This window comes from Ranitomeya imitator, chromosome 8 (genome assembly GCF_032444005.1).
Source record: "Ranitomeya imitator isolate aRanImi1 chromosome 8, aRanImi1.pri, whole genome shotgun sequence".
NCBI classification, from domain to species: domain Eukaryota; kingdom Metazoa; phylum Chordata; class Amphibia; order Anura; family Dendrobatidae; genus Ranitomeya; species Ranitomeya imitator.
In genome coordinates, this window is record NC_091289.1 from 147,789,154 (window position 1) to 147,933,332 (window position 144,179).

Genomic DNA, 144,179 nt, shown 5'->3' on the forward strand with positions numbered 1-144,179 from the left:
CACAAACCAGACTACCCCGGAAAGGGTGTGACTAGGACAGCTGCCTTGGTCTTCTCTGGAGTCTCTGATCGTGAGGTCAGACTTGTGCGGCAAACAGCTGCCAGGTGCTACTCCAGGGTGGTGTCTGGCTGTGGCTGCTGATCCAACTTGGAGAACAGGAACACCAGGACAGGTGTGGGCATCAGGCATGACTGGCAGATGAGCATGGCTGAAACTCGGAAGAGTAGGCTGGCACAGCTGAGACACAAGGCAGGCACGCCTGAGACACAGGGCAGGCAGGCACGCCTGAGACACAGGGCAGCCAGGCACACCTGAGACACAGGGCAGGCAGGCACGCCTGAGACACTGGGCAGGCAGGCACGCCTGAGACACAGGGCAAGTTGGTGTGGTGTATGAAGGAACAGGTTGGGACCTGTTCACACAGGAGGTGCAGGTAACGAAACAAGCAGAAAAAATGAAGAATGAAGGAACAGGTTGGGACCTGTTCACACAGGAGGTGCAGGTACAGATACAAGCAGGAAGGAAAGAAGTATGAAGGAACAGGTCGGGACCTGTTCACACAGGAAGAGATCCACAAGGCTGTGGATAGGCACGGTAGAGCAGCAAGAGATAGTTCAGCAACAGAAGCTAAGCAGAGCAGAACCACAAGGAATGCGGAGAGGAGCTGCAGTAAGAGACTTCTGCAGCAGCAGGAACGGAGCAGAGTAGAACGGAGCAGAACCACAGGAGTGCGGAGCAGAGGTAAAGCTGCAAGAGAGCGGAGCACAGGCAAAGTCACAAGGGTGCAAAGCAGGCAGAGCCGCATGAGTGTGGAGCACAAGCAAACAGAGAGGACACAAGGAAAGACACAGCAAGGAAAGAAGCCACAGACAAGGAGACAGAGGTAGGACAAAGTTCAGACAAGGTAATGGAAAAACACAAGGTGCAAGAACAAAGACACAGGGACCAGGATATTCTGCCTCCTGGAGGACAGACAAACAAGATCAAGGCAAGGCTAGAACAAAGACAATGAGAGCAGGATATACAGCCTCGTGGAGGGCAGACAAACAAGATCAAGGCAAAGAGAAAATCCTACAGAGAAGGCAAAACACAGAGCAAGGCCTGGCTGCTCAGAAGCAAAACACTAACTGAGATAACACATTGCACAGGCCCAGTCGACAGGGTGGAGCTGCCCTAAATACTGGAGGCCTCTTGGTAATTGGTCAGGAACACATTAGACAGATGCACCCTGATTCCATAAGAACCAGAGAGTTCTGGTGCCGCCCCCTATGCACACAGCCAGGAAGCATGCAGAGAGCAGAGTCACAGAACATGAAGCCGGCAACAGACAGAACACAACATGACATGGAGCAGTGAGTAAGATGGTGTGTGAGGGATGGGAGGCCATGCAGTGATGCCGGCAGAGTTGTTACACAATGTAGCGACGCTCTCAGAGGCACATCCTCAATGATGGAAGAAGGAGCTGACGGTTCCCTGTTCCATCATTGTATTCATCGGTATCTGCATCCTGAGGATGCAAATACTGGTGAAATTGAGTCCCTGGAAAAGGGGAAGTTGTGTGGTTTAGGATGTCATTGTTTTCAGGGCAGCATGGACCTAAGGGCAACACTTTTCTCAAGGCTGCGTAGACTTAAATACAGGTTAAATATACACTGAAAAAGGCCATTTCATAAAACTTCTGAAAGACAGGGTATTCTGAAATAATGTAACATATTGTGTTGTGGCTTAGGAGCTCCCATGGATAACACAAATATACTTTGCAAGTGACTTCAACGTAATATATTTGATGTGCATAGTTTAGTTTTGACTTTCTCAGACATGTGATGGGTGTTATTTTCAGAATATTATTCATAGTAATTAGCAAGTTTTCTTTATAATTAGCCGTTGTTGTGAATATGATGTCCACAGGTAAAGCAAAGATAATTAGCAAGTTCTAACAATAAATGAGACCGTGTCAGCAACGATAGATAGATAGATAGATAGATAGATAGATAGATAGATAGATAGATAGATAGATAGATAGATAGATAGATAGATAGATGTAAAAACAAAAATTGAAGCAGCACAAGTATAGGTGACAGTCCACAGATTGTAACCCACCAACATGTGGTACATGAAAAATCAAAACAAAGTGGGTATTCACTTGATATCATATTTCATGCAAATAAACTGCTGTATACAGTATATTGGCCCAGGTAAATGGGTGGAAACATTTCAGCTCAAGAACTTGACAAAGGCTCACTTTCTCTTGAGCTGAAACGACGCCACTTATTCACAATGCCCAATTAATACGCTAGTTTTTTTCCATGGAATTTGCTTTTGAGTTCTGCCCACTTTAATTTGTGTTTTTTGCTTTTTTAGATAGATAGAAAGACCAACAGACAGTAGATTTAAAAATAGAGGCTAGGACACAGTTTAAGGCTTTATTCACACATCAGTATTTTTGATCAGCATTTCATCAGCAGTTCTATGCCTAAACCGGAGTGTCTCCAAAACACAGAACAGGTGTCAATCTTTCAATTATAGCTTTTCTCTGTAAGTTCCACTGCTGGTTTTGGCATGGAAACACTGATGCAAAATGCTGACCATATACTGATGTACGAATAAGACCTATGGGTGCAAATCCAAGTCTGACCTCAACCAGGTTTATAATAGATACTGACCCAAAAAATGAGCACTCCTCCAATAAGTGAAAAATAAGGTGTTTTATTATGGCATATCCAATAGTAACATTTCAGTTCCTCTTGGAACCTTTCTTTTTTTCACTAAATGGGGGAGTGCTGCAGATTTTTGGCTAAGATAGATAGATGGATAGATAGATAGATAGATAGATAGATAGATAGATAGATAGATAGATAGATAGATAGATACATAGATAGATAGATAGATGATAGATAGATGATAGATAGATAGATAGATAGATAGATAGATAGATAGATAGATAGATAGATAGATAGATAGAAAGAGACAGCACTCCATTAATAGGCAAAAAGTGTGGACTTCATTAGCCCATGTGGTGACATTTCAGTCCTATCACAGAACCTTTCTCCAGCAAGAGAAAGGTTTTGTGATAGGACCAAAATGTTCCCACGTGGGCTAAGGCTAGGGTCACATTGCGTTAGGGCAGTCCGTTTGGTGCATAGTGCTACGGACTGCGCTTAACGCAATGTCCCAAAAGGGATTTTGTTAGCCTATCCCGCTAGCGCAGATCCCCAATGTGGGCGTGCGCTAGCGATGCGTTCGCCATTACAGGCTATGGCGGCGTTAACGGACTACGTTACACCGTGTTATGCCGCAGTGTAACGTAGTCCTTTGAACGCGGTCACATAACGCAATGTGACCCTAGCCTAATGAAGTCCACACTTTTTGCCTATTAATGAAGCGCTGTCTCTTCTTATCTTTATATATGTAACAGATTATATATTATTGTTAGTCTGGAGGCTTGCATAGTGAAGTTTTTTTAAATTTTTGGACTTTATTGCATTTGTGCTGCTTCATTTGTCTCTATTTAGATAGATAGATCAATCTTACATTATAAATTGCAGCATATTTTCATTGTAGTTTAGCCAGCAATCATACAAATATAGCCATGTATTAAGTCCTGTGTATTGGCATTTTGAGCAGAATACAATATATTTCTATTTGCATGGTTCAATTTTGACTTTCTTAGACAGGCGGCTGCCTGTTATTTCCAGTCCCGTAGTTCACAGTAGATTCCTTTTTGTCAGCATTTCAAAGATTATTAGTTCACTTTGAGAATCACGCATTAACTCAGATTTCATAAACACCAGCAGGTGGTTCATAGAAAGGTCAGCTGAAGTCCCTAAATTTCATACATCTTATATCGATTTATAAGTGAGCCACATACTACATTATTGGAATATATATTTTTATAACAGGGAAACAATATTAGATAGTCTCTTCAGATTTACCCACAGACAAAGAGGTTTCTCAACAGTGAAGAGTTATTTTTAAATAATTGGAGCAGTAAGCCGCAACGTTCTTAATTCATTTCTCATTGTTTTATATTAGTGTGCGTTGGGCTCGTGCTATATTGATTTTCTTTTTATAACATTTATGAAAACATTTATTGTACAGTAATATAAATTGCAAACATATATTCGCACTGAAGATCAAATTTAATGAGCAATTAATGAGCTCGGGGGTAGCTGTACCATATGTGCATCCTGTGCGGCTGAACAGGGGCCCTGCAACAACGGGCCCTATGAGGACTACAAGAAAAAAAATCATTACTACCTATTAGGTCATATGTAATGCATGCACATCCATCTCTCACAAGTGCTGGTGGAAAACACCTTGGTGTCATAAAATTAACATGTGGAAAACATGGGGCCCATATAGTGGTCTTGCAGAGGGTTACTCCATTATAGCAGTATGTGTAACCTCTTAGGCTAAACTCCCAAGATAACGATTTGGTGCATTTTTTTCTGCAGTGTATTTTCATGAAAAAAAAATTCAGCTTGTTAATAGAAAAGTCTATGGTTTTAAAGTACGGTATTATACTGACTATAAGATGCACTTTTTGTCCCAAAAATTTGGTCAGAAAATGAGGGGTGCATCATGTAGTCCAAATTAAACTTACACAAGGGGGGAAAATTGCGGGAGTGGGGCAGGATCACAAGAAGCAGGAACGCCCCTGCAGAAAGCCGGTGGTGGCAGGAGTGATGGAAGGAGGGGGTGGACTTCATGAATATGTCGGTGGTGCAGGCAGGAGCAGAGTCTCCGATCTACACATGGGCATCAGGAACATGCCCACTGGAGGAGACGCATGCGTAGATTGAGGTTTCATGTCTTCATTGAGCCGAGATCTCAATCTGCGCATACACCACGCCTGGAGGCAATTTTCCTGAAGCCCACTGCCAGGAAAGCAACGTATAGAGTGGGGACTCCACCAATGCCTGCACCACTGACATTTTCATAAAACCCACTGCTGGGACATTCCCTCCTTCAAGCCCAGGGCCCACAGCATTGATCCACTTCTGCTGCAGCAGGCATCCTGCAGTGGCAACCCTGCCTACTGAGACCCTCCTACACCATTCCCACCCCCTCTGCTAAATTCAATGCTATAAAACAGACCCCTATTTAAAAAAAAATCCTGTCTTCCCCCAAAAAATTTGGGGTGAGTCTTATTGTGCGCTGCACCTTATAGTACTCAAAATACATTAAGTCTCATGCCCAGTCTGCTTTTTTAAGCTGTGAAGTGCGATTTTGAAATCTCCAAAATGTTTTTCTCTTTCATTAAATATGCATTTTCAATGCAAAAAATCCATAAGTGAAAAACGCATATGCGTTTTTATTGCGCTTCCACAACAGAAATGTAGCAAAGATTCAAGTATTACGCACATTACAGTATCAGTAAAAAATAGACGAGGACAGCAACACTGCATTTCACTGCATTTCTTAGCTTGGGAGGCCAGGATCTTAGATGTTGAAATCATATTGATCACATCCTCGTGAATGGGCATCATTTCTTGAGATTAGAAATTATCCATCCTCCATGCACTAGTTATTTACTAACTTAATAAATATTTTTAACATAGAGGATTCTAAATGTTAAAAGCAAAGAAGTTCAAACTCAATATATCAAAGTTAATGTTTAAGGTTTAGAAACTTTATTATTTGAGACCCTAACAATACTTATAAGATATGACTAGAAAGAGTTTATACAGATGTTTTGTTATACGCATATTAATTTTGTAGCTAGTTTTTTACTTTGACGAATCTTTCCTATATAATCATTATGCAGAAAAAAATGAATTTTCAATTTCAACAAAATGTAAAATGTATTCTTGCAAGAAAAATCTTACAATCAGTTATTCAATTATGATATTCTGTGGTAATTCCAGTGTTAATTCTTTCTATTATAAACTCGCACTATAATGTCCCTATTGAACACCATTCTGTAGTTACGTTTCAACATCATCTCGCAAACAATGAAGCTAATTGAAACAGAGAGAAATTGTATCTGAATATTTCTTTCACTGAACAATCAACAATGTTTCTTTGATTACCTAACAATTATTCTTAAACATAGATTTCATATTTCTCTTGTAATAGTAGGAAATGTACTCTAAAATGTACAGTAACCACAACATGCTAGTTCATTTTGTTCAACAATTTTCTTTCAGGGTTCAATTCAGTCTTGTAAAATCTGAACCTTAATTGTCAGTTTTGGGGTAGTGATAACATTGGAAATAAGTAAAGTCTAACAGTTGCCTTGGTCTTCAATAGAGACTTCTGAAAGGTTGTATGGACTTAATTGCAGGTCTTAGCTTAATTTTCCCCTTAATGTAGGGATATAGCAAATTAATTATTTGAAAAAAGCAGTGGCAATTCAAGGTCTGAGAGAATAGTAAAAAAATATCAAGATCAGGTTCGCAAAAATAAGTTCAAAACAGTAGATATAGGTCAATATCACAAACAATTTTGTTATGAGATCACCTTAGTATGTGGGTCAGGGTGATCAAGATGGACAACTGGATGCACAGGTAGTTTTTTCTTCTATCCTTCCAGTAGACGGGCATGGCACCAGGAGATGGAACAGGATCCTTGATGCAAACAACTGGCTAAGACGATGGTGCAGACAACAAGGATTTGGATTCCTGGACCACGGTGTGAATTACTGGTATGATGGACTCCTCGCCAGAGACGGACTACACCTCAACAAACCTGGGAAACACACATTCGCCAGAAGACTCGCTACACTCATCAGGAGGGCGTTAAACTAGAAGAAGAGGGGACGGGAAGAAAAACATTAGACTCGAACAAAGACGACCCAGGAAAACATACTCAGAAGGGAGGTAAGAACATTTCTAAAACAATCCACAGTGAGGAGATTGGAACAAAACAAAATCCTCTAAACTGCATGCTCGCAAACGCCAGAAGCCTGACAAACAAGATGGAAGAACTAGAAGCAGAAATATCTACAGGTAACTTTGACATAGTGGGAATAACCGAGACATGGTTAGATGAAAGCTATGACTGGGCAGTTAACTTACAGGGTTACAGTCTGTTTAGAAAGGATCGTAAAAATCGGAGAGGAGGAGGGGTTTGTCTCTATGTAAAGTCTTGTCTAAAGTCCACTTTAAGGGAGGATATTAGCGAAGGGAATGAGGATGTCGAGTCCATATGGGTCGAAATTCATGGAGGGAAAAATGGTAACAAAATTCTCATTGGGGTCTGTTACAAACCCCCAAATATAACAGAAACCATGGAAAGTCTACTTCTAAAGCATATAGATGAAGCTGCAACCCATAATGAGGTCCTGGTTATGGGGGACTTTAACTACCCGGATATTAACTGGGAAACAGAAACCTGTGAAACCCATAAAGGCAACAGGTTTCTGCTAATAACCAAGAAAAATTATCTTTCACAATTGGTGCAGAATCCAACCAGAGGAGCAGCACTTTTAGACCTAATACTATCTAATAGACCTGACAGAATAACAAATCTGCAGGTGGTTGGGCATTTAGGAAATAGCGACCACAATATTGTGCAGTTTCACCTGTCTTTCACTAGGGGGACTTGTCAGGGAGTCACAAAAACATTGAACTTTAGGAAGGCAAAGTTTGAACAGCTTAGAGATGCCCTTAATCTGGTAGACTGGGACAATATCCTCAGAAATGAGAATACAGATAATAAATGGGAAATGTTTAAGAACATCCTAAATAGGCAGTGTAAGCGGTTTATACCTTGTGGGAATAAAAGGACTAGAAATAGGAAAAACCCAATGTGGCTAAACAAAGAAGTAAGACAGGCAATTAACAGTAAAAAGAAAGCATTTGCACTACTAAAGCAGGATGGCACCATTGAAGCTCTAAAAAACTATAGGGAGAAAAATACTTTATCTAAAAAACTAATTAAAGCTGCCAAAAAGGAAACAGAGAAGCACATTGCTAAGGAGAGTAAAACTAATCCCAAACTGTTCTTCAACTATATCAATAGTAAAAGAATAAAAACTGAAAATGTAGGCCCCTTAAAAAATAGTGAGGAAAGAATGGTTGTAGATGACGAGGAAAAAGCTAACATATTAAACACCTTCTTCTCCACGGTATTCACGGTGGAAAATGAAATGCTAGGTGAAATCCCAAGAAACAATGAAAACCCTATATTAAGGGTCACCAATCTAACCCAAGAAGAGGTGCGAAACCGGCTAAATAAGATTAAAATAGATAAATCTCCGGGTCCGGATGGCATACACCCACGAGTACTAAGAGAACTAAGTAATGTAATAGATAAACCATTATTTCTTATTTTTAGTGACTCTATAGCGACAGGGTCTGTTCCGCAGGACTGGCGCATAGCAAATGTGGTGCCAATATTCAAAAAGGGCTCTAAAAGTGAACCTGGAAATTATAGGCCAGTAAGTCTAACCTCTATTGTTGGTAAAATATTTGAAGGGTTTCTGAGGGATGTTATTCTGGATTATCTCAATGAGAATAACTGTTTAACTCCATATCAGCATGGGTTTATGAGAAATCGCTCCTGTCAAACCAATCTAATCAGTTTTTATGAAGAGGTAAGCTATAGACTGGACCACGGTGAGTCATTGGACGTGGTATATCTCGATTTTTCCAAAGCGTTTGATACCGTGCCGCACAAGAGGTTGGTACACAAAATGAGAATGCTTGGTCTGGGGGAAAATGTGTGTAAATGGGTTAGTAACTGGCTTAGTGATAGAAAGCAGAGGGTGGTTATAAATGGTATAGTCTCTAACTGGGTCGCTGTGACCAGTGGGGTACCGCAGGGGTCAGTATTGGGACCTGTTCTCTTCAACATATTCATTAATGATCTGGTAGAAGGTTTACACAGTAAAATATCGATATTTGCAGATGATACAAAACTATGTAAAGCAGTTAATACAAGAGAAGATAGTATTCTGCTACAGATGGATCTGGATAAGTTGGAAACTTGGGCTGAAAGGTGGCAGATGAGGTTTAACAATGATAAATGTAAGGTTATACACATGGGAAGAGGGAATCAATATCACCATTACACACTGAATGGGAAACCACTGGGTAAATCTGACAGGGAGAAGGACTTGGGGATCCTAGTTAATGATAAACTTACCTGGAGCAGCCAGTGCCAGGCAGCAGCTGCCAAGGCAAACAGGATCATGGGGTGCATTAAAAGAGGTCTGGATACACATGATGAGAGCATTATACTGCCTCTGTACAAATCCCTAGTTAGACCGCACATGGAGTACTGTGTCCAGTTTTGGGCACCGGTGCTCAGGAAGGATATAATGGAACTAGAGAGAGTACAAAGGAGGGCAACAAAATTAATAAAGGGGATGGGAGAACTACAATACCCAGATAGATTAGCGAAATTAGGATTATTTAGTCTAGAAAAAAGACGACTGAGGGGCGATCTAATAACCATGTATAAGTATATAAGGGGACAATACAAATATCTCGCTGAGGATCTGTTTATACCAAGGAAGGTGACGGGCACAAGGGGGCATTCTTTGCGTCTGGAGGAGAGAAGGTTTTTCCACCAACATAGAAGAGGATTCTTTACTGTTAGGGCAGTGAGAATCTGGAATTGCTTGCCTGAGGAGGTGGTGATGGCGAACTCAGTCGAGGGGTTCAAGAGAGGCCTGGATGTCTTCCTGGAGCAGAACAATATTGTATCATACAATTATTAGGTTCTGTAGAAGGACGTAGATCTGGGGATTTATTATGATGGAATATAGGCTGAACTGGATGGACAAATGTCTTTTTTCGGCCTTACTAACTATGTTACTATGTTACTATGTATGACAAGAGGCAATGGTGCAGTTGAGCAGGCCTTGATGATCATCACATGGATAAGTGAGAACTAGGATAGCAGGAGGTACAGGAAAGCAAACAGACAAGTAAAGCATGGAACATGAGATGAAGCAAGTGTGCAGATACACACAGGAACAATAGATACATTGACAATCAGCAACAATCAAATGGTTAATAGCAGATTCATATGCACTCCAGGACTTGCAGCACATAGATGGTTAATGGCATGCACATATACACTCAGGAACATGAAGCCGTTAATGGCACAGATGTATATAACCATGTAGTACAGCAAGAAAGTGGTTTACAGCAAGACAGTAAAAGCCCACACAGGAATAGTAGAGATGACTAATGAATAATAACCAGGAACTTAATTTACAGAGAATGGTGTAACAGCACCAATATTAACTGAGATGATTCAAGTCGCAGGTACCTGTAAGCAGAGATGGGAATACAAAAGAACCAAGTTTCGTTGCACTAAGCTCTGCAGCAATTTCAGATTCCTGAGTATCAGTCATGAGATTGCTGCTAAAATGATTAGACAGCTGAGTGAAGTGGATGATGAGGCAAACAGCTTATAATAAATGTAGAAACTGAAAGCTATACTTCCTGAATACTCATGGAGCACATGGCTGCCTGAGGCTGAGTCAGCCATAAAATGTTTGTGTAATGATGTTTACCAGTTTTTCACAGTAACCTGTCATGTACTAGTACTCAGGGAGCTGATAAGGAACGTTATCAAGGCATGGCACCGGAGCTGAGACATGTGAGTAGCAATTTTTTAGTGTTAGTCTGGGGTCAAACTTGCGAGTGCAATGCGAGAAACTTGCGTGAGTCTTTCACATCAATACCCCACACTGCCGCCTGCACTCAGGACCGGAATGTGTGGCTGCATCTATTTTTATGCAGCTGAACACGCCAGTCTCGATTGCCGGGTATTGATGCTAGATACTCGCGCAAGTTTCTCTCATTGCACTCACAAGTGTGACCCCGGCCTTAGAGTCAAGATGTAACCTAATACTCTAGCACATCTTGGTGCTTAGAAAATGCAGACCAACATAAAACACCATGTGTCTGCCACCTGATGGAGCCCAAGCAATGAAATCAGCCAAGAGATAACACTGAAGAGAGATGAAGAGTATGTCTAGGCACTGAAACGCTCTGAAAATGTAGGCGCTTGGAACCATTTTGCTACAAGTAAAGCTTGAAAACCTGTAGGCTTGTTGTTTGCCCTAAAGATTCTATAGGACATTTTTTTTGACAAAAATAGAAGAGTAAGTAACAAATATCATGACTGTGATACTGTAATATAAGAATCTTTCAGAAATGTGGTGATAATGAATCACCATGAGCTTATTGTTGACAAGTAAAGGTCTTTCTGTGCAAGAACAAAAGTCTGCAATAACCCAAGGAAAATACTTCACAGTAAAAGCAAAAATACTGATATCAAGCAGCTTGGACATCAGAAACAAATAATTAGATCCCCTGTTAGTGCAGGCAGGTTCCTGAATTCAACCTTTAGTAGCATTCCTCATTAATCTCAGCACATAGCTCCTACTTTGTTAATGATCTTCAACCCAACCCTGTCTCAAGATGAAGTTTTAGGTAATCAGACCATGACAAGTACAACTCTTTTTGCATGTTTTTTAAAGTGAAGCAAAATGAACACAGATTAAGAAAAGGAAACCCCATAGTGAGGAAGTTTATATGGTATCTGTTCCTACTGTATAGTTGGAGCCATATCGCCAAAATGAATTTGTTTTTCTTATATCTATTTGATGCTTGAACTCTCAATTTGTATTGCTGGAGAAAGTTTAATAAAAAGTGGAACTTTTAAGTCATTTTTAAGGCTACTTTCACACTAGCGTTAACTGCAATCCGTCACAATGCGTCGTTTTGCAGAAAAAATGCATCCTACAAAAGTGTTTGCAGGATGCGTTTTTTCTCCATTGACTAACATTACGCAACGCATTGCGACGGATTGCCACATGTCGCAACCGTCGCGCGACGGTTGTGCCGTGTTTTGGCAGACCGTCGGCCGCAAAAAACGTTCCATGTAACGTTTTTTGCAGCCGACGGACCGTCTTTTCCGACTGCGCATGCGCGGCCGGAACTCCGCCCCCACCTCCCCGCACCTCACAATGGGGCAGCAGATGCGCTGAAAAGCAGCATCCGCTGCACCCATTGTGCGGCGCAGACGCTAGTGTGAAAGAAGCCTAATCCTGCTGTTGATTGACTTTTAGATCGTGTTCGTGGAAGATTTGCTTCTGGTTTTACACTAAAAGTCTGCAGCGAAGAATAGCACATTGCAAGCAAATAACATTTTACAAAACCTTGCAGATTTCAGAATCTCATTGAATGCTAGGAATTTCAAACTTTGCAGCACAAAGCTCCAAATAGAAAAATATAATTTTTGCAGTAAAAGTTTTGATCTGACCCTGCAAATCATTGTAAAAATGTCCATCTAAGCACAATCAAAAGGCAATATCATAGTGTGAACCCAGAAATTCATGTGTCCCATACAATTGGCTACAATATAAATACAGATTTAATACAGTGTACACTAAATGCAAAAGCAGAAATCTAAATTATTACACAAGTTATCATTCAAAGTTTAATACCTAATCGTTTAAGTGATGACTGACAACTAGAGTTGAGCGACTTTTACTTTTTTCGGATCGAGTCGGGTTTCGCGGGTGAAATCGGCCGATTATTGCGAAAAGTCGGGGGCCGACTGAAAAATGAAACCCAGTGCAAGTCAATGGGGAAGCATAGTCGGCAGTGAGTGGAGGACAGGAAAACACCTACAGTGCCCATTTTAATGCCAAAAACATCAATTCTTATTACTTAAGCTTGTCAATCTTAATTTATTTTATAATAATAGTTAGGCATTGAAAACTGGGGGTCATTTGGCTAAAGTTGTGGGGGGGGTAGGGCTGGCTCAAGATTTTCTTGGGCCCAGGAAACGCGGAATACGTCACGGTGGTGGAGCAGGGAGAGGTAAGTATTTCAACTTTGCAAGGGCTGTGATCCAGAGCAAGCAGGGGGGCCCACTCGTTGGCACTGGCACAGGGCCCCTCATAGTACGGCAGTGTGTTTGATGGCGGGTGGTGCCTCCCACTGGCAGAGACACTTTTGCGCACTATGAGGGGTCAACCTGAAGGAACCTGCACTTTCATCTGCACCTTCCTCTTTGTCCCTGTGTAATGTCGTATAGTATGCGGGAAGGGGAACCTGAGTTTCAGCAGGGTCAGATTCTGGCTGTGTAGAGTGCAAGGGGAATGTAGTGGTCTGGGTCAATGTACTAGCAGACTCATCTAGCAGCGGCTGGGCAATGGGCAGGATGAGGAGGAAACACAGATATAGGCCCAAATAATAAAGTAGGCTAAATGCAGTTCAAAGTTGACAACAGGACTAAACGGGCTGCATTGCTTTGCTCAGTGGAGGACAACTGTAATGAGTGGCAGACACAGTTAGTAGGCCCAAATAATAAAGTAGGCTAAATGCAGTTCAAATTGGTAACAGGACTAAACAGGCGGCATAGCTAGGTACAGGGGTTGGCTCCTCTGCTGAGTAGCAGACAGTGGTAGTAGGCACAAAGTATTAACTGGTCTAAATGGAGGCCAGGGCCCATGTATATTTTAACTATCATCTATCATTTCAACAAATTTGTATTGGCAGTGCCATTGAAAGATTTAACAGCACAGACTACACAGTGGTGGAGCAGGGAGAGGTAAGTATTGCAAGTGGTAGAGCACTGTTCGAGTTGGGGGGAGCACTCTCTCGTGGGCGGTGGTACTGCCACAGGGTCCCTCATATTACGATGGTGTGTCTGACATTGGTTGTGCGCCACCACCGTCAGAGACACTTTATTGTACTATGAGGGACCCTGTGCCAGTGCCGTCGCCCAAGAGTGGGCACACTCACCTGTCCAGGCAAATGGCACTCGCACGGGTGCATGCGCCAGATGGTGACCACGGCCCTGTGGGCGGAGTTAGCCCATTTAGGGAGGAATATAAATGGCCTATGGTGGACATTCAGCAGCTGCAAATGGAGGAATTGGAGAAGTCAGTAAGAGCAGGCCAAAAGCAAGACATTTTTTTCCGGCAAACTACGTGTCAGCAGGGGAAGGTGGGGCAAAATAATTTGAAATCCATGATTGGTTCATTTTAATGAATGTTAGATCAGCAACATTCTGGGTAGCCTGACGTGTCCTTTTTTTGGTCAGTATTGAACCAGCAGCACTGAAGACTCTTTCTGATAGCACACTAGCATCAGGGCAAGCGAGCTCCTGTAATGCAACACAATGTAAGTGGCAGAAAGTGGCTGGCTGACATACGACAAACTAACAGGACTGCAGTATATCCACTTTGTGAGAATTTGAATCTCACTTTATTGGGGGGGAGACTGAACCAAAACTCAGGCCCAGTGTATATAACAACGCAATCTAAGTGGCAGAAAGTGGCTGGCTGACATACGACAAACTATCAGGACTGAAGTATATCCTCTTTGTGAGAATTTGAATCTCATTTTTTGGGGGAGACTGAACCAAAACTCAGGCCCAGTGCATAAAACAACACAATGTAAGTGGCAGAAAGTGGCTGGAAGATATATGAAAAAATACAAGGACTGTAGTACAATTTCAACCTCCCTACAATGATCTCAGGAAAAGTATGTCAGCAATAAAAAGGACTGCTGCACACAAAAGTGTGGACAAATAAACAAGATAACTGTGCAGAATGGAGCACAGGATTTTTGCTTTTAAAAAAGCAGTTGGTTTGCACAGCGGCGTGCAAACAGCAATGCAGCTATCAGGGAGCCTTATAAGGCAGCCTAATAAGCTACAGAGCTGATGCACAAAAATATAGCCTCCACTGTTCCTCCAAAAAAATGGTGGTGTTGGACAGTGGATATCGCTACAGCACAAGCAGTTTGGGTGTTAATCTTCCCTCCCTAACTATATCCCTTCTTCTGATGAAGCTACAGCAACCTCTCCCTATGCTAAGATCGGCAGAAGTAAGATGGCGGTCGGCGTGCATGCCCCTTTATAGCCCCTGTGATGCCGCAGAAAGCAAGCCAATCACTGTCATGCCCTTCTCTAAGATGGTGGGGACCGAGACCTATGTCATCACGCTGCCCACACTCTGCATCCTCCTTCAGTGGCTGAAAAATGGTGCTGAAAGCGTCACACGAAACGCGCAGATCGCCGACCTCATGGCCGATCCCACACTAGGATCGGGTCGGGTTTCATGAAACCCGACTTTGCCGAAAGTCGGCGATTTTTTAATTTGTCCGATCCGTTTCACTCAACCCTACTGACAACTTCTTTGCTGAATCCACTGTAGTGTGGCTATTGGTCGCGTAGTCGCTGGAAGGTATGTGTCGCAGGCTCGTCTCTGTTATGTAACTGGGAGTATTTTCTTTAGTGCTTAAAGCACTAAGAAGTTTGTTTGTTGCATCTGGGACCAGGTTGCGGGTAGCCTTGAGAGATGGGTGGGTCTAGCTACCCACATACTTCACCTCTGGGTGTGGTTAACAGGCTAATAATGGAGGCACAATAATTTGGCACATGATCTGTGTTGAGAGGGAGAAGGACTCCTGTGTGTGTTTGGCTCCAGACTGAGCCTGAATACTTTACACTACCCTAGCCTGTGTGCCCACACGTCTGGCAGGGCAGAGCCCTGCTATGGACATTTTGTATTTTGTGTGCCTGATCTAAAGGCTGCTTGTTTTATGTTTTTGCTTCTAGGTTTATGAAGCAATAAACCCATGAACTTTTAAAAGAACACGCGTCCTATTTTCTTCCCATCACACCCGAGTGAGTAAAACCCTACAATTGGTGCTAGATGTGCGGGCAGTGTTCCCAGCAGAGACATGTGACTGCTACAGGAAGGACTGCCTGTCCTGGGTTAAGTCTGTCGCAATCCAGCAAACATCGCCAGACAAAATGAAGGACCTGCTGAAACACCTGGTCCAGTCACAGCAGCAAAAGCAAGAGACCAACAGGCTGTTGCTACACCAGATCCAGAAGAGCCAGCAGGAGCAACAGCAGAAGATGCAGCTTCTGGCAACCACCAACAAGGCCAGGGTTAGCGACCCAACCCCAAGTTGGGGTTGAAAGGGTCGCCGAGAGGGAGAAACACTTGCATGAGCAGTGGGCAGAGATACTAGCACCATAGTTGATGGGAGAACCCCAGAAGGCGTACTATGATTTATCTTTGCTAGATACCAAAAAGTATGACAAGCTAAAAACTATCAGCTGGGCAAATGACCTCGCTCCCAAATGTTTGACCTGTTGCACCTGGTCCAGAAGTGGCTGCAACCATAGTCCTCTATGCCTGTGCAGATGGTACTATGGGTGGTGATAGATCGGTTTGCGCACTCCCTGCCGAGGCCCATACAGACTTGAGTTACCCAGGGTGATCCCCAGAATGTCAGTGAACTGGTCGGACTGATCAAGCGGTACCAGGCGATTGAAGGTTCCTTGGGAAGGCAGCCCACTCCATACTGGGGGTCCCAACAGGGGGTGGAGGCCCAAAAGGGGGTGGGGTGTTCAAGATCCAAATGGGAATGTTGTTTGCTGTAGGTGCCACAGCCAAGGCCATATAGCCGCCCATTGTCCCCTGACCCCAGAGCAGATGGACTGCAGCATAAGATGCGGATGTTCATATTATGTGTATCCTGCCTGCAGTGTGAAGTGTCTTCCCAGTGAGGGGCCTCAAGTGTTTCCTGTGACGGTGCACTGGAGGGAGGTAACGCACTGCTAGAATCCGGGAGTTTAGTGACCTTTGTGAGGGCCACCATTCCACTCCAACTGGTACCAGGGGGAAAAAGTCAGCATTTTATGGATATATGGTGATGCTAAGTACTGCCCTTTGGCTAGAGTGGACATTGAAACCACTCACCGTATTGTGTCTCATGAGGTCGGCGTTATTTGCGACTTGTTACACCCTGTTATTATAAGCTGGTACTTTTGTTTACTTTGGTATCTGTGGAGGAAGGCTTCTAAGTCCGCTGGTGCAAATAGGGAACCAGTGAACCCTAATAAGGTTAATAGGGTTTCACCATACCCAGAGGCAGATGGATTTTCCCTTTTGTGTCTTTGTGGGGGATGAGGAAGAAGTGTCCCCTGAGTCTGACACTCTGGAGTTAGGCGTGACCAGTGAGAATTTTGGGTCTGCCTAACATAAGGACCTTACTCTGAATAAAGCCTTTATTAATGTCACTGTTATAAATGGGGTTGCACAGGAGTGGGGGGCTGCCCCAAGGTTTCCCTATTTTGTGATGAGTGGGGAGTTGCTGTATCAGGTCATGAAAGTGAGGGAGGAGCTGGTGGAACAGTTAATAGTGCCAGGCCCCTATAGACAGAAGGTGCCGGACGTGGCCCATTCACACATCTTGGGGGAAGTGGAAAAATTGTAGGAATGGATCGTGCGGAAGTTCTATTGGCCCGGGTGTCACAGAGAAATATTAAACTATTGCATGTCCTGCCCTACATGTCAGTTAACCACCCCCACCTCTCACTTTCGGAGTCTCCTTGTGCCATTGCCCATTATTGAAGTGCCGTTCAAGAGAATTGCTATGGACTTGGTCGGTACACTGATGAAAGCTGCTTGTGGGCATCCTGGATAAAGCCACATGCTATTCTGAAGCAATTCCCCTAAGACACTCCTCTGCAAAAGTTTAGCCTACAAATTGGTCCACGTCTTTTCCCGGACTGGTTTACTAAAGGAGATCCTGACCGACCAGGGAACACCTTTTATGAGTAAGGTGATGAGGGAGTTATGTAAGGCCTGCAAATCTCCCAGTTGAGGACTGCAGTGTAGCATCCTCAGACAGATAGCCTTGTCGAAAGGTTTATTAAAACACTGAAGAGCATGCTGAGGAAAGCCATAGAAAAGGACGGTAGAGACTGGGACTGTCTCAAGCTGTATCTGCTGTTCTCCATCCATGAGGCTCCACAGGCCTCTACAGGGTTCTCGCCATTCGAACTTTTGTATGACTGATATCCACAAGGTCTCCTGAATATAGCCAAGGAAACTTGAGAAGCATCATTGAGTACGTGGCACTGATGCAGCAGAGGATTGCAAAGTTCATTCTCATCCTTAAAGGACATCTCCTCCGGGCACAAGAAGCTCAGGCCAGGGTCTACAATTGGTCAGCCTGAGTGAGGCAGTTCAATTCGGGAGACGGAGTTCTTGTGCTAATTCCTACTGTGGAGAGCAAGTGTTTAGTCAAATGGCAAGGGCCGTATGAGGTGGTGGAGAAGCTTGGTGATGTAAACTATAAGATTCATCAACCAGGAAGACAGAAACCATATAAGGTCTACAATATCAACCTCATCTAGCCATGGCAAGACAGAGAGTCGGCTGAAACTCCATACTTGCTGGGCCAGCCAGGAGGTGAAGTTGGAGGTGTTACCATAGCAGAGACACTGTCGAAGGCCAAGAAACAGCAGTGCCAGGACTTGCTCCAGAAGAACAGTTACCTGTTCTCAGAATTGCCAGGGAGCACAAAGGTCGTAGAACACAAAGTTCTGACAGAGCCACATGTGTGTGCAAACGTGAAGCCTTATCGGATTCTGGAGGCCCATCGAGAAGTGATCTCCAAGGAGGTGGAGCGCATGTTAAAACTTGGGATCATTGAGGAATCCAAGAACGGTTGGTCAAGCCCGATTGTCCTGGTCCCAAAGCCCAATGGTGAATGGAGGTTCTGCAACAACTATCGGAAGTTGAATGAGATCTCCAAATTCGACACATATCCCATGCCATACGGCGATGAGTTAATCAAGCAAGTTGGCCCCCCCAGGTACATAACCACCTTGGATTTGACAAAGGGATATTGGTAGATCCACATGGCACATGAAGCACAAGAGAAGACTGAGCATTAGGGCTAGCGGAATGCACCAAATAATAAAGAGGTAGATTCGAGGTGCGTTCACAGCCCAGGGTCCACCGTGCAGAGATGGTACATGCTGCTGAGTAATGGCGGATGGACACTTGCTCACATGTGGGTTAGACTTCCCCCAGTGTGAATGGAGGCAGACTCTGTTGCTTCACAGAGTTGCCAAAATAAGCTGCGCCCTTTTAGCAGTCACAGGGTGCAGCTGTAAGTCACTAGTGGGATCCCTATGAATCACCCCCACTTATCTGGTGATTGGACTCGCTCTGACCCTCGGTGGCTTTGAGCCCGCGCCTTAAGACATCCCTAGTCAGATGCAGAGTCCAAGTGGGAATTCCCACCCTACACTGACAGGCTGTAAGGAAAGTGCACTGTTTGCGCACGGTGCTGTACAGACGGGCACTGCAAAAAGGCACTGTAAGGTGTGCTACATGTGCAGGTAGCACTGTCGGGTGCTAGATAGCTTCCACCATTCACAAGCAGTCAACAACACAAGGAATGGGAACGATTAAGGAGCTTCCATCCATCGACAGTCATTCATCTACACACACACATTATCAAGTTTATACTAGCACATGGCAGTGCGGCCATTTGAACCTTTTATAGCGGAAGCTCTCCGGGGCCTTCTCAGTGATCCAATAGGAGCTGCAACAGGACCTAAGCATGTGACCCCCAACCTCCAATCAGAGGTCGTCCCTTGGTCATGCTCAGTAGAGAAAAAGCAGGACTTTGTCCCAGGAGCGTCTGCTCACCGCTGATCAGTGCTGGTTACAATATGTCCAGATGCTGTTTGGACTGCAGGGGGCTCTGGTGACCTTCCAGAGAACTATGGATAGAATCCTTGCACCCCATAAGCAATATGCCGTGGCATACTTGGACAATATTGTTATCTTCACCCGGACTGGGAGAGTCATCTGGAAAAGGTCCAGGTGGTGCATGATGCTCTAAGGATGGTGCGGGTAATAATAATAATAATCTTTATTTTTATATAGCGCTAACATATTCCGCAGCGCTTTACAATTTACACACATTATCATCGCTGTCCCTGTTGGGGCTCACAATCTAAATTCCCTATCAGTATGTCTTTGGAATGTGGGAGGAAACCGGAGTGCCCGGAGGAAACCCACGCAAACACGGAGAGAACATACAAACTCTTTGCAGATGTTGTCCTGAGTGGGATTAGAACCCAGGACTCCAGCGCTGCGGCGCTCCAGCGGTTTTCAATAAACCCAAAAAAATGTGCCTTGGGGAAAAAGGAAGCCAAATACCTGGTATATCTAGTGGGTAGAGGCGAGGCGACATCAAACCCCAAATCAGTAAAGAGGAGGCAATTCAAACGTGGCCGAGACCGCTGTAAAAAAAAAGCAAGTTAGAGCCTTCCTGGGAATCATGGGATAGTACAAGAGGTTCCTCCTAAACTTCACCATGATGGCTGCGCCCTTGACTGACATCCTTAAGGGGACAAAATCAGTAATGGTCAAACAGTCAGAAGAGGCAGATACGGCCTTTCTAAGAGTGAAAGGGGCTCTGTGGCCCCCGACATTAAGAAAGAGTTTATATTCCAAACAGATGCCTCCAATGTCAATTTAGGAGCAGTCCTTTCCCAGCAGATACACGGGGAGGAGCACCGTGTTCTCTTCCTGAGTAGGAAGCTATCCTCATGTGAGAGGAATTATTCAGTTGTAGAGAAGGAGTGCTTTGCCATAAAGTGGGTGGTGGACACATTACAGTACTATGTGGTAGGACGCAAGTTTAGATTGGTATCCGACCATGCCCCACTCAGATGGATGAGGGAAACAAAGGGAAAAAATGCTAGGGTCACCCGTTGGAATTTATTTTATTTGGGAATGTTCTATGAGCTTTAATTTTCACGATTGGTACCATTTTGCGGCACATGCAAAAGCTGATTAACTTTCTTCCTTTGGAGGAGACTTTAACAAAGTCCTTTTCTTATATCCTAGGCACTGTGATAACCCATCTGAGCTCTGTAATGACATCATGGTGCCTTTGTTGTGGATACATAAGAGAGTCCTTTCTCAGTATAACTACATAGATGCCGCAGTCACTATTAAACATCTTATGTAAGGGGTTCAAACTCAAGGATCTGATCCCTCTATGATCCCAGTCATTGCACTGGTGTGCTAAGTATATAGTATAACTGACACCCCTGCTGACAGAGCAGAATCAGCTGCTTACATGCACTGCTCTGTGGAATACAGAGAAAAATATTAAAGCAACTTATCCATTCAATGTATAAAAGCATATGTACAGTATATCCTTTGTCCAGGATAACAAATCAATATTTTAAGTTATTAAGATTTTTTTTTATACCTACTTTTAAATGACCCATTTTTCACTAGCATTATTTTGTTGCCCTTTGCTAACACATTGGTGAATACGTTGCACTTCCATCACACATTTTTTTTAAATTCCAACCTTCTACCAATTAATATTTGAATGCAGGGGTTTTTACATATGAATTGTCATACAATGTAGGTATTTTCAGAGATTTAATTGATTCACCTTTTACGATAATACTGTGGGAATTACAGAACTCACATTTGTGGTATTTGGCAAGGAACAAAATTATTTCTTTTAGCCTGGAGTACATCTGTTTAATATAAAGTAATCTAAAGTATTAAAAAGAAATAGAGATGACCTCTCTTTAATACATGACACTGTAACATATTGCTTCTTATATTAACACAGATTCAAAAGTTTTCAAGTGCACGTTCATGTTCCTCCTTATTAAAGTAATAATGATATGAAAACTTTTAAAATAGGGGACAAACTTCAAAGCTATATGTAGGCTAAACTAATTTTGCTTAGCTTTGGAAATTGTGCTTAGCTTAAGAAATTGTACGTTTTAATTTTCAAAGACATCTAGAGTGACATTTCTCTTTCATTTTTTAAGGTTTACATTTTACAAGACTTAATTTAAAGTATATATACATAAAAAACTATTATTCTTGTTAGGTAATGAACAGTCCCATTAAACATTAAAAAAACTTGTCACCAGTTTTTTTACTACCTCATCTAGTTGTGTAATGTGGAGGCGGAGATCATGAATTGTTCTGTGTGTAACTTGCTGGGCTTCTTGCTTTAGTTGTGATTAAATCACTGTTTTATTAGCACAAGATCATCACTGAAAGGACTAGTAAATCTGCATACATAGCTAGAAACGTGGGTTAAGGAAAAACCCATAATCTTTGCTTTGAGAAACTCTCCATGTAACATAGATAACATAAGAGAACATCTGGGAGCTTAAATCCCTAACAATAAAGAAATGTCGATAACATCTACTATATAATTGTCTAAGGGTCACTTCCGTCTGTTTGTCTGTCTGTCTCTCATGGAAATCCTGACTCGTTGATTGGTCGCGGCCCAAGGCCGAGACCAATTAGCGACGGCACAGTCCGGCCGCGAATTGGCTCCTCCCTACTCCCCTGCAGTCAGTGCCCCCTCCATTCTCCCCCCAGTCAGTGCCCACATAGCATTAACCAGACTGCCTTACACCGCGGCATAACGCGGTGTAATTCAGTCCGTTAACGCTACCATTGACCATCTGTGTGACCAACTTTTTACTATTGATGATGCCTATGCCGCATCAATAGTAAAAACATATAATGTTAAAAATAATAAAAAATCATTATCTACTCACCCTCCAGCGGCCCCCGGATCCAGCCCAGGCCTTTCCCGCTCCCCACGCACCGCTCCCGTCTCAAGAATGCCTTGCGGCAATGACCAGAGATAACATAGCGGTCTCATGAGACCGCTACATCATCACGTGTTATGCCTGCAGCATTTCCGGGTCCGTCAATGCTTTTGACAAGTGTGACCAACTTTTTACTATTGATGCTGCCTATGCAGCATCAATAGTAAAAAGATATAATGTTAAAAATAATTAAAAAAAAGTAAAAAATCGTGATATTCTCATCTTCTGTCACTTCTGCAGCAGCTTTTCCTGCAGTTCGCGATGCTCCGGTCCCAATGCTTCGCTGATTGGTCGGTGCGACCAATCAGTGACATTGGCATGGGATTTAAACACCGCTTCGCTGATTGGTCGTGCCCAGCAGGCGCGACCAATCAGCGACATTGGCGTGGTATTTAAAACACGCTTCGCTGATTGGTCCCGCCCACCCAGCGCGACCAATCAGCGACATTGGTACGGGATTTAAATCACGCTTCGCTGCTTGGTTGCGCCCAGCCGGTGCAACCAATCAGACATTGCTGCAGGATTTAAATCATGCTTCGCTGATTGGTCGCGGCCAGCCGGATCGAAAAATCAGCAACATTGGCGCAGGATTTAAATAACGTATCGCTGATTGGTCGTGCTTGGTCGCGGCTAGCCGGCGCGACCAGCCAACGACATTGGCGCGGGATTTAAATCACGCTTCGCTGATTGGTCGCAGCCAGCAGGCGCAACCAATCAGCGACATTGGCACGGGATTTAAATCATGCTTCGCTGATTGGTCATGGCCAGGATTAATAATAGATAGGCGTCTTATTGACGCCTCTCCATTATTAACCCGGCTTAATGTCACCTTACAATATCAAGGTGACATTAACCCCTTATTACCCCATATCCCACCGCTACACGGGAGTGGGAAGAGAGGGTCTAAGTGCCGGAATTGGTGCATCTTATACATGCGCCATTTCTGGGGCAGCTGCGGACTGGTATTTGTAGCCAGGGGGGCCTTCTCTAGGCTATGTATATCAGCCCGCAGCTGTCTGCATAGCCTTTCTGGCTATAAAATATAGGGGGACGCCACGTCATTTTTTGGGGGGTCCCCCTATTTTAATAGCCAGTAAAGGCTACGCAGACAGCTGCGGGCTGATATTCATAGCCAGTGAGGGGCTATGGGTATTACCCCCTTCCTAGGATACAAATATTAGCCCCCGGCCTTCGGCTTTTCCCCTCTGGCGCAGAAAATTGAGCGGGAGCCCATGTCGTTTTTATTCCCATTTTTTCTTTATGTTCATTTATCAATATCAGCCTATCTATGGATATATCTATCTATAGATATATCTATAGATACATAGATGGTTCTATCCATATATCTATCTGGCTAATTTCACACATCATGTTTTTGCCGTCAGGCACAATCAGGTGAGTTTTGAAAAAAAAGATCAGTCTTACAGATGCGCCAATTCCGGCACTTAGCCCCTCTCTTCCCACTCCCGTGTAGTGGTGGGATATGGGGTAATAAGGGGTTAATATTACCTTGCTATTGTAAGGTGACATTAAGCCGGGTTAATAATGGAGAGATGTTAATAAGACACCTATCCATTTTTAATCCTACAGTAGTGAAAGAGTTAAAAAAAAAAATAAAGACAGCCTGAAAAAAGTATTTTAATATTCTTAATTTCACCATACTTACCATACTTCAGCGCCTGCAAACAACGAAAAATAATAAACCGTATACTCTCTGTCCGGCGCAGTCCAATTAATAACGAGTGTCCCATGACGATCTCCACTATAGAACAGTGACATCGGCTGATGTCACTGCTCTATAGGACCTTCAGCGACACACTGACAGGAGACAATTGCTCCTGCAGTGTATCACTGAGAGGATACCTTAGTTCACTGGTCTCACTTTATGGCAAAAGCTGAGTGGGAACTTTCTCACCCAGCAATGCCAAAAGTGAGACTAGGGACTATTTCTTTACAGTGGCGGAGGAATACAGTGCAGAAGGATACCTCCCTCCTGTCATTGTATTCATAGAGCCCCTAGAGAGCGGTCGCATCAGCTGATGCTGCTGTTCTCCACGGGAGATCGTCGTGGGACACTCGTGGTTTTCTGCTGATCAGGGGGTATATTGTTTGTTTGTTATTTTAATATTTTTTACAGATAACACTGGCTTCGGGGAACAAAGTGACAAGTGATGGTGAGTAACATAGTAACATAGTAACATAGTTAGTAAGGCCGAAAAAAGACATTTGTCCATCCAGTTCAGCCTATATTCCATCATAATAAATCCCCAGATCTACGTCCTTCTACAGAACCTAATAATTGTATGATACAATATTGTTCTGCTCCAGGAAGACATCCAGGCCTCTCTTGAACCCCTCGACTGAGTTTGCCATCACCACCTCCTCAGGCAAGCAATTCCAGATTCTCACTGCCCTAACAGTAAAGAATCCTCTTCTATGTTGGTGGAAAAACCTTCTCTCCTCCAGACGCAAAGAAAGCCCCCTTGTGCCCGTCACCTTCCTTTGTATAAACAGATCCTCAGCGAGATATTTGTATTGTCCCCTTATATACTTATACATGGTTATTAGATCGCCCCTCAGTCGTCTTTTTTCTAGACTAAATAATCCTAATTTCGCTAATCTATCTGGGTATTGTAGTTCTCCCATCCTCTTTATTAATTTTGTTGCCCTCCTTTGTACTCTCTCTAGTTCCATTATATCCTTCCTGAGCACAGGTGCCCAAAACTGGACACAGTACTCCATGTGCGGTCTAACTAGGGATTTGTACAGAGGCAGTATAATGCTCTCATCATATGTATCCAGACCTCTTTTAATGCACCCCATGATCCTGTTTGCCTTGGCAGCTGCTGCCTGGCACTGGCTGCTCCAGGTAAGTTTATCATTAACTAGGATCCCCAAGTCCTTCTCCCTGTCAGATTTACCCAGTGGTTTCCCATTCAGTGTGTAATGGTGATATTGATTCCTTCTTCCCATGTGTATAACCTTACATTTATCATTGTTAAACCTCATCTGCCACCTTTCAGCCCAAGTTTCCAACTTATCCAGATCCATCTGTAGCAGAATACTATCTTCTCTTGTATTAACTGCTTTACATAGTTTTGTATCATCTGCAAATATCGATATTTTACTGTGTAAACCTTCTACCAGATCATTAATGAATATGTTGAAGAGAACAGGTCCCAATACTGACCCCTGCGGTACCCCACTGGTCACAGCGACCCAGTTAGAGACTATACCATTTATAACCACCCTCTGCTTTCTATCACTAAGCCAGTTACTAACCCATTTACACACATTTTCCCCCAGACCAAGCATTCTCATTTTGTGTACCAACCTCTTGTGCGACACGGTATCAAACGCTTTGGAAAAATCGAGATATACCACGTCCAATGACTCACCGTGGTCCAGCCTATAGCTTACCTCTTCATAAAAACTGATTAGATTGGTTTGACAGGAGCAATTTCTCATAAACCCATGCTGATATGGAGTTAAACAGTTATTCTCATTGAGATAATCCAGAATAACATCCCTCAGAAACCCTTCAAATATTTTACCAACAATAGAGGTTAGACTTACTGGCCTATAATTTCCAGGTTCACTTTTAGAGCCCTTTTTGAATATTGGCACCACATTTGCTATGCGCCAATCCTGCGGAACAGACCCTGTCGCTATAGAGTCCCTAAAAATAAGAAATAATGGTTTATCTATTACATTACTTAGTTCTCTTAGTACTCGTGGGTGTATGCCATCCGGACCCGAAGATTTATCTATTTTAATCTTATTTAGCCGGTTTCGCACCTCTTCTTGGGTTAGATTGGTGACCCTTAATATAGGGTTTTCATTGTTTCTTGGGATTTCACCTAGCATTTCATTTTCCACCGTGAATACCGTGGAGAAGAAGGTGTTTAATATGTTAGCTTTTTCCTCGTCATCTACAACCATTCTTTCCTCACTATTTTTTAAGGGGCCTACATTTTCAGTTTTTATTCTTTTACTATTGATATAGTTGAAGAACAGTTTGGGATTAGTTTTACTCTCCTTAGCAATGTGCTTCTCTGTTTCCTTTTTGGCAGCTTTAATTAGTTTTTTAGATAAAGTATTTTTCTCCCTATAGTTTTTTAGAGCTTCAATGGTGCCATCCTGCTTTAGTAGTGCAAATGCTTTCTTTTTACTGTTAATTGCCTGTCTTACTTCTTTGTTTAGCCACATTGGGTTTTCCCTATTTCTAGTCCTTTTATTCCCACAAGGTATAAACCGCTTACACTGCCTATTTAGGATGTTCTTAAACATTCCCCATTTATTATCTGTATTCTTATTTCTGAGGATATTGTCCCAGTCTACCAGATTGAGAGCATCTCTAAGCTGGTCAAACTTTGCCTTCCTAAAGCTCAGTGTTTTTGTGACTCCCTGACAAGTCCCCCTAGTGAAAGACAGGTGAAACTGTACAATATTGTGGTCGCTATTTCCTAGATGCCCGACCACCTGCAGATTTGTTATTCTGTCAGGTCTATTAGATAGTATTAAGTCTAAAAGTGCTGCTCCTCTGGTTGGATTCTGCACCAATTGTGAAAGATAATTTTTCTTGGTTATTAGCAGAAACCTGTTGCCTTTATGGGTTTCACAGGTTTCTGTTTCCCAGTTAATATCCGGGTAGTTAAAGTCCCCCATAACCAGGACCTCATTATGGGTTGCAGCTTCATCTATCTGCTTTAGAAGTAGACTTTCCATGGTTTCTGTTATATTTGGGGGTTTGTAACAGACCCCAATGAGAATTTTGTTACCATTTTTCCCTCCATGAATTTCGACGCATATGGACTCGACATCCTCATTCCCTTCGCTAATATCCTCCCTTAAAGTGGACTTTAGACAAGACTTTACATAGAGACAAACCCCTCCTCCTCTCCAATTTTTACGATCCTTTCTAAACAGACTGTAACCCTGTAAGTTAACTGCCCAGTCATAGCTTTCATCTAACCATGTCTCGGTTATTCCCACTATGTCAAAGTTACCTGTAGATATTTCTGCTTCTTGTTCTTCCATCTTGTTTGTCAGGCTTCTGGCGTTTGCGAGCATGCAATTTAGAGGATTTTGTTTTGTTCCAATCTCCTCGCTGTGGATTGTTTTAGAAATGTTCTTACCTCCCTTCTGAGTATGTTTTCCTGGATCTTCTTTGTTCAAGTCTAATGTTTTTCTTCCCGTCCCCTCTTCTTCTAGTTTAACGCCCTCCTGATGAGTGTAGCGAACCTTCTGGCGAATGTGTGTTTCCCAGGTTTGTTGAGGTGTAGTCCGTCTCTGGCGAGGAGTCCATCGTACACGTAATTCACACCGTGGTCCAGGAATCCGAATCCTTGTTGTCTGCACCATCGTCTTAGCCAGTTGTTTGCATCAAGGATCCTGTTCCTTCTCCTGGTGCCATGCCCGTCTACTGGAAGGATAGAAGAAAAAACTACCTGTGCATCCAGTTCCTTTACTTTCTTCCCCAACTCTTCAAAGTCTTTGCAGATTGTCGGTAGGTCCTTCCTTGCCGTGTCATTGGTGCCAACATGTATCAGAAGAAATGGGTGGACGTCCTTGGAGCTGAAGAGCTTTGGTATCCTATCGGTTACATCCTTAATCATCGCACCTGGAAGGCAGCATACTTCTCTTGCAGTTATGTCCGGTCTGCAGATGGCTGCTTCTGTGCCTCTCAGTAGTGAGTCTCCCACCACCACCACTCTTCGTTGCTTCTTGGCTGTACTTTTTGCTGTCACTTGTTGCTGTGTGCCCTTTTCTTTTTTGCTTGCTGGTATTGCTTCATCCTTAAGTGTGCCATCTTCATCCTCTACAAAGATTTGATATCGGTTCTTCAGTTGTGTGGTTGGTGATTTCTCCATGGTCTTCTTGCTTCTTTTGGTCACATGCTTCCACTCATCTGATTTTGGAGGTTCTCTGACACTTTTTTCACCTTCTGTGACCAGTAGAGATGCTTCTGTTCTGTCTAGAAAGTCTTCATTCTCTTTGATGAGTTTTAAAGTTGCTATTCTTTCTTCCAGACCCCGTACCTTTTCTTCTAAAAGGGCCACTAATCTACACTTCTGACAGGTGAAATTTGATTCTTCTTCTGGTCGATCTGTGAACATGTAGCACATGCTGCAGCTCACCATGTAGGTTGTCACATCTGCCATGTTGCTCCTAGATCCTGCTGACTTGCTGTGTGTTTTCCTTCTTGTGTAATCTACTCAGCCAAGCTCTCTTGCAATAATGTCCTACAGGCAAAAATTCGCGCGCCGTAAGACGCGCGGTTTGGTGATGCTTTCCAAGCAGCTGGTCCCGGCTGTACCCAACGATCTTCTAGCTTAGGGAGACTCTTCGCTTTTCCCAGAAGGCACCTGGAATATGCAAATTAGCCTCCTCAAGCTTGAATCCCTGGTATGTACTCTATGTTATATTTAATGTATGTCTATATGTATGTAATGTATGAATGTATTGTATGTAGTCTGTATGTAGTATGTATGTAAGTACTATGTATATAGTATGTATGTTGTGTGTATGTAGTATGTATGTAGTATGTATGTAGTATGTATGTGGTATGTATGTAGTATGCATGTATGTTGTATGTATGTAGTATGTATGTAGTATGTATGTTGTATGTATGTTGTATGTATGTGGTATGTTGTATGTATGTTGTATGGTTTATGTACAGTTGTGGCCAAAAATATTGACACCCCTGCAATTCTGTCAGATAATACTCAGTTTCTTCCAGAAAATGATTGCAAACACAAATTCTTTGGTATTATTATCTTCATTTAATTTGTCTTAAATGAAAAAACACAAAAAGAATTGTCCTAAAGCCAAATTGGATATAATTCCACACCAAAGAAAAAAAAGGGGCTGTATGTTGTATGTATGTATGTAATATGTATGTATGTATGTAGTATGTATGTAGTATGTTGTATGTATATGTGTAGTATGACAGTGATTGATGCGTAAATTAGCAATAAAGAACCATTTCCTCAAAAAAGTACCGATCAGTGAGAGACCACCAACACAACATGATGAGACGCAACCAAGTGAATTTACCAACCTACGGGCAAAGTCAAGATTCAATCATCTGAATGAATATTCAGAACCTTTTGAAGCATTCCAAAGGAATGTGATCCATGATTTAAAGTAAATTAGCGATAAAAAGTGTGCACAAGTCAGACATAACCTCTCAATGAGGGAAAGAAACGCCATTCGGGAACTACAACAAAGGGAGGATACTGTTATCCACCCTGCTGATAAGGGGGGAGGCATTGTTTTTTTAGATCAGTCCCAGTATGAGAAAGAGTCACTATGTCTCCTAAATGATACAAGGACATATAAGAAATTACAAAGTGACCCCTCAATTTCAACTATGGAACTAGATTCTGTGATGGGACATTGATCCAGAAAACTAGTCTGAGTGCCGTATGGAGTCAGGAAGGATTTTTTCCCGTAATAAGTAGCTGTTAATGTCTGCCCATGTGGTTTTTGCCTTCCTTTGGATCAAAAAGTTAGGCTATAGATCGATATTGATGGACTTACATCTACCTTCAACCTTAAAACTATAAAACATTGAAAAATAGTTTGTTGTAATGGTCGAAACTTATCTTTGGGTGGCAAAAAAATGTAAACGGGTCTTTCGTCTATAACTAAAGTGCCTCAGAAAAAAAAGCATTTGCTTTTTTCAAATGTTATTAGCCATGAGCAGATGGTGCTGTAGATAGCATAGTTTAGATATGTAGAGAATATGTTATATGTTGGGTTGGGTATGATATGAAATGTTGCTCAAACATACTCTATGTAATGTTTCTCGCTCCATTATAAAACATGCTATTCAATTTTCATTTTCCATAATAAAAATTAAAAAGAAAAGCTGAAAACACATTATCCACTGTTTCGACTGCTTGCAAACATATTTTAATTGACTTCCTACAATATTGATAGCCAAGCAAGAAAAGGAAAGGAGGGTGATCTTACCATGATTAAATAATAATAACAATTTGATTCAGCCATTATAACCCTGGGTGCCAGTGTCAGACTGGATTAGCAATGGCCCACCAGTAAAAGTATTTCTTGGGGCCCTCTGTTCAGCTACATGCAAAAATTACCTAACCCCAGTAAGCAAATTGATTTATGCTTCTATGTAATATTAACTTAGCTACAGTAGCTGGCTTACTGAATTATAAGATGATACATTTTTGTGCCCTACTCATTAGCACTTCTTCAGAGGGGCCTACCAGAGGATTCTCCTGTTCTCCTGTAGGCCAGTCCAAGCCTGGACCATCAAATCTCACTGGTGTGGAGCAATGATAACAAGGAAGAATAGAGGGAATTGTTGACTCATCCATTGGTAAAATCTGACGCGTTTCCGACATGTGATGTGCCCTTAGTGTAACGATGCATGGCACGCCAGAATCATGTTAGTTTTTCTACTACTGTTCTAATATTTTTGAAATAAACAGTTACTATTTTACCACTGGATGTGCTGACAATTCCCTCCGTTCTTTACCAATATTGGTAGCCATTAGTGTTGAGCATTCCGATACCGCAAGTATCGGGTATCGGCCGATATTTGCGGTATCGGAATTCCGATACTGAATTCCGATACTTCCCGCGTATCGGATACCGGAATCGGAAGTTCCCAGAATTCAAATTGAACGCAGCAGCCAATGAGGAATGAATGAAAGTGTGGGCACATCCTGTTTAGCATGGTGGGCATGTAAGTACTGGCAAGGCTTGGATTGGCTGCTGAAATGATGTCACTCTGCACTATAAAAAAGCGCTGCCGCCATTTTGCGCTCACTCTGCTGTGATTTCAGTTAGGGACAGGACGCTGTGTTCTAACTGAGGGCCAGTTGAGCTAGCTAATTGCTTTATTTTCCTTTCCAAAGGCTAATTTAGCAAAACGCTGTGTGTTCTTCACTGTTCACCTTGCTCTTGCCTTGCAGCGCTGTTTTAACAGCGTTCTGCAAGGTCTCTGTGTGTGTGTGTGTGCAGCTCACTCTGTAGTCTGTGTGCAGCCATATACCCGGTTGTATTCAGCTCAGGGGGGGTTCACACTGCCTCACACAGTTGTTCTTTTTTGCTCTTAGTGCAGCCTGCTGCACATTTTTTCTCAAATTTCCTATTAGTGTTTTTCCACCAGTCTCCAGCTCTATTGTGGAAAAACACTACATAGGATAACCTAGAGGGGGGTTTTTGGGCCTTGCAGCGCCGTTTACGGCTGTCTGCACGGTCTCCGTGTGAGCCCAGCTCGCCCTGTAGTCTGTGTGCAGCCATAGCCGGTTGGATTCAGCTCAGGGTTCGTTACTGGCTCATACCTTGAGAAAAATTTTCCTTTTTTTCAAATAGTGCAGCCTGTTTAAAATTTGAAAAAAAAAATTCCTATTAGTGTCTTTCCACTCGTATCCAGCTAAATAGTGGAAAAACACTATATAGGATAACCTAGAGGAGGGTTTTTTGGCCTTGCAGCGCCGTTTACGGCTGTCTGCACGGTCTCCGTGTGAGCCCAGCTCGCCCTGTAGTCTGTGTGCAGCCATAGCCGGTTGGATTCAGCTCAGGGTTCGTTACTGGCTCATACCTTGAGAAAAATTTTCCTTTTTTTCAAATAGTGCAGCCTGTTTAAAATTTGAAAAAAAAAATTCCTATTAGTGTCTTTCCACTCGTATCCAGCTAAATAGTGGAAAAACACTATATAGGATAACCTAGAGGAGGGTTTTTTGGCCTTGCAGCGCCGTTTACGGCTGTCTGCACGGTCTCCGTGTGAGCCCAGCTCGCCCTGTAGTCTGTGTGCAGCCATAGCCGGTTGGATTCAGCTCAGGGTTCGTTACTGGCTCATACCTTGAGAAAAATTTTCCTTTTTTTCAAATAGTGCAGCCTGTTTAAAATTTGAAAAAAAAAATTCCTATTAGTGTCTTTCCACTCGTATCCAGCTAAATAGTGGAAAAACACTATATAGGATAACCTAGAGGAGGGTTTTTTGGCCTTGCAGCGCCGTTTACGGCTGTCTGCACGGTCTCCGTGTGAGCCCAGCTCGCCCTGTAGTCTGTGTGCAGCCATAGCCGGTTGGATTCAGCTCAGGGTGCGTTACTGCCTCATACCTTGAAAAACAATTTCCTTTTTTTCAAATAGTGCAGCCAGTTTAAAATTTGAAAAAAAAAATTCCTATTAGTGTCTTTCCACTTGTATCCAGCTAAATAGTGGAAAAACACTATATAGGATAACCTAGAGGAGGGTTTCTTGGCCTTGCAGCGCCGTTTACGGCTGTCTGCACGGTCTCCGTGTGATTTAAACTAGCTCTGTAGCCCGATCTGCACCAAAAAAAAGGTTAAGTTCACCAAACACAACTTACACTTGTGTAGGCCACATTTGAAAAATAATAAAGTTTAGTCCACAATTTACAACATTAGTGTTTCTTACACCTGTTAGGAGGAGCATTACAGGAATAAGCACACTAAGGCCTTAGTACTTTTCTGCTTATCTTTATCTGTCAACCAAGATGAAGAGGGCAGGGAGTAAGGCACGTGGGCGTGGGCGCGGAGCAGGGAGAGGAGCAGGGAGAGGACGTGGTGATTCTGTGCCTGCTGCGGGCGCCGGTGACTCGTCGTCACTCAGTTTCAGCAGGGAACAGTCCTTCATGCGCAGCTTTGTCGGAGAGCGCCGTGCACCGCTGCTGCGTGAAGACCAAATTGAAGCCGTTGTCGGGTGGATGGCAGCTAACGCCTCGGCATCGACTTCAGTTAGTGCCACATCCTCTCAGGCACAGAGCACTGGAGAGCAGCCATCTGTCTCTTCACCACCTGCCAAATTGGCCAGGCAGTCAGAGAGCCCAGGACAGGAGCCGTCTCTACTTCTGTTCTCTGAATCTCTTGGCTTGGAAACAGGGGGCCAGCCAAGCAGCATTGGAGAAATGGAAGAAGAGGCAGTGTGCAGTGATGCCCAAAAGCTTTATCTCTCTGACTCTGAAGAGGCAGGTGGGCCAGTGCCTCCGGTGACCACAGCGCAGTACGCATCTGATGATGAAACTCAGGTGCCGCTTTCTCGTGCGTACTGTGCTGCTGAGACTACCCAGGAGGAGCAGTTGGTGGCAGAGGGTAGTGGAGATGATGAGGTCCTTGACCCATCGTGGCGTGAGGAACAGGAAGGTGGTGGGAGCAGCTCAGAGGAAGAGCTTCCTCTTACGGGCCAAAGAGGGAGAGGGAGGGGGAAGACTGCGGAGCCTGTAGCCTCCACTTTGGCACCCGTTAGGAGCCTGTCTCTTTCCAAAGCCAAAAAGGGCGCTCCCAAGACTTGCAGTGCCTGGTCCTTTTTTGACACAGTTGCAGATGACATTTGTTTTGTCAAATGCAAGCTGTGTCATCATAAAGTAAAAAGAGGGAAAAATGTCAGCAACCTCAATACCACAAATATGTGGAAACATGTGCGGACCAGGCACGCGGTGGAGTTACAGAAACACACTGAAGATGTAGGCCAACCAACAGCGGCAGCTACCACCTCTTCAGCTCGTGTTGCCTCTTCCTCCAGCTCACGCACAGCTGGTTTGGCTTCCTCCCAGAGACCTTGTGTAATTCCACCCACAGCACCACCTTCCCAGTCATCCTCACACTCCCAGTCTACTCTACAGCCATCGGTAGTACAGGCATGGGAGAAAAGGCGGGCATTCTCGGCCAACCACCCCCGAGCACAGGCTCTGAATGCAGGCATTGCCAAACTGTTGTCCCTGGAAATGCTCTCGTTCAGGCTGGTGGAGACTGACAGCTTCCGTGACTTGATGGCATTGGCAGTCCCACAGTACAAGGTGCCCAGCCGCTTTTACTTCAGCAGGCAGGCTGTCCCTGCCCTGCACAGGCATGTTGAGGCAAACATAAAACATGCGCTACTGAACGCCGTCAGTAGCAAGGTCCACCTCACCACCGATGCGTGGACCAGTCAGCATGGACAGGGGCGATATGTTTCCCTCACTGCCCATTGGGTTAATGTTGTTGAGCCAGGTACAGATCGTGCGAGTGGCGCAGGACGTGTCCTGCCCACTCCAAGGATTGCAGGAATCCAGTCTGTACGCATCGACTCCTCCTCTTACACCAGTTCCTCTGATTCCTCTCTGCAGGATCCGTCACAGTCCACCCCCACATGGACCCGTGAACGTTTACCTATGACCGACATGAGCACAGCCGTGGCCAAACGTCAGCAGGCCGTCTTGAAACTAGTTTCATTGGGGCATCGAAGCCACACAGCGCAGGAGCTCTGGAATGCCATAAAGCAGGAGAGCGATGTGTGGTTACTGCCAGCGAATCTCCAGCCAGGCATGGTAGTGTGTGACAATGGCCGAAATCTGGTGGCAGCTTTGGCCCTTGGCAACCTCACTCACATCCCATGTCTGGCACATGTGCTCAATTTGGTTGTGCAGAGTTTTCTGAGGGACTATCCGGATCTTGATGCCCTGCTGCACAAGGTCCGCCTAGAGTGTGCTCACTTGCGGCGTTCCAGCTTGGCCAGATCCCGCATTGCTGCTCTGCAGCGCCGATTCCGCCTTCCGGAACACCGCATCATATGTGACCTACCTACCCGGTGGAATTCCACGTTACATATGTTGGAGCGGTTGTGTGAGCAGCAGCAAGCAGTTATGGAGTACCAGCTGCATCAGGCGCAAAGAAGTCGCAGTCAGCGCCGATCAGACTTCACAACCACAGAGTGGGCCACTATGAAGGACGTCTGCCAGGTTTTGCGTCCTTTTGATTATTCCACGCGGATGGCAAGTGCAGATGATGCACTAGTCAGCATGACTGTCCCCCTTATCTGCCTGCTTCAGCAAACTTTGCAAGGGTTAAGGGATGATGTGGTGGAAGAGGTGGAGGATGAGGAGTCACCTTTTCCATCAGCTTCTGGAGAGTCAGCGCCACGTGGTTCCTCACAAAGGGGTACGCAGGGGCCAATTTGTGAGGAGGATGAGGAGGAGTCAATGGAGGAGGAAGAGCTCCGTCCAGAGGAGGGAGCGACACAATTGTCCAGTGGTCAGTGTGTACAGCGAGGGTGGGGTGATGACGAGCGGGCAGAGATCATGTCTCAAGCAGGGGACAGCGTTTCTGGGCCGGTTGGCACTCTGCAGCACATGGTGGATTTCATGCTGCAGTGCCTGAGAAACGACCGCCGCATCGACCACATTCTCAACATGCCTGATTATTGGGTGTTCACCCTCCTCGATCCTCGCTACCGGGACAACGTCCAAAACCTCATCCCTGCGTTGACCCGGGAGCGTAAATTGCGGGAGTACCACGACACACTGGTGAATTCCATCATCTTCTCCTGTCCAACTGAGAGGAGTGCTGCTAGTGCTTTACAAAGCAGCTCAGTGCGTCGAGGCAGTGGGGGAGGCTCTGCCCAAAGAGGGAGCAGAAGCAGTGCCTCTGCCCAAGGCAAGCCCAGTATGGCACAACTCTGGCACACTTTTGTGTGCCCGCCCCAAATGTCTACACCATCACCGGCGGCTCCAGTCAGCAGGAGGCAACGGTTCCGTCAGATGGTGACAGACTACATGGCTTGCCCTCTTACTGTACTCCCAGACGGCTCTTCCCCGTTCAAGTTTTGGGTCTCTAAGCTGGATACATGGCCAGAGCTAAGCCAGTATGCATTGGAGGTGCTGGCTTGCCCTGCGGCTAGTGTCTTATCGGAACGTGTCTTTAGTGCCGCAGGTGGTGTACTAACAGACCGTCGCATGCGACTATCCTCCGATAACGTTGACCGGCTTACTTTCCTGAAAATGAACCAGGCCTGGATCTCGCAGGAATTTGCCACTCCTCTGCCTGATTAAGTAATTGGGTGTCATCCAGGTCTCCTGCTGTGTTCATCTTTCTACCACCTGAACTGCTATTCCTGGGCTCCAACACCGCCAGTTGCGGCTCAGAAGTGCAGGCTGCACAGTAAAAACATACGACCCAGTGTTATTGGGTTTCAGTAACGTCAGCTGATCCCCAGCTGTGTAGCCGGCAATGTGTCCTGCGACCGCCACGCTGGCACAACAACCTAAATGTAAGGGAACCTGTCCCCCCCCCCCCCGTCGTTTGTTACTGAAAGAGCCATCTTGTGCAGCAGTAATGCTGCACAAGGAAAAGGTAGCTCTTTTTTTTTAGCTCTTTGCACACGCAGAACTTAACACTTATAAAATGTGTTCACTGATACCGTTATACCGTCCCGGAGCTGGGACTTTCCTTCGTAATGTGACGCAGCACAGCCGTCATTCCTACCCCCTTGGTGCCATGCGCTGCCTCCTCAGCGTTGTTTTAAGCTGTCACGGAGCCTGCGCTGTTCTGTTATCCCTTGGGCATGCCCTATTTGCGCTGCCTGTCTTCTGACATAATTTGGTGTCAGGCTGGCTGCGCCTGTGCGGCCGCGCTGCCCGAGATCCCGCCTCGCAGTGTCTTCTGATTGAGTCACACTGCGGGCCTGGGATCCATGGGCATGCGCAGTGCATATCTTCCCCTCGGGCTCTCGCTCATTTCCCTCCGCCTTCTTTAGACTGTGCGCCGTCAGCTGATCCCTAGCATGCCACGGCCGTGACACCGCACAGTCTGAAGAAGAGGGAAGGAGGGGAGTGAGAGTCGAGGTTATGCACTGTGCATGCCCATGGTTCCAAGGCCCGCAGTGGGATTACGTTAGATGAGACTGCGAGGTGGAATCTGGAGCAGCGTGGACGCACAGGCACTGACAGCCTGACACCAAATTATGTCAGAAGACAGGCAGCGCTAATTGGGCATGGCCAAGGGCTAACAGAACAGCGCAGGCTCCGTGGCAGCTTAAAACAACGCTGAGGAGGCAGCGCACGGCATCAAGGGGATAGGAATGACAGCTGTGCTGTGTCCCATTACGAAGGAAATTCGCACCTCCGGAACGGTTTAACGGTATAAAGGGACACATTTTTAGTGTTTACTTCGGTGTTTGCAAGGAGCATAATTAAAAGAGCAACCTTTTCCTTTTGCATCCTTAGTGCTGCACAACATGGCTCTTTCAGCTACAAACGTCTTGGGGGGGGGGGTTAAAGGTTTCCTTTCAACTTGCTCCAATCAGGCTTCGGCCTACACTCTGTTCCTCTGCTCCTCCTGCTGTCCCTGGGCTCTAACACCGCCAGTTGGTGCCTGGAAGTGCTGTGTGCACAGTCAACAGTCGCTCCTCTGTTATTGGGGTTCAGTAACGTCAGCTGATCCCCAGCTGTGTGTGCGGCAATACCTCCAATCTGCTCCTCCTGCTGTCCCTGGGCTCTAACACCGCCAGTTGGTGCCTGGAAGTGCTGTGTGCACAGTCAACAGTCGCTCCTCTGTTATTGGGGTTCAGTAACGTCAGCTGATCCCCAGCTGTGTATCCGGCAACGTGTCATGCGACCGCCACGCTGGCACAACTAAAATGTAAGGGGACCTGTCCCCCCCCCCCCCTAGGCGTTTGTTACTGAAAGAGCCACCATGTGCAGCACTAATACTGCACAAGGGAAAGGTCGCTCTTGAAATTATGCTCCTTGCAAACGCTGAACTACACACTCATGTAATGTGTCCCCTCACACCGTCCAACCGTCCCGGAGGTGGGACTTTCCTTTGTAATGTGACACAGCACAGCCGTCATTGCTACCCCCTTGGCACCGTGCGCTGCCTCCTTAGCGTTGTTTGATTCCGTCATGGACCCTGCGCTGTTATGTTATCCCTTGGCCATGCACAGTTTGCGCTGCCCGTCCTCTGACATCATTTGTTGTCGTCCTGGCTGCGCCTGTGCGTCCACGCTGCCCGAAATCACACCTCGCAGTGTCGTCTAATGTGATCCCACAGTGGGCCTGGTATCCATGGCCATGCGCAGTGCATATACTAGCCTCTCACTCCCCTTCTTCACGCTTCTTCAGACTAGGCGGCGTCAGCTGATCCCTAATAGCATGCCACGGCCGTGACGCCGCACAGTCTGAAGAAGCAGGAAGGAGGTGAGTGAGAGGCGATGATATGCACTGCGCATGCCCATGGATCCCTGGCCCGCAGTGGGACTACATTAGATGACACTGCAAGGTTGGATCTCGGGCAGCTTGGACGCACAGGCACTGCCAGCCTGACACCTACATGATGTCAGAAGACGGGCACCGCTAACTGTGCATGGCCAAGGGATAACATTACAGTGCGGGCTCCGTGACAGAACCAAACAACGTTGAGGAGGTGGTGCCCGGCACCAAGGGGGTTGGAATGACGGCTGTGCTGTGTCACATTACAAAGGAAAGTCCCACTTCCGGGATGGTTTGACGGTGTGAGGGGACACATTATATGAGTGTGTACTTCAGCGTTTGCAAGGAGCATAATTTTCGGAGCCACCATTTTCCATGTGCAGTATTACTGCTGTACAAGATGGCTCTTTCAGCAACAAATGCCTGGGGGGGGGGGTTAAAGGTTCCCTTTCAACTTGCTCCACTGCAGGCTTCGGCCTACACTCTGCTCCTCTTTGATTCCCTGGGTTTCAACACTGTCAGTTGCCACCTGGAAGTGTTGTCTACACAGAAAAAAACACTAGGTGATGTGTCAGTGGGGTTCAGCACCGCCAGCTGTTCCCCTGCTGTGTAGTCGGCAACGTGTCCAGCACAAGCCACGCTGGCACAACAGAACAAAAGCTGCCACCAGTGCAGGCTTCGGCCTACACTCTGCTCCTCTCCTCCTCCTGCTGACCCTGGGCTCAAACACCGCTAGTTTTTGCCCGGAAGTGCTAGCTGCACAGAGAAAAACACCAGCCAATGTGTTAGTGGGGTTCAGCAACGCCAGCTGTTCCCCTGCTGTGTAGCCGGCAACGTGACCTGCAAACGCCATGCAGGCACAGGAACTGAAATTAAAAGGGAACCTGGCCCCACCCCCCCAGGTGTTTCTATGTATAACAGCCACCTAGTACAGCAGTACTGCTGCATTTGTACAAGGTGGCTGACTTTTTCTCCTCGCCCACGTGGAACTCAACACGTACAAAATGTGTCTCATTGAGACCATTCCACTGTCCCTGAGGTGTGACTTTCCTTTGTAATGATACGCAGCACCCCCCTTGGTAGCGTTTCCCGTCTTTTGTCATCATGGTTAGCTGGCTGCGCCTGTGCATCCGCCCTGCTAGAAACAACGCCCCTCGTTGTCATATTTATTTTGTCAGCGAGGGTGTGGTTTATGGGCACGAGCAGTGCATATGTTCGCCTGTCTTAACTCATCTCCTTCCGCCTTCTTCAGACTGTGCGGCCTCCTGGCCGTGGTAGGCGATAAGGGATCAGCTGAGGCCGCCCAGTCTGGAGCAGGTGTAAGGACATGTGTAAGCGGCCAACCTATTTACTGCACAAGGCCACGAATCCCAGCCACGCAGTGTGATTTTTTGAAAACACACTGTGGGTCTGGGATTCATGTCCATCGCTAACCGCAACGGCCGACATGAAATGAGGTCAGAAGACAGGAAGCGCTCACAGCGCATGGCCAAGGGATCACAATAGCGCAGACTCCTGTACAGCAAATAAGAACGCTCAGGAATCTGCGCCCAGTACCTAGGTGCAAATTTTGACACCTGTGCTGCGTCTCGTTAAAAAGACAAGTCACGCCTCCACAACTGTTTGACAGTATAATGGGCTAAATAGTGTACGTGTTTTAGTCAGCGTGTGCAAGGAGCAAAACAAATAGAGCAACCTTTTACTTGTGCAGCATTAATGCTGCACAAGGTGTGGCTCTTGTACCTTGCAACACCTGAGGGGGGGGTTAAAGGTAACCTTTGAAATTGGTTCAACTAGGCTTCGGCCTACACTCTGCTCCTCTACTCCTCCTGCTGACCCTGGGCTCAAACACCGCTAGTTTTTGCCCGGAAATGCTAGCTGCACAGAGAAAAACACCAGCCAATGTGTTAGTGGGGTTCAGCACCGCCAGCTGTTCCCCTGCTGTGTAGTCGGCAACGTGTCCAGCACAAGCCACGCTGGCACAACCGACCAAAAGCTGCCACCAGTGCAGGCTTCGGCCTACACTTTGCTCCTCTCCTCCTCCTGCTGACCCTGGGCTCAAACAACGCCAGTTTCTGCCCGGACATGCTAGCTGCACAGAGAAAAACACCAGCCAATGTGTTAGTGGGGTTCAGCACCGCCTGCTGTTCCCCCGCTGTGTAGCCGGCATCGTGTCCAGCACAAGCCACGCTGGCACAACCGACCAAAAGCTGCCACCAGTGCAGGCTTCGGCCTACACTTTGCTCCTCTCCTCCTCCTCCTGCTGACCCTGGGCTCTAACACCGCTAGTTTTTGCCCGGACATGCAATCTGCACAGAGAAAAACACCAGTCAATGTGTCAGTGGGGTTCAGCAACGCCAGCTGTTCCCCTGCTGTGTAGCTTGCAACGTGACCTGCAAACGCCACGCAGGCACATGAACTGAAATTGAAGGGAGCCTGCCCCCCACCCACAGGTGTTTCTATGTATATCAGCCACCTTGTACAGCAGTACTGCTGCATTTGTACGAGGTGGCTGACTGTTTCTCCTTGCCCACGTGGAACTCAACACGTACAAAATGTGTCTCATTAGAGACCATTACAATGTCCCTGAGGTGTGACTTTCCTTTGTAATGACACGCAGCACCACCCTTGTTAGCGCTGCCCGTCTTTTGACATCATTGGTTAGCTGGCTGCGCCTGTGCATCTCCCCTGCTCGAAACAACGGCCCTCGGTGTCTTATTTTTTTGGACAGCGAGGGTGTGATTGATGGGCATGTGCAGTGCATATGTTTGCCTGTGTTCACTCATCTCCTTCCGCCTTCTTCAGACTGGGTGTCCTCATGGCCGCGGCAGGCGATAAGGGATCAGATGAGGCCGCCCAGTCTGAAGCAGGTGTAAGGACATGTGTGAGCGGCAAACATATTTAGTGCACCAGGGCACGAATCCCAGCACCGCAGTGTGATTTTTTAAAAACACACTGTGGGTCTGGGATTCATGTCCATCGCTAACCGCAACGGCCGACATGAAATGAGGTCAGAAGACAGGAAGCGCTCACAGCGCATGGCCAAGGGATCACAATAGCGCAGACTCCTGTACAGCAAATAACAACGCTCAGGAATCTGCGCCCAGTACCTAGGTGCAAATTTTGACACCTGTGCTGCGTCTCGTTAAAAAGACAAGTCACGCCTCCACAACTGTTTGACAGTATAATGGGCTAAATAGTGTACGTGTTTTAGTCAGCGTGTGCAAGGAGCAAAACAAATAGAGCAACCTTTTACTTGTGCAGCATTAATGCTGCACAAGGTGTGGCTCTTGTACCTTGCAACACCTGAGGGGGGGGTTAAAGGTAACCTTTGAAATTGGTTCAACTAGGCTTCGGCCTACACTCTGCTCCTCTACTCCTCCTGCTGACCCTGGGCTCAAACACCGCTAGTTTTTGCCCGGAAATGCTAGCTGCACAGAGAAAAACACCAGCCAATGTGTTAGTGGGGTTCAGCACCGCCAGCTGTTCCCCTGCTGTGTAGTCGGCAACGTGTCCAGCACAAGCCACGCTGGCACAACCGACCAAAAGCTGCCACCAGTGCAGGCTTCGGCCTACACTTTGCTCCTCTCCTCCTCCTGCTGACCCTGGGCTCAAACAACGCCAGTTTCTGCCCGGACATGCTAGCTGCACAGAGAAAAACACCAGCCAATGTGTTAGTGGGGTTCAGCAACGCCAGCTGTTCCCCTGCTGTGTAGCTTGCAACGTGACCTGCAAACGCCACGCAGGCACATGAACTGAAATTGAAGGGAGCCTGCCCCCCACCCACAGGTGTTTCTATGTATATCAGCCACCTTGTACAGCAGTACTGCTGCATTTGTACGAGGTGGCTGACTTTTTCTCCTTGCCCACGTGGAACTCAACACGTACAAAATGTGTCTCATTAGAGACCATTACAATGTCCCTGAGGTGTGACTTTCCTTTGTAATGACACGCAGCACCCCCATTGTTAGCGCTGCCCGTCTCCTGACATCATTGGTTGGCTGGCTGTGCCTGTGCGTCCCCCCTGCCCGACACAACGCCCCCCGTTGTCTCATATATTTTGACTGCGAGGGTGTGATTGATGGGCACGAGCAGTGCATATGTTCCCCTGTTTTCACTCCCCTCCTTCCGCCTTCTTCTGACTGTGCGGCCTCATGGCCGCGGCATGCGATAAGGGATCAGCTGAGGCCGCCCAGTCTGAAGCAGGTGTAAGGACATGTGTGAGCGGCGAACATATTTACTGCACAAGGCCACGAATCCCAGCACCGCAGTGTGACTTTAGGAAAAGCCACTGTGGGTCTGGGATTTATGGCCATCGTTAACCGCACCGGCCAACATGAAATGAGGTCATGAGACGGCCTGCACTAACAGGGTATTGCCAAGGGATAACACAAGAGCGCAGACTCCTGTACAGCAAATAACAACGCTCAGGAATCTGCGCCCAGTACCTAGGTGCAAATTTTGACACCTGTGCTGCGTCTCGTTAAAAAGACAAGTCACGCCTCCACAACTGTTTGACAGTATAATGGGCTAAATAGTGTACGTGTTTAATTCAGCGTGTGCAAGGAGCAAAATTAAATAGAGCAACCTTTGACTTGTGCATCATTAATGCTGTTCAAGGTGTGGCTCTTGTACCTTGCAACACCTGAGGGGGGGGTTAAAGGTAACCTTTGAAATTGGTTCAACTAGGCTTCGGCCTACACTCTGCTCCTCTACTCCTCCTGCTGACCCTGGGCTCAAACAACGCCAGTTTCTGCCCGGAAATGCTAGCTGCACAGAGAAAAACACCAGCCAATGTGTTAGTGGGGTTCAGCACCGCCAGCTGTTCCCCTGCTGTGTAGTCGGCAACGTGTCCAGCACAAGCCACGCTGGCACAACAGAACAAAAGCTGCCACCAGTGCAGGCTGCGGCCTACACTTTGCTCCTCTCCTCCTCCTCCTGCTGACCCTGGGCTCTAACACCGCTAGTTTTTGCCCGGACATGCAATGTGCACAGAGAAAAACACCAGTCAATGTGTCAGTGGGGTTCAGCAACGCCAGCTGTTCCCCTGCTGTGTAGCTTGCAACGTGACCTGCAAACGCCACGCAGGCACATGAACTGAAATTGAAGGGAGCCTGCCCCCCACCCACAGGTGTTTCTATGTATAACAGCCACCTTGTACAGCAGTACTGCTGCATTTGTACAAGGTGGCTGACTTTTTCTCCTTGCACACGTGGAACTCAACAAGTACAAAATGTGTCTCATTACAGACCATTACAATGTCCCTGAGGTGTGACTTTCCTTTTTAATGACACGCAGCACCCCCATTGTTAGCGCTGCCCGTCTCCTGACATCATTGGTTGGCTGGCTGTGCCTGTGCGTCCCCCCTGCCCGACACAACGCCCCCCGTTGTCTCATATATTTTGACTGCGAGGGTGTGATTGATGGGCACGAGCAGTGCATATGTTCCCCTGTTTTCACTCCCCTCCTTCCGCCTTCTTCTGACTGTGCGGCCTCATGGCCGCGGCATGCGATAAGGGATCAGCTGAGGCCGCCCAGTCTGAAGCAGGTGTAAGGACATGTGTGAGCGGCGAACATATTTACTGCACAAGGCCACGAATCCCAGCACCGCAGTGTGACTTTAGGAAAAGCCACTGTGGGTCTGGGATTTATGGCCATCGTTAACCGCACCGGCCAACATGAAATGAGGTCATGAGACGGCCTGCACTAACAGGGTATTGCCAAGGGATAACACAAGAGCGCAGACTCCTGTACAGCAAATAACAACGCTCAGGAATCTGCGCCCAGTACCTAGGTGCAAATTTTGACACCTGTGCTGCGTCTCGTTAAAAAGACAAGTCACGCCTCCACAACTGTTTGACAGTATAATGGGCTAAATAGTGTACGTGTTTAATTCAGCGTGTGCAAGGAGCAAAATTAAATAGAGCAACCTTTGACTTGTGCATCATTAATGCTGTTCAAGGTGTGGCTCTTGTACCTTGCAACACCTGAGGGGGGGGTTAAAGGTAACCTTTGAAATTGGTTCAACTAGGCTTCGGCCTACACTCTGCTCCTCTACTCCTCCTGCTGACCCTGGGCTCAAACAACGCCAGTTTCTGCCCGGAAATGCTAGCTGCACAGAGAAAAACACCAGCCAATGTGTTAGTGGGGTTCAGCACCGCCAGCTGTTCCCCTGCTGTGTAGTCGGCAACGTGTCCAGCACAAGCCACGCTGGCACAACAGAACAAAAGCTGCCACCAGTGCAGGCTGCGGCCTACACTTTGCTCCTCTCCTCCTCCTCCTGCTGACCCTGGGCTCTAACACCGCTAGTTTTTGCCCGGACATGCAATGTGCACAGAGAAAAACACCAGTCAATGTGTCAGTGGGGTTCAGCAACGCCAGCTGTTCCCCTGCTGTGTAGCTTGCAACGTGACCTGCAAACGCCACGCAGGCACATGAACTGAAATTGAAGGGAGCCTGCCCCCCACCCACAGGTGTTTCTATGTATAACAGCCACCTTGTACAGCAGTACTGCTGCATTTGTACAAGGTGGCTGACTTTTTCTCCTTGCACACGTGGAACTCAACAAGTACAAAATGTGTCTCATTACAGATCATTACAATGTCCCTGAGGTGTGACTTTCCTTTTTAATGACACGCAGCACCCCCATTGTTAGCGCTGCCCGTCTCCTGACATCATTGGTTGGCTGGCTGTGCCTGTGCGTCCCCCCTGTCCGACACAACGCCCCCCGTTGTCTCATATATTTTGACTGCGAGGGTGTGATTGATGGGCACGAGCAGTGCATATGTTCCCCTGTTTTCACTCCCCTCCTTCCGCCTTCTTCTGACTGTGCGGCCTCATGGCCGCGGCATGCGATAAGGGATCAGCTGAGGCCGCCCAGTCTGAAGCAGGTGTAAGGACATGTGTGAGCGGCGAACATATTTACTGCACAAGGCCACGAATCCCAGCACCGCAGTGTGACTTTAGGAAAAGCCACTATGGGTCTGGGATTTATGGCCATCGTTAACCGCACCGGCCAACATGAAATGAGGTCATGAGACGGCCTGCACTAACAGGGTATTGCCAAGGGATAACACAATAGCGCAGACTCCTGTACAGCAAATAACAACGCTCAGGAATCTGCGCCCAGTACCTAGGTGCAAATTTTGACACCTGTGCTGCGTCTCGTTAAAAAGACAAGTCACGCCTCCACAACTGTTTGACAGTATAATGGGCTAAATAGTGTACGTGTTTAATTCAGCGTGTGCAAGGAGCAAAATTAAATAGAGCAACCTTTGACTTGTGCATCATTAATGCTGTTCAAGGTGTGGCTCTTGTACCTTGCAACACCTGAGGGGGGGGGTTAAAGGTAACCTTTGAAATTGGTTCAACTAGGCTTCGGCCTACACTCTGCTCCTCTACTCCTCCTGCTGACCCTGGGCTCAAACACCGCTAGTTTTTGCCCGGAAATGCTAGCTGCACAGAGAAAAACACCAGCCAATGTGTTAGTGGGGTTCAGCACCGCCAGCTGTTCCCCCGCTGTGTAGCCGGCATCGTGTCCAGCACAAGCCACGCTGGCACAACCGACCAAAAGCTGCCACCAGTGCAGGCTTCGGCCTACACTTTGCTCCTCTCCTCCTCCTCCTGCTGACCCTGGGCTCTAACACCGCTAGTTTTTGCCCGGACATGCAATCTGCACAGAGAAAAACACCAGTCAATGTGTCAGTGGGGTTCAGCAACGCCAGCTGTTCCCCTGCTGTGTAGCTTGCAACGTGACCTGCAAACGCCACGCAGGCACATGAACTGAAATTGAAGGGAGCCTGCCCCCCACCCACAGGTGTTTCTATGTATAACAGCCACCTTGTACAGCAGTACTGCTGCATTTGTACGAGGTGGCTGACTTTTTCTCCTTGCCCACGTGGAACTCAACACGTACAAAATGTGTCTCATTAGAGACCATTACAATGTCCCTGAGGTGTGACTTTCCTTTGTAATGACACGCAGCACCACCCTTGTTAGCGCTGCCCGTCTTTTGACATCATTGGTTAGCTGGCTGCGCCTGTGCATCTCCCCTGCTCGAAACAACGGCCCTCGGTGTCTTATTTTTTTGGACAGCGAGGGTGTGATTGATGGGCATGTGCAGTGCATATGTTTGCCTGTGTTCACTCATCTCCTTCCGCCTTCTTCAGACTGGGTGTCCTCATGGCCTCGGCAGGCGATAAGGGATCAGATGAGGCCGTCCAGTCTGAAGCAGGTGTAAGGACATGTGTGAGCGGCAAACATATTTACTGCACCAGGGCACGAATCCCAGCACCGCAGTGTGATTTTTTAAAAACACACTGTGGGTCTGGGATTCATGTCCATCGCTAACCGCAACGGCCAACATGAAATGAGGTCATAAGACAGGAAGCGCTCACAGCGCATGGCCAAAGGATCACAAGAGCGCAGACTCCTGTACAGCAACTAACAACGCTCAGGAAGCTGCGCCCATGCAAAAAGGTGTTGTTTTCGACACCTGTGCTGCTTTTCTTTAAAAAGACAAGTCACGCCTCCACTACTGTTAAACAGTATAATGGGCTAAATAGTCTACGTGTTGCATTCAGCTTGTGCAAGTAGACAAATTAATAGAGCAACCTTTTACTTGTGCAGCATTAATGCTGCAGAAGGAGTGGCTCTTGTTCTTTGTAACACCTGAGGGGGGGTTAAAGGTAACCTTTGAAATTGGTTCAACTAGGCTTCGGCCTACACTCTGCTCCTCTCCTCCTCCTGCTGACCCTGGGCTCTAACAACGCTAGTTTTTGCCCGGAAATGCTAGCTGCACAGAGAAAAACACCAGCCAATGTGTTAGTGGGGTTCAGCAACGCCAGCTGTTCCCCCGCTGTGTAGCCGGCATCGTGTCCAGCACAAGCCACGCTGGCACAACCGACCAAAAGCTGCCACCAGTGCAGGCTTCGGCCTACACTTTGCTCCTCTCCTCCTCCTCCTGCTGACCCTGGGCTCAAACACCGCTAGTTTTTGCCCGGAAATGCTAGCTGCACAGAGAAAAACACCAGCCAATGTGTTAGTGGGGTTCAGCACCGCCAGCTGTTCCCCTGCTGTGCAGCTTGCAACGTGACCTGCAAACGCCACGCAGGCACATGAACTGAAATTGAAGGGAGCCTGGCCCCCACCCCCAGGTGTTTCTATGTATAACAGCCACCTTGTACAGCAGTACTGCTGCATTTGTACAAGGTGGCTGATGTTTTCTCCTTGCCCACGTGGAACTCAACACGTACAAAATGTGTCTCTTTGAGACCATTCCACTGTCCCTGAGGTGTGACTTTCCTTTCTAATGATACGCAGCACCCCCCTTGGTAGCGCTTCCCGTCTTCTGACATCATTGGTTGGCTACTTGCGCCTGTTCGTCCGCCCTGCCTGAATAAAATGCTCCTCGTTGTCTTAATTATTTTGACTGCGAGGGTGTGATTGATGGGCACGAGCAGTGCATATCTTCGCCTGTCTTAACTCATCTCCTTCAGCCTTCTTCAGACTGTGCAGCCTCATGGCCGCGGCATGCGAGAAGGGATCAGCAGAGGCCGCCCAGTCTGAAGCAGGTGTAAGGACGTGTGTGAGCGGCCAAAATATTTACTGCTCAAGGCCACGAATCCCAGCACCGCAGTGTGGCTTTATGAAAAGACACTGTGGGTCTGGGATTTATGGCCATCGTTAACCGCACCGGCCAACATGAAATGATGTCATAAGATGGGCAGCGCTAACAGGGCATTGCCAAGGGATAACACAAGAGCGCAGACTCCTGTACAGCAAATAACAACGCTCAGGAAGCTGCTCCAAGCACCAAGGCGTTATTTTGGACACCTGTGCTGCGTCTCATCAAAAAACCAAGTCACGCATCCACTACAGTTTGACTGTAGAATGGGGTAAATTGTGTATGTCTTTCATTCAGCGTGTGCAAGTAGACAAATTAATAGAGCAACCTTTCACTTGTGCAGCATTAATACTGCACAAGGTGTGTCTCTTGTACTTTGTAACACCTGAGGGGGGGGTTAAAGGTTTCCTTTGAAATTGGTTCAACTAAGCTTCGGCCTACACTCTGCTCCTCTCCTCCTCCTCCTGCTTCAACACGGGCTCTAACATCGCTAGTTTTTGCCCGCAAGTGCTAGCTGCACAGAGAAAAACACACGCCATTGTGTTAGTGGGGTTCAGCAACGCCAGCTGTTCCCCCAGTGTGTAGCCGGCAAAGTGTCCTGCAAACGCAACGCAGACACAAAGCTGCCTCCAGTGCAGGCTTCGGCCTACACTCATCTCCCCCTGCTTACCCTTTGCTCCAACACCGCTAGTTGGGGCTCTAGGAAGACAATCTTTAATAGGCAAGGCAACGCATCCGGGTTCCAGCACCGCCAGCTGGTTCTCGGCAGTGTTCTTGTCACAGGTACTCCCTCGTGCCAAGCCTGGTTTCAGCACCGTCAGCTGTTTCCGGGTTGTGTCAAGCTCACTGAGACACCTATGCTTGCCTCGTCGTGGTGCGGTCGGGTTAGCCAACTCCAGGGTGCCTCCAGTTTAGGAGCTTCCTATGTGGGCTGCGTGAACTGGTAGTCAAGGCTGGTTATGTAGTGCCAGTAGGCCCAGCTCCCCCTGTAGGACTGTTGGGGTTCGGTAACTGCGGCTGCCTCGCGGCCTAGCTGTTCTCTCCTCTCCTGTGGGCCTTGGGGTCCACCACCTGGTTCCAGCACCGTCAGCTGGTTCCGGGCCGAGCCTTTGGCTTAGGTGCCTCCTCCTGGGTATCCGAGTTCCGCCAACGCCAGGCGGTCCTTGGTAGTGCTTTTAAGCGCGGGCACCTACAGCTTGGTAACCGGGTTCCAGCACCGTCAGCTGGTCCTCGGTCGTGCCATTGGCTCTTGAACACTGGGGCAACGCATCCGGGTTCCAGCACCGCCAGCTGGTTCTCGGCAGTGTTTTTGTCACAGGTACTCCCTCGTGCCAAGCCTGGTTTCAGCACCGTCAGCTGTTTCCGGGTTGTGTCAAGCTCACTGAGACACCTATGCTTGCCTCGTCGTGGTGCGGTCGGGTTAGCCAACTCCAGGGTGCCTCCAGTTTAGGAGCTTCCTATGTGGGCTGCGTGAACTGGTAGTCAAGGCTGGTTCTGTAGTGCCAGTAGGCCCAGCTCCCCCTGTAGGACTGTTGGGGTTCGGTAACTGCGGCTGCCTCGCGGCCTAGCTGTTCTCTCCTCTCCTGTGGGCCTTGGGGTCCACCACCTGGTTCCAGCACCGTCAGCTGGTTCCGGGCCGAGCCTTTGGCTTAGGTGCCTCCTCCTGGGTATCCGAGTTCCGCCAACGCCAGGCGGTCCTTGGTAGTGCTTTTAAGCGCGGGCACCTACAGCTTAGTAACCGGGTTCCAGCACCGTCAGCTGGTCCTCGGTCGTGCCATTGGCTCTTGCACACTGGGGCAACGCATCCGGGTTCCAGCACCGCCAGCTGGTTCTCGGCAGTGTTTTTGTCACAGGTACTCCCTCGTGCCAAGCCTGGTTTCAGCACCGTCAGCTGTTTCCGGGTTGTGTCAAGCTCACTGAGACACCTATGCTTGCCTCGTCGTGGTGCGGTCGGGTTAGCCAACTCCAGGGTGCCTCCAGTTTAGGAGCTTCCTATGTGGGCTGCGTGAACTGGTAGTCAAGGCTGGTTCTGTAGTGCCAGTAGGCCCAGCTCCCCCTGTAGGACTGTTGGGGTTCGGTAACTGCGGCTGCCTCGCGGCCTAGCTGTTCTCTCCTCTCCTGTGGACCTTCGGGTCCACCACCTGGTTCCAGCACCGTCAGCTGGTTCCGGGCCGAGCCTTTGGCTTAGGTGCCTCCTCCTGGGTATCCGAGTTCCGCCAACGCCAGGCGGTCCTTGGTAGTGCTTTTAAGCGCGGGCACCTACAGCTTAGTAACCGGGTTCCAGCACCGTCAGCTGGTCCTCGGTCGTGCCATTGGCTCTTGCACACTGGGGCAACGCATCCGGGTTCCAGCACCGCCAGCTGGTTCTCGGCAGTGTTTTTGTCACAGGTACTCCCTCGTGCCAAGCCTGGTTTCAGCACCGTCAGCTGTTTCCGGGTTGTGTCAAGCTCACTGAGACACCTATGCTTGCCTCGTCGTGGTGCGGTCGGGTTAGCCAACTCCAGGGTGCCTCCAGTTTAGGAGCTTCCTATGTGGGCTGCGTGAACTGGTAGTCAAGGCTGGTTCTGTAGTGCCAGTAGGCCCAGCTCCCCCTGTAGGACTGTTGGGGTTCGGTAACTGCGGCTGCCTCGCGGCCTAGCTGTTCTCTCCTCTCCTGTGGACCTTGGGGTCCACCACCTGGTTCCAGCACCGTCAGCTGGTTCCGGGCCGAGCCTTTGGCTTAGGTGCCTCCTCCTGGGTATCCGAGTTCCGCCAACGCCAGGCGGTCCTTGGTAGTGCTTTTAAGCGCGGGCACCTACAGCTTAGTAACCGGGTTCCAGCACCGTCAGCTGGTCCTCGGTCGTGCCATTGGCTCTTGCACACTGGGGCAACGCATCCGGGTTCCAGCACCGCCAGCTGGTTCTCGGCAGTGTTTTTGTCACAGGTACTCCCTCGTGCCAAGCCTGGTTTCAGCACCGTCAGCTGTTTCCGGGTTGTGTCAAGCTCACTGAGACACCTATGCTTGCCTCGTCGTGGTGCGGTCGGGTTAGCCAACTCCAGGGTGCCTCCAGTTTAGGAGCTTCCTATGTGGGCTGCGTGAACTGGTAGTCAAGGCTGGTTCTGTAGTGCCAGTAGGCCCAGCTCCCCCTGTAGGACTGTTGGGGTTCGGTAACTGCGGCTGCCTCGCGGCCTAGCTGTTCTCTCCTCTCCTGTGGACCTTCGGGTCCACCACCTGGTTCCAGCACCGTCAGCTGGTTCCGGGCCGAGCCTTTGGCTTAGGTGCCTCCTCCTGGGTATCCGAGTTCCGCCAACGCCAGGCGGTCCTTGGTAGTGCTTTTAAGCGCGGGCACCTACAGCTTGGTAACCGGGTTCCAGCACCGTCAGCTGGTCCTCGGTCGTGCCATTGGCTCTTGCACACTGGGGCAACGCATCCGGGTTCCAGCACCGCCAGCTGGTTCTCGGCAGTGTTTTTGTCACAGGTACTCCCTCGTGCCAAGCCTGGTTTCAGCACCGTCAGCTGTTTCCGGGTTGTGTCAAGCTCACTGAGACACCTATGCTTGCCTCGTCGTGGTGCGGTCGGGTTAGCCAACTCCAGGGTGCCTCCAGTTTAGGAGCTTCCTATGTGGGCTGCGTGAACTGGTAGTCAAGGCTGGTTCTGTAGTGCCAGTAGGCCCAGCTCCCCCTGTAGGACTGTTGGGGTTCGGTAACTGCGGCTGCCTCGCGGCCTAGCTGTTCTCTCCTCTCCTGTGGACCTTCGGGTCCACCACCTGGTTCCAGCACCGTCAGCTGGTTCCGGGCCGAGCCTTTGGCTTAGGTGCCTCCTCCTGGGTATCCGAGTTCCGCCAACGCCAGGCGGTCCTTGGTAGTGCTTTTAAGCGCGGGCACCTACAGCTTAGTAACCGGGTTCCAGCACCGTCAGCTGGTCCTCGGTCGTGCCATTGGCTCTTGCACACTGGGGCAACGCATCCGGGTTCCAGCACCGCCAGCTGGTTCTCGGCAGTGTTTTTGTCACAGGTACTCCCTCGTGCCAAGCCTGGTTTCAGCACCGTCAGCTGTTTCCGGGTTGTGTCAAGCTCACTGAGACACCTATGCTTGCCTCGTCGTGGTGCGGTCGGGTTAGCCAACTCCAGGGTGCCTCCAGTTTAGGAGCTTCCTATGTGGGCTGCGTGAACTGGTAGTCAAGGCTGGTTCTGTAGTGCCAGTAGGCCCAGCTCCCCCTGTAGGACTGTTGGGGTTCGGTAACTGCGGCTGCCTCGCGGCCTAGCTGTTCTCTCCTCTCCTGTGGACCTTCGGGTCCACCACCTGGTTCCAGCACCGTCAGCTGGTTCTCGGCAGTGTCTTTTGCTCTTGTACCTTCTGCTCCCCATCCTGGTTCCAGTACCGTCAGCTGGTTCCGGGCAGAGCCTTTGGCTTAGGTGCCTCCTTCTGGGTATCCAAGTTCCACCAACGTCAGGTGGTCCTTGGTAGTGCTTTCAGGCACGGGTACCTCCTGCTTAGTAACCGGGTTCCAGTAACGTCAGCTGGTCCTCGGTAGTTCCATTGGCTCTTGGACCTTCGGCTACCCATCCGGGTTCCAGTACCGTCAGCTGGTTCTCGGCAGTGTCTTTTGCTCTTGTACCTTCTGCTCCCCATCCTGGTTCCAGTAACGTCAGCTGGTTCCGGGCAGAGCCTTTGGCTTAGGTGCCTCCTTCTGGGTATCCGAGTTCCGTCAACGTCAGGCGGTCCTTGGTAGTGCTTTTTAGCACGGGTACCTCCTGCTTAGTAACCGGGTTCCAGTAACGTCAGCTGGTCCTCGGTAGTTCCATAGGCTCTTGAACCTTCGGGTAGCCATCCGAGTTCCAGTTCCATCAGCTGGTTCTTGGCATTTTCTCAGCCTTCTTGTACCTTCTGCTACATTTCCAAGTTGAAGACCCTAACGTCGACGACCCGGAAGACCACCACGATGACGACGACACGGAAGACCACCCCGATGACGACGACGACGACGGCGGAGACGACGACAGCGGAGATGACGACACTGGAGACGACGACCCTGGAGACGACAACATGGAAGACCGAGAAGCAGAAGAACAAGAGGCTGCAGAACAAAGAGCAGAAGAACATTAAGCATAAGACTTAATATCAGAGCAAAAGATATTATCTAAATTATATGCAGAAGAAGACTAAGCAGTGTATGGGGGTGAGTCCGTTCCTCCTCGTGGTGCCCCTGGATAAAGCCTGATGCTGCAGGCCAAACTGAACGCGGACAAATGTAACTTTTGTGACTGGCAGAACGGAAGGTGTAATCTTCAAACTTTTATAGATAACAACTACGGGAATGCCTGTCACAAATGAGAATATGATGAAGAAGTAGAATAGGAAGAATAATAACAGTGGAATAAAAAGAATATGTAGAATAAGAAGAATAATAATAGTTGAATAAAATGAATATGAAGAATGTAATAAAAAAAAAAAAATAGGTAGAAGATGAAGAAGAAGATGAATAAGGTGAAGAAGTTGATGTCAAAGATGCTGATGATGATGAAGATGAAAGTGTGGGAAAAGAAAAAAAAAAAGAAAAAAAAGAAGGGGAAGGGCGTGGAATAGTGAAACATCAATATCTGACAAAATAAAAAAAAAATTTACATAGTCAATATCTTTGTCACTCCGAACGTCTTAAAAAAAAACAAAAAACATGCTATTCTATTTGATTGGGATAAACCTCTATGACTTTAATGTCTCCGCCACCTCCCCAAATACATCCGGCATTATTCTTAGTTGTTTTCCTTCATGTAGAATGAACCTACAAGGAAAGAAAGGGTTTATTTTAATTCCGATATTTTGGTCCCATTGACTTGCATTGGGATCGGGTATCGGTATCGGCGATATCCGATATTTTTTGAATATCGGCCGATCCAAACCGATACCGATACTTTCCGATATCGGAAGGTATCGCTCAACACTAGTAGCCATCTTTTTCTTTCAGTTATTTGAGTCAATTTGATGATATTTTTTTCCTTTCCTGAAGTTTTGCATTTCCTGCAGAAGGATCTCCTATTCATCCAGTGTACATCTATACAACTATATGACAGTAAGACAAATCTGAATACTTGTTAATTGCTATAAATGTTCTTTTCACATCAGAATTTTGTATCTTGTCAAAGATGACTATGTGTCACTGCGATAGATGTAGTCTGTAATTTAGATAACATCGACTGTCTATCAAAATATGCTGTGTCTCTTTTTTTGTTCTTATAAATGCTTGCTGTGAAGAAATAATCATACTGTTTGAAACAAAAGGTTAAAGTGATTTAAGTTAACAAACCAATATGGAGAATATGGGACCCAAATTACATTGTAGATGAACTCCTTTAATGTCCTTTCTTTTTTTCATTAATAAAAACGTAGAAGACCTTTTAATTGGATCTGTCACAGAAAGGCTAAAAGGAAAGTGTGGCAATAGTGAGTCCATGACATTTCGGAATAGGTCATCAACCAAGAATGACCAGCATGATGCAATGCAAAAATCAGTAATACCAATGAGCATTAGACGGTCCATATCATGTGCGTTTAAAATAGGCCTCTATTATTGTATATTATATTTGTTAACAGCCAGTGGATATTGATATCATTCTCTGGAGGTGTAATGGCTACACACTTTGGATAAATGTCAAGTCATCATTTCTTGACATATTATTGAAAAAGGCTTAGACTCATCGGTGATATACAGTACAGACTAAAAGTTTGGACACACTGTTAGGGCTAGCGGAACGCACAGAGTATAGGTAGGAAGCAACAAGGTGTGTTGGCAGCCTGGGGTTCACCGTGCAGAGATATTTGCTGCAAAGTAATGGCGGATAAACTCTGAGCTCACACGTCGGTTAAGCTTCACCCTGTGTGAACTGAAAGCGATCTCTGTTGCCGCTGTACACAAAAACTATTGCCCTAACTAGGGTTGTGCTTGCAAGCAAGCCAACGGCTAATTGCCCCCACTGACGCTAGCTGCCTGCCTGAGCGTACAGTCCCAGCGCTACAGTCTCATACCACATATATACAGTACAGACCAAACGTTTGGACGCATCTTCACATTTACAGATTCTTCTGCATTTTCATGACAATGAAAATTGTACATTCACACTGAAGGCATCAAATCTATGAATTAACACATGTTAAGACTTTTGTTCCATCTAATTTGTGACCAGAGGTTCTCTCTTGGGCTCACTCGTCCAGGGTGAGTTGACAATTTGGACCAAGAGGACATCTGAGCTTTTGGCGAGGACATACTGGTGGCCGCATATGGGGTCCCGGAAGACCTCCAAGCCCGTCAAATGGGTGGCATCCTAGCCATAACATATCTGGGGGACGTTAGAAACTAGCAACATCTGGAACCAAAGAAAGAGAGAGAGAGAGAGAAAGCTGTAGAGAACGAACGAGAGAGAGAACAGCAGTTGTGAGGACTATTCCGAATGCTCAGCAGGGTAGGACTACAACACACAGGTGCTATTGGTAGGCAACGATTTCCATCTGCGAGGGAAGCTCTGGATGTGCCCATCGGACCGGCCGGTCTCTGATAGCCCGGTTGAACATGCTCTGGACTGAGTGTACTGAAGCCTTCAGTAAAAGGTAAAGAGACTGCAACCCTGTGTCCTCGTTATTGCCTGCACCTCACACCATCACCTTCCACACTACTGGGAAGCCCTGGGGATTTACTTCACCTGTGGGTAGGTATACCATCCGGCTGCTATTCCATCACCCCAGCGGACCCCACAGCAGCGTCGGTCGCCCTGACCGAACACCACAGGTGGCGTCACGAACTCCTGACAGACTGTACTACTCCTTTCATTGGACGCCCCTTAGCAGGGTCGCGGACCGGGTCTAGCCACCGTGACTGCCTCAGAACCGAACCAGAGAGGCCCGGTACTGAAACGTCATGGCCCTGTGTCTGGGGCACTCCACTCAACTCTAGTGTGACCAGCCGGGGAACCCAGCAAGCAGAAACCTTATGCTTGTGAAGATGGCCTTTGATTATTTTTTCCATGGACCCCACACTAATCTTGACATTTTCGGCTAGGTGGTGAATGGCTACGCGGTGATTTTCCAAAATGGCAACCCCCACTTGCTGGATGGTGTGTTCATCAATAGCAGAGTGGAGTTGCCCTGGAATTGGAGCTGTTTGCACCAAAGTTCGACCACATTTGAATTGATAATGACAGTTCTTGACTACATCATATGATGGGGAATCATCACCATAAAACTCTTTCATCTCATTGAACGTCTCCTTTGGTGTGCGGCCTTTCAAGTAAAGGAACTTGCTGACTGCTCTGTATTACAACCAGAAAAGACAAAAAAATGCCTCTAAAATATAACTTTTATTTAATAGTGAGTGGTCAGGATGAGGTGCAGCGCATTGCAGCAGCCCCCGGTTCGGGAAACAAGCCCTTTTCTGGTCTCCTGATGAACCCCGGCCTATATTCCGGGGGGAAATGCGTTGGGATGGGCAACAAATCGATAAGTACTATCTGTACTATTTTTTCTATGACCATGATCTAACTATGGATCACCTAAATTCTTGCAGTGTGCTGTATAACTGGGTATTTACCATTATCTCTGACTGAGCATTTGTGAGCATTTTTGTGCCTTTATAGCTGTGGCTATATTGTGACTTATGATACTGGGCAGTTTGACTATGGTATGAATTGAATCACTAGCTGGATACTATATATTCTCATTATGGTATACTAATTTTTGTGGTGTATAATAATACTTCATAAGCATCCACGAATGTGACGGTGCTTCTACATTGTGTGGCTATATCTTTATCTATCTATCTTTGGGAATATAACATCTAAATGAACCAGCAATAGTGCTACTGTCCTGCATTGGTTATTTCTCTCTTTGTATACTGTCTAATATTTATAACTAATGAGATAAGACCTATTAGCCTATATCTATTCTGAGATAAGATGTATCAGTCCATATCTTAATATCAGGCACATACCATAATGTCATCGATCTCTGCTCACAAACTGCACCCTAGTTATTAGGCATCAGGACTCATATCCACAAGAATCCTGAAATAAAATATTTGGTATATGAGAAAACCGATATATACCTTGCAGGTGTTATTCAAGCACTTTAGCACATTAGCACTTTAATTATTATTGGTGTCGGTGGTGGTATTTTCTTTGGTAGTCCCCGCTAGGGTCTTAAGGGGGAGCCGTCGTCGAGTGGGGGCGCCATGTCGAATTTAGGGTGCCAACCTCCGCGGTAAGGTAGGGTGAGTTAGGGAGAGAGCACCCCCTCACCTATATATCTCTATCCTTTTAGTGTTAAGTTATATGGTTAAGTAATACTGTCTCCTGACCCTGTTAGATCATTTTTACCTGATTAAATAAAAGTTATATTTTAGGGGCATTTTTTTGTCTTTTCTGGTTGTAATTATTTATATGCTCCGATTCTATTTGGTTTGGTTTTTCTCTCTGACTGCTCTGTATTCCATTGTGTCCATTATCAAACCTCACACCACTTCAGCACATGTAACATCAAGACCGTTATCAGTTCTGAGTTGCAAATTGGCACATGACGTAGCCTATAGAGACTCATATCATTACACATATGCAGTTTCAGCATCCTGTGATAAATAGAAGTGGGTCAGGGGAAATCTTTAATGAACACCCCTCATACATAAGGCTATGTTCAAACGTAGCATTTTTTTTCTGCAAGCAAAACCTTCTCTCTGGGCAGTAAATAAGCTGCTTACAAAAACAGATTTTGCTGTTTCTTGCTGCGAATTTGCTGTGTTTTTTTCTGCATTTTCTGGCTGCTTTTTTTCTCTTGTGCATGCTGATAAAGTTTAGTGCGCTCCAAAAAATCGTGATGCAACTTCCTTAAAGTTTTTGGACCAAAAACGCAGCGAAATCTGATCCCTGCATTTTTGCTGCTTTTTTTTTGCACTTACTCATTATTTCTATAAGTGAAAAAATCAGTGCAAATGTGCTGCAAAAACGCTGAAAGAAGTGGCATGCTGCAGTTTCCAAAACCGCAGCAGTTTTTCAAATCGGTCAGGAAAAAAAGCAATATGTGTGAATTAGATTTCTGAAATCTTATACCTTTTGATGGTACTATAAAGCACAGCTTAAAATATGCATCAAAAAATGCATTAAAAATGCAGCAAAAATGCAACGAGTGAAAATGGCCTAACTTTGATCACAAACCAATCAGTGTGCTTAAAGTTTCTTTTAATGGAACCTGTCATGTAAAAAAATGCTAACAATCTGCAGTTAAGCCTCAGGTTAATTCTGAAGCTGCCCGGCACCCACTCTGAGAGCTCTGCAGCCGAGAGGAAATGAACTTTATACCTCCTGTAATCATCAGGTATCCAGTCATTGGAGTCAGCCTTAGAGTCAGCATTAGAACCAGATATCAGTCAGTGCCAGGATCGGGGTCACAGCTACAGGTCGCTTTACACAGAGTGATTACTGAAGTCATGACTGCGCCACCCCTATGACTGAAAGCCTGAGGCTGCCTGGAGAAATAATGTTTATTTACTCCCGACAGTGGGGCTGTCAGTCTAGGCGCTGGGAAGCTTCAAAGTATTATTAACCTGCAGATTAACCCCATATCTGCAGATTATAAGTGTTTTTTATATGTTCAAATTAAGCCACCCAGTGCAGGAGACATGATACCCGGGCATGAATGGGGAGTTTGCAATGGGCCAAAATGTTGGTGGTCCGACACAGCCCAGGCCAGATGATGCATTTACATTATTGCATCAGGCTACTGCTGCTTCAGCTTTTAGCAAAAGGTAAATTATATTGTTTCTTTAGGAAAAGATTGAAATGGGGGCTGGGGAGTAAGTCACAAAACAAGTAGAAGACAGTTGCAGTTAATTGCCAATGTGAGCAACTCATAGCAATTCAAGTAAACAGTGTACCATTGCTAAATGAGTTCTGTACAGACTTAGTGCCTAGGGCAACAGTAGCTGTGAATATATTTTGCTATAGTGTCCTGTGAGTTCAATGCAAGTCCCTGGTACATTATGTTATCTTGTTATTTTGATCTCTACATCATCTTCCATTCTAATTTCTGTTACCTGTTCTGGAGGTGCCTTCTCATAGCATGAGGCACATAACTGATGCATACTTGCTTGTGCAATATTAATTTCCCGTACAACAACAGCATATTTGATGTTCCTTTTAAGTCTTATAAATGTATCTCGTTTTCATTAATAGTATCATAATGATTTAGAGTCCATCTATGTTTTTTCTACATTATATTTACAATATTTTGTCCTTTGACTTGTCTCTCATTTCTGAACCCATAACCGTTGTTTTTCTTGACCTTGATAGTTTCCATGTCTCTCTTGAGTAGAGATGAGTGAATTTGCTTGGGTTCCCTCTTATTCGGCAAGATATAGCACTTGCCAAATAAGCTGCAGAGGGAACCCGGCTTCCTGGATCGCACCAGCTGATCAGCTGATCGGCGCACGAGCTGATCAGCTGATCGGCGCCACAGCTGCATGTGTCATGGCTGTGTCACAGTCACGAAACATGCATGTAGAGCCTGCTTGTTGGCTCTCCATTCATGTGTCATGACTGTGACACAGCTGCCACACATGCAGCTACGGCGCCGATCAGCTGATCGGCCGGTGCGATCCAGGAAGCCGGGTTGCCTCTGTAGCTTATTCGGTAAGCGATATAGTTTGCCGAATAAGAGGGAACCCAAGCAAATTTGCTCATCTCTACTAGGGTTGAGCGAAACGGGTCGTTCATTTTCAAAAGTCGCCGACTTTTGGCAAAGTCGGGTTTCATGAAACCCGATCCGACCCCTGTGCGGGGTCGGCCATGCGGTACGCGACTTTCGCGCCAAAGTCGCGTTTCAATGACGCGAAAAGCGCCATTTCTCAGCCAATGAAGGTAAACGCAGAGTGTGGGCAGCGTGATGACATAGGTCCTGGTCCCCACCATCTTAGAGAAGGGCATTGCAGTGATTGGCTTGCTGTCTGCGGCATCACAGGGGCTATAAAGGGGCGTTCCCGCCGACCGCCATGTTACTGCTGCTGATCTGAGCTTAGGGAGAGGTTGCTGCCGCTTCGTCAGAAGCAGGGATAGCGTTAGGCAGGGTCCATTAACCACCAAACCGCTTGTGCTGTAGCGATTTCCACTGCCCAACACCACCTTCGGTGTGCAGGGACAGTGGAAGCTACATTTTTTTTTTTCCCTCAGCGCTGTAGCTCATTGGGCTGCCCTAGAAGGCTCCCTGATAGCTGCATTGCTGTGTGTACGCCGCTGTGCAAACCAACTGCTTTTTTCAAAGCACAAATCCTCTTGTTCCTTCCTTTCTGCACAGCTATCTTTTTTGTTTGTCCACACTTTTTATTTAATTTGTGCATCAGTCCACTCCTTATTGCTGCCTGCCATACCTGGCTGAGATTACTGCAGGGAGATAGTAATTGTTGGACACTCCCTGTTTTTTTTTTTTTTTTTTGTTTTTTTTTGTGGGAGATTAAGATTGACATTTCTGCTAGAGTGCCATCCCTGTGTGTGCCATCTCTCACTCAGTGGGCCATAGAAAGCCTATTTATTTTTTTGCTTGATTTGGGTTATAAAATCTACCTGAAAAAATCACTACATCAATCAGCGGGAGAAAAATATTGGCCTCAGGGCTTGTGTGCCACTCTTGACTCCTGTGTGTGCCACCTCTCAGTCAGTGGGCCATAGAAAGCCTATTTATTTTTTTGCTTGATTTGGGTTCTAAAATCTACCTGAAAAAATCACTACATCAATCAGTGGGAGAAAAATATTGGCCTCAGGGCTTGTGTGCCACTCCTGACTCCTGTGTGCATCATCGCTCACTCAGTGGGCCATAGAAAGCCTATTTTTTTTTTTTTGCTTTATTTGGGTTCTAAATTCTACCTGAAAAAAATCAATAAATCAATCAGTGGGAGATTAATATTGGCCTTTGGGCTTGTGTGCCAGTCCTAAGCGTGCCATCTCTCTCTCTCTCAGATAGTGGGCCATAGAAAGCCTATTTATTATTTTTTTTATTGGGTTTATAACTTTTCCCTGGAAAAAAAAAAAAAAGTGGGAGATTAATTTTGGCCTCTGGGCTTGTGTGCCAGTCCTGAGCGTGCCATCTCTCTCACAAATAGTGGGCCATAGAAAGCCTATTTATTTTTTTTTTTTTGGTTTTATAAATTCTCCCTGAAAAAAAAAGGGAGACTAATATTGGCCTTTGGGCTTGTGTGCCAGTCCTAAGCGTGCCATCTCTCTCTCTCAGATAGTGGGCCATAGAAAGCCTATTTATTATTTTTTTTATTGGGTTTATAAATTTTCCCTGGAAAAAAAAAAAAAAGTGGGAGATTAATATTGGCCTCTGGGCTTGTGTGCCAGTCCTGAGCGTGCCATCTCTCTCACAAATAGTGGGCCATAGAAAGCCTATTTATTTTTTTTTTTTTTGGTTTTATAAATTCTCCCTGAAAAAAAAAGGGAGATTAATATTGGCCTTTGGGCTTGTGTGCCAGTCCTAAGCGTGCCATCTCTCTCTCTCAGATAGTGGGCCATAGAAAGCCTATTTATTATTTTTTTAATTGGGTTTATAAATTTTCCCTGAAAAAAAAAAAAAAGTGGGAGATTAATATTGGCCTCTGGGCTTGTGTGCCAGTCCTGAGTGTGCCATCTCTCTCACAAATAGTGGGCCATAGAAAGCCTATTTATTTTTTTGGTTGATTTGGGTTCTAAATTCTACCTGAAAAAATCAATAAATCAATCAGTGGGAGATAAATATTGGCCTCTGGGCTTGTGTGCCACTCCTGACTCCTGTGTGCATCATCTCTCACTCAGTGGGCCATAGAAAGCCTATTTTTTGTTTTATTTGTTTTATAAATTCTCCCTGAAAAAAAAAAAGGGAGATTAATATTGGCCTTTGGGCTTGTGTGCCAGTCCTAAGCGTGCCATCTCTCTCTCTCAGATAGTGGGCCATAGAAAGCCTATTTATTATTTTTTTTATTGGGTTTATAAATTTTCCCTGAAAAAAAAAAAGGGAGATTAATATTGGCCTCTGGGCTTGTGTGCCAGTCCTGAGCGTGCCATCTCTCTCACAAATAGTGGGCCATAGAAAGCCTATTTATTTTTTTGGTTGATTTGGGTTCTAAATTCTACCTGAAAAAATCAATAAATCAATCAGTGGGAGATAAATATTGGCCTCTGGGCTTGTGTGCCACTCCTGACTCCTGTGTGCGTCATCTCTCACTCAGTGGGCCATAGAAAGCCTATTTTTTGTTTTATTTGTTTTATAAATTCTCCCTGAAAAAATCATTTTATTTTATTTGGTTTCTAAATTCTTCCTGAAAAAATCATTTTTTTTTATTATTTATTTTTTCTAAAGTCTCCCTGGAAAAAAAAAAAAAAATCAAATCAGTGGGAGATTAATATTGCCCTTTCTGCTTGTGTGCCAGTCTTGACTCCTGGGTGTGCCATCTCTCTCTCTCTCTCCAATTGTGGGCCATAGAAAGCCTATTATTTTTTTAGCTTGATTTGGGTTCCAAAATCTACCTGAAAAAATCACTACATCAATCATTGGGAGAACAATATTGGCCTCTGGGCTTGTGTGCCACTCCTGACTCCTGTGTGCGTCATCTCTCACTCCGTGGGCCATAGAAAGCCTATTTTTTCTTTTATTTGTTTTCTAAATTCTCCCTGAAAAATCATTTTATTTTATTTGGTTTCTAAATTCTTCCTGAAAAAATCTTTTTTTTTTATCATTTTTTTTTTCTAAAGTCTCCCTGGAAAAAAAAAAAAAATCAAATCAGTGGGAGATTAATATTGCCCTTTCTGCTTGTGTGCCAGTCTTGACTCCTGGGTGTGCCATCTCTATCTCTCTCTCTCTCTATCCAATTGTGGGCCATAGAAAGCCTATTTTTTTTTTAGCTTGATTTGGGTTCCAAAATCTACCTGAAAAAATCACTACATCAATCATTGGGAGAACAATATTGGCCTCTGGGCTTGTGTGCCACTCCTGACTCCTGTGTGCATCATCTGTCACTCAGTGGGCCATAGAAAGCCTATTTTTTCTTTTATTTGTTTTCTAAATTCTCCCTGAAAAAATCATTTTATTTTATTTGGTTTCTAAATTCTTCCTGAAAAAATCATTTTTTTTTATAATTTTTTTTTTCTAAAGTCTCCCTGGAAAAAAAAAAAAATCAAATCAGTGGGAGATTAATATTGCCCTTTCTGCTTGTGTGCCAGTCTTGACTCCTGGGTGTGCCATCTCTCTCTCTCTCACTCTCTCTCCAATTGTGGGCCATAGAAAGCCTATTTTTTTTTTAGCTTGATTTGGGTTCCAAAATCTACCTGAAAAAATCACTACATCAATCATTGGGAGAACAATATTGGCCTCTGGGCTTGTGTGCCACTCCTGACTCCTGTGTGCGTCATCTGTCACTCAGTGGGCCATAGAAAGCCTATTTTTTCTTTTATTTGTTTTCTAAATTCTCCCTGAAAAAATCATTTTATTTTGTTTAGTTTCTAAATTCTTCCTGAAAAAAATCATTTTTTTTTATTATTTCTTTTTTCTAAAGTCTCCCTGGAAAAAAAAAAAAAAATCAAATCAGTGGGAGATTAATATTGCCCTTTCTGCTTGTGTGCCAGTCTTGACTCCTGGGTGTGCCATCTCTCTCTCTCTCTCCAATTGTGGGCCATAGAAAGCCTATTATTTTTTTAGCTTGATTTGGGTTCCAAAATCTACCTGAAAAAATCACTACATCAATCAGTGGGAGATAAATATTGGCCTCTGGGCTTGTGTGCCACTCCTGACTCCTGTGTGCGTCATCTCTCACTCAGTGGGCCATAGAAAGCCTTTTTTTGTTTTATTTGTTTTCTAAATTCTCCCTGAAAAAATCATTTTATTTTATTTGGTTTCTAAATTCTTCCTGAAAAAATCATTTTATTCTATTATTTTTTTTTCCTAAAGTCTCCCTGAAAAAAAAAAAAAATCAAATCAGTGGGAGATTAATATTTACATTTGTGCTTCAGTGACAGTCCTGCGTGTGTGGCATCTCTCTCATTTGTTGCCACCAACAACAGAGTGTGTAACATTGTGCCTGATTTTCGTTGTGGTCTCACTCACCTGTAAAGGGGTAGCTAAATCATACTGAAGTTATAGCTCACCGTGTAAGTTGTGTGACAGCAACAAATACCGTTAGTTTGGTTAAGTTTTTAAAACAATGAGGAAGTCTGGTGGAAGAGGTCGTGGCCGGGGGCGTTCATTGTCAGCTGGTAATGAGGGTAGTGGTAGTGGTGGAGCATCAGCTGGTCGTGGGAAAAAAAATATTGCACCTAAGTCTGGAGCTGTGGAGCCAGGTTCGTCGTCTGGCTACACAAGGCCTCGAACGCTCCCTTTACTGGGAGTAGGAAAACCGCTTTTAAAGCCGGAGCAGCAAGAGCAAGTTTTGGCTTATCTTGCTGACTCAGCCTCTAGCTCTTTTGCCTCCTCTCGTGAAACTGGTAAATGTCAAAGCAGCGCGTCGTTAGTGGATGTTCACGGTCAGGGACAAGTCGCTTCCTTGTCCTCTTCAGCAAAAACAACAACAGAGAAGAATGCAGCAGGCGACACAACGGGTTACTCCATGGAGCTCTTTACACATACCGTCCCTGCCTTAGAAAGTGAAGCAGTTAACAGTCCATGCCCATTACAAGTTGAATCTGACATGGAGTGCACTGATGCACAGCCACAGCCAGACTACTATGCTGGTCCTTTGACTCAGACCACAACATTGCCCTCGCAGGGTAATGATCAAGAATCAGACCCTGATGAGACTATGTTGCCCCATCACGAACGCTATACCACCGACCGACACGGTGACACAGACGAAGTTGCACACGAGCTACAAGAAGAGGTAATAGATGACCCAGTTCTTGACCCCGATTGGCAGCCATTGGGGGAACAGGGTGCAGGCGGCAGCTACTAAACGAGAGCATGAAGCTCGGATTAAGGGGGCTAGTTGGTTCACTAAGATAGATCTTCGTGGTGCGTATAATCTGGTGAGAATCAGGCAAGGAGATGAATGGAAAACTGCATTTAATACGCCCGAGGGTCATTTTGAGTATCTAGTGATGCCGTTCGGACTTGCCAATGCTCCATCTGTGTTTCAGTCTTTTATGCATGACATCTTCCGTGAGTATCTGGATAAATTCCTGATTGTTTACTTGGATGACATTTTGATCTTCTCAGATGATTGGGACTCTCATGTGAAGCAGGTCAGAATGGTTTTCCAGGTCCTGCGTGCTAATTCTTTGTTTGTGAAGGGATCAAAGTGTCTCTTCGGTGTGCAGAAAGTTTCATTTTTGGGGTTCATCTTTTCCCCTTCTACTATCGAGATGGATCCGGTTAAGGTCCAAGCCATCCAGGATTGGACTCAGCCGACATCTCTGAAGAGCCTGCAAAAGTTCCTGGGTTTTGCTAATTTTTATCGTCGCTTCATCTGTAATTTTTCTAGCATTGCCAAACCATTGACCGATTTGACCAAGAAGGGTGCTGATTTGGTTAATTGGTCTTCTGCTGCTGTGGAAGCTTTTCAGGAGTTGAAGCATCGTTTTTGTTCTGCCCCTGTGTTGTGTCAACCAGATGTTTCTCTTCCGTTCCAGGTCGAGGTTGATGCTTCTGAGATTGGAGCAGGGGCGGTTTTGTCACAGAGAGGTTCTGGTTGCTCAGTGTTGAAACCATGTGCTTTTTTTTCCAGGAAGTTTTCGGCTGCTGAGCGTAATTATGATGTGGGCAACCGAGAGTTGCTGGCCATGAAGTGGGCATTCGAGGAATGGCGTCATTGGCTTGAAGGAGCTAAGCATCGCGTGGTGGTATTGACTGATCATAAGAACCTTACTTATCTCGAGTCTGCCAAGCGCTTGAATCCTAGACAGGCCCGTTGGTCGTTATTTTTTGCCCGCTTCGATTTTGTGATTTCGTACCTTCCGGGCTCTAAAAATGTTAAGGCGGATGCTCTGTCTAGGAGTTTTGTGGCCGACTCTCCGGGTTCATCTGAGCCGGCGAGTATCCTCAAGGAAGGAGTCATTGTGTCTGCCATCTCCCCTGATTTGCGGCGAGTGTTGCAAAAATTTCAGGCGAATAAACCTGATCGTTGTCCGGCGGAGAAACTATTCGTCCCTGATAGGTGGACTACTAAAGTTATCTCTGAACTTCATTGTTCGGTGTTGGCTGGTCATCCTGGAATATTTGGTACCAGAGAGTTGGTGGCTAGATCCTTCTGGTGGCCATCTCTGTCACGGGATGTACGTACTTTTGTGCAGTCCTGTGGGATTTGTGCTAGGGCTAAGCAATGCTGTTCACGTGCCAGTGGGTTGCTTTTGCCCTTGCCGGTCCCAAAGAGGCCTTGGACACATATTTCGATGGATTTCATTTCTGACCTTCCCGTTTCTCAAAAGATGTCAGTCATTTGGGTGGTCTGTGATCGCTTTTCTAAAATGGTCCATCTGGTGCCCTTGGTTAAATTGCCTTCCTCCTCTGATTTGGTGCCTTTGTTCTTCCAGCATGTGGTTCGTTTGCATGGCATTCCTGAGAATATTGTTTCTGACAGAGGTTCCCAGTTTGTTTCGAGGTTTTGGCGAGCCTTTTGTGGTAGGATGGGCATTGACCTGTCTTTTTCCTCGGCTTTCCATCCTCAGACTAATGGCCAGACCGAACGAACCAATCAGACCTTGGAGACATATCTGAGATGTTTTGTTTCTGCAGACCAGGATGATTGGGTGTCCTTTTTGCCGTTGGCTGAGTTCGCCCTTAATAATCGGGCCAGCTCGGCTACCTTGGTTTCTCCATTTTTCTGCAATTCTGGATTCCATCCTCGTTTCTCTTCAGGACAGGTTGAGTCTTCGGACTGTCCTGGTGTGGATTCTGTGGTGGACAGGTTGCAGCAGATCTGGACTCAGGTAGTGGACATTTTGACCTTGTCCCAGGAGAAGGCTCAACTTTTCGCTAATCGCAGACGCCGTGTGGGTCCCCGACTTCGTGTTGGGGATCTGGTTTGGTTATCTTCTCGTCATATTCCTATGAAGGTTTCCTCTCCTAAATTTAAACCTCGTTTTATTGGTCCGTATAGGATTTCTGAGATTCTCAATCCTGTGTCTTTTCGTCTGACCCTCCCAGACTCCTTTTCCATACATAATGTATTCCATAGGTCGTTGTTGCGGAGATACGTGGCACCTATGGTTCCATCTGTTGAGCCTCCTGCCCCGGTTTTGGTGGAGGGGGAATTGGAGTATATTGTGGAGAAAATTTTGGATTCTCGTGTTTCTAGACGGAAACTCCAGTATCTGGTTAAATGGAAGGGTTATGCTCAGGAAGATAATTCCTGGGTTTTTGCCTCTGATGTCCATGCTCCAGATCTTGTTTGTGCCTTTCATGTGGCTCATCCTGGTCGGCCTGGGGGCTCTGGTGAGGGTTCGGTGACCCCTCCTCAAGGGGGGGGTACTGTTGTGAATTCTGTGGCTGAATTCACTCCTGTGGTCACAACTGGTACTGCAGCTTCTGAGCTTCCTCCCTCAGGTGTTCTGGTGAGCTCGTTGGCTGCTTTGTTATTTAACTCCACCTGATTCTGTCTTCCTTGCTCCTTGTCAATGTTCCAGTGTTGGACCTGAGCTTCTGGATCTTTCCTGTGGCCTGCTGCTCTGCTTAGATAAGTGCTTTTTGCTTTTGTTGCTACTTTTTCTGTCCAGCTTGTCTATTCGTTTTTGCTGGAAGCTCTGAGACGCAAAGGGTGCACCGCCGTGCCGTTAGTTCGGCACGGTGGGTCTTTTTGCCCCCTTTGCGTGGTTTTTTGCTTTAGGGTTTTTTGTAGACTGCAAAGTTCTCTTTGCTATCCTCGCTCTATCTAGAATATCGGGCCTCACTTTGCTGAATCTATTTCATCCCTACGTTTGTCTTTTCATCTTGCTAACAGTCATTATATGTGGGGGGCTGCCTTTTCCTTTGGGGTATTTCTCTAAGGCAAGTCAGGCTTGTTTTTCTATCTTCAGGCTAGTCAGCTCCTCAGGCTGTGCCGAGTTGCATAGGTAGTGACAGGCGCAATCCACAGCTGCCTTTAGTTGTGTTTAGGATAGGTTCAGGTATTGCGGTCTACAGAGATTCCACGTCTCAGAGCTCGTTCTATTGTTTTTGGGTTATTGTCAGATCAATGTATGTGCTCTGATTGCTGGCACACTGTGTCACTGGATTGCCTACATAACAGATTCCACTCGACTCGACTTCTAAGATAGTCGGGTTTCGCGAAACACGGCTCGACTCTAAAAAGGTCAAGGTCGCTCAACCCTAGTCTCTACTCTTCAGTTGTCTTTGTCTTATCTTATTTTCTTCTTTTTCAGCTTTATCTTTTGTATGGAATACAATAGTGTGTATGAAGTAGCAAATGGTGACAGGGGTGCAAAGTGAAACTAGTGAGCTCTAATAGAAATCTATAACATGGCGACCCCATTTGCCATTTGGTATTAATGTTCACTGTTGTTGCATACTAACCTGTCTCTGCTCCCACACTGACTGCCCCCATTGTTGGACACCACCATTCTAACTTTGTGTATGCACTGGCAATATGGGAGGCAGTGATGCCCATCATGCATGACTGCTCACTTTCCTGAAAGGGGATTGTTCTCCACCACTTTTGGATAGGCTAGCTATGCATAGTAATGTTAAAACATTTGCTAATGAAGGTGATGTCTGTCAGTGGACCAATAGAGGCAAGAATGTTTCCAAATGCTTATGACATTCTGACCTTGCCAGTTATTGCATGGTATGCTCTGCTTCAGGTGCAGTTATATTTAGACTGATCCTTTGTTTTTTGATGCAGATCATTACTCTTACAACTCTCCTGATTGACCCTTTGGGTACCCTCCATTATTTGACCTTGAACTGTTGAATTATCTTTCTGTGTTATGTCTCTGCCTGGCCTTCTAGACTTGATCCCTAATGTTTCCTGACTACTTCCTTGGTCTTTGATTCCATCATTGTCCCTGTTTATCTGCTACTAAGCTAGGTACCATTGTACTCTCAACTTACTCCCCTGACCAGAAGTTACTCTGTGGACTCAACACAGGCACCTCTGCATCAGACATCAGGAAGGGATAAAAACCACAGCTTCCTTTGAAGCTGTTATTCAGAATGGCTTGCATCTTCTTAGTTCATGAGCCATTTTTTGTCAATGGTTTCTATTATACCTGCCTATTTTTGTTGACTGGGGTCTTTGAGCTCCTTCTGGCACTAGGCACTAGTGTAACCACTAACTCGGCATACTGTATGCTTGCATTAGTTATGGGAAGATCTCAACTTTTGAATTGAGAAAAAATTAAAAAGGAGTGAGTCATGTAGCTTTTATTCTGCATATCAATTTGCAATTATTAGGTTCTGGATGAATGTCTGCACTATAGAAAATTATTTTTTGTGCTTGAAGATCTTTTATTTATGATACTCAATAGTTGGATAGAGGAAGTGTAAAATGGGACTGACCTGTAGGGTAAATTAATTAAATACAATACATAAGTAAAATATTAATTATATTATCATATTTATCATTACTATTTTTCCTGAATATGAATTGTATTTCATTAAAAATATAGGGTCATATTCCCCTTTAGCACCATGACGGTCAATGAAGCTCCCTGTAATTGCACAGAAATAATTGGAGCTTGATAAACGGAGATGGTGGAAATTATTACACAACATTACTTATATATTAACTTCACTAGAAATAAAAATCTGTAGCAGTTAAACATGAACAGTAAATAAAAGTTAATAGATAATGTTCTTCTAGGACAAACTGAAATATAGTAGGCACATTTCTGCTAAAGAGTGCTGAAGTTACAGAAATAAAGCAACATTAACTGAAGGCAAAATGTTATGATTTCATTTGCCGTTCAGAAAATATTTATGTTTTGGAAATCGCGGTTAATCCCTTCGCTATTGCTGCATCATAACGTCACATGTTTCTTAGATCTTCTCTGGCAACAGCCCAAAGGGTAAATGCCACACTACCTGCTTAGAATAATAACAAAATTAATAAATCAAACAAAATAAAATAGCTTTTAATTCAGTTTTGTGCCATTATTTGTGCACTCAGCCAGATTCAGTTACCAAATATGCTTTAAGGATTTTAGGAGAGTAAGTTTATTGGTCCATACAAAATTGTGGAGGTAGTCTGGTGGCCTACATACTACAGCTGCCCTCCTCCTTCAAAATATCTAATGTCTTCCACTGGTCCCCGTTAAAGCCAGTGGGGATGGTTAGGGAAGATTCCTCATCCGATAATCCAACAGTATTAGTTGAGGGACAGCTGGATTATGAGGTGGGGTGCATCATTGACTATCGATGGGTGCGCTGAAAGCTCCAGTATCTGATACATTGTAAAGGTTATTCTCTTGGGGATCGGTCATGGGTCCCGGCCAGTTTAGTGCTCGCCGATCATCTGGTGTGGGCCTTCCATGCCAGACACCCAGAGAAGCCTGGGGCTCCAGTGCCCCAGTTAAGAGGGGGTATTGTCATGGTTTGGACAGGGTTAATGCCCTGAACTCTCAGGGTTAATTATTGTGGCCTCCTTTTGGATCTGGGAGGGATATTTATACCCATGCTGGACTAGGATTCTCTGTCAGTTATACTTTTATTCTGTCTGTGTGCCTCACCCCCTGGTGTGCGTGTGCATACTGTGTTGTTTGTTTTCTCTCTGTGCTTGATCTGGTCTGTTTGATTCTCTCAGTTTTCTGACCTCCAGCTTCCACATGACTATCCTTCTGTCTCACCATCCAGTACCTCACTTATCTCCCGGTTATTGACCTCGGCACGTTTGACTACTCTCTGGCGCTGTTTGCCTACTTTGCACTTCAGCACCTGGCTCCTCCCCTGGCCACTCGCCTCTGACACATGGTTCAGGTCCTGCTTGCTACCCAGTAAATTATCTGCCGTTCTGCTCTGGGCTCCCTTACTGCCGGGAGGGAGATGGATGTTCTATTGGATGGTGTCATGCATATGTGTACACTCAGTCTAATATACTATAAGTGCATATAATGTAAAATGGGCCAGAGAGATCTTAAAACTGCTGTTGGGAGAAGGTGCCTTCAAATATGAGAGGCCTGGAGCAAAAGAAAAGAGGTGTAAAATACCAATTGAAATGTGTAAGAAGCTCGTTGATGGTTATAGAAAGCAATTGATTGCAGTTATTTATTCCAAAGGGTGGGCAACTTTATTATGTCCAATTTGCCTTTTATTCTGTTTTTTTGTGTTGTTCCAATACACACAAAGGATATAAACATGTGGATAACAAAACATATAATTGCAATATCTTCTGGGAAAAATACTTCACTTTGTTAGAACCATTTGAAGGGTGTGAACACTTTTGATCATGATAGTATATAAGAAATTGTATCTATCTATTTATGATGTTTAAATATGTCAATATCTCTCTTATGTTACAGTGCCAAGTGAAAGAAGAGACCCTTCAGCCCAAGAAAGATACCCCTGCTGAATAATGTGCAGCATAGGAGATGGAGTGAGGAGGATAGCTTTCCGCTGTGAGTAAAGGCTCATGCAGATGTCCATGCAAATTTGCCAGAACAATGACTGCTAATGCATAGACTGGCCATTGATCTCCCAACCCCAGCGTGACAGCTTCATAAAAGTTGGGTCAATCTGTGCATTTTGGTCTGATATAAGACCGATTTACATGAGCCCGAACTGGAAGTTACTACGCCTCCATGGAGATCCATGTGGGGTGGAATTCGGAACGCTGGTGAGGCTCAGTTTGGGTGAAGAAGTAAAATGGTGACATAGATTATTGCTCACATCTGTATCCTAATACAAAAGCTGTATCTAGTTTGTGTAGCATTGTAGGTCAAAAACCTCCTTGAGAGTCAAAAGCTACATTTATTATACAACTACTGGCAAAAATTATGGAATCACCGGCCTTGGAGGATGTTCATTCAGTTGTTTAATTTTGTAGAAAAAAAGCAGATCACAGACATGGCACAAAACTAAAGTCATTTCAAATGACAACTTTCTGGCTTTAAGAAACACTAATAGAAATCAAGAACAAAAAATGTGGTAGTCAGTAATGGTTACTTTTTTAACTAAGCATAGGGAAAAAATTATGGAATCACTCAATTCTGAGGAAAAAATTATTAAATCACCCTGTAAATTTTCATACCTAAAAATAGCACCTGCATCAAATTAGATCTGCTTGTTAATCTGCATCTAGAAGGAGTGATCACACCTTGGGGAGCTGTTGCACCAAGTGGACTGACATAAATCATGGCTCCAACATGAGAGATGTCAATTGAAGCAAAGTAGAGGATTATCAAACTCTTAAAAGAGGGTAAATCATCATGGAATGTTGCAAAATATGTTGGTTGTTCACAGTCTGCTGTGTCTAACATCTGGACCAAATACAAACAATATGGGAAGGTTGTTAAAGTCAAACATACTGGTAGACCAAAGAAGACATCAAAGCGTCAAGACCGAAAACTTAAAGCAATATGTCTCCAAAACAGGAAATGCACAGCAAAACAAATGAGGAACGAATGGGTGGAAGCTGGAGTCAATGTCTGTGACTGAACTTTAAGAAGCCACCTAAAGGAAATGGGATTTACATACAGAAAAGCTAAACGAAAGCCATCATTAAAACCTAAACAGAAAAAAAAAGTTAAAATGGGCTAAGGAAAAGCAATCGTGGACTGTGGATGACTGGATGAAAGTCATATTCAGTGATGAATCGCGAATCTGCATTGGGCAAGGTGATGATGCTGGCACTTTTGTTTGGTGCCGTTCCAATGAGATTTATAAAGATGACTGCCTGAAGAGAACATGCAAATTTCCACAGTCATTGATGATATGGGGCTGCATGTCAGGTAAAAGCACTCGGGAGATGGTTGTCATTACAGCTTCAATAAATGCACAAGTTTATGTTGATATTTTGGACACTTTTCTTATCCCATCAATTGAAAGGATGTTTGGGGATGACTAAATCATTTTTCAAGATGATAATGCATCCGGCCATAGAGCAAAAACCATGCAAACATTCCTTGAAAAAAGACACATAAGGTCAATGTCATGGCCTGCAAATAGTCCGGATCTCAATCCAATTGAAAATCTTTGGTGGAAGTTGAAGAAAATGGTCCATGACAAGGCTCCAACCTGCAAAGCTGATCTGGCAACAGCAATCAGAGAAAGTTGGAGCCAAATTGATGAAGAGTACTGTTTGACACTCATAAAGTCCATGCCTCAGAGACTGCAAGCTGTTATAAACGCCAGAGGTGGTGCAACCAAGTACTAGTGATGTGTTGTAGTGTTTTTTGTTTGTTTTTCATGATTCCATCAATCTTTCCTTAGAATTGAGTGATTCCATAATTTTTTCCCTAACCTTGGTTAAAAAAGTAACCATTACTGACTACCACATTTTTTGTTCTTGATTTTTTTTAGTGTTTCTTAAAGCCAGAAAGTTGCCATTTGAAATGACTTTAGTTTTGTGCCATGTCTGTGATCTTCTTTTTTTCTACAAAATTAAACAACTGAATGTATGAATTAATCCTCCAAGGCCTGTGATTTCATACTTTTTGCCAGGGGTTGTAGATTGTGTCTACAGTGGTCTATGCAGACTTTTCTGTGTTAGGAACCATGTCATTATTGGGCAACACATCATCGTACTCTTACAGAGGAGCACAGCATCATGACGGTTCCCCTTAGGCCCGTGTCACACTTGCAGTTGCAACGCGAGAAACTCATGCGAGTCTCTCGCCTCAATACCCGGCACTGCCACCGTTGGTTGGGACCGGAGCATTCAGCTGCATAGAAATACTTGCAGCCGCACACTCTGGTCCCGAGTTCCAGCGGCAGTGCCATGTATTGAGGTGAGAGACTCCCGTGAGTTTCTCGTATTGCAGTTGCAAGTGTGACACCGGCCTTACACGTATAGTTTCCATGCCTGAATTCACCTTCTACACTGCAAACAACTCTCAAAATATCCATAGACCTTACATTCTCATCTTATTGAAGGATCCAGCATCAAAAATATAAGATATTGATGATATTCAAAATTTAACTCTACTAATATAAACACTAAGATACAGTAAAACATAAAGGAAATGCATGTGGTGCCTTGTACTGTCAATTTTTTTAATATTAAAATGACATAATTTGCTGTCTGTGCTGGAATATTCCTGCCAACAACAAAAAATAACCATGTTATTTCTTCCCATCCTTCCTGGCAATGAATCTCATAACCTAAGTCTCACAGGGCTTGATTTTCTCATATGATATCAGACAATCCTCCCTAACTGCGATAATTAGCTGTTGGAATCTATTATCTGTCATTTATATGTGTGATATGTCCATCAAGTTCTAACTTATCAGCTGCCAGTTGGAAAGTAACCTGGTTGTTCAACAGTATCGGGTGACAGAACAAACTCATTATTGAGGGATATTTTAGATTCTCTTGTGAAACTGCAGGCCCATTATATTTAAATGTTCAGTTATTACAGACAGTAATAACTTAGACACTGTGTAATATTCTTCAACCGTCTTATAAAAACACATATTGTTTCCATACACTCATGTTAATAAGTGTCAGGTTTTAAAAAAATGGGTGCATTTGTGACGTGACTGTGAGATTGTTTAAAGGGCTTCAGTAATAGGGTTATATATAGAGCTGAGTGAATTTGTTCGGATTTGGGACTGAATACGATCGACAGCAAATAATGTTTTTGCAATATCCGTCGAACACAGCTAAACGTCATTACAGTCAATGGGAGTAGAAATTACTGAATATGTTCGGAACCGATCATCAAACATACACACTCGGCACGAATAGGTTACCAATATGACACGAATATGGCAAAATCAGATTCGGCAACCAAGTCCGAACAAATTCACTTACCTCTAGCCTCAAAACCTAAAAACACCATATTTTAGTGATTTTAAGCAATCATGTTATTAGGGGGCGTTGGGAGACATACAGTAGCTCTCATTCCAATGTGCATTCATTGAAAATTATCTAGGGTATATGAGCTCCATAATCCATGTCCAGACACCTCTATCTCCAGGAAGACTTAAAGAATTAGCCTTGTAAATGGAAAATTCCCGTTCTTTCTTTCCCCCAATATCTGTCGGATGAGAACTGGGAGACCACTAGGGTCAGTTGTATTTTACTTAATCTGTTTGACTACAGTTCCCGACTACTTCCAGCAGTCCTATATTTGTGTGATGGTGCTTATATGCAACCAAATGGCCATTCCAACACTACATTTCAAAGCCCATGTTGTTCGAGTTTGTAGTGGATGACAGAAATTGGACTCCATATTATAAGCATGTTATAGATGAGTGAAACGTTTCAATGTAGGGCACAAACCTTGAAGGTTGTGAAACCATAAGGAAAGAGAGCTGCCTCTTCTACTAGTTTTCTTTTTTGCCAATATTGGTTTAAAAGCACAAAACTCACTAAGAGGTTTGCACAACAGATATTATAGGCCTTCTTTGCTACTTTGACCTCTTAATGACATTGTCACACTGTGACAGTCTTCGGTAAGGAAGTCCCTGGAACTGGAACTGGAACTCTTAAAGATAGAGAGGCCCGAGTCTCCGACCTTACTATGCTTCTGTTAATGTTTTAAGGTGTCCCATCCCCCTTCATGCAGAAGGCCTGGGACACATATATTCATTTATATACAAGTAAAACAAACATGGATAACAAAGAGCAACTTACATAGAAAAATATTCACCAAGGGTTGATAGGAATAAAGGAAAGGATAGGAAGGTACAAACCAAATGGGAATAGGATAATGGAGAAAGCATACACCCAAATACAGCAGACATCAATCTCCAGCAGCAACTACAAACTTCAACTTCAGCACACCAACTCCAGCAAGCCAACAAGCGAAACTTTCATAGGCAGAGATGAGAAGGTCTGGCCAGGTTTTACAGAGAGAGAAAATGAGCAGGTCAGGAGTAGCTGTGAGTTGGAGCTCTAACCAGCATACAAAGAGTCATTAACCTCTTCAGCGCCAAAATAAATGAAGTCCATTTAATATTAGGAAAAAAACAAACAGGCTAAATGGAATACCTGTGATTCGCCGCAGTACATAAAGATTGCCTAATCCAGCAGATCTCCCAGGAGGACGTGATACACTCATGATAGACATATGACATACATAGTTGCAAACCAAGCCTGTATCTTTGCACGCAAATGATGGCTGTTATAATAGGCCATCATCTGCATCTAACAGACTTTAGAGGCTGTTAATCTGTCAAATGCTGCTGTCAATTTGAGACAGCAGCATTTTTCAGCATTACAGCAGATGGTACACTGTTCTATGTGCCGTGACCATGATCTCAGGGTGCCAATGGGTTGCCATTATGGAAATTAGAAGGAGAAAGATGGGCACACTGTTCTATTAAAAAATTGTGTGCTTGAGGAAGGGACTCGTGGTCCAGACTTGTTGAGGAAGGAACTGCAGCACCACAAAAGAAAATGAGACTGTAGGTCTTACTGAAGTGATACTGTAGTTTATTTTGATCTGGTAAGGAGTCAAAAGCAGATATAGTCCACGTTTCGTCCGGGAGCGGTTTTTACCCAAGACCTCTGTTGCGGATGCAGGTAGGTAGAAATATAATAGAGCGTAAATCATAAGATCTCTCTGATCTCAAGGAGAACCTGTGTGGAGCAGGAGCCAGGAATAATGCAGCAAGCAGAGTATAAGCCATCGTGGGTTGCCATTTTGGCCAGAGGTTTGCTGAAGACCTCTATTCCTGTCATGATGGTACATGACAGACTCCTGTGAATGCCAACTCTGTGGTATTGCTGTGTATATCTAAAGTGAGGATGGCTGCAGGTTCAAATACCATAAGGGACTACTGTGAAAAGTAAAAAAAAAGTTTTATAAAATATGAAAAAAGAAAAAAATATTAAAGGTCAAATCACCCCATTTCCACCATTAAAAATATAAGAAACAAAAAATACACATATTTGGCATCTCTGCGTTCATAAAAATCTGATCAACCAAAATTCAAAATGAATTAATGCAATCGGTAAATGCCGTAATGAAAATAAAATTAAAACACCAGAATTGCGCTTTTTCATCTGCCTCAACAATACAAAAAAGTCTACTAAAAGGCAATCAAAACATTGCATCTCCAAAATGATAATAACAAAAAGATTGGCTCGGGGCGCCGAAAACAAGCTGTCACACATCTCCACATCCCAATAATTGAGAACTTTACGGCTGTCAGGAAATGATGTCATAAGCAAAAAATGTTTTAATTCACAATTTAAAGAAGCACAGTGTTGGGGCTGGTGGAACGCACCGAATAAATATAAAGATAGTAAAAGGTGCGTTCTCAGGCCGGGGTCCACCGTGCAGAGATGGCGGCACTATATGGCGGTACTACGCCGGAGTAAACTCGGGTTCTGTCACCTGGCATGAAATGATACGAACTCTGTTGCTTCACAGAGTCGCAGGGAAACTAAGGAAACACTGCCCTGTTAACAGTCACAGGGTGCAGCAGATGGACGCTAGTGGGATCCCTGAAATTCACCCCCACTATGCTGGTGATTGATCCCCTCTCTGACCCTTAGTGGCTTTTGAGCCCATGCCTGAGGACACTCTGAGTCAGATGCTGAGATCAAGCAGGAGATCCCACCCTACACTGACCGGTTGTCAGGACTAATTAAAGATTACTGCACAGAGTTCGTACAGCGCTGCACTGGCGGACGCCACTAACCACCCTTACAAGGGTTAGGAAAGTGCTGTGATTGCACACGGTGCTGCACTGGCGGTCGCTGCTGGTTAGGCGCATGTTATGACCTGGTGGTAAGGACAATAATGGACCTGGTGGTTAAGAGCACACGGAATGACCTGATAGTTACTAATAATATAGGACGAGCTCTGAGACATGAGAACTCTGCTGACCACAATCCCTAATCCTATCACACACACTAGAAATAGCCGTGGATTGCTCCTAACGCTCCCTATGCAACTCGACACAGCCTAAGAAACTAGCTAGCCCTAGAGATAGAAAAATAAAGCCTACCTTGCCTCAGAGAAATTCCCCAAAGGAAAAGGCAGCCCCCCACATATAATGACTGTGAGTAAAGATGAAAATTACAAACACAGAGATGAAATAGATGTAGCAAAGTGAGGCCCGACTTACTGAACAGACAGAGGATAGGAAAGGTAACTTTGCGGTCAGCACAAAAAACTACAAAAAGACCACGCAGAGGGCGCAAAAAGACCCTCCGCACCGACTCACGGTGCGGAGGCGCTCCCTCTGCGTCCCAGAGCTTCCAGCAAGCAAGACAAAACTCAAAATAGCAAGCTGGACAGAAAAATAGCAAACCAGAGAAAAACAAGCAGGAACTTAGCTTCTGCTGGGAAGACAGGTCACAAGAACGATCCAGGAGAGAACCAGACCAACACCGGAACACCAACAGGTGGCATGGAGCAATGATCTAAGTGGAGTTAAATAGAGCAGCCAGCTAACGAATCCACCCCGTCACCTGTGGAAGGAAACTCAGAAGCCGCAGCTCCACTCACAACCACCAGAGGAAGCCCATGGACAGAACCAGCCGAAGTACCATTCATGACCACAGGAGGGAGCTTGACAACAGAATTCACAACAGGCGCAGTAAGGTTCGTGCTCTTGTGTTAAGGATAGCACTGTCAGTAGGGAGCAATCACCAGAACAGGCATACACCCACACACACATGATTATAGGTTTATACTAGCGCATGGCCGAGCGGCCATGCAAGCCTTTTATAGATGTAGTCTTCTGGGACCTTTGTAGTGGTCCAATCAGAACCACTACAGGACCTGAGCATGTGACCTCTGACCTCCAATGAGAGGTCGTCCCACGGGCATGCTCAGTAGTTGAAAAGCAGGACTTAGTCTCTGGAACGTCTGCTCACTGCTGATTAATGCTGGTTACAAAGGCTAAACCTGGGGCAGCAGCCGTAACCAGCTGCACAGTATCAACTTGAGCCAGACGCTGGGACTGACTTGTCTGCTGAGCGGACTCCACTGTGGCTGGGGAAGAATGGGAGACTGCAGAGGACATGGTTCGAGATTGTGCAGCAGCGGGAACTCGACACCTAACACACAGCCATCAAAGTTTTATCCTCCTAACATATTTATTTCGGACATCATATTATATGGCAATGTGTACTTACAATTGCTCATTTTGGATTTTCTAACCAGTTACCATATTTTTCAGACTATAAGATGCACTTTTTCCCCAAAAATTTGCGGGTAAAATGGGGGTGCATCTTATAGTCAGAATGTACTTACCTGTAGTGTGGCAGCAACAGGAGTCGGGTGATTTTGCAGTGGTCCGATGCTGCAGTGCAATAATCTTGCTCCCATCTCAGGTTAGTGCGGCAGTATTTGGCACTGCTCAGTGGTTCAGGGGCTTTGCCAACATTTTGTGAAAGCCACTTCAATTGCTGATATGCTGTGGCCCCTGGCAAAAGGACTGCCGGAGGACTGCCGGAGGCGGCACATGCACAGATAGAGATTTTGGGATGGGATTTCCCAGAGGCCACGGCATCACAGCAATGAATGTGCAGGGGGCTCTGGGCTTTCACAAAATGTCTGTGGAATCCCTGCACCACCCAGCACTGCCGCACTTGCCTCACCAGTCTGGGATGGGAGTCATATCATCGCTGGACCACCGAACACCTCCTTTGACCCCGCTCCACCAGCATTACCAATCCTTTTTCCCTGGTAAGCTGAATTTGGACTGAAAGACCGACCTTTATTTCATGCATTAATTTTTTTTTCCTATTTTTCTTCTGAAAATTTGGGGTGCATCTTATGGTCCGGTGCGTCTTATAGTCTAAAAAATATTGTAGTAATTCTATTTTCCCTGCTATTTGTAGGAACAGGAAATCTCTTGTCCCTGCATTACTCATTCCATTCTTGAACTCCTGACCCGCCTTCTCCACTCCTCCCCATGTCATAAACTTTTTCAGTGACTCACGAATTGTCCAAAGAAAATTGATCTTTTGTTTCTACATAAAGCTTAAAAGGATTCAGCAAGTCCGTTTTTAATCACATCATGTAATAAACCTAATGGAAAACTGAACAATTAGCTGGGTAGAAAGGAAAAATGAGCAATTGTAAGTACACAGTGCTATATAATATGATGATTGCAATATATTAAGAAGATACGCATTTTGATACAAATGAGTCTTTAAATAAAACAAAAAATATGCATATTTTGTATCTCCGTAATCGTACTGGCCTGGAGAATCATGTTGACAGATCATTTTTACCATAAAATGAAAGCTGTAATGAAAAAATAACAAAAAACAATTTGGGAATTGCAGTTTTTTTCTATTTTGTCACACTGGGATTTTTTTTCCACTTTACAGTACATCCCATGATAAAATGCATGGTGTCATTAAAAAGTACAACTCATCCCACAAAAAGCAAGCCATTTAATGACTATGTTGATGGAAAAATAAAAATGTTATGGCTCTTGAACTAAGTGGAGGTTGAAACGAAAGCACAAAAATGGAAAATTGCCTGGTCAGGAAGGGGTTAAAGGGTTTTTTGCTGATAGTATTGTAGGGTTGAGAGCCAAGCTAATGGTCTCTCCTGTGCATCTGGGCAGGAACCATCGGGGCTGTCACCAGTGTTTCAGGGGGAAGAGATTGTGGACCAGAGCAGTTCAGGGCACCTGACTGATTTAGCGGCTCCGACATAAATAGCAGTTTGAGCGGGACACTTGGTGGGGACCGAGCTTGTGAGTAGTTAGATGGTTAACTCCCTCTTCATGGACCTACGCCTGCTAGCTGTGCCTATACCCCGAGCTAGCCAGACTGCCGACGCGTCCTACCCTCAGCTCAGAGAGTCTTCCTCACTGGGTAGTGACCAGGATAGAGTAGGGACCTTTGCTCCGCTCACTATCGCGGAGGCACCGCTTAGTCCATTCTTGCGGTGCCTGCTGAGGACCGACCCGTCCCTGTGGCTGTGTCCACTGGACTGTGAGCTCCAACTGTGGCCTTGCTCACTGAACTTTCTGCTTCTTCTTCTGTGCCACCGACTATCACCTCTGCCCCACCGTGTGCATGGATCAGGAGATTGTGTGCTGAAGAACCTGGAGGATTCGTCACTGCAAAGAGAAAGCGCATTGCTCATTTGAGGGACCGGATCGTAGACATCTCGTGCCACCTAAGGCACCGCCGAGGGATCTTCCAGCCACCTTCCTCCAGCGCACAGAGCCTGATAAGTTAACTTGTTAAATTCTCGTGCATTTGACTTTCCTCATCCTTCTATCACATCCTTTACCCCCCTACTTGTACCATTACTGTTCCTATACATAAACAACCTGTTAACCCTGGCTCTGCCTTCAGTGTATGACTGCATCCTATGCACCCACTAGCATCCTACATTACCATATGTCCTGAATTTCCAAATAATGGGCTGAATGATTATTGACTCTATTGTTGTCTATAATAAAGTGGCAGTTACCATATCAGTACTGCTGACTGCTCCTAACCCTGCAGTTAAAGGGGTTGTCCACTACTAGGACAACCCCTTCTTGATCAAAATGTTTGGATGCCATAAAATAATAAAGCTTATACTCCCCTCCCATTCCGCTGCCGTTCACATGGTGTTGGAACTAGCACTCTCTAGCACTCTCGTGCGGTGTTGTGACAGCACTGATATCACTGTCCCTGCCTTCAGACAAATCGAACATGAAGAGGAAGTTCAAGCTTCGGCTGGTATCAGACTTCCTCTTCCTGCTCAATTAGACAGGAAGCGGGGACAGTGATGACAGCGCTAATTGGGTGCCGGCGTCCACATGTCATAACACAGCACAAGAGCCCCGGTTAAAGCCAGTGCCAACACCACAAGAACGGTGCCCGCACAGGAGGTGAGTATAAGCTTTATTATTTTATCTAATATATAATTGCCTAGAATACTACTTCCTGCAATTTGTGCCAACTTCCTGTCCGGAGCTAATGTCCGGAGATAATGTCCGGAGCTAATGTCCGGAGATAAGTGACGTCAACAGTGTCCAGTGTCTGATTGGTTGCCGCCTGCTGCGAGCGACCAATCAGAAACATGCCATACTGTGACACACTCCACCCGCCATTTTGGTGTGATTTTTGAATTTTTACCTCACAGCAAGTTTCTACTGCGTGGAGGCGGGCCCAGTGACGTTGCTCTTCAAGCTCCTGCCGAATTTCGTCAAAAAAATGATAATACCATTTACCAAAACTATATATATTTAGTTGTGAAGTGGTTCAGTGACATTTTCACACCAATTTTGAACTTTTGTTTGGTGTTTTCTCCATATACTGCCTATTATTCACTGACTGTTATACTGAGAGACTGCCGTTTATTAACCTCTTCTTTGCCACATTGGGTATATTGCTCTATTATTTGCCACATAAGGACATTGTCCATTATTGCCCAGCAATTTCTCTGCAATATAAACTGACTATTTATTAATATCTGCATTCCTGCAAAGAACTATTGCCTATTATTAACTGGGTATTTTCCTACTACCTGACATTGTTCTTAAGCAAAGAACCGTTGTTGTGGCATTTGCCACAACACGCAAAGTTGTCGTCTGATGTCTTTCATCCCTCCCCTCATAAGCATGTTCATGGATCCTGTGTAACTGTACCTTAAATAACAAGAATTGTCAAGAGCTGGTGAGTGCAGCCATTTTTTGTTCTTTCTTACTATTATTTATTAATTGTATTATTTTTACATTTGAATAAATAAAGTATATATGGATTCTAGACTCCCGATTCTTTAGAATCGGGCTGCCATCTAGTCTAATATATAATTGCCTAGAATACTACTTCCTGCAATTTCTGCCAACTTCCGTGGCTTTGTCCGGAGCTAATGTCCGGAGCTAATGTCCGGAACTAATGTCCGGAGATAAGTGACGTCAACAGTGTCCAGTGTCTGATTGGTTGCAGCCTGCTGCGAGCGACCAATCAGAAACGTGCCGTACTGTGACACACTCCGCCCGCCATTTTGGTGTGATTTTTGAATTTTTACCTCACAGCAAGTTTCTACTGCGTGGAGGCGGGCCCAGTGACGTTGCTCTTCAAGCTCCTGCCGAATTTCGTCAAAAAAATGATAATACCATTTACCAAAACTATATATATTTAGTTGTGAAGTGGTTCAGTGACATTTTCACACCAATTTTGAACTTTTGTTTGGTGTTTTCTCCATATACTGCCTATTATTTTTGTTCTTTCTTACTATTATTTATTAATTGTATTATTCTTACATTTGAATAAATAAAGTATATATGGATTCTAGACTCCCGATTCTTTAGAATCGGGCTGCCATCTAGTAGGGGATAAGAGAGGAGTATGAGAAGAAGTTGTCCAAGCAGTGAGTGGACAACTTCTTTAGGGAGGCTACATTGTGCCCTGCTTACTAAGCTCCCATGTTCAGTATGAGAGCTAGAAATCCATTCTTCTGCCCTATAAGATCACCAGTGTAGCTGCTACTATGTTAGTTATTCTGTAAGGTCAAATTTGAGATCACCAAAAAGGATGTGCAGTAATTCTGCAAAATTACCCAGATTTTTATCGCCCCGTGATGTAATTCCAGAAACAGCTATTGTGACTACGTGTTTGGCATGTTAGGGATTTTAAAGGGTCTGTCCACTTTATCTTTATATTAACAAATGTGTTGGGTGCATGATTTTGAGACATTTTACTGCTTGATATTACTGTTTCTCCTCCTGCACTTGCTGCTACAGCCTTGCTCACAGAAGGCGCAAGGCTCCTGTTCTCAAAATGAGAGAGAATGTTAGCTGATCTGTATATCAGCCTTCTCCAATGGAAAACTAGCTTTCCTTTGTGCATGTCCCATTGGGCAAGGCTGATGATGAGTCTGCTCACATGATGATAGTCACATAATTTTTCAAAAAGTCAATGGTATTCATTAGTTGAGGTCACATAAACTAATGCACAAATAGGAAGCAGCAGACCCACTTAAAAAGGGTGGAGTTTACACAGGTGCAAAATACATACTGAAGAAATAACCACTCACAACTTACCAGTTGTGGTTTTGTCCTGATGAAGAAATGTGTAAACTTGGTTGACTAATAAAAGCGGAATTTTCAACATATTGACTCCTGGATCCCTTTTTTTCATCATGTACTGTAGTAGTGTCTTTGCAGAGCAGTTAATTATCCATTATATATGGTTTTCCTTCCATTGAATGTTACCTGGATCTGCAGCAGCCATTCTTCTCAGCTTTCTTTGGTGTTGTGGCCCACAACCCTGCCAGGTGAGCACATCCCTGCACCTATCGTTTTCTTGTCCTATATCCAGGTAATACCCTATTTTGTGCTATTGTCTTCCACTTTTCTCGTATTTGATTAAAATCATGGCCCTAACATATTTGTTGAAGTAAAGATGAAGTAGCCATCTTACTAAGATGGTAAGATAAATGTGATGTTCTTCCATCTGACGGTTTAAAGGGTTCTAAATGGAGTTTTTCAGATGTTTAATCCCATGAAACCATTAATGATGATAACAATGACATACAGGTGCAATTAAAAAAAGTACCATATATGCTCAAGTATAAGCCGAGATTTTCAGCCCAAATTTTTGGGCTGAAAGTGCCCCTGTCGGCTTATACTCGAGTCACGGTGGGTGGCAGGGTCGGCGGGTGAGGGGGAGAGGGCCCTAAGGCATACTTACCTAGTCCCGGTGATCCTGGCGCTCCCCATGCCGTCCCACGGTCTTTGGGTGCTGCAGCTCTTCCCCTCTTCAGCGGTCACGTGGGACCGCTCATTAGAAAAATGAATATGCGACTCCCCCTCCCATAGGGGTGGAGCCGCATATTCATTTCTCTAATCAGCGGTAACGGTGACCGCTGATAGAGGAAGAGGCTGCGGCAACCGGAGACCAGCTGTCCTGGAGAAGGAGCGGGACGCCAGGAGCAGGTAAGTATTGCATATTCACCTGTCCCCCGTTCCACACGCCGGGCATCGCTCCATCTTCCCGGCGCCGCTCTGTCTTCCCGGCGTCTCTGCGCTCTGACTGTGCAGGTCAGAGGGCGCGATGACGCATATAGTGTGCGTGGCGCCCTCTGCCTGATCAGTCAGTGCGGAGAAACGCCGGGACCGGACGCTGGGAGCTGCAAGCAAGAAAGGTGAGTATGGATTTTTTTTTTATTGCAGCAGCAGCAGCAATGGCAGAGCTTTATATGGTACATCAATGGGGCAATAATGAACGGTGCAGAGCACTATATGGCACAGCTATGGGACAAAAATGAACGGTGCAGAGCACTATATGGCGCAGCTATGGGACAAAAATGAACGGTGCAGAGCACTATATGGCAGAGCTATGGGGCAATAATGAATGGTGCAGAGCACTATATGGCACAGCTATGGGGCAATAATGAACGGTGCAGAGCACTATATGGCACAGCTATGGGGCAATAATGAACGGTGCAGAGCTTTATATGGTACATCAATGGGGCAATAATGAACGGTGCAGAGCACTATATGGCACAGCTATGGGACAAAAATGAACGGTGCAGAGCACTATATGGCACAGCTATGGGGCAATAATGAACGGTGCAGAGCACTATATGGCACAGCTATGGGACAAAAATGAACGGTGCAGAGCACTATATGGCACAGCTATGGGGCAATAATGAACGGTGCAGAGCTTTATATGGTACATCAATGGGGCAATAATGAACGGTGCAGAGCACTATATGGCACAGCTATGGGACAATAATGAATGGTGCAGAGCTCTATATGGCACAGCTATGGGGCAATAATGAACGGTGCAGAGCACTATATGGCACAGCTATGGGGTAATAATGAACGGTGCAGAGCACTATATGGCACAGCTATGGGACAAAAATGAACGGTGCAGAGCACTATATGGCACAGCTATGGGACAAAAATGAACGGTGCAGAGCACTATATGGCAGAGCTATGGGGCAATAATGAATGGTGCAGAGCTTTATATGGTACATCAATGGGGCAATAATGAACGGTGCAGAGCACTATATGGCACAGCTATGGGGCAATAATGAACGGTGCAGAGCACTATATGGCACAGCTATGGGGCAATAATGAACGGTGCAGAGCACTATATGGCACAGCTATGGGGCAATAATGAACGGTGCAAAGCACTATATGGCACAGCTATGGGGCAATAATGAATGGTGCAGAGCACTATATGGCACAGCTATGGGGCAATAATGAACAGTGCAGAGCACTATATGGCACAGCTATGGGACAAAAATGAACGGTGCAGAGCACTATATGGCAGAGCTATGGGACAAAAATGAATGGTGCAGAGCAATATATGGCACAGCTATGGGGCAATAATGAACGGTGCAAAGCACTATATGGCACAGCTATAGGGCAATAATGAATGGTGCAGAGCACTATATGGCACAGCTATGGGACAAAAATGAACGGTGCAGAGCACTATATGGCAGAGCTATGGGGCAATAATGAACGGTGAAGAGCACTATATGGCACAGCTATGGGACAAAAATGAACGGTGCAGATCACTATATGGCACAGCTATGGGACAAAAATGAATGGTGCAGAGCACTATATGGCACAGCTATGAGGCAATAATGAACGGTGCAGAGCACTATATGGCAGAGCCATGGGGCAAGAATGAACGGTGCAGAGCACTATATGGCACAGCTATGGGACAAAAATGAACGGTGCAGAGCACTATATGGCACAGCTATGGGACAAAAATGAATGGTGCAGAGGACTGTATGGCACAGCTATGGGACAAAAATTAACGGTGCAGGGCACCATATGGCACAGCTATGGGACAAAAATGAACGGCGCAGAGCACTATATGGCACAGCTATGGGGCAATAATGAACGGTGAGGAGCACTATATGGCACAGCTATGGGGCAATAATGAACGGTGCAGAGCACTATATGGCACAGCTATGGGGCAAGAATGAACGGTGCAGAGCACTATATGGCACAGCTATGGGGCAATAATGAACGGTGCAGAGCATTGTATATGTGGCACAGCTTTATATGGAGCGTCTATGGGGCAATAATGAACTGTATGGAGCATTATATGGGGCTCCTGATTCAATATGGATATTAAAAAACACTTAACCTACTGATGTCTCAATTAATTTTACTTTTATTGGTATCTTTTTTTTATTTTTGACATTAACCGGTAGCTGCTCCATTTTCCACCCTAGGCTTATACTCGAGTCAATAAGTTTTCCCAGTTTTTTTGTGGCAAAATTAGGGGGGTCGGCTTATACTCGAGTATATACGGTAACTAAAAAGTAACTTATTGAGTCATTTTTCAAAAAATAAAATATACAGACTGCACTATGTATGCTTTTGCAAAGAACTTGCCTTAAACTACTTTCCGTATGTTAAAATATGGTAAGATACCGTAGCTGCAGAATTCTTATTCATCTCTTTCCTGGTTTCATCACACACATGCAATAGTTTCACTCTTCTTTTTTACATGTCTTCTTTCCAATTTTCTATCAGTTCCAGACTTAAGTTGAATTTGATATATCATTTATCTGCATATGAATTGTGACATGAATGTACAAATCATGCATAAGCAAAACTACATGACTGTTAGATGTCACTTTTCCTGTTTAATATATGTACATACATCTGCAGCATTACATAATATTGCACGCTACTTCTTTTTGGTGACTTTGAACTGTAACATGAAAATCTATATTTTAATGTATTTAAATTAGGGACCCAATAACATGTACATATACTGTATACAAAGTATTAGGTTCTAGTCTGCTATCTTATCTTTTTTTCAGTCTTTTATCAGCAAGACCATTGAAAGATCTAAAGCTCTTCTTACATAAGGATTTTGTATAGTATGTACAGCACCCTGGAATCAATAGTGCAATATAAATAAATATTAATGATGATGATGATGATGATGATGATGATGATGATGATGATAATAATAATAATTTTGTAGATGTATACTTCCTGAAATTTATTCCTTTTGCATTGTTAACCTTTAGTGTCGCTAAAACGTTATTGAGAATATCTGATGGGTCCCTCATATTTATTTATTTTACTAACTTATATATGACTATTAAAGGGCCACTGTCACCCCCTCCAGCCGTTATAAACTAAAAGAGCCACCTTGTGCAGCAGTAATGCTGCATTCTAACAAGGTGGCTCTTTTAGTTTTTGGTGCATTTATTCCCAAAATAAAGCATTTTATAACTTCTCCAAAATATCTGTCTTTAGCCAGGGAGGCAGGTTCTCACCCCCCTGCTTGAAACGCCACACTGCCGTCACTCAAATCTTCAGGGGCGCCGGGTGCCACCCCCTCTGCGCTGTTTTCACATGAAATTCGGCGCCTGCGCTTTATAGTACTGTCTGGCGCAGGCGCAGTGAGCTCTGGCCGTCTGACGTCACAGCCAGGCTTGTTAATAAAAATTCATTTATTTTCTCAAAATAAAAAAAATAAAATATATTTGTAAAATATTTTTAAAAAACAGTACAACGCGTTTCGGCTGCTATTTTTACAGTGCAGCCTTCATCAGGTAGCAAAAAAACAAAAAGAACAAACAATACAATAAGCACTATAAAATGATGTTACAACCTCCAAGTTCTCTTATTTATGAGGGTTCCTAGAGGGGATTAGCAGGGCAGGACCGGGGATCATGTTCTCCTTTCCTGATAACTAGCTACATGGTAGCCTCTAAAGAGACACATTTTTCTTATATATATAAAAGAGCAGTTTAGTACTTCTATTCTATCCAAAATGAGCACACAACACAACATTAAAAATATAGGTATATACACAATCATAAATAAGATTCACTCCAATACCTCATCAATTCCACTACTATCAATTCATCCCATAAAATGCATTAAAAAAAAAAAAAAAAAAAAAAACAAACAAAAATAAAATTTAAAAAAAAAAAAAAAAAAAAAAGTCCTTTGGAAAGAAAAAAAAAAGTCCTTTGGAAAAAAAAAAGGAAAATTTTTTTTTGTTGTATTGACCCATGCGCAAACGACTGAGCTATTTATGACAAACCCTTACACATTCTCTACTACATCATTAAGTCCATTTGGATAAAGGCTTTGTAACCTATATATCCAATATGACTCCTTGCGGTTTAATAATTTGTTCCTGTTATTAGCCCCTTTTGGTATATGCTCCAGCGGTGTGACCGTAATGCAGAAGCATTTATTGTGCTTCAGCAGGAGATGACGGGACAGACTATGTTTAGTCTGCCCGTTCTTTGCATTATAGCGGTGATTATTCATCCGGGCACGCAATTCCTGGGAAGTTCATCCCACATATTGGAGCCCGCATTTGCAAGTCGATACGTAGATGACAAAATCCATTCTGCATGTGAGTCTCTGCTTAATCTTAATTGTTTCCCCAGTAGTATTAGATTGAATACTCCTAGCTCCATGGTTAATGATCTTATAACATTTTTTTTTTCGAAAAAAAAAGTTATTGCAATTTTAAAACGGAATAGTTACAATTGTACCTACTCAGCCGGATGAAGGTTAAAACATATTATAGAATAATCTCCAAAATGATGTACATGACTATGCACTGTCTTACCTTGAAGATCCTGGATTCAATGTGCAATGTATACAAGGGACCCACCTATCACGTGTCATGCATAACACCATGATTAGCTTTTGGGCTCCCACAGGCAAAAGTTCAACTACCAAACCCTGATCTCTTTCTGCTTTTCCCTTGATAAAAATAATATAATTCTCCTTGTTTTTTGTAATTCATGAATTATGTATATATGCGCTAAATCACTATTAACATTCATACAATAATCATTGGAAATTCAATTCTAATAAGGTTATACGCATTGATATTCATAATTGTTGTTATATATTTATGAAGGGATAGACATCACATAAAAATATATTTGATTTGTAATTCTTGCATATGCACTATTAACTGTTTACAATTTAATTTACCCATGAAGCTTGATGTATATACAACATTTAATTTTCGGAATACAAAACAGGAATATAGATATATAAAATAAATTATATATATATATATATACTGAGCAGCAAGAAAACGTACTGTATTGTGCATGGATTTATAACTATTAATGGTATAATGAGATCTGATAGAATTAATTTTAATGCCAGTGTTCATTGAGAAACTTTCTTGTTCTAGTACATTGTTAAAATTTAACACTATAAATTTAATTAGGGCAAATGAATGGTTTTGTTTTGCAAATTAATTTAGATATTAAAAATTATGTTTTCAACCAGATCCGTTACTCCAATTAAATATTAACTCAACACTCTTTTTTTTAAACTAGAATTTAGTCTTTGAAGTGTTCCTATTAATCTCCATGATTCAGAGACGCTTAAAATTCCATGAAAGTCCATTCTGCTACCATTCCTGTGCATCACTTACAGTAATTTATTTTCAGAACATAAATCTATTTATAAATGAAAATCCTATTAAGAGAAGACAAGAAAAATTAGTCCAATGTTTTGCATTGGTAGAGTAGAAACAAAATGAGTGGCCTAACCTGAAGTGACATCTACAAATTACCTGTTAATTTAAACTGGGTTGAAGGATGACAGAGTTTAGTTGGACTGACAAGAACTACCAATGGAATGACAGTCAGACCAGCTCTGGTCATAAAGCCCTTGTGGTTAACACATTTATCTGCTGTTTCCGAAAAGAAGAAGAGAATGCCTTTCTTTAATATTGCATATATTTTTGTAAACTTGTTGGGCTTAAAATTAAAAATTAAGATGATAGCCTCGTCAAGGCATCTGTACTTAAGAAAGAAACTATTACAAAGCCTCTCCTAAGTAGGAAAAAATTATGAAGGTAACCTAGAAAAATATTTAGAATTGAGAGTCCTCAGTGGTTGATACCTTTTAATGGCTAACTGAAAAGATGGTAACAAATTGCAAGCTTTCGAGACTACACAGGTCTCTTCATCAGGCAACACGGTACCAAGATATATTTCTTTCCTGTATCAAAATGAAGGTAACCTAGTATGTTGTCGAAAGTCCAATATTGAAGGAAACTAATTCACTTAAGTCGGAGCATTTGAACCATGGACATAGGAAAACACAACCTTTCTAAAAAGAGAAACCCCATTTGCCAAAGAGGGTGCATGTAAGAAGATGCCCAACTGTACAAGGGGCGATCCAAAAGTAATGATAATCAATACTAAACACAATGAATATAGTCAAATTTTTTTTTAATTTTTTTACATAGTCTCCTAACAAGTCTATACATTTAGTCCATCTCTTTTCTAAACTTAGAATTCCCTTAGAAAAAATTCTTGATCTTGACCCTCAAAAAAATCCCCAACAGCGGTTATCACGTCACTATTGTCATCAAATTTCTTGCCCCGGAGGTGTTCCTTGAGCCGAGGAAAGAGAAAGAAGTCACTGGGGGCTAGATCTGGCCAATAGGGGGGTGTTCCACCCGTTCAAAGCCCGCTTCTTGAATGGTAGCCATGGCAACTACAGCTTTGTGAGCCGGCGCGTTATCTTGGTGAAACAGCACTCCAGCCCGCAGTTTGCCGCGCCTTTTCTCCTTGATAGCCTCCCACAATCTTCTTATTTGTTCTGCATAGTAGGAGCCCGTAATAGTGGCTCCCTTCTCCAAATAGTCCACCATAATAATTCCTTCAGCGTCCAAAAATACGGACGCCATAACCTTCCCTGCTGAGCTTGACACTTTGAATTTCTTCGGCGTCGGTTCGTCGGCTCGTTTCCACGTCATCGATTGTTGTTTAGTTTCGGGATCAAAGTGGTGGATCCAGGTCTTGTCCATGGTCAAAAAACGTGACAAAAAATTTTCCTTGTCTGCTTGGAACTTTTCGAGATTTGCTATTGAAATGTCAACTCGTTTTTTCTCTTGCTTGTCAGTTAACATTTTTGGCACCCAACGCACGGAGACCTTTCTCATATGCAATTCTTTTGCAAGGATTCGTTGAATACTGCCATATGAGATCCCTGTGACCTCAGCTACATGCCTGATAGTCACTCTTCGATCTGCCAATACAACTTCTTCAACTTTTTTCACGTTTTCTTCATTGAGGGACGTGGATGGGCGTCCTTCACGATGTTCATCTTCCGTCGATGTTCTTCCCAGCTTAAATTCCTTGGCCCAGCATGCAACTGTGGAATATGGAGGAGAAGAGTCCCCCAATGTTTCCACCAAGTCGCTGTGTATGTCTTTGGTAGTCATTTTTTTCAAGCAGAGGTATTTGATGACAGCTCTGAGCTAGTTTTTTTCCATTTTGGTGTTCACTCCTCGGCAGTTCATATTCAAATGAATGTAGCTCCCGGGAATCGTGGTCTATTTAAGTGATTTTTTTTTCCTGGACTAGTGGGTACCTAAGAGAGAAGAAAACATTTCATTTTAATTTCTGTGTGCAATAGAAATAACCGATTATCATTACTTTTGGATCGCCCCTCGTACAAGGAGCAATGCTAAAAATCTAATCATCATGGCAGTTCACAGTTTCCGAAGACGATATGTATTTTCGAATGAGTAGAAAGTACAGTAGTCTAGGAGCACAGAATGGTGGCTCAGTGGTTAGCATTGATATTTTATAGCACTGGGGTCCTTGATTCAAATCCCACTAAGGACAATATTTGCAAGGGGTTGGTATGTTCTCCCCATGGATTTCCTCTAGATTATCTCGTTTCTTGTCAATCCAAAGACATACTGATAGGGAATTTAGATTGTGAGCTCTAATGGGGACAGCAATGGTGAGGTCTGTATAGTAATGTGGAATTATTGGCACTAAATAAGCAAATAGAATAAATAAATAAATAAATGCACTCAGGGAGAAGTATTAGCACCATGGGAATTCCAAAATCCAATTCCTTCAGTTTATTTATTTTTATTTTTTTAAAGAACATCATTTGCGAAAAAAAAATGGTAAGAGGATGTCTAATTGAACAAGAAGTAATAGTAAAAATCTAATGTTAACTGCTTTTACAGTTCAGAGTTATGGTTTCAGAAGATGATTTATTACTTGCTTAACTTTTGCAATTCAATTTTTCCTATTGAATGGCCATTAACACGACCTTACAGGGATAATAACTATACTTTCTATGGTCTACAAGTACTACAAAAATCCAAACAAATGTAATTAATACATGATAACTTTGTTAAATCAAGACTTAAAGAAGCACTCCTCCTCCCATCAAAGTTTTTACCCTCGTAATATATTGCAGTTATCATATTATATGGCACTGTGCACTCACAATTGCTTGTTTTTACTTTCTACCCAGTTAATTCTCATAGTTTCCATTAGGTTTATGATATCACGTGATTACAAGGTGACTAGCTGAATCCTTCTAAGTTCAATGTAGAAACATGAAGTCTTATTTCTCTACATGATCAATGAGTCACTCCAAAAGTCCCTGGTGGGGGGATGAGCGAAGCAGCTGGGTCAGGAGTTGAAGAGGGGAATGATAAATGCAGGGACAAGAGACTTCCCGTTTCTACGTAGAACAGAGAAAAGCAAAGCGTTAACTGGGTAGAAAGGTGAAATGAGCAATTTTAAGTACACAGTGCTATGTAATATGATGATTGCAATATATGATGATTGATCCTGCCCCCTGCCAGGGACTTTGCAGTAATGTACAATTGTAGGACTAATGATGACTCATGCAGGAAAATGAGACTTCCTGTTTCTACATAGAGCTTAGAAGGATTCAGTTAGTCTGTTTTCATCCCATGATGTCAACAATTAATAGAAAAGAGAAGAAATAACTGGGTAGAAAGGCAAAATGAGCAATTGTAAGTACACATGGCCATATACTATGATGACTGGAATATATTAATTGAATATATTGTATAAATTGCTGCTTTTCAACACACAATTAGATTGGTTTTAAGCAAAAAAAAGTTACTAAGAATAGTTCTATATAATATTTAAGTTTTTCATCAGTAATTACTAATTATCATATTGCTTTAATTATAATTATTAATATTATTGACCCAGTCCGGGAATTTTTTTACTTTTATGGCCTCCCTAGTAAAGTTGGAGGGGGTCGTATGAGTGGTTGATATCAAGTGAATTGAGTGACAGAAATATGCATTGGTTTGTGAGAGTCCTATGAATCACATGCAAGGGGTAGACTGTCTGTCAACTATTATAGATTGCATCAATGGCAGACACCTTCTATCATTATACTAGCCATAGTGAAATTTTTCCTCTAATATAAAGCAATTTTTGGAATGAAAAGTATTCACAGTATGATAATACCCTACCATCTACGTTATTAAGGTGTACAGAGCGGTAATCACCCCATTTGGAATTTATAATAGAAATATGTATTGACTTGTTGGGTTTTTATTTTAATTTAGACATTTAAAAATTTTGAATAATATTGTAAATATTTTTCTTGAAATTGATTTAATGCACTTCAATTGCCCTATATGAAAGATGTTAAATTAAAATATAGGATTTTCAACCCTGGAAGTTTATCTTTTCGTCCAACATTTGACAGCATTAAAAAGGAAAATATGCTGTTTCTTTTAAAAAACAATGATTGATGTAATGCCCCCTTGGTAATGTGAAATGTTGTGGATTTCTATTGCTAATAAGTATCCATTTATCTGACAACGGTGAAGAATTCTTCAAAGGGATAAAAGTTTTTAGAATTCTTCAGGCAAACAGGTATTGAACCAGTCACACTGGGGATGATGTTGGAGATGCTATTAAGAGCTTAAAACAGCAAAGGCCCCTGGTGGAAAGAGGTTTCTCAAAAATAATTGAATATTATAAGATACTGATTTACTTCATTGTGTTTATAAAAGGCATAGATATATGGACTAATTAAATCATCAGAATAAATATATTCTTGTAAATATAGTGTATTTTTCATCTTAATTTAAATGTGACTATTCAATCCAATATTTAAACTAGTATTATTGTTATTTCCGCTAGTAGGCACTGAAATTTAATAGGGTTGATATTTGAAGATCACAATGAGCAGTAGACACAGCAGAGGAAATATTTTATTACAGGGCAGCCAGTTAAATAATTGCATATTCACTTAATACAGTGCTTTAAAGACATATTCACTGTCCCCACTGGGCTCACAATTTAAATTATGTATGTCTTTGGAGTGTGGGAGGAAACTAAAATAACCTTATACAAATATGGAGAGGACATACAAACTCATGAAATGTTGACCTTGATGGGATTCGAATTCAGTAACCCAGTGTTAGGTGTCGAGTTCCTGCCGCTGGTCAGGGGGAATCTCAAGCCACCTCCGTTGCGGTCTCCCATTCTTCCTCAGCTGCAGTGGAGCCTGCTCAGTGGAGACGTCGGTCCCAGCATCAGGCTCAGTCAGATACTGTGCGCTTGGTTACTGCTGATCTTCCAGGCTCAGCCATTGTAACCAGCACTGTTCAGCGATGAGCAGACGCTCCTGGGACTAAGTCCTGTTTTCCTCTACTGAGCATGCCCAAGGGACGACATCTTATTGGAGGTCAGGGGTCACATGCTCAGGTCGTGAAGCAGTTCCTATTTGACCACTAGGAAGGTCCTGGAGAGCATTCTCTATAAAAGGTTTGCATGGCCGCATGGCCATGCACTAGTATCAACTTATGTTCATGAGTGTATGAGCTTAGCTACTTTGTGGACTGTGTCAGCATGTGCTCAGGGTCGGCTGTAAGCCACTAGAATTCTGGCACCTATGAAGAGGAGTTTGTGTGAATTTAGGGCTAGCATATAGCCTCTAGAATTCTGGCACCTCTGGAGAGGAGTCATTTTGTGTGCTTTGCTGACTGTATGACCACTGTATGCTACCTGCTCTGTTAGTGAACTTTGATCCTCTGTGAGGTTAACAGAGCACAGTGTTACCGGCGACTCTGTGAAGCAACAGAGTTTGCTCCTATTCAGACCGGGTGATGGAACCCGTGTCTATTCAGGCATAGTACCACCATATAGCGCCACCATTTACTAGCAGCAGGTTCCACTCCTGTACGATGGACCCCGGGCTGCGAACGCACCTATACTATCTCTATATTTACTCGGTGCGTTCCGCCAGCCCTAACAGTATACTAACGCCAGGGTCTGGCTAGTAATGGTGGACAATCAGCATCTACAATGGTACATCCAGCAGCCGGAGGGTAAGTCCCCGGCTGTCCCCGGCATCGTGCTGAAGCCCCATTCATATGTTCCCTGCAGCAGGGTTTGCTGCAGGGAAGATATGAATAATAGTGTTTAAAATGCAGATCCAGGTCCATCCCCCTCCCACCCCCTATGCGCCCCCCCCGCTGTGATTAAAACACTCACCTAGCTTTCGGATCCCTCGCCGCAGCATCCTCTCCTGGCCGCAGCTTCTCCTGTATGCAGTCACGTGGGGCCGCTCATTTACAGTACTGAATATGCTGCTCCACCCCTTTGGGAGGTGGAACCACATATTCATGGATCTGCATTTTAAACACTATTATTCATATCTTCCCTGCAGCAAACGCTGCTGCAGGGAAGATATGAATCGCGGCTTCAGCACCAGTGGGGGGGACAGCGCTTAATGTAGCGCTGTCCCCTGCACGGCACACGGACTGCAAATGGACAATGTCCGTGTGTGGTACGTGTTTTACACGGACCCATTGACTTTAATGGGTCCGTGTAATCCGTGCGCTCCCACGAACACTGACATGTCTCCGTGTTTGGCACACGGAGACACGGTCCGCAAAAAATCAATGACATCTGAAAAGATGCACTGATTTTTATGTGTCTACGTGTGTCAGTAGCTCCGGTACGTGAGGAAACTGTCACCTCACGTACCGGAGCCACTGACGTGTGAAACCGGCCTAGAACATATGGGAACCTTGAATATATGAACTTTGAACTGTGAACATTGAATATATGAGCTTTACATTTGATTTCTTTGGTCTTGAAGAGGTAAGTTTGTTAGTGTAGGTTCCTGTATAAAAAAAAAAGGTATGACTCTTGGAAGAAGGGGAGGAAAACACAAAAGTGCAAAAACTAAAAATTTCCCAGTCCTAAAGAATTGAAGGGAAGGTAGGATATAGCTGTAATCGAAAACATGTTTGGAGAGATGGGAGGATTGATCAGTCAATATCAAGGTAGTCACTTACTAGAAAAATGAAGTAAGGGTACAGTTGTGTGTTGCTGTAACTGCAACTTTTTATTTTTATGCTGGTGCAGCACACTGTGAGAGCACTAAGACATATGTGAACTTTGAATACATGAACTTTGAACTGTGAACATTGAATATATGAGCTTTACATTTGTTGTCTTTGGTCTTGAAGAGGTAAGTTTGTTAGTGTAGGTTCCTGTATAAAGAGACCTTCTGATCACTTGCAGATGGGCTCACACTGATTGATCAAACTTCATATCGTCATTGTTCACATATTCCTTTGCTTGTTATGAGCGGGGTAAATCCACAGGTTATGGGATACAGGATACACATCCAGATTACAGGGTACAGGAGCTGTACATGGTGTCAAGTTTCCATAAGCTCCACATCCTGGAAATCAACCAGAGGATGCAGGTTTCACAAGTTTATAACATACAGTATGGCCTTCTTCTTCCCTGAAAAAGCAAGTCCAAGGTGGCACTGAGGTTAACGTACTTATGATTTGAATACCTTGCCCACCGCTTTTATAGATGAGGCTACCCCACTGCAGTCTATTACATACATACAATGATCATTCTGAGAACGCATCGTTGTCATGTCTGGCACTTCTCTGGTACAATGAATTATTAATTTAGAGCTAAATGTTAGATAATAATTGCCACGCAGCTCAGAAAGCACTTTCTTTAGCAAAGTATTATCACTTGTCATTCTTGGTGGTCTACTGCACCACCATTAGGTCGCTCTACGAGAATAGACCTTACATGGTACAACAGAGAAGACTATGTTCCTATCTGAGAGGTGCCGGTCTCTAAAACTACAACATTGACCCTTTGACAAATCCAGTTAAAGTGTTAATGAAAAGCGAGACACAAAAAAATGTTAGATGTTCATCTGCTTGGCAGACAAAGGTATTTCACTGCAATAAAAACGGATACTGCACGAGGTTTACTGAAAGCCTCATAACAAGAATTTGCCCATAAGTCAAAAAAACTGCCTGCCTGACACTGCGTTTAAGTCAAAACATTAACAATTGCTTATTTTCGATGATCTGAGCTGTGTATGAGACACATTTAAAAACTTGAATTATGACAGCAGACAAGCCATTATGATAAATATCTGTCAGCAGATACTCCAAAACTTTCATCAAAATATTAATTACACACACAAGATTGTTAAATATCTGCAGAATAATTTACAGACTAGGGCTAAATGCTTCCATTTTTATACCATGCAGGCATCAAACAGAATCCTTTTTAATTTGCAGCTCTACTTATCAGCAAAATATGTAGAATTACAAGAGGGTAATATATGGAAATGCATCCAGATCTTCCACAAAGATTGTAGAGAAAATGCATCTGAATATTGTTTACTGTTCCTATGTAATTTATGCAAAATGTAAACTGATAATGATAAATATTCTTCCAAAGAACATAAGAAACAATCTACACTACCTGTTATTTTAAAACAAATATTTAGCCATAAATATCCAAAGTCATGAATCATTGTGATCTTAAAGGGGTTTTCCCATCATGTATCAATAGTGTCACATACTTGCCATTTTACAAAGTTATACTGTTATGTTTTGAAGGGAATCTGTCATCAGGTTCTTGTCACCTAATCAGAGAGCAGCATTATGTAGAGATAGTCTGATTCCAGAAATGCATCACATACTTGTTTGCTTGCAGTAGCTTTGATAAAATCATTGTTTTATCAACAGGAGATTATCACCAGAGGAGTAGCAAACCTGCTGCCAGGTAGTCAAGCATATTCATGAGCTCGGTATAACCCCGCCTACACCACTGATTGGAAGATTTTTGCACACACTTTAATTAGGCAGAAAGCAAAGTTATGGGCGGGATTATACAGATTTCAGCAAGATTTATCAAAATGACAACAAGCAGCTCAGTTAGGGACACATTGCTTGAATCAGAGTCTTTGCTCCGATATTATGCTTTTCACAGATGGGGCAGCAAAAACATGCTAATAGATTTACTTTAAATGTCCTGGCACCATATCCTATTCAGAAGGAGATGACAAGCCATTACCATAACGGTAATCGAGAGAGGACTTGGCGCACTTTCTGAAAGAAAATAATTGAATTTTTATTGTTGTAATGGTCTAAAAAAGATCATGGAGGGTTTGGTCTTCCACAATTAAACCTTTGATTGGATACCTATAATGTCAGGTTTAGAGTGTGTACCCTGTTATATTTAACTAGCTATTGAACCCGTTCTACGCCCGGGTGGCGAGCATTTATATTGGTATATTGTCTCCATCATGGTATGTGCTGCTCCATCCTGCGTCCCCATCCTGTCATGCGCTGCTCCATCCTGCGTCCCCATCCTGTCATGTGCTGCTCCATCCTGCGTCCCCATCCTGTCATGCGCTGCTCCATCCTGCGTCCCCATCCTGTCATGTGCTGCTCCATCCTGCGTTCCCTTTCCTGTCATGCGCTGCTCCCATCCTGCGTCCCCATCCTGTCATGCGCTGCTCCCATCCTGCGTCCCCATCCTGTGATGCGCTGCTCCCATCCTGTGATGCGCTGCTCCCATCCTGCGTCCCCATCCTGTCATGTGCTGCTCCATCATGCGTCCCCATCCTGTCATGCGCTGCTCCATCCTGCGTCCCCATCCTTATGTGCTGCTGCATCCTGCGTCCCCATCCTTATGTGCTGCTGCATCCTGCGTCCCCATCCTTATGTTCATGCTGCATCCTGCGTCCCCATCCTTATGTTCATGCTCCATCCTGCGTCCCCATCCTGTCATGCGCTGCTCCCATCCTGCGTCCCCATCCTGTGATGCGCTGCTCCCATCCTGTGATGCGCTGCTCCCATCCTGCGTCCCCATCCTGTCATGTGCTGCTCCATCCTGCGTCCCCATCCTGTCATGCGCTGCTCCATCATGCGTCCCCATCCTGTCATGCGCTGCTCCATCCTGCGTCCCCATCCTTATGTGCTGCTGCATCCTGCGTCCCCATCCTTATGTGCTGCTGCATCCTGCGTCCCCATCCTTATGTTCATGCTGCATCCTGCGTCCCCATCCTTATGTTCATGCTCCATCCTGCGTCCCCATACTGTTATGTGCTGCTCCATCCTGCGTCCCCATCCTTATGTGCTGCTCCATCCTGCGTCCCCATCCTTATGTGCTGCTCCATCCTGCGTCCCCATCCTTATGTGCTGCTCCATCCTGCGTCCCCATCCTTATGTTCATGCTGCATCCTGCGTCCCCATCCTTATGTTCATGCTGCATCCTGCGTCCCCATCCTTATGTGCTGCTCCATCCTGCGTCCCCATCCTTATGTGCTGCTCCATCCTGCGTCCCCATCCTTATGTGCTGCTGCATCCTGCGTCCCCATCCTTATGTGCTGCTCCCATCCTGCGTCCCCATCCTTATGTTCATGCTGCATCCTGCGTCCCCATCCTTATGTGCTGCTGCATCCTGCGTCCCCATCCTTATGTGCTGCTCCCATCCTGCGTCCCCATCCTTATGTTCATGCTGCATCCTGCGTCCCCATCCTTATGTGCTGCTGCATCCTGCGTCCCCATCCTTATGTTCATGCTCCATCCTGCGTCCCCATACTGTTATGTGCTGCTCCATCCTGCGTCCCCATCCTTATGTGCTGCTCCATCCTGCGTCCCCATCCTTATGTGCTGCTCCATCCTGCGTCCCCATCCTTATGTGCTGCTCCATCCTGCGTCCCCATCCTTATGTGCTGCTCCATCCTGCGTCCCCATCCTTATGTGCTGCTCCCATCCTGCGTCCCCATCCTTATGTGCTGCTCCATCCTGCGTCCCCATACTGTTATGTGCTGCTCCATCCTGCGTCCCCATCCTTATGTGCTGCTCCATCCTGCGTCCCCATCCTTATGACCTGCTCCCATCCTGCGTCCCCATACTGTTATGTGCTGCTCCATCCTGCGTCCCCATCCTTATGTGCTGCTCCATCCTGCATCCCCATCCTTATGTCCTGCTCCCGTCCTGCGTCCCCATCCTTATGTGCTGCTCCATCCTGCGTCCCCATCCTTATGTGCTGCTGCATCCTGCGTCCCCATCCTTATGTGCTGCTCCATCCTGCGTCCCCATCCTTATGTGCTGCTCCATCCTGCGTCCCCATCCTTATGTGCTGCTGCATCCTGCGTCCCCATCCTTATGTCCTGCTCCCATCCTGCGTCCCCATACTGTTATGTGCTGCTCCATCCTGCGTCCCCATCCTTATGTGCTGCTCCATCCTGCGTCCCCATCCTTATGTGCTGCTCCATCCTGCATCCCCATCCTTATGTGCTGCTCCATCCTGCGTCCCCATCCTTATGTGCTGCTCCATCCTGCGTCCCCATCCTTATGTCCTGCTCCCATCCTGTGTCCCCATCCTTATGTGCTGCTCCATCCTGCGTCCCCATCCTTATGTGCTGCTCCATCCTGCGTCCCCATCCTTATGTCCTGCTCCCATCCTGCGTCCCCATCCTTATGTGCTGCTCCCATCCTGCGTCTCCATACTGTTATGTGCTGCTCCATCCTGCGTCCCCATCCTTATGTGCTGCTCCATCCTGCGTCCCCATCCTTATGTGCTGCTCCATCCTGCTTCCCTATCCTTATGTGCTGCTCCATCCTGCGTCCCCATCCTTATGTGCTGCTCCATCCTGCGTCCCCATCCTTATGTGCTGCTCCATCCTGCGTCCCCATCCTTATGTGCTGCTCCATCCCGCGTCCCCATACTGCCTCTGACCCGCTCGGCGCCGAGTGCTGGGGGGCCTGAGTAGGCGGGGACACCGTCGCGCTGTGGGGGTCAGGTGCCGGTATCGCCGCCAGCTCAGGCCCCCCCAGCACTTACTATACTCACCTGTCCCCGTTCCATCGCTGAGCGCCGCCATCTTCCCGGTCTCCTGGCTGTGACTATTCAGTCAGAGGGCGGCGCCGGCGCGCATTAAGCGCGTCATCGCGCCCTCTGAACTGAAGGCCACAGACTGAAGACCGGGAAGATGGCGCCGCTCAGCGATGGAACGGGGACAGGTGAATATAGGCCGATACTCACCCTCCTGGCGGTCCCTGCTTCTGCGGTGGAGATCGCGGTGTGTGTTCAGTGTGAACGCACACCGCGATCTCCCGGGAGCGTCGCTCTGTGAGGCCCAGACTGCGCCGGCGCTTGCGCTTGCGCAGTCTATAGAGGCTTCGGACAGAGTGACGCTCCCAGCGTTATATTATAGATGTTTGCACATACTTTCATTAATTGAGTCATGTTTTATTCTCACATCCAAAACTATACTTTATATTGATTTTGCATTTCATATGTTTTTCAGTTTTGTGATGAAGGTCTAATTGTGTAAGGCCAAAATATTACCACATTCCTGTCTAAGTTGATACCTAGAATTACTGTATGTGGTCCATTAGGAGATGGAATTGTCCCTACTTTGATGCCTATAGGCATAATATAGGCATATACAGTTAGGTCCATATATATTTGGATGGAGACAACATTTTTCTAATTTTGGTTATAGACATTACCACAATGAATTTGAAACAAAGCAATTCAGATGCAGTTGAAGTTCAGACTTTCAGCTTTCATTTGAGGGTATCCACATTAAAATTGGATGAAGGGTTTAGGAATTTCAGCTCCTTTACATGTACCACCCTGTTTTTAAAGGGACCAAAAGTAATTGGACAATTGACTCCAAGGCTATTTCATGGACAGGTGTGGGCAATCCCTTTGTTATGTCATTCTCAATTAAGCAGATAAAAGGCCTGGAGTTGATTTGAGGTGCGATGCTTGCATTTGGAAGGTTTTGCTGTCAAGTAAACATGCGGTCAAAGGAGCTCTCCATGCAGATGAAACAAGCCATCCTTAAGCTGCGAAAACAGAAAAAACCCATCCGAGAAATTGCTACAATATTAGGAGTGGCAAAATCTACAGTTTGGTACATCCTGAGAAAGAAAGAAAGCACTGGTGAACTCATCAATGCAAAAAGCCCTGGGTGCCCACGGAAGACAATAGTGGTGGATGATTGCAGAATAATCTCCATGGTGAAGAGAAACACCTTCACAACAACCAAGTGAACAACACTCTCCAGGAGGTCGGCGTATCAATATCCAAATCTACCATAAAGAGAAGACTGCATGAAAGTAACTACAGAGGGTTCACTGCACGGTGCAAGCCACTCATATAGGGTTGAGCGAAACGGATCGTTCATTTTCAAAAGTCGCCGACTTTTGGCAAAGTCGGGTTTCATGAAACCCGACCCGATCCCTGTGTGGGGTCGGCCATGCGGTACGCGACTTTCGCGCCAAAGTCGCGTTTCGTATGACGCGCTTGGCGCCATTTTTTTCAGCCAATGAAGGGGCGTGGGCAGAGTGATGACATAGGTCTTAGGGGCGTGGACGCCTATCGCCATGTTGTCGCTTGTGCGCTGTAGCGATTTGCACTGTGTAACACCAGCTTTTCAGTTCAGGGACGGACGGAGGGGAGAGAAAGAGAGAGAGAGAAAAAAAAAAATCCCATTGCCTTTGCATTGGGTTTCGTGTTTCGGTCGATCCTCGACTTTTCGCCATAATCGGCCGATTTCACTCGACTCGACTTTTGAGATAGTCGGGTTTCGCGAAACCCGGCTCGACCCTAAAAAAGTCAAGGTCGCTCAACCCTACACTCATAAGCATCAAGAATAAAAAGGCTACACTGGACTTTGCTAAAAAACATCTAAAAAAGGCAGCACAGTTCAGACAGAAAGGCCCACAAACAAACAGCAACTGAAAACCACCACAGTGAAGGCCTGGCAGAGCATCAAAAAGGAGGAAACACAGCGTCTGGTGATGTCCATGAATTTAAGACTTCAGGCAGTCATTGCCAACAAACGGTTTTCAACCAAGTACTAAAAATGAGCATTTTATTTAAAATTATTGAATCTGTCCAATTACTTTTGGTCCCTTTAAAAACAGGGTGGCACATGTTAAGGAGCTGAAACTCCTAAACTCTTCATCCAATTTCAATGTGGATACCCTCAAATGAAAGCTGAAAGTCTGAACTTCAACTGCATCTGAATTGTTTTGTTTAAAGTTCATTGTGGAAATGTCTATAACCAAAATTAGAAAAATGTTGCCTCTGTCCAAATATATATGGAACTAACTGTAGGCATAATAGTGCATATTATACTTTTGGATTCTTTAGTGACTGTGAAAAGTATTATTAATATGCTTTGCTTACATAGCGCCATCATATTCCTCAGCGCTTTACAGACATTATCATCCCTGTCCCCTTTGGGGCTCACAATCTAATTTCCCTATCAGTACCTCTTTCGAGTGTGGGAGGAAACCGGAGAATCTGAAAAAACATGCAAACACAGGGAGAATGTCCAAACTCATTGCAGATGTTGCTCTTGGTGAGATTTGAATTCCATCTCTGAGCTGCAATCAATTGTTCAGACCACTAAGCTACCATGCTGCTCGGTAAGGGCAGGAGAAACAGCAGTCATCAGTGACTAGCGGTAACGTCATCAAATTTTCCACCTGTTATTGAGGCTGCGTTCCCAGACGAGCCCCTGAACTGTGGTAACCTTGATGAGATCACCGCTAGCATAGTAAGAAAAAGTATCATAGTGCAAAGCTGATCTAACAGAGGTCAATGCAGTTCAGAGACCCGGTTGGTAGCATAGCCTCAGTGCCTGTGGTAACCTCAACTCGATGATGTTACCATTAGTCAATGATGTTGCGCTCGCAGCAGCTCATTTCCAAGTAGTTCTCAGCCTGGACGGTCGCATGTTGGCACCGTCCAGGATGAAAACTATTTATCCCCAGACATGGATTACAGCGTGGGACAGAACGATGGACAGGTGAGCAATATGTTTGTTTTTTATTTTTGCTTTATTACAGGAGACCATGGCTTTAATGGAATGGCTGATGATGACTTGAGTATGGTTATATTGGTTTTGAAGGGTAGGATGCATGTCACGTCGTATGGAAAGGTGCCAAGAAAAGAATACCACTCCTAAATCTCAAAAATATAAACAATCTGGCACTCTATGATATGCAAAAAAAAATTATTTTATTCAGGGATCTCATACCGGTCAAAAAAAGGGGTTAGCCTACAAAAATCAACTGTAGAGGCAAAAGAATGATAATAAGCTTACCGGATTGCAGTGAATAATAGGTGGCCTTGTTTCCTTATGTCTTTGTCTCTATCCCAGTCTGATGAAGGTCTGATTGTAAGACCGAAATGTTACACATGAATTTGGGAATGCCAGACCTGAATAAAACAGTTATTTTTGTTTCATTAAATGAGTCTGTGTCATTCTTTCGATTAAAGGACTTTATTCTGACTGTGTGTTTATTTACAATAAACTATAGGATTAGTAATAGAGAGGTGTCTTTTAGATGCCTCTCCATTACTAAACCGTGGGCTTGATGTCACTGGACAATACAAAGGTAACATCAAGCCCAAAAATATGAACCCCACTTGCCAATGCCACAGGTCATGTGGGAAGAGCCGAGCTAAGCACCAGAATTGGTGTATCTGAAAGATGCACCATTTATGGGTGGCAGCAGGCTGCTATCTTTAGGCTGGGGGGAGGCAATATTCATGGCCCCTTACCAGCCTGAGGCTATGTGCACACGTTCAGGATCTCTCGCAGAAAATTCCTGAGAAAAACTGGACATTTTCTGCAAGAAATCCGCATGCGTTTTTGCCGCGGTTTTGACACAGTTTTGCCGTGGTTTTTTCCGGACACTTCCCAATTTGTAGTGGGAAATCCGCAAAAAAACCCGCAAAATTAATGAACATGCTGCGGTTTTTGCCGCAATGCGGTTTTTTCACGGAAAAAAACGCATCATGTGCACAAAACATGCGGAATTCATTCTAAATGATGGGATGCTTATTGTATGCGTTTTTTTGAGGTTTTATAGCGTTTTTATTGGGAAAAACCGCGAAAAAAACGCAACGTGTGCACACAGCCTGAGAATACCAACCTCAACTGTCATCTTTAGCTTGGCTGGTTGTCAAAAATGGGGATTACCTCACGTTGTTTTTTTAAATTATTTATATAAATAATTTAAAAGGCATCCCTCAGCTATTAGTTTTGCCTGGCTGGTTATCAAAAATAAAGTGGAACTCTACGTCATTTTTTTGAGGGGGTCCCCCATTATAATAGCCAGAAAAGGTTAAAGGCCCCTTCACATTAAGCGACGCTGCAGCGATACCGACAACGATCCGGATCGCTGCAGCGTCGCTGTTTGGTCGCTGGAGAGCTGTCACACAGACAGCTCTCCAGCGACCAACGATGCCGGTAACCAGGGTAAACATCGGGTAACTAAGCGCAGGGCCGCGCTTAGTAACCCGATGTTTACCCTGGTTACCATGCTAAAAGTAAAAAAAAACAAACACTAGATACTTACCTACAGCCGTCTGTCCTCCAGCGCTGCGCTCTGCTTCTCTGCTCTCCTCCTGTACTGGCTGTGAGCCGGAAATCAGAGCGGTGACGTCACCGCTCTGCTTTCCGGCTCACAGCCAGTACAGGAAGAGTGCAGAGCACAGCGCTGGAGGACAGACGGCTGTAGGTAAGTATCTAGTGTTTGTTTTTTTTTACTTTTAGGATGGTAACCAGGGTAAACATCGGGTTACTAAGCGCGGCCCTGCGCTTAGTTACCCCATGTTTACCCTGGTTACCAGTGAAGACATCGCTGGATCGGTGTCACACACGCCGTTCCAGCGATGTCAGCAGGAGTCCAGCGACGAAATAAAGTTCTGGACTTTATTCAGCGACCAACGATCTCCCACCAGGGGCCTGATCGTTGGTCGCTGTCACACATAACGATTTCATTAACGATATCGTTGCTACATCACAAATAGCAACGATATCGTTAACAATATCGTTATGTGTGAAGGTACCTTTAGAATACAGCTAAGAGCTGATATTATCAGCCTGGGAATCTTTATGAATATTTTTTTTATTTCCCAGAATATTAACATCAGCTCACAGCCATCAGCTTTCTCTCTGCTGTTTATGTAAATGACTGGGGAACCCCATTCCATTTTTTTTTTAGTTTATTAACAATTACAGTAAAATCCACACCCAAAGGTAACCTTAGTTCACAGCCTTCAGGTGTTCCAGCAGCTGGAAACTTCAGTAACCTTAAAATGTGGCTCAAAGTTTCATATGTGGTTTCCATGCCTTGCAGCTGCCGGGAAACCCAGTGGCTTTGAACTCAGGAAAGAAAGGTTACCTGAGTTCAAGCTACCTGGTCTCACGGTTGCTCCAGTACCAGACTGTTGAATGCCAGAGTGCTGAGTGCCAGACTCGCAGCGGTTCATCAGTCCAGCACTAGAACTTGCAAAGTAAGAGAAACAGCTGCTAAAATCACAGGTGACCTTACTGTTCTTATTGACAATTCAAAAAGTAATTGAAAAAAATGTGGTCCTTCATAATTTTCATAATCAACAGGGTCGTTTTTACAGCAGAGTTGTTTTTCATCTCCAGTATCACTGGGTAACTCTCTCTCAAAATTTACAATGCAAATAAAAGATTACCTGTATTTTTTAGCTTCAATTTTAGCTGTTAACAAAATTTATTTTGGTGAGATTAAAGTGGATTATAAAAATAAAATGCTTAAAGCTTTACTGTCTTCAGTAGTCTTAGATTTTACCATGATATGTGATACCACATCAACCTATTACAGGTTAAAGATGAATACATAAATTTGATGCTAATCAAATTTGAGTTGAGTTTTTTTTAAATTTGAACAACTTGTGATTTGATTTGCTGAATTACGAAAAAAAATGCCCTCTGACTTTTTACACACTGCAGAAGATTTCATCAGTCACAGAAGGATAGGGCACAAACATGCAGGCATAATGTCTTTACCTATCTCATCACATGGAAGGTATAGAGTAGCCAATCAATAGGGATTATCATAACCTGTATAAAAGCCTAGGCAGGGAATGCGGTAGCCATCAGAATATTGAGAATAAGTTAGAGCTAAGCAAAAGAGACAGCATGGGAAATTCCTAAAACAAAGGACAAATGCTCCAGGCAATAACATGTTGTATAGCTTCAGGACTAAAGAAGATGAGAGTAGCAGTCTGGGAACAATACAGTGATTTAGTTGATAGGGCAAGACAAAGATAAGCAGGAGTCAGCAGCTTTGCAAGACTCAGTGTGATTGATGGGTGATATGCAGTCATCAGCGAGCATGCTCGTCACTACTTGCTTGAGCATCAGTTTGCTTAGGATGCTCGTTACTCGACAAGTATTTGTTTAATGCTGAGTGGGAGCTAGAGTGCCCGCCCTGCATGCATGGTGCTTTTTAGACAGCCAATGAAAATGTGGGGATTGCCTACTGGTCACTGTAATGCTGTAGCCATCTTGATTGTGGCATTACTGTGATTGGCTGGCTGCATAGTGTCATCAGACTCCATGCTTGTGACACCATGCTCGTCTGGGGTGTGCAAATTTGCCTGGCATTAAAATATAGCCTTTTTTCTGAGCTGTGACATTGTAAATGACATTTATCATGCTAGAGTGGGCCTCAAAAGCCCCCCTCAAAAAAAAACTATGTTAAAAAAATTGTGTTGCTATACTGATACTGCAGTCTTATGCGTTCATCTAAAGTTGGCATAATTTGCTGGCATTGTAATAGAGCATTTTTTTTCATCAGTGACATTTTATTTGGCACTTATTGCCTTATAAATTGTAAGCCTTGCTGTTTTTTTCCATTAACTCATTAACTAATTCAAGATTTTTAGGGTGTTCTCTACTCAGAAATTCATCAAAGCAGGTAAAATTAAATGAGTTAATGTGTCAATTCACAGTGTCTCTGTATCATATTTATGTGGGAGGTAGTGGTGGGAGACTTTACAGTAAAGCAATGCAAACATGCAAAAACATTATGTGTGAACTTAGCCCAAGGTGTGTAAAAGCATTTATTTTGCCTTATATACAATTGATTATCCTGGAAAGAATGTTTCTTAACATTTTTTCCAGTCAAATCCATTTAAAGTGTGGTTTTGTATGTTTTATTGTCAGTCTGTAAATGTGGTGTACACTACACTCCCTGACAGAAGTTATGCCGCTTATCCATGTTATGTAAATAAAAGCTTATAACCTGACGTTAAATTCATCCATTGGTTGTATAAATTATTCTTTTGAAAGCTGAAACCCTCTGAAATGTGGTTTAGGTTAAGAAAATAAATTGGCATCAAAGCAGAAATATTGATCAGTTAATGGACACAGTATGGTCAGATTTTGGCAAGACAAAAGTTTTGTCACCCATAGAAAGTAATGTGATATTCAAACAAAAAATTAACTTAACATGCAAATATATGTTGCATAACATTGGTGAATGAAGATGTGGTGCTACTAGATTCATATTTAATATTTTGTGTGACTTCCATGAGTTTGAAGGACTGCATCCATGCGGCTCAACAATGATTCATACATTTTATTAATTAAGTCATCAGGAATAGCAAAGAATGCAGTCTTACATGCCTCCCAGAGTTCATCTAGATTCTTTGGTTTTGTCTTCCAAGCTTCCTCTTTCATCCTACCCCAAACATGCTCAATGATGTTCATGTCTGGTGACTGGGCTGGCCAGTCCTTGGGCACCTTAATCTTTTTCGCCTGGAGGAACCTTGTTGTAGAGATGGATCTATGAGATGGAGCACCATCCTGCTGCAGAATTTGACCCCTTTTATGATTTGGAATATAAGAGGCAGCTATTACTTCTTGATATTTTAGGCTATTGATATTGCCTTCCACCTTGCAAATGTTTTGCACACCCCCATGCTGAATGTAACCCCAGACCATGATCTTTCCACCACCAAATGTAACTGTTTTCTGGGTGTATTTTGGATCCATACGGGCTCCAGTAGGTCTCCTGCAGTATTTGCGGTGGCTGTGGTCTAATTCTACTGAAGATTAATCAGAGAAATCCACCTTCTGCCACTTTTCCAGCGTCCATCTGTTTAGCAGGCTGCAGGACTTTGCAAATGCCACATGGTTTTTTATTTGCCTTTTATTTAGTGCTGGCTTCTGGGCACTGATTCGCCCATGGAGGCCATTTCAAGACAGAATCCTACAAACTGTTCTAGTTAACACAGGGACTTGAGGTGACCAGACCTGTTGGAGCTCTGCTGCAGTGGAAGAGGGGCTTGCTTTGGATTTTCTAACCAACAAACTTCCTGAGCAGTTGTCTTGCAGGGTCTGTTGGACCTGGGCTTGTCAAACACATCTCCAGTCTCTTCAAATCTTTTTTTAATTATTTGTACATGATGCTAAGACACATTAAAGGTGCCAGCCACCTCTGCAGTGGATCTGGTCTTCAGACCCTTGGTAATCCAGGCTTTGGTCGCAGGGTGGATTTTTGGCATGTTGTCAGAGCTCAAGTTGCAGTTCAAGTGAAGGTCTGGGGTGCTGGGTTTCTTTTTATACACACACACACACACACACTAATTAACCAATCATTTACTGAGCACAGGTGAGGATGTAAGCTAAGATTTGGTGCATTATACAGTATGACCAGGCGACAAAACTTTTGTCTTGCCAAAATCTGACCATCCTGTATCCATTAACTGATCAATATTTCTGCATTGATGCCAATTTATTTTCTTAACCTAAACCACATTTCGGAGGGTTTCACCTTTCAAAAGAATAATTTATACAACCAATGGATGAATTTAACATCACGTTATAAGCATTGATTTACATAACATGGATAAGCGACATAACTTCTGTCAGGGAGTGTAATACTCTGACAATGTTGTTCCCAGCAGCAACCTGGGATTCAGAGATGCTTCCAGGGATATTCCCCATACTGTTCCCATGCCATTTCAGCACTGTTTACATAATTTTCGGTGCCGGCCCCCCTCCAGGGAGGCTGCCGCTGACAAAAAGATCAAGTTTCCCATTGACTTCCATTATTCTTGCTACTCGGGTCGAGCACACAAGCATTACTATTTGCTCTACTCAAGTAATGAGTACCCAAGCATTTTGGTGCTCGCTCATCACTAGTTATATGGTGTAGCTGGGACCTTTCCTGTTGTGAGTTCTGTTTTTGGGCTCCCTCTGGTGGTTACTGATGGTACTGGGTGACTTGTGTTCTCTGCGGTCTCTGGTGTCCACCTGTTCCATCAGGTTATGGGAGTTTCCTATTTAACCTGGCTTTTTTGTCATTTCCTCAATGTAATCAGCGTGTCTTTTTCCCTCTGCTCCCTGCGTCTGTTATCTTCAGGACAAGCTAAGTTTTGATTTTCCTGTTCCACGTTTTGCTTTATTTTTGTCTTAGTCCAGCTTGCAGATATGTGATTCCTTGCTGCTGGTTGCTCTAGTGGGCTGAAATTACTCCTCATGTTCCATGAGTTGGCACATGAGTTCAAGTAATTTCAGGATGGTTTTTTGTAGGGTTTTTCGCTGACCGCGCAGTTCACTTTTGTATCCTCTGCTATCTAGCTTTAGCGGGCCTCATTTTTGCTCATTCTATTTTCATAACTACGTATATGCTTTCTTCTCATTTCACCGTTATTACATGTGGGGGGCTGCTATTTCTGTGGGGTGTTTCTCTGGAGGCAAGTGAGGTCTGTGTTTCTTCTAATAGGGGAAGTTAATCCTTCGGCTGGCGCGAGACGTCTAGGAATCATCGTAGGCACGTTCCCCGGCTACTGCTAGTTGTGTGTTTAGGTTCAGGATCGCGGTCAGCTCAGGTTCCATCACCCTAGAGCTTGTTTTGTTTTTGTGCTTGTCCTTTTGTGATCCCCTGCCATTGGGATCATGACAGTATAGCCGGCCAGAAAAAATTGCTCATCGTTTTGGCTGAAGTAGGAGGAAAAGTAGTCTGAGGAAGTTTTTTTTTTTTTTTTCCCCTCCTCAGTATCTGCTGCCTAGCCTTAATTGCAGCTTGGCTGCTTCTTTCCTCCTCTTAATCCTTGAATGGCTCTGACCTCAGCTGTTTATCATGGACGTCCAGAGTTTGGCTTCCAGCCTGAATAATCTTGCTGCTAAGGTTCAAAATATACAAGATTTTGTTGTACATACGCCTATGTCTGAACCTAGAATTCCTATCTCAGAGTTTTTTTCTGGAGATAGATCTAGTTTTCTGAATTTTAGGAACAATTGCAAGTTGTTTCTTTCCTTGAAATCTCGCTCCTCTGGAGACCCTGCTCAGCAGGTCAAGATTGTTATATCTTTCCTGCGGGGTGACCCTCAGAATTGGGCATTTGCATTGGCACCAGGGGATCCTGCGTTGCTCAATGTGGATGCGTTTTTTCTGGCATTGGGTTTGCTCTATGAGGAACCTAACCTAGAGATTCAGGCTGAAAAAGCTTTATTGGCTCTCTCTCAGGGGCAAGATGAAGCAGAAATATATTGTCAGAAATTTCGGAAATGATCGGTGCTTACTCAGTGGAATGAGTGCGCTCTGGCTGCAAAATTCAGAGATGGCCTTTCTAAGGCCATTAATGATGTTATGGTGGGGTTCCCGGCGCCTACAGGTCTGAATGAGTCCATGACTATGGCTATTCAGATTGATCGGCGTTTACGGGAGCACAAACCTGTGCACCATTTGGTGGTGTCTTCTGAACAGGCACCTGAGATAATGCAATGTGATAGAATTCAGTCCAGAAGTGAACGGCAAAATTATAGGCGGAAAAATGGATTGTGTTTTTATTGTGGTGATTCAGCTCATGTTATATCAGCATGCTCTAAACGCACAAAAAAGGTTGATAAGTCTGTTGCCATTGGTACTTTACAGTCTAAGTTCATTCTGTCTGTGACTCTGATTTGTTCATTATCATCCATTTCCGTCGATGCCTATGTGGATTCAGGCGCTGCCCTGAGTCTTATGGATTGGTCATTTGCCAATTGCTGTGGGTTTAGTCTGGAACCTCTGGAAGTTCCTATTCCTTTGAAAGGAATTGACTCTACACCTTTGGCTATGAATAAACCTCAGTACTGGACACAAGTGACCATGCGTATGACTCCCATTCATCAGGAGGTGATTCGCTTCCTGGTACTGTATAATTTACATGATGTCTTAGTGCTTGGTCTGCCATGGTTACAAACTCATAACCCAGTCCTGGACTGGAAAACAATGTCTGTGTTAAGCTGGGGATGTCAGGGGGTTCATGATGATGCATCTCCGATTTCTATCGCTTCATCTACTCCTTCTGAGGTTCCGGTATTTTTGTCTGATTATCGGGAGGTTTTTGAGGAGCCTAAGCTCAGTTCGCTTCCTCCTCACAGGGATTGCGATTGTGCTATAGATTTGATTCCTGGCAGTAAATTCCCTAAAGGTCGTTTGTTCAATCTGTCAGTGCCAGAGCATACTGCTATGCGGAATTATGTTAAGGAGTCTTTGGAAAAGGGACATATCCGTCCATCTTCGTCCCCTTTGGGAGCAGGTTTTATTTTCGTGGCCAAAAAAGATGGTTCCTTGAGGCCTTGCATAGATTATCGTCTTTTGAATAAGATTACAGTCAAATATCAGTATCCTTTGCCGTTGTTGACTGATTTGTTCGCTCGCATTAAGGGGGCTAAATGGTTCACTAAGATTGATCTTCGGGGTGCGTATAATCTTGTGCGGATAAGGCAGGGTGATGAGTGGAAAACCGCATTTAATACGCCTGAGGGCCATTTCGAGTATTTGGTGATGCCTTTTGGACTTTCTAATGCTCCTTCTGTCTTCCAGTCTTTTATGCACGATATTTTCCGTGAATATCTGGATAAATTTATTATCGTGTATTTGGATGATGTTTTGGTTTTTTCTAATGACTGGGAGTCTCATGTTCAGCAGGTCAGGAAGGTGTTTCAGGTCCTGCGGGCCAATTCTTTGTTTGTAAAGGGTTCTAAATGTCTCTTTGGAGTCCAGAAGATTTCTTTTTTGGGGTATATTTTTTCCCCTTCTACTATTGAGATGGATCCCGTCAAGGTTCAGGCTATTTGTGACTGGACGCAGCCTACATCTCTTAAGAGTCTACAGAAGTTCTTGGGCTTTGCTAATTTTTATCGTCGCTTCATAACTAATTTTTCTAGTGTTGTTAAGCCTTTGACGGATTTGACTAAGAAGGGTGCTGATGTTACTGATTGGTCTCCTGCGGCTGTGGAGGCCTTTCAGGAACTTAAGTGCCGGTTTTCTTCTGCTCCTGTGTTGCGTCAGCCAGATACGTCGCTTCCTTTTCAGGTTGAGGTTGATGCTTCCGAGATCGGAGCGGGGGCGGTTTTGTCACAGAGAAGCTCCGATGGCTCAGTGATGAAGCCATGTGCGTTCTTTTCTAGAAAATTTTCGCCCGCTGAACGGAATTATGATGTTGGTAATCGGGAGCTTTTGGCCATGAAGTGGGCATTTGAGGAGTGGCGTCATTGGCTTGAGGGTGCTAGACATCGTGTGGTGGTCTTGACTGATCACAAAAATCTGATGTACCTTGAGTCTGCCAAGCGTCTGAATCCTAGACAGGCTCGTTGGTCACTGTTTTTCTCCCGTTTCAATTTTGTGGTTTCATACCTGCCAGGTTCAAAGAATGTGAAGGCGGATGCTCTTTCTAGGAGTTTTGTGCCTGACTCCCCTGGAAATTCTGAGCCCACTGGTATCCTTAGGGATGGGGTGATTTTGTCGGCTGTCTCCCCAGACTTGCGACGTGCTTTGCAGGAGTTTCAGGCGGATAAACCTGATCGTTGTCCGCCGGAAAGACTGTTTGTTCCGGATAATTGGACCAGTAGAGTCATCTCCGAGGTCCATTCTTCTGTGTTGGCAGGTCATCCTGGAATATTTGGTACTAGAGACTTGGTGGCCAGGTCTTTTTGGTGGCCTTCCTTGTCGAGGGACGTGCGTTCTTTCGTGCAGTCTTGTGGAGTTTGCGCTCGGGCTAAGGCTTGCTGTTCTCGGGCCAGTGGATTGTTGTCACCTTTGCCTATCCCGAAGAGGTCTTGGACGCACATTTCCATGGACTTTATTTCGGATCTCCCTGTCTCTCAAAAAATGTCCGTCATATGGGTTGTGTGTGACCGCTTTTCTAAGATGGTTCATCTGGTACCCTTGCCTAAGTTACCTTCCTCCTCTGAGTTGGTCCCTCTGTTTTTTCAAAACGTGGTCCGTTTGCATGGCATTCCGGAGAACATCGTTTCTGACAGGGGATCCCAGTTTGTGTCTAGATTTTGGCGGACGTTCTGTGCTAAGATGGGCATTGATTTGTCCTTTTCGTCTGCATTCCATCCTCAGACGAATGGCCAGACGGAACGAACTAATCAGAAGTTCGAAACTTATTTAAGGTGTTTTGTTTCTGCTGATCAAGATGACTGGGTTTCCTTTTTGCCGCTTGCCGAGTTTGCCCTTAATAATCGGGCTAGTTCTGCTACCTTGGTTTCTCCTTTCTTTTGTAATTCGGGGTTTCATCTTCGTTTTTCCTCTGGTCAGGTGGAGCCTTCTGATTGTCCTGGAGTGGACATGGTGGTGGATAGGTTGCATCAGATTTGGAGTCATGTGGTGGACAATTTGAAGTTGTCCCAGGAGAGGGCTCAGCAGTTTGCTAATCGCCGTCGCCGCGTGGGTCCTCGACTTCTTGTTGGGGACTTGGTGTGGTTGTCTTCTCGTTTTGTTCCTATGAAGGTCTCTTCTCCTAAGTTCAAGCCTCGGTTCATCGGTCCCTATAGGATCTTGGAAATTCTTAACCCTGTGTCGTTTCGTTTGGATCTCCCGGCATCGTTTGCTATTCATAATGTTTTCCATCGGTCGTTGTTGCGGAAGTATGAGGTACCTGTTGTTCCTTCGCTTGAGCCTCCTGCTCCGGTGCTGGTGGAGGGTGAATTGGAGTATGTTGTGGAGAAGATCTTGGATTCTCGTGTTTCCAGACGGAAACTCCAGTATTTGGTCAAGTGGAAGGGTTATGGTCAGGAGGATAATTCTTGGGTGATTGCCTCTGATGTTCATGCTGCCGATTTGGTCCGTGCTTTTCATAGGGCTCATCCTGGTCGCCCTGGTGGTTCTCGTGAGGGTTCGGTGACCCCTCCTCAAAGGGGGGGTACTGTTGTGAGTTCTGTTTTTGGGCTCCCTCTGGTGGTTACTGATGGTACTGGGTGACTTGTGTTCTCTGCGGTCTCTGATGTCCACCTGTTCCATCAGGTTATGGGAGTTTCCTATTTAACCTGGCTTTTTTGTCATTTCTTCGCCGGCTATCAATGTAATCAGCGTGTCTTTTTCCCTCTGCTCCCTGCGTCTGTTATCTTCAGGACAAGCTAAGTTTTGATTTTCCTGTTCCACGTTTTGCTTTATTTTTGTCTTAGTCCAGCTTGCAGATATGTGATTCCTTGCTGCTGGTTGCTCTAGTGGGCTGAAATTACTCCTCATGTTCCATGAGTTGGCACATGAGTTCAAGTAATTTCAGGATGGTTTTTTGTAGGGTTTTTCGCTGACCGCGCAGTTCACTTTTGTATCCTCTGCTATCTAGCTTTAGCGGGCCTCATTTTTGCTCATTCTATTTTCATAACTATGTATGTGCTTACATGGAGTAAGCACATGGAGTACATGGAGTACTGTGTCCAGTTTTGGGCACCGGTGCTCAGGAAGGATATAATGGAACTAGAGAGAGTACAAAGGAGGGCAACAAAATTAATAAAGGGGATGGGAGAACTACAATACCCAGATAGATTAGCGAAATTAGGATTATTTAGTCTAGAAAAAAGACGACTGAGGGGCGATCTAATAACCATGTATAAGTATATAAGGGGACAATACAAATATCTCGCTGAGGATCTGTTTATACCAAGGAAGGTGACGGGCACAAGGGGGCATTCTTTGCGTCTGGAGGAGAGAAGGTTTTTCCACCAACATAGAAGAGGATTCTTTACTGTTAGGGCAGTGAGAATCTGGAATTGCTTGCCTGAGGAGGTGGTGATGGCGAACTCAGTCGAGGGGTTCAAGAGAGGCCTGGATGTCTTCCTGGAGCAGAACAATATTGTATCATACAATTAGGTTCTGTAGAAGGACGTAGATCTGGGGATTTATTATGATGGAATATAGGCTGAACTGGATGGACAAATGTCTTTTTTCGGCCTTACTAACTATGTTACTATGTTACTATGCTTTCCTCTCATTTCACCGTTATTACATGTGGGGGGCTGCTATTTCTGTGGGGTGTTTCTCTGGAGGCAAGTGAGGTCTGTGTTTCTTCTAATAGGGGAAGTTAATCCTTCGGCTGGCGCGAGACGTCTAGGAATCATCATAGGCACGTTCCCCGGCTACTGCTAGTTGTGTGTTTAGGTTCAGGATCGCGGTCAGCTCAGGTTCCATCACCCTATTGCTTGTTTTGTTTTTGTGCTTGTCCTTTTGTGATCCCCTGCCATTGGGATCATGACACTTTCCTGTTGTATTTGAATTACAATTAGTGATGAGCAAGTATACTCGTTGCTTGAGATTTCCCGAGCGCGCTCGGGGGTCTCCGAGTATTTGTAAGTGCTCGGAGATTTAGTTTTTGTTGATGCAGCTGCATGATTTACAGCTGCTAGCCAGCATAAGTACATGTGAGGCTTGCCTGGTTGCTAGGGAATCCCCACATGTAACCAAGCTGGCTAACAGATATAAATCATTCAGCAGCGGCGATGAAAACTAAATCTCTGAGCACTAAAAAATTTTTGGAGGACATCCGAGTGTGCTCAGGAAATCTCAAGTAATGAGTGTTAGGGGTCGAGTACCCACCTCTGCACAGGGGGAATCTCGAGCCATCTCCGCTGCGGTCTCCTATTCTTCTCCTGCTGCAGTGGAGCCTGCTCAGCGGATGCGTCGGTCCCAGCGTCTTGCTCAGTCTGACACTGTGCAAAGGGTTATTGCTGTCTTTCCAGCTTCTGCCATTGTAGCCAGTACTGGTCAGCGGCGAGCAGACGCCTTTGGGACTAATTCCTGCTTTTCCCATTCTGAGCATGCCCAGGGTAAGATCTCTCATTGGAAATCAAGGGTCACATGCTCAGGTACTGCAGCAATTCCCATTGGTCCTCTAGGATGGTCCTGAAGTTGCTCAAGTTCTGTGGCAGTCTCCCATTGGTCCTTCTGGGAAGGTCCTGTAGTTGCTGCAGCTATCAAAGGTTCGCATTGGCTGCACAGCCATGCGCTAGTATCAATCTAAGTTATGTGTTTTGCGCCAGTGTAGTTATGTGTGTATGTATTCAGGGACCTGGCTGAAATAAGCCCCATGAATACCGGCACCTCCGGTGAGGAAATTGTGTGTTTGCATGACCACTGACTGCTATCAGCTTGTGCTCCTGTGAGTCTAACAGGGCGCAGTGCTTTCCTTTCACGGCGACTCTGTGAAGTAAAAGAGCTAGCTTATGCCACCAAACAGTGCCACCATTCACTAGCAGCAGGTTCCTCCTGCACGGTGGACCCCGGGCTGCGAACGCACCAATAATAAACATCTATATTTACTCAGTGTGTTCCACTAGCCCTAGCAACGAGTATACTCACTCATCACTAATTACAATGGCATATCGTTTTGCACACCTGTTTTACTAGTCTAATTTGACAACTGTACCCTTCAATCCGATATTATGGCCTGTTGTCACATTTTGCTTTCTGCAATGGAACCTATTTACCTTATATTTCTTTTATGCAAGGACTGAATAAATGAGGTTGGAAAGATTGTTAAACATTCATAAAGTTTTACAAAATGTGTGGTAAAAAATAAGTGGCAATGTCTATGGACAGGTAAGTGCAAAAGAAAAATAAAACCCATACCATGACTAAGAATGTGGGAGATACTAGCAAAGGCACCACCACCTCTGGCAACAGCTGGATGGACAATAGAATTACCAGGACCATTGGCCATATTTGCCTCAGGCACACATATAATTGGAAGGAAGTGGAGCGCATTATCGGATATTTAGAACATCAATCATCTCAGTCACAGCAGGATGACTTTACCTTAGTGTTCTCCACAGAATGATCTGCCTGATCGCAAATATCTGTGAGGAATAATTTTTTGACCATTTTTTTCCTTTGTTTTGTTCTTTAAACATAAACAGAACAGTCTATCAGCTGTTGGTTGCTACCAGTTTGCGATCCATTTCTTTGGTGAGGTTACTTTGATATAACTTACCTTGTGTTTGTATTAAAGAGATTAAAATGTCTTGGATACAATTCTAGGAGACCACAGCGTGTTACACAAGATTTTGCAGGGCAGTTGGAGTACCTGTGATTCACGCAATTTTTTAAATCAAACCTTCATCATCTCTAATGTCCACACTCGGTCAATATTCTCCTCCAATGGACCTCACATTATCAATCATGTGTACATTTCGACATTACAGCAGGGCAAGATTTCCGAGCTGCTGAGCATGCACCATAGAACCTTCCAAAGCATGCACAGTAAACCCAAGCTCTAACATCCCTTTATGTACAGTACATCACTTGAGCAGTCACTTGCCTCACAGAGGGACATCTGAGATTATGTTACAAAGCGAGGTAGGAGTCATCATAACAATTGTAGTTTTCACATATCTAGGGAACAAATTACAGGTATTAGCTCCCATACACACAGCGGTGCCTTCTTTATTTCTTCTCCCACACTTTGGGACCTGACACACGTGCGTATGATTGATAAAGGTCTTTACTGACCGAAACGTTATGTGTGATACACAATATCTGTAAGGACCACTGGAATAAAAGTCTCATTTTTTTCACTATACTCACTTCAGTGTGTTGTATTCTTCTTAGAGCCTAGGTATGAGCTTCCCTACATTCACTAATGCTGCTTATTGAATATTGGCCTTTTTAGAGCATTAAATGTACTCAAGTGCCACACTTTACTTAGACATCATGTTTTCTTACCCACTACAATAATAAATTTAAAGAGGACCTTTCACTGATTTTTTTTGAGTATCATTTCCAATTGGTGCTGCTCCACTTATTCTGTGACAGTTTTTCTTGTTCTTGAGTGCCTCTCTGTTCCAAAGTCGTGCCTCCCTGTTAGTAATGTACTGTACTGTACTGTACTGTAACTGGGCTTTTACCACAGAACGTTCTTCTGAGTTTTTGCTTTTTATCCTCTGATGATCATCAATCAAAAGGTGAAGAAAAGAGAACTTCTGTGATATATGCTCAGTTGGCTGAAGGAGACATTTGCATCTTTAATTCTGAGCGGAATACCTTTCAATGGGTGGGGCAAGGAAGAAAAGGAAGAAAAATAAAAAGTTTCGGAATCAGTGAAACAGCAACAATTAGAGGACTCAATTTAAATTTAAAAACTCCAGTGAAAGTTCCTCTTTATGGTTGACCAAAGTTTTTAAAGTTATGTTATTTGCTCTAACTTCATTTGTCTTCCTTTTATCATTTCATACCCAGTGTCCCATTTATGCACTTTTGTATGAAAAGTAAAAGTATATGATATTACAATCAAAAACTACAAAGTTTTTTTCCTAAAATGATTGATTTGAACATTCACAAACAATAACTTCTCTCCTCACTCACACAAGTCATAATTTGTCCACAAAGATGAAAAATAGTAGTGTGAATATGTTTTCACGTCAAGATGGTTACTCTCAGTTAAGAAACTGTCAAAAATAAAATATTTTGAGTTTACAGAAAAGCCTAAAATTTATATTTATGTATCAAAAGTACGTACAGCGATGAGATGTAACTTTTTCTTTGCAGTGTTATAACATGACATGTGTTTCTCTTTGTTGCTTCCCAACAATGCTGACACCTTGTGGTATATTTCCAGTGCATCATTGTAAATTGAAACCTAAAATTCAGCTGCAAACAACGTTTTTCCATATAACATTTTGAATACATAATAAAAAAGAAGTTTTACTGTATAGAAATGCCTATTTCCAGATGCAGAACTGCTCATTGTTAAAATTTAAATTATTTCAGAATTTTTAACATTCTTTAAAACCTGAAATAAACTCTAAACTATAGCACCATGGTATCAAGAGCAAAGGGTCATTTAAGGTACGCTAGATATATCATACCATTATTTTTAAATCACTTCAGTTTTTACCTATAAAATTAGAAAACATCACCAGGGCAATCCTGATTTCTCAAAACTGTAGTATCATGACAACCACTCAGTATGACTATAACCACCATTAAATACCAATAAGAAATTTGGTTGGGGACTCTCATTCCTTAAAGGGATTATCCGAGACTAGGTTAATATTTCCTATAGGGCTAAGAGTTTACAGTCAGGTAGTTAGTTGATAACTATGTGTGTTTTGTTCCCAGCAATGATCTCTGCTGACTAAAGTGGATAATAAACAAGAAAAGGAAAGCCACTATAATGTATGCACACCACCAAAAGTTATAAGTCAAACAAGCTTTATTGGTAACATATAAAAACAATTAAAACCATACATACATACAAAACTCCCTCCATATACGCTGCTGCTGACTAAAGTGATAACTCTTCTGCTTCATTTTATCTCATGTCAATAGAGCAGTGCCTCCTCCGCCGGTCTGCTCTGTCAATGGGGTGTCACTGCCGGTATCATGTTGATAGACAACTGAGTCCCAGCAGTTAAATGATTGTCTACTACTGAGACAGCCCTTTCCTAATCTGATTGCTTTCCCCTATTAAAATAAAAAGACTTATACTCATCTCCAGTGCCGTCATCATTCCATTGGTGTCTGCACTCGATCTCCTGGGGCTTCCATGAGGTTGTAATGTCATGCGAGTCCTGTGCCCAATCAGTACCAGTTTCACTGTCCCCACATTCAAACAAATTGAACATAGAGAGAACTCAGAGAGCAGCCACAACCCTGACATCCTATTGATGTTCAATTTGTCCAAAAGCAGGGGCAGTGAAGCTGGCACTGATTGGGCACAGGGCTTATGTGAGCCCCAGAAACACAATTGCTGACATCACTGGAACGTTGCTGGCACAAAAGGTGAGTATTATTACTTTTATTTTAACAGGGGTAAACACTCAGATTGATAAGGGGTTGTCCTAGTACTGGACAACCCCTTTAAGCAGTGGGGAGCCTGCAGTTAATCATGATAACAACAGCAGTGGCTCACCATCAATAAAGCAGAGTGAAAAAGAAGAGGCTGTTCTGTCACATAGTTACATAGTTACGTAGGTTGAATAAAACCTAGGTCCTTCAAAGTTCAACCTTTCTCCACCAACTGTACATTTAACCCACTACTTGACATCATTGAAAGTAGGGCAGTCACAGGCATGAGTGGTCCGTGATCATTCTGAACCAACAGAGATCCTAGCCAGGTAACAACTTGATGCCTGTAAGTTCTTGGCCTGGTAAGGTACTACCTGCCTGTAAGTTCTTAACCCTATAGCAAAAAATAGCCAAAGTCCTGCGTAAACCCTTTAATTAAGTCTTTTTCTGCCTTTATTGAACCTTTAAACACCTCTATTTTTGCAAAAACTTATGCATATGCAGCGCCCCAGAGATCTGGTCGTTGCAGTATGACACTCTGCCACTAAGGTGAGTGATGGTACGTCTGATGGCACTGAAGGAATTTTCCTGACCAGGTATCACCAGAACACATTACACTTCACACTCCGGCCACTAGGGGGAGAAAAAGGCTTTATTTATTGGGCCACTCCTCACACTGGTAAAACTAGGGGTTGGGGAGGAAGTTAGTCAGAAGCTGACTGGGTTGGATTCAGGCAACATCCCGTGGCAGGGGGTGTTGCGGGAAGAAGACACAGGGGGGTCTGTTATGAACAGGTAATTCAGAATCACAATGGACATAGAAGTTCAGAGCACACAAAGTGACCTGACAATTACCAAAAACAAGGACGAGCTCTGAGACGTGGAAACTCTGCTGACCGCAATCCCTAATCCTAACACACCACACTAGAGGTAGCCGTGGATTGCGCCTATGCAACTCGGCACAGCCTGAGAAACTAACTAGCCCTGAAGATAGAAAAATAAGCCTACCTTGCCTCAGAGAAATTCCCCAAAGGAAAAGGCAGCCCCCACATATAATGACTGTGAGTAAGATGAAAATACAAACACAGAGATGAAACAGATTTAGCAAAGTGAGGCCCAACTTACTGAATAGACCGAGGATAGGAAAGATAGCTTTGCAGTCAACACAAAAACCTACAAACAACCACGCAGAGGGGCAAAAAGACCCTCCGCACCGACTAACGGTACGGAGGTGCTCCCTCTGCGTCTCAGAGCTTCCAGCAAGCAAGAAAAACCAATATAGCAAGCTGGACAGAAAAAATAGCAAACAAAAATAACACAAGCAAAACTTAGCTTATGCAGGATAGACAGGCCACAGGAACGATCCAGGAGGAAGCAAGACCAATACTAGAACATTGACTGGAGGCCAGGATCAAAGCACCAGGTGGAGTTAAATAGAACAGCACCTAACGACTTAACCTCATCACCTGAGGAAGGAAACTCAGAAGCCGCAGTACCACTCTCATCCACCAAAGGAAGCACATAGACAGAACCAGCCGAAGTACCACTCTCGACCACAGGAGGGAGCTTGGCCACAGAATTCACAACAGTACCCCCCCCTTGAGGAGGGGTCACCGAACCCTCACCAGAGCCCCCAGGCCGACCAGTATGAGCCACATGAAAGGCACGAACCAGATCGGCAGCATAGACATCAGAGGCAAAGACCCAGGAATTATCTTCCTGACCATAACCTTTCCACTTAACCAGATACTGGAGTTTCCGTCTCGAAACACGAGAATCCAAAATCTTCTCCACAATATACTCCAATTCCCCTTCAACCAAAACCGGAGCAGGAGGATCAATAGATGGAACCACAGGTGCCACGTATCTCCGCAACAATGACCTATGGAACACGTTATGGATGGAAAAAGAAGCTGGAAGAGTCAAACGAAAAGACACAGGATTAAGAACCTCAGAAATCCTATATGGACCAATGAAACGAGGCTTAAATTTAGGAGAGGAAACCTTCATAGGAATATAACGAGATGACAACCAAACCAAATCCCCAACACGAAGTCGGGGACCCACACAGCGCCTGCGGTTAGCGAAACGTTGAGCCTTCTCCTGGGACAAAGTCAGATTGTCCACTACATGAGTCCAAATCTGCTGCAACCTATCCACCACAGTATCCACACCAGGACAGTCCGAAGACTCAACCTGCCCTGAAGAGAAACGAGGGTGGAACCCAGAATTGCAGAAAAACGGCGAAACCAAAGTAGCCGAGCTGGCCCGATTATTAAGGGCGAACTCAGCCAAAGGCAAAAAGGACACCCAATCATCCTGATCAGCAGAAACAAAACATCTCAGATATGTTTCCAAGGTCTGATTGGTTCGTTCAGTCTGGCCATTTGTCTGAGGATGGAAAGCCGAAGAAAAAGACAAATCAATGCCCATCCTAGCACAAAAGGCTCGCCAAAACCTCGAAACAAACTGGGAACCTCTGTCAGAAACGATGTTCTCTGGAATGCCATGTAAACGAACCACATGCTGGAAAAACAACGGCACCAAATCAGAGGAGGAAGGCAATTTAGACAAGGGCACGCTTCTTCTTAGAGAAGCGATCACAAACCACCCAAATGACCGACATTCTTTGAGAGACGGGGAGATCCGAAATAAAATCCATAGAGATATGTGTCCAAGGCCTCTTCAGGACCGGCAAGGGCAAAAGCAACCCACTGGCACGAGAACAGCAGGGCTTAGCCCGAGCACAAATCCCACAGGACTGCACAAAAGAACGCACATCCCGCGACAGAGACGGACACCAAAAGGATCTAGCCACTAACTCTCTGGTACCAAAGATTCCAGGATGACCAGCCAACACCGAACAATGAACCTCAGAGATAACTTTATTCGTCCACCTATCAGGGACAAACAGTTTATCCGCTGGGCAACGGTCAGGTCTATTAGCCTGAAATTTTTGCAGAACCCGCCGCAAATCAGGGGAGATGTGTTGTGAATTCTGTGGCAGAGCTCCCTCCTGTGGTCACAAGTGGTACTTCGGCTGATTCTCTCTGTGAGCTTCCGTTGGTGGAGGAAAGTGGTACTGCGGCTTCTGAGTTTCCTTCCTCAGGTGATGTGGTGAAGTCGTTAGGTGCTGCTCTATTTAACTCCACCTAGTGCTTTGATCCTGGCCTCCAGTCAATGTTCTAGTATTGGACCTGTTTCCTCCTGGATCGTTCCTGTGGCCTGCTGCTCTGCATAGCTAAGTTCTGCTTTGCTATTTTGTTTGCTGTTTTTTCTGTCCAGCTTGTATATTTGTTTTTTCCTGCTTGCTGGAAGCTCTGGGACGCAGAGGGTGTACCTCTGTGCCGTTAGTTCGGTACGGAGGGTCTTTTTGCCCCCTTTGCGTTGTTTTTGTAGGGTTTTGTGTTGACCGCAAAGCTATCTTTCCTATCCTCGCTCTGTTCAGAAAGTCGGGCCTCACTTTGCTAAATCTATTTCATCTCTACGTTTGTCTTTTCATCTTACTCACAGTCATTATATGTGGGGGCTGCCTTTTCCTTTGGGGTATTTCTCTGAGGCAAGGTAGGCTTATTTTCTATCTTCAGGCTAGCTAGTTTCTCAGGCTGTGCCAAGTTGCACAGGGAGCGTTAGGCGCAATCCACGGCTGCCTCTAGTGTCATTGGAGAGGATTAGGGATTGTGGTCAGCAGAGTTCCCACGTCTCAGAGCTCGTTCAATGTTTTTGGGTTATTGTCAGGTCACTGTATGTGCTCTGACCTCTATGTCCATTGTGGTACTGAATTACCTTATCATAACAGTACTGGAGGCCAAAAGTACTAATGATTCTCAATAGAGGGAAAAAAGAAGTTCTGAGACCATTTTTTTTTCTCTGCACTGTGTTTTGCCTTTTTTTTTCCCCTAGACATTTGGGTGGTTCAGGACACAGGTGTAGCGATGGACATTAAAGGTCTGTCTTCATGTGTGGATCAGCTCATGGCAAGAGTACAAAATATTCAAGACTTTGTGGTTCAGAATTCTATGTTAGAACCGAGAATTCCTATTCCTGATTTATTTTTTGGAGATAGAACTAAATTTCTGAGTTTCAAAAATAATTGTAAACTATTTCTGGCTTTGAAACCTCGCTCCTCTGGTGACCCAGTTCAACAAGTTAGGATCATTATTTATTTTTTACGTGGCGACCCTCAGGACTGGGCATTTTCTCTTGCGTCAGGAGATCCTGCATTATGTAATATCGATGCGTTTTTCCTGGCTCTCGGATTGCTGTACGATGAACCTAATTCAGTGGATCAGGCAGAGAAAAATTTGCTGGCTCTGTGTCAGGGTCAGGATGAGATAGAGGTATATTGTCAGAAATTTAGAAAGTGGTCCGTACTCACTCATTGGAATGACGGTGCGCTCGCAGCTATTTTCAGAAAGGGTCTCTCTGAAGCCCTTAAGGATGTCATGGTGGGATTTCCTATGCCTGCTGGTCTGAATGAGTCTATGTCTTTGGCCATTCAGATCGGTCGACGCTTGCGTGAGCGTAAATCTGTGCACCATTTGGCGGTATTACCTGAGCTAAAACCTGAGCCTATGCAGTGCGATAGGACTTTGTCCAGAGTCGAACGGCAAGAACACAGACGTCTGAATGGGCTGTGTTTCTACTGTGGTGATTCCACTCATGCTATCTCTGATTGTCCTAAGCGCACTAAGCGGTTCGCTAGGTCTGCCGCCATTGGTACGGTACAGTCAAAATTTCTTCTGTCCGTTACCTTGATCTGCTCTTTGTCGTCATATTCTGTCATGGCATTTGTGGATTCAGGCGCTGCCCTGAATTTGATGGACTTGGAGTATGCTAGGCGTTGTGGGTTTTTCTTGGAGCCCTTGCAGTGTCCTATTCCATTGAGAGGAATTGATGCTACGCCTTTGGCCAAGAATAAGCCTCAGTACTGGACCCAGCTGACCATGTGCATGGCTCCTGCACATCAGGAGGTTATTCGCTTTCTGATGTTGCATAATTTGCATGATGTGGTCGTGTTGGGGTTGCCATGGCTACAAGTCCATAATCCAGTGTTAGATTGGAAATCCATGTCTGTGTCCAGCTGGGGTTGTCAGGGGGTACATGGTGATGTCCCATTTCTGACTATTTCGTCATCCACCCCTTCTGAGGTTCCAGAGTTCTTGTCTGATTACCGGGATGTATTTGATGAGCCCAAGTCCGATACCCTACCTCCGCATAGGGATTGTGGTTGTGCTATCGATTTGATTCCTGGTAGTAAATTCCCAAAAGGTCGACTGTTTAATTTATCTGTGCCTGAGCAACGCCGCTATGCGGAGTTATGTAAAGGAGTCCTTGGAGAAGGGGCATATTCGCCCGTCATCGTCGCTATTAGGAGCAGGGTTCTTTTTTGTAGCCAAGAAGGATGGTTCGCTGAGACCTTGTATAGATTACCGCCTTCTAAATAAGATCACGGTTAAATTTCAGTACCCCTTGCCGTTGTTATCTGATTTGTTTGCTCGGATTAAGGGGGCTAGTTGGTTCACCAAGATAGATCTTCGTGGTGCGTATAATCTTGTGCGTATTAAGCGAGGCGATGAATGGAAAACTGCATTTAATACGCCCGAGGGCCATTTTGAGTATCTAGTAATGTCATTCGGACTTGCCAATGCTCCATCAGTGTTTCAGTCCTTTATGCATGACATCTTCCGAGAGTACCTGGATAAATTCCTGATTGTGTACTTGGATGACATTTTGATCTTCTCGGATGATTGGGAGTCTCATGTGAAGCAGGTCAGAACGGTGTTTCAGGTCCTGCGTGCTAATTCTTTGTTTGTGAAGGGATCAAAATGTCTCTTTGGTGTTCAGAAGGTTTCATTTTTGGGGTTCATCTTTTCCCCTTCTACTATCGAGATGGACCCTGTTTAGGTCCAAGCCATCCATGATTGGACTCAGCCGACATCTCTGAAAAGTCTGCAAAAGTTCCTGGGCTTTGCTAATTTTTATCGTCGCTTCATCTGCAATTTTCTAGTATTGCTAAACCATTGACCGATTTGACCAAGAAGGGTGCTGATGTGGTCAATTGGTCTTCTGCTGCTGTGGAAGCTTTTCAAGAGTTGAAGCGTCGTTTTTCTTCTGCCCCTGTGTTGTGTCAACCAGATGTTTCGCTTCCATTCCAGGTCGAGGTTGATGCTTCTGAGATTGGAGCAGGGGCTGTTTTGTCGCAGAGAAGTTCTGATTGCTCGGTGATGAAAACATGCGCCTTCTTTTCCAGGAAGTTTTCGCCTGCTGAGCGAAATTATGATGTGGGCAATTGAGAGTTGCTGGCCATGAAGTGGGCATTCGAGGAGTGGCGTCATTGGCTTGAAGGAGCTAAGCATCGCGTGGTGGTCTTGACTGATCATAAGAACTTGACTTATCTCGAGTCTGCCAAGCAGTTGAATCCTAGACAGGCTCGTTGGTCACTGTTTTTTGCCCGTTTTGACTTTGTGATTTCGTACCTTCCGGGCTCTAAAAATGTGAAGGCGGATGCTCTGTCTAGGAGTTTTGTGCCCGACTCTCCGGGTTTATCTGAGCCGGCGGGTCTCCTCAAAGAGGGAGTAATTGTTTCTGCCATCTCCCCTGATTTGCGGCGGGTTCTGCAAAAATTTCAGGCTAATAAACATGATCGTTGCCCAGCGGAGAAACTGTTTGTCCCTGATAGGTGGACGAATAAAGTTATCTCTGAGGTTCATTGTTCGGTGTTGGCTGGTCATCCTGGAATCTTTGGTACCAGAGAGTTAGTGGCTAGATCCTTTTGGTGGCCATCTCTGTCGCGGGATGTGCGTTCTTTTGTGCAGTCCTGTGGGATTTGTGCTCGGGCTAAGCCCTGCTGTTCTCGTGCCAGTGGGTTGCTTTTGCCCTTGCCGGTCCCAAAGAGGCATTGGACACATATCTCTATGGATTTTATTTCATATCTTCCCGTCTCTCAAAAGATGTCAGTCATTTGGGTGGTCTGTGATCGCTTCTCTAAGATGGTCCATTTGGTACCCTTGTCTAAATTACCTTCCTCCTCTGATTTGGTGCCATTGTTCTTCCAGCATGTGTTTCGTTTACATGGCATTCCAGAGAATATCGTTTCTGACAGAGGTTCCCAGTTTGTTTCGAGGTTTTGGCGAGCCTTTTGTGGTAGGATTGGCATTGACTTGTCTTTTTCCTCGGCTTTCCATCCTCAGACTAATGGCCAGACCAAACGAACCAATCAGACCTTGGAAACATATCTGAGATGCTTTGTTTCTGCTGATCAGGATGACTGGGTGTCCTTTTTGCCTTTGGCTGAGTTCGCCCTTAATAATCGGGCCAGCTCGGCTACCTTGGTTTCGCCGTTTTTCTGCAACACTGGGTTCCATCCTCGTTTTTCTTCAGGGCAGGTTGAGTCTTCGGACTGTCCTGGTGTGGATACTGTGGTGGACAGGTTGCAGCAGATTTGGACTCATGTGGTGGACAATTTGACCTTGTCCCAGGAGAAGGCTCAACGTTTCGCTAATCGCAGACGCTGTGTGGGTCCCCGACTTCGTGTTGGGGATTTGGTTTGGTTATCTTCTCGTCATATTCCTATGAAGGTTTCCTCTCCTAAGTTTAAACCTCGTTTCATTGGTCCGTATAGGATTTCTGAGGTTCTTAATCCTGTGTCTTTTCGTCTGACCCTTCCAGATTCTTTTTCCATACATAACGTATTCCATAGGTCATTGTTGCGGAGATACGTGGCACCTATGGTTCCATCTGTTGATCCTCCTGCCCCGGTTTTGGTGGAGGGGGAGTTGGAGTATATTGTGGAGAAGATTTTGGATTCTCGTGTTTCAAGACGGAAACTCCAGTATCTGGTTAAGTGGAAGGGTTATGCTCAGGAAGATAATTCCTGGGTCTTTGCCTCTGATGTCCATGCTCCCGATCTTGTTCGTGCCTTTCATATGGCTCATCCTGGTCGTCCTGGGGGCTCTGGTGAGGGTTCGGTGACCCCTCCTCAAGGGGGGGTACTGTTGTGAATTCTGTGGCAGAGCTCCCTCCTGTGGTCACAAGTGGTACTTCGGCTGATTCTCTCTGTGAGCTTCCGTTGGTGGAGGAAAGTGGTACTGCGGCTTCTGAGTTTCCTACCTCAGGTGATGTGGTGAAGTCGTTAGGTGCTGCTCTATTTAACTCCACCTAGTGCTTTGATCCTGGCCTCCAGTCAATGTTCTAGTATTGGACCTGTTTCCTCCTGGATCGTTCCTGTGGCCTGCTGCTCTGCATAGCTAAGTTCTGCTTTGCTATTTTGTTTGCTGTTTTTTCTGTCCAGCTTGTATATTTGTTTTTTCCTGCTTGCTGGAAGCTCTGGGACGCAGAGGGTGTACCTCCGTGCCGTTAGTTCGGTACGGAGGGTCTTTTTGCCCCCTTTGCGTGGTTTTTGTAGGGTTTTGTGTTGACCGCAAAGTTATCTTTCCTATCCTCACTCTGTTCAGAAAGTCGGGCCTCACTTTGCTAAATCTTTTTCATCTCTACATTTGTCTTTTCATCTTACTCACAGTCATTATATGTGGGAGCTGCCTTTTCCTTTGGGGTATTTCTCTGAGGCAAGGTAGGCTAATTTTCTATCTTCAGGCTAGCTAGTTTCTCAGGCTGTGCCGAGTTGCATAGGGAGCGTTAGGCGCAATCCACGGCTGCCTCTAGTGTGGTTGGAGAAGATTAGGGATTGCGGTCAGCAGAGTTCCCACGTCTCAGAGCTCGTTCAATGTTTTGGGGTTATTGTCAGGTCACTGTATGTGCTCTGACCTCTATGTCCATTGTGGTACTGAATTACCTTATCATAACAGAGATGGCAGACAAAATTACCCCCTCTTTGAGAATACCCATCGGCTCAGGCAAACCCGGAGAATCGGGCACAAAACTCCTAGACAGAGCATCCGCCTTCACATTTTTAGAGCCCGGAAGGTACGAAACCACAAAGTCAAAACGGGAGAAAAACCGCGACCAACGAGCCTGTCTAGGATTCAACCGTTTGGCAGACTCGAGATAAGTCAAGTTTTTGTGATCATTCAAGACCACCACGCGATGCTTAGCTCCTTCAAGCCAATGACGCCACTCCTCGAATGCCCACTTCATGGCTAGCAACTCTCGATTGCCAACATCATAATTTCGCTCAGCAGGCGAAAATTTCCTGGAAAAGAAGGCGCATGGTTTCATCACCGAGCAATCAGAACTTCTCTGCGACAAAACAGCCCCTGCTCCAATTTCGGAAGCATCAACCTCGACCTGGAACGGAAGCGAAACATCTGGTTGGCACAACACAGGGGCAGAAGAAAAATGACGCTTCAACTCCTGAAAAGCTTCCACAGCAGCAGAAGACCAATTGACCACATCAGCACCCTTCTTGGTTAAATCAGTCAATGGTTTAGCAATGCTAGAAAAATTAGCGATGAAGCGACGATAAAAATTAGCAAAGCCCAGGAACTTCTGCAGACTCTTCAGAGATGTTGGCTGAGTCCAATCATAAATGGCCTGAACTTTAACAGGGTCCATCTCGATAGTAGAAGGAGAAAAAATGAACCCCAAAAATGAAATCTTCTGAACACCAAAGAGACACTTTGACCCCTTCACAAACAAAGAATTAGCACGCAGTACCTGGAACACCATTCTGACCTGCTTCACATGAGACTCCCAATCATCCGAGAAGACCAAAATATCATCCAAGTATACAATCAGGAATTTATCCAGGTACTCTCGGAAGATGTCATGCATAAAGGACTGAAACACTGATGGAGCATTAGAAAGTCCGAATGGCATAACCAGGTACTCAAAATGGCCTTCGGGCGTATTAAATGCTGTTTTCCATTCATCGCCCCGTTTAATACGCACAAGATTATACGCACCACGAAGACCTATCTTGCTGAACCAACTAGCCCCCTTAATCCGAGCAAACAAATCAGACAGCAGCGGCAAGGGGTACTGAAATTTGACTGTGATTTTATTTAGAAGGCGGTAATCAATACACGGTCTCAGCGAACCATCCTTCTTGGCCACAAAAAAGAACCCCGCTCCCAATGGCGACGATGACGGGCGAATATGACCCTTCTCCAAAGACTCCTTCACGTAACTCCGCATAGCGGCATGCTCAGGTACAGATAAATTAAACAGTCGACGCTTAGGAATCTTACTACCAGGAATCAAATCTATAGCACAATCACAATCCCTATGCGGAGGTAGGGCACTGGACTTGGGCTCATCGAATACATCCCGGTAATCAGACAAGAACTCTGGGACCTCAGAAGGGGTGGATGATGAGATAGACAGAAATGGAACATCACCATGTACCCCCTGACATCCCCAGCTGGACACAGACATAGATTTCCAATCTAATACTGGGTTATGGACTTGTAGCCATGGCAACCCCAACATGACCACATCATGCAGATTATGCAACACCAGAAAGCGAATATCCTCCTGGTGCGCAGGATCCATGCACATGGTCAGCTGGGTCCAATACTGAGGCTTATTCTTGGCCAAAGGCGTAGCATCAATTCCTCTCAATGTAATAGGACACTGCAAGGGCTCCAAGACAAACCCACAGCACCTAGCAAACTCCAAGTCCATCAAATTCAGGGCAGCGCCTGAATCCACAAATGCCATGACAGAATAGGAAGACAAAGAGCAGATCAAAGTAACGGACAAAAGAAATTTCGACTGTACCGTACCAATGGTGGCAGACCAAGCGAACCGCTTAGTGCGCTTAGGACAATCGGAGATAGCATGAGATAGCATGAGTGGAATCACCACAGTAGAAACACAGCCCATTCTGACGTCTGTGTTCTTGCCTTTCAGCTCTGGTCAAAGTCCTATCGCACTGCATAGGCTCAGGTTCATGCTCAGATAATACCGCCAAATGGTGCACAGATTTACGCTCGCGCAAGCGTTGACCGATCTGAATGGCCAAAGACATAGACTCATTCAGACCAGCAGGCATAGGAAATCCCACCATGACATCCTTAAGGGCTTCAGAGAGACCCTTTCTGAAAATAACTGCCAGCGCACATTCATTCCATTGAGTGAGCACGGACCACTTTCTAAACTTCTGACAATAAATCTCTATCTCATCCTGACCCTGACACAGAGCCAGCAAATTTTTCTCTGCCTGATCCACTGAATTAGGTTCGTCGTACAGCAATCCGAGCGCCAGAAAAAACGCATCAATATTACATAATGCAGGATCTCCTGGCGCAAGGGAAAATGCCCAGTCTTGAGGGTCGCCACGTAATAAAGAAATCATGATCTTAACTTGTTGAACTGGGTCACCAGAGGAGCGGGGTTTCAAAGCCAGAAATAGTTTACAATTATTTTTAAAATTCAAAAACTTAGCTCTATCTCCAGAAAACAACTCAGGAATAGGAATTTTAGGTTCAAACATAGGATTCTGAACCACTAAATCTTGAATATTCTGTACATTTATAGCGAGATTATGAATCAAAGAGAACAGACCTTGAATGTCCATGTCAACACCTGTGTTCTGAACCACCCTGATGTAAAGGGGAAAAGAAAGACAGAACACAGTGCAAAGAAAAATAAATGGTCTCAGAACTTCTCTTTTCCCTCTATTGAGAAGCATTAGTACTTTGGGCCTCCAGTACTGTTATGAACAGGTAATTCAAAATCACAATGGACATAGAAGTTCAGAGCACACAAAGTGACCTGACAATTACCAAAAACAAGGACAAGCTCTGAGACGTGGAAACTCTGCTGACCGCAATCCCTAATCCTAACACACCACACTAGAGGTAGCCGTGGATTGCGCCTAACGCTCCCTATGCAACTCGGCACAGCCTGAGAAACTAACTAGCCCTGAAGATAGAAAAATAAGCCTACCTTGCCTCAGAGAAATTCCCCAAAGGAAAAGGCAGCCCCCACATATAATGACTGTGAGTAAGATGAAAATACAAACACAGAGATGAAACAGATTTAGCAAAGTGAGGCCCGACTTACTGAATAGACCAAGGATAGGAAAGATAGCTTTGCGGTCAACACAAAAACCTACAAACATCCACGCAGAGGGGCAAAAAGACCCTCCGCACCGACTAATGGTACGGAGGTGCTCCCTCTGTGTCTCAGAGCTTCCAGCAAGCAAGAAAAACGAATATAGCAAGATGGACAGAAAAAATAGCAAACAAAAATAACACAAGCAAAACTTAGCTTATGCAGGATAGACAGGCCACAGGAATGATCCAGGAGGAAGCAAGACCAATACTAGAACATTCACTGGAGGCCAGGATCAAAGCACCAGGTGGAGTTAAATAGAACAGCACCTAACGACTTAACCTCATCACCTGAGGAAGGAAACTCAGAAGCCGCAGTACCACTCTCATCCACCAAAGGAAGCTCATAGACAGAACCAGCCGAAGTACCACTCTCGACCACAGGAGGGAGCTTGGCCACAGAATTCACAACAGGGGTCCCTGTCAGGCGTGGGAACCTGGCAGGAGCCTAGCGAACAGAACAGAATGCTACGGAACCGCGCCTGCACTTCCTTGCGGCGGTATCCTAAGAAAGAGATAAGAAAGGGAAGGATATTGTGGGACAGTGTAAACGAGATCAAGCAAAAAGGAGTACCAGTAGGAGTCGTGCCGTGAGACCGAGGCAACATCCTACTGATGCGTGCAGCCGGTGGCCGGAACACCGCGGGAGTAACTGACTTCAGGTCTTACTTCGAACTCCGCAGGACAGTTAATTATAAGTTGGCTGTCTACCTTAAATTTCCTAAGAAGACATAGGGGGCAACATTGGGAGAGGGGCGTCTCTAGGGTCCCGGAAGACCTCCAAGCCTTCCCGTCATACGGGTGCATCCTAGCCAAAACATACCTGGGGGACGAGAAACTAGTAACATCTGGAACAAAAGAGAGAGAGAGAGAGAGCTGTAGAGAACGAACGAATGAGAACAGCAGTTGTGAGGACTATACCGAATGCTCAGCAGGGTAGGACTACAACACACAGGCGCTAGTGGTGGGCAACGATTTCCATCTGCGATGGAAACTCTGGAAGTGCCCATCAGACCGGCCTGTCTCTGATAGCCCTGTTAAACGTGCTCTGGATTGAGGATCCTGAAGTCTTCAGTAAAGAGTTAAAGAGACTGCAACCTTGTGTCCTCGTTATTGCCTGCACCTCACACCATCGCTACCTACACCACTGGGAAGCCCTTGGGACATACTTCACCTGTGCAGCGTCGGTCACCCTGACCGAACACCACAGGTGGCGTCACGAACCCCTGACAGACTGTACCACCACCTTTATTGGACGCCCCTTAGCAGGGTCGCGGACCGGGTCTAGCCACTGTGACAACCTCAGAACCGAACCAGAGAGCCCCAGTACCAAAACGCGTGGCCCTGTGTCTGGGGGCGATCCACATACAGTACATGTTTAAATTCTCTCCTTGGCCAAGCAGAGAAAGACAGCAGAAGCCCCCTGTGCGAGAGCCTGTATATGTACCATTTGCTCTATAATAGCTAATTAAAAAGACCATCTAAACTCTTCAATTGTCTAGTAGTTATAGTTATAAGGTACATTGAAGACTCTGTTTTTAAGTAATTTCTCAATCATATCTGATTTTGTAAAGGGAAAGCTCCCAGAACACATGCCGAAATGTATTTATAGGGCCTCATGATCTCACTCTATACATATATTAAACTTGTGTCCTTATGGCATGTGCCAGACTGGTCCTTGATGGCATATCTTATTTTTTCTCAATGTAGGGCAGTGTAGTCTGTGATATGCTTTCCTATATACATACACACATAGTAATAAAAGATGTGTATAACAGGGTATACATTTGTTTTACAATGGGAAAGTATTGGTGAAGCAACTGTATATTTATATATGACTATCACCGATCAGTGAGGCCTTTCTCAGGTGGGCTTTTTAAAATGCAGTCATCTATAGCCTCAAAGCAACTATGGTCCTCTCCATTATCCTTCTGCAATTAATGGTTTCTTCCATGATTTTTAATACACAGATGTTGCAACTGTATTGCCCCGACTTGGAGTTCTAGCCTTATGATGTAACGCTAGAGATTATGAGAAAATTCAATTATCACCAAATCACACCGATTTTACCAAGAAATTCGAATTTCAGCAAAGTTATATTGAATGTTTCCTGTTATGTTCTGGGGTCTTTCCAGATCTCTTAGAATAGATCATAAAAAATGTAATATGTAAGAAAAAAAGAAAAAAATCGCATACCTCACCCCCACTTTTCTCTCTCTTCCTGCTGTCCGGTTCTCATACCGCACCCCCGCTTTTCCCTTCCTACTGTCTGGTACTGCACACCTCCATTGCATAGCATCTCGAGCCAGGTGTTCACACTAGGCCGGGACTTTTGGCAGGCCTAGCACATGCACAGAGACTTTGCAGGACTTGTTTACAAGAAAGTCCTGGTGGTCCTGTTCATGGCCAAAGAAAATGGACCTAGACTGTGCGGTTGTTATAACATGATTCATAAAATCATAATAAAAGTTAATTTTATTCTCAAGTTAGAGACAGAGCAATTTAAATGTTTCTAAAAATCTAGAGTTCACCCTAGAACTATTGATACAGATATAATATTCCTTTTTGATTTTTTTTATATATATGGCAGATTTGATTATTATTTGTGATAGCGAACAACACTATTCATATAATGGTTCTTGAATTTCAGAACTGTTTATTCCTAATTATTTAAGTATTTACTACTATATTATATCTAAAGTAACCAGGTAATATAATCCCCATCATAAATACATTATAGAATATGGTAATTAAATGATTCCTAGATAATGGATGGTGACAAGTTTTGATAAATGACTCAGCTTGGGTCAATTTACTGTGTTAATTATTTTCTGGTAATGTGCAGTGAGATGATCAGGTGAGTCATTTATATTTATACATACCTAGAAACATTATGCTTTTTAATTTAGTTTTTTTTCCTTTGAGCTATAATACATTATCTCAGATATATCTCTCTCTGAAATCTAATAATACAATTTTATTTTAGATTGCAAGCCTCCCAGTGGTGTCCTTATAATGAGGCAAAAAGCTCCGGTAACATATTTTGAAGGCCAACAAAATTAAGAGAATTAATTAAAGTGATTATGCAAAGGTTTACAGGTTGTGTTTTATTTTATTTGTATATGTAGATTAAAATTCTACACTCATATATAGTGCAAATATCCTTAATAACCTGAAAAGAAGAATGGCAGAAATGCCTTTTCAGCTACTATGTAAATACATGGATATCATCCAGTTAGTATCTTCATATATGCACTGTACATATTGCAATGTAATTTTCATAGAGAAAAATTAAGATCAATAAAGACATCTCCGGAGAGTGGATATATCACCCTCACATTGAACATATGGGATTAATTATATCTGGGGAAGTGAGAAACTAATTATAATTGGGGAAGTGAGAGAGATAGCTGACACTTCAACCTCCATTAAAGTATGACCACATGCAGTGACCAGGTGATTACAACAGGAGTTCTGCTATGAGAACCAGATATCAGGGCTAGGATTCATATTTTCAGAGGTGAAGAAGTACATTTCCAAGGGAAGAGCTTCTGTAACACCATAGGTAACCGCTTGTTATAGTGATGTTGCCTTTCCTTCGGGGAGCGTGATATCATGCTTGGAGGCAAAGAGGATTCCTTTTACCATGTAACGCACCCCCATTCAACACATTTTGAATCCAGGCAAGGAGGGGGAGCTTCCCCAGCTTTAAGTGTCCTGGTCTGGAGGAGAAGTTAGGTTAGTTGGTGAGAGACAGTAGACAGAGAAGGAAGTCTGGGACTGAGAGCAGACAGCGGAGCCGTGCAGCCAGGAGTGAGCTGCAGCTCCAGAGAAAGGACATAAACCCGAGGGTTTAGAGTGGTGGAGCAACTGAGGAAAGGTGCACAGTGGAGGACACAAGGGGCTCAGAGGGGAACTATGACCAGGCACCCTCAGAGCCAAAGCAAAGGAACTGGGCACCGGGAGCCTGAAGCTGTGTTGTACTCTAGGACACATTGCAGAACCGGAGTGCATAGGACTGTATGGTATTTGCCCACACCATGCCTGGAGGAGAAGAAGCACCTGAAGAGCCTGGGTCATGATAGAGACCCTATAAAACGGTGCAAGCTGCCCGCCATACAGGTACCCATCTCAGGACAGGAGGGAGAGGACTTTGCCAGCAAGCTACAGGCAGCATGGACATTGCACACTAGCGTGAGTAGGAAGGCTATTGGACCTCCCTGGGAGAGGGATCTACTATTGCCTCCAGGCCGGCCGGACCACACCCTGGACTGTGAACTGCTACCACCAGTAAACCAGGTAAAGACTTTAGAACTCTGTGTCCTTGACTTATTTGTCAGCATACACCATCCTTGCCCACACACCTTGGGAACCCTGGGGACCCCGCTTTACCTGTGGGAAGCATCATAATCTTGCTGCAACAACTTCACCCCAGAGGAGCCCTTTAAGCAGCGTTGGTCCCCTCTGACCGAGAACCACAGGTGACATCACGAATAGACTTTAATACCAAAATCCCTTAAAGACCTTACCCTTTTAAGTGAGTGCCCAGGACCACGGACAGGGTCGCAGCCACCTTGACCTCCCCTTTAAGTGTGACCGGACCCAGTACAGAGTACCACACTGCCCAGGCAGGGGCGACTCATCATTTTTGGCATCATGAACAAGATGGACCGACCCATGGAAATGGGTCCTGTGTGCCATGGATTAACATGGACTGTGTGAAATTGTTTAATGGCCGCCATTGCTACACCACGAGGTGGATAAAGGAGGATGAAGATGTGTTGCCATGGGTATATCAAGAAATGGCACAAAAACTGGATCCATCCCGTACAGAGACTCTAATGCCAACCAAATATGTCCGTCACCAGGACGGATCCACCCCCGGAGATGGCAGGAGGGAAAGTGGAGAAGAGACCGCCCACAAAGTGAGAATGTGATGGAGCAGGATGCGGGAAAGCATGGCCGCAGCATGACTGCACGCTACCCTGTAAATACATTGGCGGAGAGCAGTGGAGAGCCGCCGGAACCTGCCGACACCAGAGGAGATGTCCCCGGTGTGCAGCAACAAGAAACCCCGGACCAGAAGATTACCTTAGATCCAGAGCTCCTCGTGTAACAATTATAGTGGCACACTCAGGACTCTCTTGGCTTGAGACAAATAAGGCAGCTGAACCAAAGTGGGGTGTAAAGTCTATATTATACAAAATAAAACACAGGTGCAAGGCGTGAGCAGGTTCAAGCACAGCAAACAAGATGATATCAGGAGAAGTGCCTTTGCAGCTCTGCTGCAGGCAGAGTCAGTGTTAATATGCACAAACGTGGATGCAGCATGTGCACAACAGTTCAAGTAAATAGAAAACAAGGTCCTTCTTAGGAGTAGTTCATTTGCAGCTCTGCTGCGGTCAAAGTCTTATGGGTGTAGCACCCTCTGTGGTGAAGCAGATAATAAGACATAGTTCATACTAGGTTTGGCAGTCACTAGAAAAGAGTCCAGAAGCAGCGCAGAGCTTCGAGTCCAGAAACAGTCAAACTGGCAGCGGATACCAAACTAGATTGGCTGTAGCAGGCAGAGCTTACGTGTCCTAGCAAGCAGGAGAAGATTGCAGACAAACACAGGCAAAAACAGCTTGCAGCACAGACACCACTGAGAGGTGGGAAGCTTTGCTGAGGAGGCGGAACCGGAGTATCTGAAGAGGAAAGTCTCTTGTAGCCCAAGCCAGGAATTCTAGCAGAATACACAAACAAGGAGTTGGATGTGAACCAGGGTTATAAAGACAGGGAAGGCGGATCACATGAGCAGAAGCGAGGCAGCAGATGCCATCTTGGAAAAGGCAAAAAGTACCACAAATGAAAATAGGGAATCCAGAGTCCTGACATTACTCCCTCCTTAACAGAGGCCTCCTGGACCTGGTTTCTCAGGGTATCTTTGATGAAACTGAGCAATCTTCTGTGGAGCACAGATGTTAGCCATGGGTTCCCTGGAGTCCTCCTCAGGTGGATACCATCTTATTAGATACTGAAGTCGATTCCTGCGGAACCTGGAGTGAATGGTCATTTCCCCCAAGAATTGTTCCTGCCCATCTACCAGTACGGGTTGTGGAGGGGTCACACGGCGTCCCTGGAATTTATTAGGAGAGACAGGTTTCAATAGAAAGACATGAAATACTGGGTGTACCTTCATAGTCCATGGCAGCTTTAGATGGCAGGCCACAGAGCTCACAATATCACTGATCTTGACCGATGAACTTCTGTCCCAGTTTCTGTGAGGGAACGTTCAGTCTTAGATTCTTAGTGGATAACCACACTGAGTCTCCTACCTTAAACATAGGTGCTGGCTTCCGGAATCTATCAGCTGATTTCTTGCAGCGTTCCTGGGCTGAGATTAAAGATTCCTTAGGGACTTCTAGATTCTTCCTCATAGCAGTCAACCTCTCCTCCACTTCCGGAACTGGAACATCAATCGGAGATCTAGGAAAGATGCTTGGATGATAACCTAGATTATTGAAGAAAGGAGTTACCATAGTGGAGGCACTCTGAGAATTGTTGTAGGAGAATTCTGCTAAAGGAATTAGCTCCAACCAATCATCCTGAAGATGGCAGATGTAGCATAGCAGATATTGCTCCAAAGTCTGATTGGTTCGCTCGGTCTGACCATTCGTCTGAGGATGATATGCAGAAGAAAGATGAACATTAATATTAAGTGCAGCACAAAACCCCTTCCAGAATCTTGAGGTGAATTGTACTCCATGGTCAGAGATGACTTCATTTGGGACCCCATGCAGCTAAAAAATTTTCTGAATCACAAAGTTCACAGTCTCTATCGCCGAGGGGAGGCCGGCGCAAGGAACAAAATGAGAAGCCTTAGTCAGATGATCAACCACCACTAGGATTTTATTCATACCACCAGAAGTAGGAAGATCCACAATGAAGTCCATAGAAATTGAGCCCCATGGGCGAGATGGAACTGGTAGTGTTTGAAGTAGACCCGTAGAAGAAGCACGAGGAGTCTTATAATGAGCACATACCTCGCAAGAAAGAACATAGTCCTTAGTGTCCTTCAGGCAAGTTGGCCACCAGAAAAATCGGCTCAAGAATTCTTGTGTCTTCTGTACCCCCCTATGACCAGCCAACTTGGAATCAAGTATGAACTTGAGAATCTGCAAACATACAGCCTCAGGTATGTAGATACGCCGGTCACAGAACCACAAGCCTCCCTTAAGGACAAGATTGAGATCCACAGGTGGGTTAGCAAGATATGCATCACCATCATAGGCCTCCTTGTTCTCCATCCACAGGTCTGGATCATGGATTACTCTAATGAAGTTGGCATCCAATAAAGTGGTCTTGGGTGGGGCTGCAGGTACGGAATCCGCAGAATGGATTAGGGACAAAGCATCAGCCTTCCCATTACGTGAACCTGGATGGTACAAAATCACAAAATTAAATTGGTTTAAAAATAAATTCCACCAAGCCTGACGTGGAGATAGACATTTAGCAGATCTGAGGAACTCTAAATTGCGATGATCAGTCAGCACTATGATCTGTTGTGTGGCCCCTTGCAGATGGTGCCTCCATTCCCTAAAGGCTGCAATAATCGCTAGAAGTTCCTTATCTCCCACGTCGTAGTTCCTCTATGCAGGGGTAAGCCTACAGGAAAAGAAAGCACAATGATGTAACAGGGCCTTCTCTCCAGTTCTTTGAGAGAGAATGGCCCCCAATGCCCAATCAGAAGCATCCACCTCCATGATGAAAGGAATTGCTGGATAAGGATGAATCAAGAGAGGAGCTGAAGTGAAACATGACTTAAGCCGATCAAAGGCTTCCTGAGACTGTGAAGACCACTTAAAGAATTTCTCCTTCTTAAGGTACCGTCACACATAGCGACGCTGCAGCGATACCGACAACGATCCGGGTCGCTGCAGCGTCGCTGTTTGGTCGCTGGAGAGCTGTCACACAGACCGCTCTCCAGCGACCAACGATGCCGGTAACCAGGGTAAACATCGGGTAACCAAGCGCAGGGCCGCGCTTAGTAACCCGATGTTTACCCTGGTTACCATCCTAAAAGTAAAAAAAACAACCACTACATACTTACCTACCGCTGTCTGTCCTCCAGCGCTGTGCTCTGCTCTCCTCCTGTACTGTCTGTGTGAGCACAGCGGCCGGAAAGCAGAGCGGTGACATCACCGCTCTGCTTTCCGGCTGACCGACGCTCACACAGACAGTACAGGAGGAGAGCAGAGCACAGCGCTGGAGGACAGACAGCGGTAGGTAAGTATGTAGTGGTTGTTTTTTTACTTTTAGGATGGTAACCAGGGTAAACATCGGGTTACTAAGCGCGGCCCTGCGCTTAGTTACCCGATGTTTACCCTGGTTACCAGTGAAGACATCGCTGAATCGGTGTCACACACGCCGATTCAGCGATGTCTGCGGGGAGTCCAGCGACAAAATAAAGTTCTGGACTTTCTTCCCGACCAGTGACAGCACAGCAGGGGCCTGATCGCTGCTGCCTGTCACACTGGACGATATCGCTAGCCAGGACGCTGCAACGTCACGGATCGCTAGCGATATCGTCTAGTGTGACGGTACCTTTAGAGAAGTGTTGGAACGGACAATCTCTGAAAAATTTCGGCTAAAACCTCTATAGAAATTTGCAAAGCCGATAAAGCGTTGAACTTCTTTAACATTTTTGGGTGCCAGCCAATCAAGGATTGCTTGAATATTACCAGATTCCATGTTTATCCCTTGAGGAGAGATGACATACAGTCATGGCCAAAAGTATTGACACCCCTGCAATTCTGTCAGATAATACTCAGTTTCTTCCTGAAAATGATTGCAAACACAAATTCTTTGTTATTATTATCTTCATTTAATTTGTCTTAAATGAAAAAAACACAAAAAGAATTGTCCTAAAGCCAAATTGGATATAATTCCACACCAAACATAAAAAAGGGGGTGGACAAAAGTATTGGCACCGTTCGAAAAATCATGTGATGCTTCTCTAATTTGTGTAATTAACAGCACCTGTAACTTACCTGTGGCACCTAACAGGTGTTGGCAAATAACTTAATCACACTTGCAGGCAGTTGACATGGATTAAAGTTGACTCAACCTCTGTTCTGTGTCCTTGTGTGTACCACATTGAGCATGGAGAAAAGAAAGAAGACCAAAGAACTGTCTGAGGACTTGAGAAACCAAATTGTGAGGAAGCATGAGCAATCTCAAGGCTACAAGTCCATCTCCAAAGACCTGAATGTTCTTGTGTCTACCGTGCGCAGTGTCACCAAGAAGTTTAAAGCCCATGGCACTGTGGCCAACCTCCCTAGATGTGGATGGAAAAGAAAAATCGACAAGAGATTTCAACGCAAGATTGTGCAGATGTTGGATAAAGAACCTCGACAAAATATCCAAACAAGTTTAAGCTGCCCTGCAGTGCGAGGGTACAACAGTGTCAACCCGTACTGTCGGCGTCTGAATGAAAAGACTGTATGGTAGGAGTCCCAGGAAGACCCCACTTCTTACCCCGAGACATAAAAGAGCCTGGCTGGAGTTTGCCAAAACTTACCTGAAAAAGCCGAAAACATTTTGGAAGAATGTTCTCTGGTCAGATGAGACAAAAGTAGAGCATTTTGGGCAAAGGCATCAACATAGAGTTTACAGAAGAAAAAAAGAGGCATTCAAAGAAAAGAACACGGTCCCTACAGTCAAACAAGGCGGAGGTTCCCTGATGTTTTGGGGTTGCTTTGCTGCCTCTGGCACTGGGTTGCTTGACCGTGTGCATGGCATTATGAAGTCTGAAGACTACCAACAAATTTTGCAGCACAATGTAGGGTCCAGTGTGAGAAAGCTGGGTCTCCCTCAGAGGTCATGGGTCTTCCAGCAGGACAATGACCCAAAACACACTTCAAAAAGCAGTAGAAAATGGTTTGAGAGAAAGCACTGGAGACTTCTAAGGTGGCCAGCTATGAGTCCAGACCTGAATCCCATAGATCACCTGTGGAGAGATCTAAAAATGGCAGTTTGGAGAAGGCACCCTTCAAATATCAGGGACCTGGAGCAGTTTGCCAAAGAAGAATGGTCTAAAATTCCAGCAGAGCATTGTAAGAAACTCATTGATGGTTACCGGAAGCGGTTGGTCGCAGTTATTTTGGCTAAAGATTGTGCAACCAAGTATTAGGCTGAGGGTGCCAATACTTTTGTCTGGCCCATTTTTGGAGTTTTGTGTGAAATGATCGAAGTTTTACTTTTTGCTTC